The following is a 101,312-nucleotide window of genomic DNA, read 5'->3' as shown; positions in this document are numbered from 1 at the left end:
CATTACACTAGTTGATTACAGTGGCTTTGGAAAGTATTCATTCCCCTTCACTTTTTGCACACTATGTTGTACTATACACTTAATTTCAAATGGTTTAAACATATTCTTTTGGCCTTCATTCTACACACAATAAACCACAATGACAAAGCAATAACTTTTTTTTTTTTTAGAAATTTTTTGAAAAGGCCATGTGTGTATCGTGTAATTATTTCCACACTCATGTTCTCCACACCTCTCTCATTGTGTAACCCATCACACTCCCCACCAGGAGAGTGAAATTTGAGAGACATGAGTCAACATTTCAAGCAACCAGGGAACTATGTATTTCACAATACAATGAACTTTCTTCATATATTTTTTTGTTACACTGTATTGTATTTGTTATACTGTTACACTGTATAATATCTGTATAATGAGACACTGTATGATCCCATTACATAAACTGCATTTATAAAGCACTTTTCAAAAACCCAAAGACACTGTTTACACACATTTGTTTTACACCAGTGGTTGAATTAGTCTCATCCTCAGAGACATGTATTGTAATTGCCTCCTTGTGGTCTTGCACAATCAGCAAGTGCAACAATGAATCACAAGCTTATTATCAAGCATGCCATTGTAATGTTCGCAGGCCCTCAGAAATTGACGCGGCCCATGGGCAGAAATAGACTGCATATAGATGGAACGTGGCGTTCTGCACGTACGTCTGGTTTCCTCCCCGCCAGCCAGTCCTGGGAATGTGCATTGCTCCTCACAACTGGCTCAGGATCAAGTTGAAACTGATCCAGAGTCAGTACGCTGAGGAGAGACCATCCTGATGGTGTGGGGACTGGGTAACATCGCTCACCCCAGCATCATGGAGGTTTTGGTTTGTTATCATCCTGCAAGCAGAAAAAAAAAACAGGTCTCTGCTGACCAAAGTAGTATTCACACCCAGGTAAGGAAATTTGAAAAGAAATGGTATAGGACTTGCATAGCATATCAATGTAACACAATTGGTATTCTGTGGCTATGTAATATTACAGTGAAGAGGTGACATTAAGATCACATGCCTGTGGTCACAAAAGCCAAAACTGGAATGATTGACAAGCATTGAACGTAGTCGGTTGAACCTTATCCTGAACCCATGTAGACTTGAAAATGGTTTGAGACACCCAGCCGCAGCTGGAATTGAGGTAGCAACTGGCTGAGCCATGGAGGGTGTGCAATGTTTATACTTCATGCCCCCACACCCTTACCCTCACTTGTATAGCACCGGCATGGTAATCTGCAGCTGTGTAATTCCACAGGAAGATCTTAAAAAAAAAAAAAAAAAAAAAAAAAAATGTAAAAATGAATATAGTACACTCCTGCACTCCACTGTTAAGAGTGTTCTTCAAACATGGAACAAAATTTTGTATTTTGTAATTCTGCATTTTTCTACAATCCTTTATTAACTAAACTGAAAATAATATGACTCATGTTAAGTGTGTCATGAGTGGCATTTTAGTCTTGCTGGAACATGGATGAGTAACAATGGGCTTAACCAAACAGAAAATCAGTTATCATCCTCTCATTAAAAGTGCCATTTACCTCGCAGGCTGAAGAAGCCTCATGTGGTTTGTGCACATTGGGTGCGGGGCGTGATTCTGATGTTAACGCTAGTCTTTGGTGAGCACTATGGGGCAGCACTGTGACACACTGGTCTCTGGGATGCAGACACTCCCCTGTCCTGACCGTGACCCCATGCCAGGCAGTACACAAGCAGAAAGGGCTCTAACTAACTAAGCCCTTTAGTTCTGTTGTCCAGTGGGCCAATGCGGTTTCTTTGTTCCTGTGTGCCTCTTATCCAATCAGCTCGTGGCTTGGCAGTAGAAATGATTGGATTCCTTAATTTGCTTTTTGCAGTAAATGGCTGTTAGCTTGCAGGCTTACAATTGTGTGTAAATCTATAGACTGCATCTGGCTGACACATCTCCATGCAGCAATAACTGATGACTCACCTACTGTCTTCAATGGGGACAGGCTGTCAATCAACCTATCCTTTGAATTCTCAGTTCAGACCTCTCACCTCCCGCAGATTGTTATCAGGCAAGTCCCTGCATTTGCACCACGGTTGTCCTCGGTGGATCAAATTGTCTGTTCCGTAGGGTGGCTGGGATCGGGGGGGGGGGGGGGGGTGACAGGGTACTAGAGGGAATAAAGGCCCTCTGTATATGGTCTATTAACGGTGACCCCCAAACGGGCACACGGCTTTCAAGTTCAGCCTCCTAATTACATTTTTTTTTCTCGACCACCATTCCTCACCTTTCCTGATAATAGTTTGGTTTTGACACCCCTCAGAAGCTACCGCTCTGCCATGGCAACCAGCACCATTAGCTGCTTTGACTGCTCATACAGAGAAATAAGTGTGATAGACTGCCAATGCCAGACAAAGAAAGTAATGAACAAGGGCATGTTTCATAGAACAAGCTCTGGCATCAGGAAGAAGTTGGCTGACACTGGCCTTGTCAAAAAGCACTGAGAGGTATAAAAGGAATGAGAAGTGGACTGGTGTAGTCAATGAAATCTATTCCCTTATGGTTAAATTAATAACCTTGTAGAGGCAAATATTCTCTGGGTGAGCTATTCTGGTGATACATTTGTTCATATCAGATGGATTGTGCACTGAATGCAGGTATTTGACTAAAAAATCTCCAGAGAATCATTTGGTACAGAACAGAGGTAACAGGAGGTCTGACTCTTTGCCTGGAGGGTCAAGTGAGGAATATGAATATGCAGATTGTGGAAGAATGTCCCAGATGGTCATGGCCTCCGCTGCAAACTCAGAGAAAGGACAGGGAATGACAGCAGGGAGGCAGGTGGTCGAAGACAATTTGGTCAATCTGCTCTGATTGGAGGAGATTCCGCTCTGGGTGGAGGAGCACCTATGAACCAAACACAGCACTTTGCCATACACCGTCTCTGTCACACCACACACGCACACGCACACACTCACACACAAGCGCACACACTCACACACTTACTTGACCTCTCCATTTCTCTAATTTCTTTCCTTCCCTTCCCTATCTATCACTCAAAAGGTAAACCAAACACACACACACACACACACACACACACACTTTCCCTCTCTCTGTGTGTGAAGTGCCATTTTTTCCAACATCCCACCCATAATCTCCTACGCCCTAGATGTGCATACATTTTTGGGATGGCTGCCCCACTGAGTTGACATAAGCTGCTAGAACTGTGCTGCTGCCAAAAAAGTTTCTTTATTTTTCACTTTTCCTACAACAGTTTCTACAAATGGTACTCAAGGGACTGCAAATTCAGTAATCAAATTAAGAAGTTAAGCAAATGATGATGCTGATAATGACGATGATAATGATGACGATGGTATCAGCACTGAGTCATTTCTTTTCAATAGTTGAAGTCTTATCTATCGAAAAGAAATGACTCAGTGCTGATGACACCATCATTATCGTCTGTTTTTACATACACAACATATTTAAAGTAAAAGTGGATGAATGAAACTAAGGGGCTTTAACAGATAAGAAACGGCAATAAAAATGACCATCCTCTTCATTGTGGTAGATCTGGGGCAAAGCATTTGGGAATTATCAGTCTGGTTTTGTCTGGAACACGATCACATTACTGGCTGTAGTGATGAATGTGAGACTACAGAATTATAGTGCGCCTCCACATTTTGGCCCACAGTGATGATGGTGAATATAGACACAAAACAAGAAAACATTCACATTATCTTTTAAGTAAAATTGCAACATTTTATAACCTGTTCTGGAGAGAAGCGTGTGGTTAGAGCCTATGGCATTATGCATTATGCGGAGTAAGAGTGTATGACTTCCATTTATCTAGAACAGTGTTTCTCAAGCCTCTCCTGGAGTACCCCCTGCCCTGCATGTTTTAGATCTCTCCCTGCTCTAACACAGTTGATTCAAATGATCAACTCGTTATGAACTCCTGAAGCTGCTTAATAACAAACTGATCATGTGAATCAGCTGTGTTGGAGCAGGGAGAGATAGAGATCTAAAACATGCAGGGCAGGGGGTACTCCAGGAGAGGCTTGAGAAACACTGATCTAGAAGGATGGTCAACGGTGTCCATCCACCTCTGGCCACTTCACTCCCTACAGCCAGTTTCTGACTTCCTTCTTGAACATTGAACAAGGAAATGAGGACAGGGCCTGTCCACATAATGCTAGCTGTCAAACTGATTCACAGCCAGTCCAGCTGGCTCCACCCACTCTCACTCACTTACCCAATCAAATGAGGGCAGGGACACCGGCATGAATCAGACTGCTTGATTGCACAGACAGCCAAAGACAGACAAGGCTGTGCTCTGCAATAACCGTACTCTACAATCAGACATGAGAAATGCAAACTTGTATGCCTGTGTGTGTGCCTGTGTGTGTGTGTGTGTGTGATTAAAGATGCATTGAGCTGGTGATTGTGTGGCTCTTAACACGCTTGCAAGAGAGCAGGCATTTCCATTCTGCTGTCTCACTGCATCACCGTCACGCATTAGCCCACCACCACCATCCGATGGCAGGTAGGGACAGGGGAGCAAAGCAGCAGGAGGTAAAAAGCCTATTCAAATAACCAGACCCCTCCCCACCAAGCAGCCTCACTGGAGCGGATTTACTGTCACATCAAAACAGGATGCGAAAAATACCCCCGGGGTCTGTTGTATGTGTCATTTAGAGTTGAAAACGCTGACGGTTCAACTGCAGGGGGAGGTTCACGCACAGATCTGGGTGGTGGAGATAAAACAAGACACGCTGTCATGTGACGACTTTCATTTCCTCGTTGTAGCTTCACATGCTAATTTCCTTCTTGGCGGGGTGCGACCGCCCCCTCACCCCCCTGCCCCCCTTCCCACCGGTCTATCAACAGGCCTTGTTAATTACATTGCGCCCCCTATGGATCCTTTGCGCACTCTGCATGCAGCTGAAAACAGTGGCATGCTGCCAAGCCGGCCGCACAATCAACGGGCACAGGAAAACCAATAATACACGCTGTGGGATTCAAAGAGAGACCCGAGGCTGAGCGCAACCTATTTAACTGGCAGTTATTCAAAACGGCCATAAGCTCTCAACATATGAAGCCATTCACATTTGACGTGGCGGGCTCATATATACCAGTCAGTTTTCCTACGTAAGTTACAGGTTCAACATGAGTGCTGTATACTATTCAGGTAAAGAACTGTATTGGCAGGTTATTCTTATGAGCAGAGCTCACACTGATTGATACTTTGCTCTTACGGAAGTGAACTCCTAAAGTTTACTGATCACTTTTTATTTCTCACTTCCTCCACATCTTACAACTTATGACATTTATATGGCCCTAGTATTACAAGATAGATTAGGAGGAATTGGAGTCAATAGGTTTTACTTTCTCGAAGACATTACAGAAAGGGCAGATGACAACCAAAATAATCCTTACTTGGTCTTTTCCAAAAGGCTTCCATTTACAGTGCACATTCAAGCCATATTTTATCATAGCAACATTTTCTGCATTGAATTTCTCAAAGTTGTCTTTGAGCAAGTAAAAGAAGGTATAAATAGAAACACTGAAATTGCACAAGGGTTACTCCAAAATAAGGCAAATTAGACTCAAAATTGACCCAGCAGCTTCCAGACATGTCTAAAATATTTCTGAAATACAGTCTGAGGTATTTTTCTTTTTTTTTTTGCTCTTTTATGCTGCCCTTTTCTTGAATCGCCATTTTGCCATGTTCGACTCGTCTCAACACAGCAGCTACTGTACGCATGCAGGAGTACTAGGGCATAGCAAACTCAATCCCCCGATACACTCCTGCACCAACTGCTTTCCGCACTACAGGTTGTTCAGTCCACTACAGTGGGCTCCTACTGGAGGGTGGGTGTGGCTTAACTGTCACCCCAGCAACCCGCAGGAGCCTCAAGAGTCACAGTGTGCCTGAGAGCTGTGAGACTAGCAGCTCCTGCCGACACACCCATCCCTGTCCTCAGCAGAATAAAACCAGCCATGGTTGCTGTTGGCCTATGACACGACTAGGCTTGAACCCAGGACATACTGTAAAGCTCAGCATGCACTCGAGGCAAGAGCCTCAATCTACAAGCTACTCAGGAGCATACTTCTGCATAAAATTCTGGATATCATAGTAACCTACTATGATCACGTTAGGACCCAAGTTACCCTTTCAAAAGCACTGCTGAAATGAAGCTAAAAAGTGATGTTAGGCTTTCGTCACAAACATTTATTCCTAAACAGAAAGTGTGTAGTTACCCCTGAGGCAAAGTTTTGCTTTTTTTTTGCATCCCCAAAAGGTGCACAGTGACAGCTGAGCTGACTAAAAAACAACCTTGCAAGAGACAAACACAACATGACACTTACTGTTCCTCTGAGTGAAAAGGAATATATCCATATGGCAGCATTTCACAGTAAGCTCCATACGAGATCCGTATTACACAAAGCTTGTGTCCATAACATTTGACACTTTATATAACAGAATTCTCCGCTGTAAAACAAGACCTTATGCGTCAGGCTGTTGTGGTTTCTTATAGACAAACCAGAGATGAAAAAATGTAGCATTTTGTAGCAAAGAAATTTAATATGATTATCTGAAAATTCCAGTCTGACGTCATAAATGAGATACAGCTTTGTGTTGTTAGTGTTCAGACATTAAGCTTCCTCTTTGCAACCCAAGATCCTGTGCTCCACTGGGGTAGAGGTACTAAATTTCTGCTTTTCATTGACAGGAATCCAGACAGACAGTCATGCATACACAAGGTTCTGAATACATTAAAATCACAATTACATTAAAATCACTATTATAAATCACTCACTGGCCTCAAACTCTTGAACTCTCGCTTTCTCTAGAACACTTTTTTATGTTTTCCAGGATTGTCTGTGGAGGGAGTTGGGTACACCACATTTGAACCCATTTCACATCAGGTCGTCAGCTGACCAAAGTGCGGAGAGAAATAATAGCAACTAAAAAATAAACTGCTCGTCTCGTCAACAATGAAAGGAGACGATTGGTGCTCTGGCAGGTGCTATTGTAAGAAAGAAAAAGGATTGCATCTGCAGTTTCTCAAGGTCACCAACACTCGTGTCACTTTGATTCCCTCTTTGCAAGATTGTTCCCTTTGGATGCATTAATGATTGACAATATTATGATCATGAAAGAACATAATGTTAATCAATTATCAAGGGCCCCCTCATCTTTCATATCCTGGGGATAACCGCTTACAGCTGTACTGTACATAATGCATGAAACCATCCTTGCATTAGAGCTCATTATCATCTGATGATATTATTCATGCCCCTGTATGAGTTCTGTATTTTCTTATGCACATACATACGGATAATATTAGATAAATAGAGCTAGTGATGTTTTCTATGGGACAGGCACTTAAATTCAGCCACACTTGATATGGAATATCCTATTTGAGGAAGGTGTTCGGTTAAATTTTGGCGAAAATTATTTCCCCCGGAGCGTCCTTAAATCGGGAGTATTGTACTGTACTGGAAGTCCACAAGTCTTCCTGACCGCTGGTCCCAGTACAGACGTTGCTCTCACTCTTTATGATTCTCACCATTGAATCCAGACTCCAGTTCGGAACTTCTGGCACAAACTCTTTCAATATCGCATCGTTTTACCGCGGAGAGTGACCGATGCCCGATCATTTTCACAAGTGGCACGTTTTCTCAATTGCAAATGAAGGACTGTCGGTGTAACCGGCCCCTAATAAGTGGGGACTGTCTCGCTGTACGCGAGGCAGTCGGAGCCACATTCGCGAGCGCGGGGACCGAGGAGGTTTGCAAAAACAGATTACGCCGTAAACCCCCTGCTATGTTCCTTTGTGGCCACCCGCAGAGTATCGTTGTTCACAGTGTGCGATCTGTCTTTGATCGTGTTGCTGGTTTCTGGCAAGGGTCTCAGCGCAGCTCTCATTCAATTTAACGAGGACCTTCTTAGATCTCCCGAGACCCCCTCAGACCTCCGCATCGCTGCCAAGATGCGGCCCCTTTAGTAGTTCCGCTAACTTGCCCTCAGCACCATGAAACGCTACAAAGATCAAAGTTCCAAAAGAAACAGAACCCTAATGAGTGGCGTGCACACAGAAAGGAATACGCCCTTGTTATATATATATATATATGTATAAAAAAAAATCATGGCATTAAATATAATAAATGCACAACCGGATCTACATCATTTCAACGCAGCTGAACATTTCACTGAACCAAGTGAACTGTAAACCTACCCAAGTCGACAGCGCAACATATCAGACATATGTTAAGTCTGGCTTTGCAAAAGCAAATAAAATAAAATTAAAAAATTAAAGATTCAGAGCGGAACAGATAAGGTCACGAACACACGTTTTGGAAAACAGTATAGCGTCCTCTCCCGCGAAACACTTCTGTTAGGGAATCTCAGCTCTTGAGCAGGATTTGTTCAAGGTAGCCCTGGGCTGCTGCTGTTGCACAGGGTTAAGAATTTGCTGTCTTTTGGCTCAGAACATATAGCGGCTCTTGGAAGCGAGCTTAAAACATTCCACAGCAAAGCAGCATTCTATCTAGTGATGTGTCATTCTATTGATATATCACTGTCAAAAACTGCTTTCAAGAAAGGATGATCTCTCGGGTTCTGAAAAACCGTTAGAGGACAGTGTCGAGGAATTATGTGCCAGATATCTAGAAAAGACACCTTCCTTTGCTGCTCATTGAGCTCGTAAGATGCAATGCGCCTGTAAATACGACGACCGTGTATCATGTTTTGTTCCTACAGCATCTTTTTACAACAAGGTGTCTTTTTAAAGATGCGATTTTCCCAACATTATTAGTGCCTGTCAGATTTAGTTTGTCACAAGTGGTAAGGTTACAGGCAAAAATGTGCGCATAAATCACAAGGAGGAAGCAGTCGTGGACTCTGGACGCTTTTCCCTTCTGTTAGAGTTCCCTCTCTACGAGAAAGTGAGTTTAACATCGACCACAGACGTTATTTTCCAGATGAGGAGTGCTGGGGCTTTCTCGGCCGTCTCCTCTGTGCGTGGCCTCTTTAAGAGACGGCGTTCTTGTGCAGTTAGCCAACTGGGAAAAACCTGTCGCCTCATGTGTGTGCAGGGGACGATTACAAGGTGCAATTACGAAGCAGAGGAGAGATGAAAAAAAGTGGGTGATCTGAAGCCTCTCTCAGTTTACTCGATCGCCTCCTTGCTAGATGTCAGGGAATAATTCAGTTTTTTTTTGTGTGATTCCACTGGAAAATCTCTACCTCGCTTTGTGAGCGTTAGCTGTAAAATGTGATATGGTACATTTTATTTTCTTGTTTGTTGATATATGAAATTCAGAGGTTGTAAAGGAAAGAAGGAGCTTTTCACCAGTTCAGTATAGATTCCTTATAGGCAACATGGCCGGTAAGGCATATGAAACAACCAGTTTCCATTACAAATGCACGCAAAGTGACGCCATATCACAAAAGTCTTGAAATCAGAATATTGCACAAGATACAGAAGACATGAATAATCTCACTAATTTTCTTTGTGCCTTCATAATATTTTGATCGCGGGTTGTGGAGAAGCTGGTCGTCACTTCTCTCATAAATGAGCCAAAAACAAAAGGTTGAAAACCAATAGGCTAATCGCAGTGTTTCTCAATCCTACTCCTGGAGCCCCCCTGTCCTGCATATCTTCCATCTTTGCTCCAAACACACCTGATTGAAATGACTAACATGCTCTTGATTAAATCAGGTGTGCTCAGCTAATCAAACGCACCACTGATGAGTTCAGTCAGGTAGGTAGAGCAGGGAAAGACGGAAAACGTGCAGAGCAAGGGGGCCCTAGGGGCAGGATTGAGAATCAGTGCTCTAGAACAGCATTTCCCACACCTCTCCTGGAGTACCCCCTGCCCTGCATGTTTTAGATCTCTCCCTGCTCCAACACATCTGATTCAAATGATCAACTCATTATGAACCCCTGAAGCTGCTTAATAACTAACGGATCTGAACCGATTTAAATCGGTTGTGTTGGAGCAGGGAAATATCTAAAACATGCAGGACAAGTGGTCATCCAGGAGAGGTTTGGGAAACACTGCTCTAGAACACTGATTCTCAATCCTGAGCACACCTGATTTAATCACTAATTTCAATCAGGTGTTTGGAGCAAGGCTAGATAGAAGATATGCAGGACACAGGGGCTCCAGGAGTAGGATTGACAAACACTGCTCTAGAACAGCGTTTCTCAAACCTCTCCTGGAGTACCCCCTGCCCTGCAGGTTTTAGATCTCTCCCTGCTCCAACACAGCTGATTCAAATGATCAGTTTGTTATTAAGCAGCTTCAGGAGTTCATAACGAGTGGATCATTTGAATCAGCTGTGTTGGAGCAGGGAGAGATCTAAAACATGCAGGGTAGGGGGTACTCCAGGAGAGGTTTGAGAAACGCTGCTCTAGAAGAAAACCATGATTATACTTTATTGTAAAGAAATTAATACTTACTGCAAAAATTCACAATGACAGGGATAACTTCATAATCTGGCCAGTTTATGCTAAATCTGTTGTGTGTCATATTTGTGTCTGTTTAGACGTAATGTCCACCTGGATGGACATTCAAATTTAAAATCCTCTGTTCTCCATATTGGATCATGAACTAAACTTTTATTCTGAACACTTTAACATGTCAAGATTACATTTACTTCAAAACTGCAAGGTCAGCATGAATATACATTGATATTTAAGATATGAAAAAGATTCTTACTCTTCTTCCGGTTGTGTCTGGCTACCATGCCTGTCTTCTGAGATGCCTGACACTTTCCCATGGGAATTTATAAGTAACAACTTGACTCTGATTGGATGGTTAGACTCTGCTTTGTTGCTAGGCGGAAGTCAAAATTTGACATGCTGCATTTTCATTGGATTAAGCTAAAAACATGTTATTGTCCATTACAGTGGACGCTGGGTCCGAAGGGGTTAGGGAGAGGTGGTGAAGGCTCTCCACACTGGTGAGGCACATGGGGGACCAAGTCATGTGGCAGAGGCAATTCCAGCTGGCCTACGTAAAGTTAATCAGATTCGGAACAAATCTGCAACATTATTGCAAATATAAGTATTCTAAGTTGTGACAGCAAGTATGCCACAGATGTTGCCTAGTAGTTACTTTATACCTGTCAAAATGAGAAGCTTAATGACAATTTTGCATTAAGATAAATACAGCTTGCGAAAAGGCGAACATGACGTATGCATATCGGTGCTGACAACACTTAATTTTCTCTTGAGCACGACAGGCACTCCACAGAGCACCTGGTGTTGACGGCATCCTGATAGGCTGATAGGGGACTGAATAGTTCAATTATCACGTCCATATATATTTGCAGATAAATGTTACACTTGCCCTACACCAGCATTCAGAAGAGAGATGCCAAGAAACTGCATCATCAGTGTTGAACGTCTCTGATATCGACTACTTTTGCCTGAAGAAAGACATAGGGTTAAAGTTCATCGTCAGCTTGCATATTTAACTTTAAAATTATTTTGGGAAAAAAAACAACAATTAGTGGGTGTTTGTATATGCAATATTAACACTGCTCAGAAGGGTTACATTGATATATTGGCAACATTTCAGAGAGACAATTTCTTACATATTGCAATCGCGGCAGGGTGCTCAATAGATCCCAGGACTATTCGCTCTACAGAACCGCGGCCCTTAGGAAAGACTCTGAATCGAATCGCGCTGTAAACTGAACTGTTTAATATAAGTGGGCGCAGTTATAGTTCTGTAGATATACAGCTTGATTGTCACAGTTTAGGAGGGAAAACTACACAACTTAGGTAGCCGTAATGCCATATACGAAAACAAGGTTCCTAGCCAGCTGGCTACCTAGCTTTATGTGAAAAGTCCCAGTAGTAAACGTTTGCTTCTAACTAGATATGAGTGCTAATGGCTACCTAACGTGACGAATATTAGTTCTGTTGTAACTAGCATATAGAGGCGAATGAGCAAAACATTCCACTCTTTGTCTAGCTAGGTGGCTGTAGACTAACATTACAGCTGTTTGCGTGCTTGTTGGAAAACCGATTTGGCTAGCTAGCATTAGCAAAGTTGGCAAGCATCAGTTGCAGTGATGTGTGTAAATGGTGTTGTACAGCTACAGTAGTTAGTCTAGCAGGTTACTACGTCTGTACTATCCGACCCATTATCTTCTTACTGTAGTTTGCGAGCTACACTGATTAACTGGTTTGTAAGTAGCTAGCTGGCTATATCAAGAGGGGAACCACAGCAGCGCGTGGGGTAATCTGTTACAATGAAACAATGTTGATGAGGAGGAGGACGTCAATTTTGTAATAATAAAAAAGTTAATTATGTCAAAAGCAGCTCTCATGCTTCCGGGTGCGTTGCTGTAGTGTGGCTGGATAATGAAGCGGATGGTCTGGGCCATTACAAGCATAAACAGACGAACGATGAAGCTGCTGGTCGCCCTCGCTTTGATTGCATACATTGCCTGTAAGTATGAGAGAAAAAACACCTCTCAAGCTCAACACACCTGGGGAATTCCATGGGACACGGGGTTGTCTATACACTGCTAATTTGTGTTTTCTTCCTGTTTTCTCTCCTTCAAAGGTGTGTATGTAGCAAGTGAGACACATCACTAGCTAGCTAGTTGCGAGAAATATTGCTGGTCGGCGAAGGGACTCAGAACTATCGCCACTGCTGACAGCTCTCATTCAAATCTGTTTCGTATATTTTAGTGTCGGATCTTTATCCCCCCAGTTCGTGTTCGTGTTCATATGTTCCTCCATCAAACTATAAACTGAAAAGTACTTGCAGTGAAGCTGGTAATATTTTAACTGAAGTCCCACTGACGCCACAACGTTGCTAACATAATTAGAAGTTTAAATAAGAGTGAACACCAGTTACATGGCGCATGCACCGTCAACAAGCCCTAAGACGTTTTCCTTTTCCTGTCTTGTGCCATGAATCTGTCCCGTTCCTCGTCAGATGCGCTCTATCTGTAACTGACTCTTGAGATTTACATATGTTAAGTACAATTTTGACCTTATGCTTAAAACACACACACCAGTCGATGTAACTAGTATGCAATAAAACAGGCACTTATTCTTAAGATTCTTAAGGTTAAGGTGGACGCTTCTGTTGTTCTGTTGAGTCAGTCACCACTTGGCAGTTCTGCTAAGCAGACTTGAATGCAGCAAGTGGCTGACTGCGCAGCTGGATTCTTGCTGCAAGTCGGTGAGCTGCAGTGAGGTTCTATTGCACAGAAAACGGCAAGACTGAAATGCCTGTAGCTAGGCCTCACGCCGAAGAAGTAACTCCCAATTGGGCGTGCTGAGGAGTGGTCCGTCCCTGCCCACGGGACTCAGGTTTGTGAAACCTATCCTGATTCGTTGCTCTGAGTAGGTAGCAGGGCTCGAAGGATTGTTTTTTGAGAGAAACCTAAATGGGCGCATTAGGCGTGTGGACTATATGCTCTGATGTTGAGAATTGACTGGTCATTACATTCATTCATGTGCTCCGTGATGAAGCAGTCGTGGTGTTTAGGGATGGGATCCATCCCATATGTCTGCCTGTGTACTGATTGGTGCCCTCAGCTGAAGAGTTCACTCACTGGTTGAAGTCCACCACCCCTGGAACTTGCTAGTGAGTGGCTACTAACATTTCTTGTTTTGCAGTATCATCATACAGTATTTATTTGCCATTTATTTGTTGCTTGTTAGCTGGTTGTAATAGTAGCTTGATGTGTGTAAGTGCAGATATATCAACCCTTATTTTTGGGAGGGAGGTGTTCCCATTGTGAGTGTGGAGGGTGTCCAAACCCCACATCCTGTAATTTATTTGAGGGGGAGGGGACAAATATAATAGTGTGGTCACTATCATATCATAAGATGACAAAGTAAATGGTAACAGGCCTGCTTCCTGTTGAAATCAGTTGAAAAGTCATAGAAACATTCCAGTGCATGTTTTCAATAGGCTGAACTATTCAAAAGACTGGCTGTAAAGTATATTAATATAACAGAAGAGGGCTGGATGCAGAGATACAGTCTGTGTAATACTAAGAAAACAATGTAGAAAGAGAACATATTTTGTACAAAGTGACCCCCTTTCTATGACATAAATTTGAGTGCTTACTCCTTCAATTGTATGTATCAGATGCCTTACAAATAACCTTCACAGCAAAGATGTTAGGTTTCTCTTTATTCTTATATTTTTGTGGGATTAAATGAGACTGGTTCTTCTGCCTCTGAACAGTATCTGAGACTCAAAAAATTGTACCTGGGTATTTTTTTTTGTCAGTGTACTTATTTGTGTTCTGTCTCTCTGAGACTGTACCAAAAAAAGACCCAGGTACAATTTTTTGAGTCTCAGATACTCGTTAAGCATCTGTGCAACAATTATTTTTTCATACAAAGACAGCCTGTTCTTGAGAAAATAATATTGAAATTAACATGTTGCAGACTATATGATAGAGTATTACTGCTTTAATATAGATTGTTTCGTGCTGTTTGGTAAACTTGTTCATTAGTTGACAAAGTTAGAATGTGCTACTTGCCTTTAATTGCATGGTTCAGATGGTAAGTGCCAGCTGCAGCTGAAACGTGAGTGATATTTTTAGCTGAGAAGAAAGATCGTTAATGGGAAGTGTTGTCGGTTTGTATTTACATTTACATTTATTCATTTAGCAGACGCTTTTATCCAAAGCGACTTACATAGGTTACAGTTCTTTACAATGTTATCCATTTATACAGCTGGATATTTTTACTGAGGCAATTGTGGGTTAAGTACCTTGCCCAAGGGTACAGCAGCAGTGTCCCAGTGGGGATCGAACCGGCAACCTTTCGGTTACGAGTCCTGCTCCTTAACCACTATGCTACACTGCCACCCCTAATCCCTAATGGTAGTCTGAGTTGACCAAATCATGCATTTTTCTGCCCTCGTGCTTTCTGTTCATTGAGCTGTTTCTTGGTAATGCGAGAATTGAAGTATCTAGTCTATGTTTGTAAAAAGCTTTGTAGAGTGTGCTTAAATGTTTCATGGGTCAGAGTATGGGAGGATTCCTATTTTTATATTGTGAGATTAAAGCACTCACCATTTTGGTCAGACTCTCAAATGTTTAAAAAGGTTGTGCTGGCCGAAACATTATTTTGTTTTTCTCCTTATGTATTTGGGCATTACTACCCCCCTAAACAACACATTGTCTTCCTTAACCTTTTCTTCTGATTTGTAGTAATTCTGTCTTTGCTTTACTCCAACAAAGTAAACGCTGTCTACAAAGCACTTTTGCACAAAATGAATACATGCTTTTGTTTAGATTAACTGACAACAAAGTTCTACATAGGTAATTTGTGCAGTATTTATGAGTGAGTTAAGTTGCCACTTATGATGGTGGCCTTTTTTAATAGTTTATTGGTATTTAGAATTTTAAGGGAAAAAATCATGCATTAAGATTCCAGTGGTTATGTAAGTAGTTTGTGACTTTGTTCTATGCAGTTACATTTATTCATTTAGCAGACGCTTTTATCCAAAGCGACTTACATAGGTTACAGTTCTTTACAATGTTATCCATTTATACAGGCGGATATTTACTGAGGCAACTGTGGGTTAAGTACCTTGCCCAAGGGTACAGCAGCAGTGTCCCAGCGGGGATTGAACCGGCAACCTTTCGGTTATGAGTCCTGCTCCTTAACCACTATGCTACACTGTGTATCCTTCTATTGTAATTATACACTGCAGATGGTCAGGTATGGATTAAAGGAAGGCTTTGAATAAACCAAAGTTGTTCAACAGTTCTTTTGCTTTAGCAGGAGTAAGTGATGATTGCAGCTTTTGAATTGAGTTCACACAAAGTCATGTAGTTCTAAATGCAGATATCCCTCTGTGAAAATGGAGTGCTTTATTCAAGAACACTAAAGAGTGACATGGTTTAGTTACCACTTCAGCTCTCCAGCTTTTAATTATGGCTGTAATGTTCTTTTTTCATTCTCTTAATTACACAGTGGATGATCAGTGGGCTTATAACTACAGGCATAAATGAGTGCACCGTGTCCTGTTGACCAGTCTGTGTGTATTAGTATCATTTGAGCACTGTTGGTGCAGCATTTAGCCGTTGTACTTGGCCACTAGCTTGAGCTACAGTTGTAGAAATACTCCTCAGAGTGCAGTTTGCATTACGGCCAACTGAACAGTAAAGCATTGAGAGGCTTGGATAAAAATATCATTGGGCTGTTATTACTGTAAGTCGCAGTACTGTAACATTTTATTTGCCTTCAACATACATGGTTACATTACCCAGTACTCAAATTAAAGTTTGCAAACAGTTTTCATGTAATCGTATCAATGTTTATGATGAAGCTATCAGAAATAAAGGAAGACAACAAAGGCATGGAGTATACATACATTAACAACAATAGGTTAAAATATGTAGAAGTTAGATGTTAAAATTCCAGAGTTTAAAACTAAGATAAAATAAAAAGGTAAAAAATGAGTGGCTATAATAGACCTTGAGGGAATGTCGATGGTAGAGCCCTGATTTGGTCAAAAATGTGATCTTTCTGACATGTCATATCTAGGGTTGGGTACCGAAGTCCGGTGCCAATATTTAGTTGCATGCGAAAGGGTTGTTAGGGCGCTATATTTCTTCCTGTATTTTTTCCTTTTAGTCATACCTGATGCGGGAGCACACCTCCAGTTTTCCGAGACCATGTGAAATGCTTCCGGGGGAAAAAAAACACCACTTGTATCTATTCAATGGTGATATCACAGCAACAACACTACGCTGCTTCCATGCGGTAGATTGAAACACATGGCTACAAAGATAAAAAGTGAAAACATATGCTAACAATGTGAACATTTGTTAAGTGTTTTGTATTCATTTATATTTATATATTTAATTTGTTAACTGTTAACAGTTAATATATTGTTCAATTTCAAGTTCAAATTTGCCTTAGCAATAAAAAGGCGTTCTTTAATGCTGTCGACCGTCATTTTATGCTTTTTTTTTTAAGTATCGGGTCAGGCACCGTTTACGCACTGGTACCATTTTAAAATCGCTTTAGCACTGGTATCGGAAAAAACCCAAACAATACCCAGCCCTAGTCATATCACAGTTACTCTAGGAAGGGTAGACACTTATGAAGGCCATGCTTTGAAAGGAGGAGCACTTGGTGAAGACCATAAAAAAGATACAACCTTTATTCTTAGAGATAAGGTAAGAATCATGGTCAAGTGTAATTTCTCAAGTATTATCAAGAAGACACAGGCTGCAGGCATTTCAAAAGTAGTGTCTGGCGTATGATGACTTATCAGGTTGGAAATCTTCCAGGTGTATCTCAGTGCTAACATAAACAGAAAAAAGTGTCTGTCCAGGTTTTTGGAACAGGGTGATATCTTGTGTTGATGTTAAGGAGTTAGAGAAACAGAGTGCATAAACCTGAAGGTATCCTCTTGTATTCTAACAAGAGAAACATGTAGGATAGTCCATTTCACAAACTGTAGGCTGAAGTGAGTTATCACCATTAGTGACCCTTCCCCATGCTTGTTGATGAGGCATTGAAGATGCTGGACACCTATTTAATAGCAGTTCATCTTTCTTTAAGATCTACCATCGTCAATGATCACTTGGCTTGCAGTTTGTCATTACACTCAAAAAAAGATGTCATTTGAGAGGAAAAATCTCTGGGCTGGATGTACAAAACTAGGCTGAATCTGTTCAAAAGAATGCAATATATCATGTGTAAGCAGACAGGATGAGTGGTGACCTGCTTTGAAGTCCAGTTTAACAGACCATTGTCCAGAATCTGCAAGGTGTAATGGGGTTTAGAACATGCTGCAGCAGTGGGGCTGGGTGTGTCGGTATTTCAGTGGTTATTTCTCACATCACTCCACATTGAAGGTGTGTTTTGCACTGCAAAATTGTCTGGTATGGACCTTTGTTGTTGTGTGTTACTCATAAATTGAGGCTTTCTTGGAAGCCTTGGATGGCGAATGACTGATTGTATACAGATTCCTGTATGTTACTAGTTTAGCGACATTCCCTCTGTTTAATGATTTTTCCAAATAAATTCAGAGGTGGAGCTGTTTAATCCTCCAGTGTGCCTAATGGGTGAGTGTCAGTGAGTAGGGAGGTACTGATTTAATTAATTAAGTTAGCGAAAGCCTGCTGATCTGCTTCGCATTTATTCAGCCAGGCAGTGAGAGAGGTAGAGAGGACCATGTAATTGGATCATGATTTGTGTAATCTCTCCGCCTAAAGCTAAGCTGTTGGCATTAAACAGGTTTTTGATTGTGGGAATGACAGAAATACCGAAATATTTAAACTCATTCTCAACAGGTTGAAATGGAGGTATGTATTTTTGATTTATGGCCTGAGGTTAGGGAGGTGCTTAAGGATACGGCTGTAGATGTTAAAGATATTTTTGCAACCATTCACATAGTCAGACCGTGATATTGATTCCATGATAGCAGGTATGGATGTTCTTGGACCTCTGATGTATGTTGCGACTTCAATGGTGTAGGTAGAAACTCTGCCTTCGCCTCACTGAAATGCAGATGTCCCTGCTCATGTTAACAGCCCCAGCTAGAGGTTGCATCAAAAGGGCAAAAGGCAGAAGATGAGGCAAATCTGCACAGCTCTCCCCTCAGTTGGAAATATTAAAAGGCCATTAATATTTATCACAAATTGTGGATTAGAATACATTAACATTACTCATCTAATTAAAATAGTAGAAACCAAGTTGTTTTTTTTTTTTTTTTTTTCCCCCAAGAGCAGCAAAAAGACAACCCCACTGCACCCAATCAAACAGCTTTTCAGCATTAAGAGATTTAAAGTGCTGCAAATGACCTGAACCATGGATTTCAAAGACCTCGCTCGCTGAAATTTGATAAGATTTTATAACCATTTTCTAGTCAGTGGCCTAGCAGGAACTTTAAAGACGACAAAGAGTAAACTCATTGTCCGAAATGCTGCACAATCCACAGTCTTCAGCTTCAAAAGCTGAGTGAAACAGCGCTCGAGGAATCTGGCATCAAGTCAGAATTAATGTTGGAAAGAGTTGAGCCCAGGATAGTAGTGAAATTCACCTGGGTACCAGTCAAGACCAAGGATTTATGAGGGGCCTTATGCTGAACATCCTAGAGAATATGATGTTTAAGGCAGTTCCATCAGTCTCCAGTATCATAGGGAAAGAGATTCCATTACCATCCACTAAGACTGATGGAGATAAATGCAGCCAGCAGATTGTGATTCATGAAGGGATTTGCAGAAATCTAGAACTGGCTTATGCATAAGTAGGAGATAAGTGCTCTCGCTGCCTTCCTTTCTGATTGCTTTAATATGCTTGTCTGGTCCATTTTCAGCTGATGTACAAGCATCCAACTTGGTTTAGTACCATATTCATATTTCTTTCCGGTGAAATGCAGCACCTTTCTTGCCATATTTTGTGAACATAATGCTGAGCTTTGTTTTAGCACAAGTCAAATTTCAAATTGGACATGTGTAATTATTCCGATAGATTCTTTTATTGATCTCTAAGGATGAAATTAGTCAAAACAGCAAATACGTTTCAGAAGAACAGAAAAGAAACACGAGACTAAAAATACTATACAGTGCACAAGGAGAGGCATCATAAACCCAAAACAGAAAACAGAAACACTTACTAGTGCATCATAAACATGCTAAGAGCGAGATCAGATTAGATCACCAGTGCTCTGAGGCTGATGGATAAAAAAGGGCAGGTTATCTCGAGTCATCAAAAGTGCATGTCGCTCCTGGTATAAATGGCCATCCAAACGTCTCTGTAGAGCACCCAGGGGCAGTAAGGTGCCCAATAAAGTACTTATCAAAGTACTTATCTGCCTCATTAATATGGGGTGCAGAGGAGACAGGCTTTCACTTAATCTTGTTAATCTTGTCTGCTCACATTACCTCAGATTCCAAGTCTGTCCATGTAAGACAGGGGTGTCCAAACCTCTCCTGGAGGGCCACTTGTCCTGCATGTTTTAGATCTCTCCCTGCTCCAACACAGCTGATTCAAATGATCAGTTTGTTATTCAGCAGTTTCAGAAGTTCATAAGTTGATCATTTGAATCAGCTGTGTTGGAGCAGGGAGAGATCTAAAACATGCAGTACAAGTGGCCCTCCAGGAGAGGTTTGGACACCCCTGATGTAAGACATTATGTGGCCTCTGAAAGTGGCTTTGGCAGCAATGAGTATGGTCCATGGAGAAACCTGTGAATCTCCACCATTTTGTGTATAATGTTTTATCCTCTCCCTTAATTAGAAAACACTTCGTTTTAGATGGCAGTTTTTTAATGGGGCTTGATCTAATAGCATATTTGTTGCCTGTATGGAAAAATAACATGGAAAGATAGCAAAAAAACGTCTAGGCTAGAGTGCACATTATGCAGGTTTAAATAAGAGATGTGATCTTTCATGAGCCTTAAAAACATCAGCAGATCTGAGTTTAACAGCCGGAGTAGATGTGTCTAACGATTAACCCAAAACGCCATCTCACCTTTTCATACTGCAACAACTGTACAGCTTTAGACATAAAGCTGGGGCAGTCTTCTTTTGCCTCTGTATTGAAACAGCCAGAGAAGTAGTTCTTGTCAGGGCAGATTGTATCTCTGGACCATGAAGTCGCTGATCCAGGATAAATGGGGTAGTTGGGCTAGCTGTGCCTCTTTTGTGTGTGCTAAAAGAGGGAAAAATAAACCTGTCTAGCCCTGCCTTCCAAAGCCTCAGGTGTGCCAACCAGAAAGATGAGTATCTTCCAAGATTAAGTTATTTAAATTAATTTAGTTTCTTGCAATACAGCTATATGGCCACCTTTTTCAAAGAAAAGAAGAAAAAAATCTATATTTTCATTCTCTTAATATCACTGTCTAAGGCTTTAATGTTCCATGAAATCAGAAACTGTTCCTATATTGAAGCACATGTACACTGACTCTTGGTCAATCATTGCCACAATATAAGATGCAGCATTGATTTAACAGAAAAAGGAAACAAAAGCATAATTGGGGGTGTGGTGAACATAGTCCTGCCCTTCAGTGGCAGAGCGGCCAGTGGGTGCGAAGGTCACAAAACCCAAGTCATGATAGAACTTGTTACCGTGAACTCGCTACTTATTAGCTCTTCTTGTCATGAAAAAGGACATGTGCTCAAATACCTAAACATAGAAGCCCCCATCACATTTGATGTGTCAAGAGTAAAGGAAGCAAAAATTAACCAACACTTGTGTGTAAAATCATGTGCTGAGTCGAAACCAAAAAGGGAGAGAACGGAAAAGCCTAAGTATTTTATAACTTCAACCACCATGTGTGCTTCTGGTACTATAGTTATGACAAACATGGTTGTTATGGAATAATGATAAATTTTGCTAATAGGTGTTAGATTATCTTACCCTTTTAGCTACAGTTACAAAACCTTATTTGCTCAGAGCATACATGGTGTCCATCAAACCTCCCTCATCGTTAGTAGAGAATCAATCTTTAAGGAAGTATCTTCTCTCCCCTGGCAAGGCACTGTCTGAGTCGATAAAATTCATCTGAATCATTAAAATCCAGAGAGGTTTACTACTGAGACTCCAGCAAAGGATTCAAATGCTAGAAGGTTCTTCAGGTGCAAACAGAGGAGTTTGGAGGACTAGGGAAATCTGTGTTGCATATTTCACTCTGCAGGTTCTTAGTATCTTGGCAGAGTTGTCCTGGTGGAACAGCAGATGCAAGTTAGGTGATTAGGTGATTTATAATTACAAACGAGTTGACATGAAATATGGTAAGTCTTTGTTGCTCTGAGTGTCAGACACAATACCACATTGTCTGATGTTGTTCTTGGAGTCGGAAAAGGCGAAACAAGGGTTATCTTTCCATGTCATAAACGCTGAGGGTGGCTCTTGTTCTTAGGTGGCCATGTTTCATCAGGTCATGTGACGCCCCCATCACTACTGTAGCCTTAATGTTTTATTTTAGCTGACAGATTAACGGTGACTCTTTAAAATGTTCCAGCTGTTTCTGCTTTGTTTTGGTTGGTCAAGGTCTGTGATGACCTGTGTGATGAATAATTGACACCCCACTTGTCCATTACTGACAGTACACTTGAAATGTGTGGCTGTTGATTATCCTTGTGCCCTAGACACAAGCACAAGTGATGACTAGGAATGCTGACCCTGTTTGTCAGTGAGAGTTGTGTTTTTTACAGAGAGCAAATCAGATGCTTTCCATTTATGTCCTAATTCACACTCTGCTGAAATATTCCCACACCCAATGCATGGGCACCAGTGTGTTTGTTACTGTAGTATAATACCGTGTGATTATGGTCTTAAGGGTAAATGGGACCAGATCTTCCTGCTGTGGGGATAATTCCCAGGTGTGCTCTTTGCCTGAAGCGGTAGAGTTGTGGAGGGTGTGACCCCCCTCCGTCTCTGAAGACGATCTTTAAGGACACGCGGTCCTGCAGATCCCGTGTGCTGTCCGTGCACTGGCTTCCCACGAGAGGGCAACACAGTGGAGTCATTCAGTGCGTGTCGCTGCAGAAAAGGACGTGGTCCCCTGCCCTTAGGCGTGAGCTCCTGTGTCGACTTTCTTGTTTCAAGAGATAAATGGCTAGCGGGCTCTCCCCACACGCTGATCTACTCTGATCGTTTGGCGGGAGGGACCGTCGTCCCGTGGTAGCTGCAGAGATCGGCGTTGCGTAACCCCCCCCCTTCTGCTGATCTGCTCTTATTGATTCTCAGTGGAGAAACCTGGCTTTGTCAGTCCCCCTCTGCAGCTGGTATGAAATGGTCTCCTGCTCCCAGTACAGTCGCTCAGCTATTTTCTTAGTGTTTTATTGTATGTCATGTCTCACAACCCCTATTGAGTCATCTTAAACTTGAACATTCTGTTAGTTTGTCTGCAGTTTGTGCAACAGGCTTTTTATGTGATTTTTTTGTGTGGAATTAATATTGTGATGCTGCAAAATATTGCATTTGTAAAGTTTCATTCTATACAGTATTTTTCCGTTCACACATATTTCAGCATGAATGTGATATTGCACAAGACAGAGAGTGTTTCCAGTGCATTGCACCAACATGCACCGACGTATTTTCAAGCACAGCTGGTTAATCCATTTCGCACTCAAACTGTAGTGCCTACAAAGGTGTCTTGGTGTCATTCAGTTTTGTTGTCATCGTATTCTTGAATACTGAATACGAAATGTTTCCTGTTACGGTATGGGCGGGGAACAAAAGACTGGAGACCTTGAAAATCACCATTTGCATCAGCTGATTTATGTCAGCAACAGCACAGTGCCAGGTTTCTGTTTTTAACTGTATTTTTCCATTATTTATAAGAGATGTACATCATCAGCACATGAGCATTGCAAGGAAGACCAATAAGCCGTGACAAATCCTCATTGCAGGACCCAATCCGGAGCTCCTTGTTTCTTCAGTAAACTCGCACTTGTTAGTGTATCCACTCCCCCATTAAGAGGTGCAGTCTCTGCTGAGTGGTGTTTTCATTTTGAAGAGTAATTTCTTATAATAAGCAGCGTACGTTAACCTTCTGTTAACCTTCAGGTTATATTAAACAGTATTAATTTCCTGCGTGTTTGACCAACCATGTCAGGACAATGGGGGGGGGGGGGGGAGAGATTACTGCAAGCACAATTGTAAACTGAACTGTTGACGCATTAATGACGGAAGGACTAAACAGATGCATCCTCGTTCTGGGCATGTTAAAGCACTGATACAGGCCTATGAATTGTTAGACCCACTAATTGCAATAACCATCTAAATATAAACACGCAAGCCATAACTTCTCTATTTTAAAGCATCTGAATGTAACTTTATGCTTCTGTTCCTATCTCACAGGTGCTGGTTTCTGATAGACCAGGGCTTAAATGCAAAGCATTTCATCAATTTTTTTTTTTTTTTTTTATCAAATACAAACCTGACATTTTCTTTCTCTGTCTGTCCTACAACTAAGACACCTGAAAGGTCAATCTGATTGAACGCATATTATCAAATCAAATGTGTGATTGGACACAGACATCAGGGAAAATTGCTTTCCAGCTGAGCGGGTCTATTCTCAGTGCCGCTATAATTGAGTTAATTATTGGTTAAAGCGTCCTCTGCTCGCACACATTTTGGATTTGATAAGGCGACAGGCTGACACACAGGCTTGTAATCAGTAGGCTGTGGGTTCAACTCCCCAGAGGGGCGGTGCCATGCACCTTTCAGAAAGATGCCTAAACCGAACTGTCACTGTGTTAAACAGATAGCGTGCGTAAGGGCAAAAAGCTCATTTGTAGTAATAACATTTACATTTACATTGATTCATTTAGCAGACGCTTTTATCTTAAGCGACATGCAAAAACACATTAATTCATATTACCACAACCAAACTGAATTAGTATCTTTTTACTTTGAATGTTACGCAGGTTGCTCGATAAGAGAATCTGCTAAGCAACTATACTGCAGCTTCTTGTAGCTTTGTACTTTGATTGAACGTTTGCATCCCAGTGCTTTGCGTATGAAAGAAATCCTGGAAAATCGATCAAGTCGACCGCCCTCTGCTCCAGTTTTATTACTGTGTCCGGGGCTGGCAAGGGAAAACTTTGATTTGAGCACCAAGTCCCTGGATAGATGCAGATTAAATCAGGACAGCAGGTCAATATTAAATCAGTTTGCCCATCAGATGCTTCCAGTCTAACGATCATGAAGGTTAAGTCTGTTGACAGACAGCAAAACAGGTTCAACTACAGGGAAGGAATTACTGAGACCTGCCTTTCATTCAGACCAATCCCTGTCCCCTAGCCCCCACCCCCATCAAACCCAATTAAATACTGTGAACATTTCAAGTGATTTGTGCAGTTTGGCCTTTAGTGCAGTCTTTCGTCATATAATGGTTGCAGGCCATTTTTCAGACTGGGAGTTCTCATCCCTGTTTTAAAAGGGTTTCTAATCTGGTCTAAGCAATTCTTTGCAAAAGGTTAGGAAGGCTTGCTTTGTAAGGGAGAGATGAGTTTTACTTGTTAGTTTCTCCAAGTCACAGTGCTTCACAACAACACAACAACAAGTGGGCTGAAACTGAAGTCGGCAAAATCTGTCTGTCTGTCTGTCTCTCTGAGTCCGTGCGCATGTGGGTGTTTATGCGGACGTGTGTGTGTATGTATGTATGTGTGAATGGGGAGGTGCCGTACCATACCACAGCATTAAGCAGGTGTAGAACGAAGACAAAGATACCCTCACACTAACCTGACACTGACAGCTCATCAAAAACACCCCCTCTCACAGGAGACTGTCAGACAGCAGACCCAGGCTGATTCTAATTTAAGGCATTTGTGTCCCTACCCCCAACGTCATTTCCAATGTGACAAAACCAGAGACAAACAGCAACAGCGGCTGCTTGGGCGGGCGGTCTTCTGACTCATTTTGCAAAAAGAAGCTGCAAACTCCATTAGAGATTCATCAACAGGGAGACACAAAAGCGTGCATTTATATTCACCCATTCCTACTATGCTCACAAATTCACCCTTCTATTGTTTCTGTACCCTTGATATACAGCATACATGGTCAGGATGCTCGGCTTTTTGTTAAAAAGCCATCTCCCCTGTAACATTGCTTTTTCTCACTCATCCTAGCTCAGCGTGAATCCAGCTGTCTATTTGAGGCATACAGTATAGGACATAATGGCGTATTTCAGTGAATCACTCTTGACAAGAACGTTTTTGGTGAAATGTATCTCAGAAATGGGCTTGTCAGCCTGACTCAGCCTTTATTGTGTGGTTAGCCCTGCTGTCCATTCAAGATGTGTACGTTCTGGTGGCTGTTGGCAAAAATGAAGCAAGACTGTCTGTCCATGGTCAACAACATCTTGAGATGTCCCATGGATTGAGGAGCTGCCGCCGATCTCGCTTTTAGAGTTGAGAGTAACTAATGGCAGAATTCCTTGTAGATTGTAGGGTATTTTTGTTGTGGGTAATCAATGCATTGCTTGTCTCTCTGGTGGGAGAATGGGTCAAGCGAATGATGATTTTGTCGCATCTCTTCGTGTTCTCTCTCTCTCTCACTCACCTGGGACTGATGCATATTTGATGGCCTTTGTTAGTCCTCATTCTATTAGGCTAAGCCAGCACTAGCATATATCTTTAGCAATTATGTGAAGTGTAAAGTGCAGTTAATTAAAATGAACCAAAGGCACTTAAATAGCTAAACGGCAATAACTAGGCCGTTAATGCCATTTCTGAGAACTGGGAGCAGATTATGGCCTTCAATTATAATCATTGCCTTCATTACATTTCCCCGCCCAAGCATTTCCCATGTGCCTTTTTCATGTGTAACATTGCCCCCTGGCATATGTAAGCATAACTCCCTGCTTTTTCATAACTCTTAACTTGAAAATGTTTACTTTTACAATGATAACACTGAGTGAAGTGTGGCCACATTCTCCAGGTAAGGCCAATGGAAGGATATGCCTTTCATAGGTCTAGAATTGTGATAAACCTTGCTCTCATGGGGCTAAAAAATATGTAGAAACATTTATGTGTGCATAAATGAGTGCATCCTTCAGTCAAAACGAAGAATTTCATTTGATACGTGATTTGACTGATGAGGTGTCGTTCTGCGGCTGATACATTTCCCTTTTTTTTGCCCAGCATATCTAAGTTAACGTTTATGCCATGGGCGGCAGTGTAGCATAGTGGTTAAGGAGCAGGACTTGTAACCGAAAGGTTGCCGGTTCAATCCCCGCTGGTGTACCCTTGGGCAAGGTACCTAACCCACAGTTGCCTCAGTAAATATCCAGCTGTGTAAATGGATAACATTGTAAAACAACTGTATCCTATGTAAGTCACTTTGGATAAAAGCGTCTGCCAAATGAATAAATGTAAATGACTAAATTGTTTGGATTAGGTGTTTTTTAACAGAAGTGTGCTAGTCCTTTATCCTAAAATTTTTTCCCTTAATGCTCGTCTCACTGCAACAACCTCTGCGCCCACACTGGAGTGCTGAGACAAGGCAAATGCAGTCCTCTGACACACGGCCAACAGTTAACTTTTGCCCCCACAACACACATGATGCAATCGCTGCTAGGCAGTCACACCTAGCCAGGCCGTGCTATACTATGCAAAGGTGGCAGGGTGTTCTGTAATTCTTGGTCCAGCAATTTCTGAACGACTGCTATTTGTGTTATCCTGCATTGCATGGCACGATGGAGAGCTTGCTGTTTGCGGATAGTGAGGGGAGGTTAAAAAGTTCCAGGGAGTCACAGTGGTAGATCTTTCATTGCTGAAAGAATGTGGGTGGACCCTGGATGCCTCTGACCAACAGTGTACTATAGGTAGAGCACTGAATTCACCAGAAATACGTGTTTGCTGACACACTGGGCAAAATGGCGCATTCAGTAGTGTAGATCTGCAGTTGTCCTGATGTGGGATGATAAATAGTTGTTTATCATCTTAAGTGTTTTCCCTGGAGTATGACAGGACCTACATGCTTAGTCCTCTTTGTAAGAAGACTAACAGAAATTGGCCAATGAGGTGAAAAAAAGCTGAACAGTATCTTACGGATTTGTTGCCTCGTTGCTTTTAGGCGGTATTACCATTTCACGTTGTCAGTGATGGCTTGTCAATTATCTGCTCTCACATCCCCTCAGACCTATAGCTGTCGCACGTCGCCTCTCACTGGTGACGTGACAGACGGCGCACGTTTTGTGCCTGCGACTGTGTCCATGAAAAGAAGAAAATGTGTCCCAGGTGTTTTTCACTCTCTCACGTTGCTGGTGTGCCTTAGCGGCGGACATGCCGTTTGCCGCATTACATTACTGTACCTCACCAATTCGCATTTTACCGCAATAAGCTTTGTGTGATTAATAATGTAGGTATAGGCGAAATGACAGGCCGAGGTAGGCTGAATGGTCTGTTCCAGTCGATGTTTTGTTAAGTTCCTCTATACTACACAGCTGCGGCCCTCCAGAGACGGTTATCATGAGCGGAGCATCTTCACAATTCCTCGGCCGCTCGCAGCCACGCTGCATCTTACGCAACATGCCTTCATTAGTGTTGGAGGTGGAGTACCGGTTCTATCAGTAGAAGGTTGACGGGTTGAAGTGCAAGTGTTTATAGGATAGCAAGTGTGGATGAACTCATGTAATATTCATGACCAGGATAACGTAGTTTCTCATGCGCTCCTATGCATATTGTATTTGTGAATATTTATCAGAGCAGTGCAAATGTTACATTGATTTATTAATGCGAGTTACACTTCAAACACAGATCTGCCGGAGTTGAGAAAAAAAAACATTGCCTCGGCTCCACACCATTATCTTCGCATGATAAGTAACACGCTTTTGTTACCAGCGGGAAGAAGTGGGTCGGAAAGTGGCTTCTTGGGAGTTGTTTCTGACACTTTAGTGTCCTCGCGGGGATAAAATAACACTTTGTTTTCACTCTCCATACCTATAAATGGGGTGATTTGGTAACATAAGTCCTGTAACTGTCCCTTAGCGATCAAGCTGCCCCTCAGTGGTACTCTGGCTTGACCTGTTTTTCGGGAACGGGTCAGCGAGTGTTTCGCGAAATGCCTCTCACCCGTGGCGGTGTGAGAAAAGCTTTCGCTGCATCGGAGCGCAGGGCTACGGCCTGTCGATGGAAACTCGAAATGACAAAGGATTTCAATTTATTTCTCCGGACGCATAAAGACTTTTCCGACTATCAATCACTGCCCCGACTGGAGACCCACACTCAATATCATTACCGCCTCCGCTGTCCGCGTGGTAATTCCTTGTCCAGTAATATGTTTGTTTTTGTCATGTCTAATTCGGGTACTGACCGCTAGATCCTCCGCGCCCGTACGCGGGCTGGTTGCAAATCAGCAACGTGGAGAAAGAAGAGAAGCAGTTTGTGTCGAAAGGAGGGTAGGCTATTCTCCGAGACTTCTCCTCATGTAGCCTATCCGGTCTTGTTGCTTCTCTTTGCTTCAGCAGGTGCTGATTGTCATCCGTGAAATAAAAGTATGGAAGTATGTATGGTACTGTGGAATAAGCAAATGCAAATGATGAAATGCAATGTGATAAATTGTGTAAAAGTTTTGTAAAATGTTATTTAATCTTTTTTTTTTCTATTTTTTCCAGCTGTCTGGGGCACCTACACGAACATGAGGTACAGTATGACTTTTATGTTTACCTAATGGCAGTTGTAGGCCTAATGTAGAAGCGGAAAGGCCGGGAAACACGCAGTCTTGTTTCTGCATCGAAGCCTCTCAGACTGTATCGCACAATAGGGTTAGGAAATAAAATGGCGCTATTCGGCTACGCGCATTAGCGTGTTCAGGAATGAGGAGGTGAACCGTGACGTGAAGTGATTTTCCGTTTCATTTGCACTGTACAGGCATAGTCCCAGGTTCATTAAGCCGCACCACAGCAGATCGCAGTGATCTCAGCTGACTCAGTTGCCTTCGCTGTAATTAAGGCATGGTCGCTGACATTTCAATAGCCTATTCCTCCCCTGCAGAGGTAACTGGTATGAACACAGTAATTTGGGCGTGTGACCATCCTCTCTTGACCGGGGGAACGGCCCCGCTGTTTATTTTTGACACAAATACTACACTGTGTACGCGTCAAGGACCGTCGGAGCACGCTCATCCAGCAGCTGGCTGGCACGTTCCCTCATTTCCTCGATGAGTGGGAGGGGCAGGTCTTCGTGTCAAGTCGTCACCGTGTCGATATCAGGTGCTGTCAACCAGCAGACTTCGTGGAAAAAGTGGGACTTGGGTGCTCACTATGCAACTTTAGGAAGGTCACAATGTAAGATAGGCCTACGCAACTGGTTTGGGGGCACAGATGCTGTTCAAAAAGTCAGCATTAACCAGAAAGAAAATGGAACGTCCGCAGACAAATGGATAAAGATAAATGCATTGTTTACTAAAGCACGGCGCGGAGGTTTTAACTCGATCGGTCTTTGTTAAGTGAAGAAACAACAATAATAATACGTCTGCATGGGTTAGGGTATTTTAAAATTTGTTAGTATCCTTGTTTTCTGGCGCATACACGTAGTTCAGATCTGCATCTCCAATATAATGTGAAACACAGTTGGAAACTTACTGGTGCGCATAAGGGGATGTCACCACTTGTCACTCACAGTTGCACGTGACAGATATCCCACAAAACTGGGGTTAAAATGATGTCCGCTTTGTGGTTTGTTTGAGCAACATGTTCGAGAGAATGCTAACCACGACTTGGGTTTCTATTCACACAGTACAATCGTAGATCAAGTGATTGCTCTCCACCCCAGTTTGCCGCTGGGCTGCGAAACGCGCTTCTGAAAGCCGCGGTTGTGCTGTTAAATCTCTGCCGGTGCGCGATAAGACATTCGCCACCACTTTGTGGTTTGTCGTAGAGATCTGCTCAAGTGCAGGTTTGTGCTGTGACTACCGGCAATTGCATGTTGTCTTGTCACCGAATGGAATGCAGATGCGTGTTAGAGCAGTAGCTTCATTTCACCGGTTTAATAACGCCAGTTAAGTCTGCAAGGTTCCGTTCCTCTTGTACCTGACAACCGGGAAAATTACAAACGTGAAAATACTGATGCTGTGAAATTCTGAAATTCTTAGTTATTAAAAACTCATTGGAAAAATTGTGGCCTATTTCTTTCTGGTGATGTTTTCTTTTTTGCTCTCAGAGTGAAAATCTTTGTTTTTATTTCTCTGTTTTGCTCTGCATTATTTATCACCTGTATAAATATGCACTTTAAACTTTCAAATCCAAGTGATTTACTAAACTTGGCATACAGTCTGGAAATAAGTGGTTTAGTATGCGTCTGTGGTGCTCCGTGTTTACCGAACTCCTTTTTAAAGCATTGTTGAACTGAGCCCAGGAAGCTGGGATCTGTTGGAATGGGGAGTGTATTACGTACAGCTCGGTCCAAATAGTCAGTGGTGTGATTTGGCACTTGGAAACAAGATCAGCAGTGAAGAACCGCGCTGTCTTCATGTTGACTCTAGGCTGAAACAACCAGGCTTTTTCAATACTCGCCTCAGACAGTGGGATAGAATGAACTGCTCTGTATGTTCAAGCTACCCCTTATTGACATCCACATTTTTGTTTTCTTCCTAAAGACATGTTTTTTTTTTTTTTTCAGGTCCATACAGGAGCAGGGAGAGCTGAAGATCGAACAGAAGATTGAAGAGGTAGGTGCAAATGAGCCCTTCTCTTTCTTTCATGAGCCCCCTTTGTCTGTCAGACGAAGGCCAGATTAGACCAGTGCGTCGCTGAGATGTTCCAGGTGGGTTCATCAACTTCTTTGTGCAGTTGTGTAGTCCATATTTTTGCATGTTTGCATGTGTTTTTTTTTTTATTGAAATGCAGATGCAGAACTCTTTTGACATTACTGGTCACGGCACCACTAGATATCGGAGGTATGCAAAATAAAAAGTGTGTTATGACTCGAAATGGCAAAGGAAGGGCACTTTTTCATTTTAATCAAAAGAAATGTGATGGGTTTTCAGTTCAATCGGCTATTGTAAACACGATGCTCTTGGCCCATCTCCTTTTTTGTGTATTAATATGTAGTACAACACAACACAAGGCAATACAACTTGACTAAGCGCTGAGATGAAAAATATTCCAGCAGCAGCATACATGCAGGAAAGTATACAGATAGAGAAGATAAATACTGCTAAATAAATGCTAAATAAATAAATGTAAATGTAAATGTAGAAGGGGTTAAAGAGTTGCAAGACATACATTCATCGTACTTATACAGTCATGCATCATGTTGCTAAAACAAATGGCTGTCGAGTTTAAAATGTATGTACAAATGCCACTCCTTCCTCTGCTGTGGAATCCCACTGGAGCTACTCTGTACCCCCTGAGTCATAGGGGCTCTCTAGTAATCGCATCTTGCTCCGTATGTGCTATAGCCGACTCCTTACATTACATACATAACATACAGATCAAGGACTCTCAGTCAGCAACGGCTCATGTGTCAGTGCAGTGTACTGACCCCAGAGAGAAATGAGCTGTTTGTCAAATGGCAGTGAGGGTTAGCCGTTCACAAGCCCCTCCTATCTCAAGCCCACAGTAGGTCAGAAGTAAGTGTGCCCACCAAGACAAATGAACAAACCTCAGAGGATTGCAGTGCTCAGCAACTGCTGCATTCCTTTCCATTGGAAAAGATGGTTTATGTAAATATGTTTATGAAGGGATTATGTGAAGGTTGGTTGATGGGCTGATCTATTGATTGACAGACTGACTCGTTGACTGACTGATTAAATCTGGCTTCTGCAGACGGAGGGTTTGTCCGCCCAGGGCCATGTTGCAGAGGAGAATCCTGTCTCCAGATTCCATCTGGTCTGATACTCCCTTAGATATTGCTTAATGGTTCAGACGTTTGGTCTGATGTAGTATGGCGCCTGGTTACTGCAACACCGAATGCACAATGCAGGGAGCTCAGAAACAAAGCAAACGGTATTGAGCAGGGCGTTCACTTGAAAACAGACGACCCTGGAAACACTTCAGTGTACTTTGATTTCTGAGATTAGTTCAAAAAGAGGCCAGCATGCTCTGGGAGGCCCCTGATTTGGCTTTGAGAATCCATGGTATTGTAGTTAAGTAAATAAGCATGTTAATTATTTATGACCCCCAGGTTTGGGATTAAATAAGCAAATGCTCTCATCCATAAAATGAAATGCACTGAAATGCAATAATTCTGGAAATGGAAAAAAGGAGGGTTGAGAATCCTATGGAATCCCAGTAAAAGATCACTGTAAAGCGCACTATGACAATATTTATAAAGGTGATTTAAAAAAAACAGGACAAACAAATTAAATTGCTGAAAACATGCAAAAAATGACAAGAGGCAGTGGTATGGATCATATGCAGTAAAGTAACGGGCTTGATGCAGGACACCTGATGTGGAGTTGCCGTTAGGGTGTTAGCAGAGACAGGTAGCAGCCCGTTTAGACATCAGAAAGCGACCGCAGCCACAGTAATGTGGAGGCACCAGGATCCAGCAACATCGTAGGGATCGTTATCTCCTAATTACCGTGCCTAAACGGCCGCTCATCAAGGGCAGCAACGCCTCAGAAGTCTGCCTCTTGCAGAATCTGCCCGACCTTAAAGTTTAAAGTGTTCATCCCTGTTTGAAGGTTGATTTGTCTGTGAGCTTTGAGGAAATGTGACTTCACTTATCTCGCGCAGACAATTGGTATTTGATGAAAGAGCTTTTGGAGGGAGAGATGGAAAGGGGGGGCGGGACACAGAAAAAAAGATGGCATAGCAATGTACCCGAGCAGTCGCAATATTTGCTGGGGCAGCGAAGGTCTCCTTCATGGAGAATTAAGGTGAGACACCTGTGTGTGTGTGTGTGTGTGAGGGGGGGGGAGTTGCCCATTTAATGCGGCAGATATCAGTCATTCACAAAGCCACATTACCCGTTGCAAATATATTACTCTTTGAGCGTTTCCTCTGTCCGTGGATAGAAAAGATCAAGCACTAAATATTTCTTTTTGCAATGGGTTCATGTTTTGTGCAAATCCAGGGAAAAGCTATCGATTCAGTTCGATAAGTTCCTTATCTCAAATATCAGCGGAGTATTCAGATTCTCCAAGGCAACACCACTAAGCAGGGTGAAGTTGATAAAGAAGCGATACCTTTAGCCCACGGCTAGGATAAGCGGTCACTGCATTATGTTTCTCTGTGTACTGTGTAGGCTTTAATGGTCTCTGCCTCCATTACGCCCCTAAGTGCGGCAGGCAAATGTGTTCAAAAGGAGATAACGACTGATGCATGTATTTAGTGTAGACACCAACGCCCCCTCTCTCTGCCTGTCTGTCTCCCGCACCTTCTCTCTCCTCCTCTCCTTCACTCTCTCGCTTGTGATCCCTTGTTTCAAAGTGCAGCGAGAGAGGTCGGTGCTCCGCAGCCGGGTAATCACTCTCGTCTTTTGCAGGCGGTGTCCCCACTCCGGGAGAAGATCAGGGATCTGGAGCTCAGGTATTTCTTTTGCTGTTTGGGGGGCGGGGATTGGTCACACCCATTAGTTCCTGTATCACACCAACATAGGCTGATTGTGACTGCCACACCTTTGGGTGGGGCTGCACCGAGATTGTAATTAGCTGTGAGGCTGTGTTGTAACACAGATGACCACTCACCTCTCTTCTCCCTACTCCATTCTATACTCCCAACCACTTTTCTCTATTCCCTACTCCCCACCCTCTACACCCCCCCCCTCCCCCCCATTCTATTCCGAACCCCACTCCCTACCCACAACCCCCTCTTCCCCCTCCCCACTTTCTACTCCTCTGTCTACTCCTCTGCTTTTCTGGCCCCTCCAGAGGAAAAGCCCTGTTTTTATTAGGTACGAAATACCTGCTAAATAGAAAGAGAGGCTGTAGTTATGGGAGGCTTTCATGGGAGGCTTTCATTATCTATCAGGCCTGAGTGAAATGACATCTGAAGTTATTTACTGGGTACCTGGCACAGTAGAGCAATCTATGTACCTAGAGCAATCTGTGTGCCTAGCCATGTTTCATATGTGAAGGATTTCTGTCTAAAACAGACGGCACCTTCAGAGTACACGGTAAAATGAGAATAAAATAACCTGTAACCTGCAAAATAACATCAGACACGTTCATCCATCCGATCTTGGGCTGTCGTGTGCTATACCTGTGTGTTCTTTTGCGATCAAAGTGGACATTTGGCAAGAAAATAGCCCGGCCTCTTGAAGTATGCTGCTGTTGTGCTTCCAGTGATGGAGATCTTCAGAGGCTGAAAAGGCCAGGTTTGCTTTTTCTTATTAGATTTTCTTTTTTTTTTTTTTTACGTTTCTAAGACGAAAGGTCAGGTGTCTGGCCAGCCTTCCAGCGATGAGTTGGGATTGTTGGAGCCTCGCCTCTCCAGACAGCGGGCGAAAGGTCATGGCCTGCGCTGCCGAGGTCACCTGGCGTCCCCCAGCTGAAGCTAGCAGGGGACAGTGCCGACTCCATAGAGAACAGCCACATTTTTTGTAGCTAAAATTTGTTTTTTACCCGGATAAGTGCAGATGTCCCTGTTTACACCCGCCTCCCCCTTTGTAAATTATATTTTTTTGGTGGAGGGGTACATTGGAAAGGATCTGGAGGATCACAAGCTTGTTAAGTCGACTGAAGGTCTTGGAGGAAGGAGTGAATTTTCGTGGCGTCAGTGACTGGTCAGGAGGGGGGTGGCACAGGATAGGACGGGCACAGAGGGAATATCACAGCACACATACAGGCTGTGCTTTAGAGCGATATCACAGCACACATACAGGCTGTGCTTTGGAGCGATATCACAGCACACGAACAGGCTGTGCTTTAGAGCGATATCACAGCACACATACAGGCTGTGCTTTAGAGCGATATCACAGCACACATACAGGCTGTGCTTTAGAGCGATATCACAGCACATGAACAGGCTGTGCTTTGGAGCGATATCACAGCACATGAACAGGCTGTGCTTTGGAGCGATATCACAGCACACGAACAGGCTGTGCTTTGGAGCGATATCACAGCACATGAACAGGCTGTGCTTTGGAGCGATATCACAGCACATGAACAGGCTGTGCTTTGGAGCGATATCACAGCACACGAACAGGCTGTGCTTTGGAGCGATATCACAGCACATGAACAGGCTGTGCTTTAGAGCGATATCACAGCACATGAACAGGCTGTGCTTTGGAGCGATATCACAGCACACGAACAGGCTGTGCTTTGGAGCGATATCACAGCACATGAACAGGCTGTGCTTTGGAGCGATATCACAGCACATGAACAGGCTGTGCTTTAGAGCGATATCACAGCACACATACAGGCTGTGCTTTGGAGCGATATCACAGCACACGAACAGGCTGTGCTTTGGAGCGATATCACAGCACATGAACAGGCTGTGCTTTGGAGCGATATCACAGCACACGAACAGGCTGTGCTTTGGAGCGATATCACAGCACACATACAGGCTGTGCTTTGGAGCGATATCACAGCACATGAACAGGCTGTGCTTTGGAGCGATATCACAGCACACGAACAGGCTGTGCTTTGGAGCGATATCACAGCACACATACAGGCTGTGCTTTGGAGCGATATCACAGCACATGAACAGGCTGTGCTTTGGAGCGATATCACAGCACATGAACAGGCTGTGCTTTGGAGCGATATCACAGCACACGAACAGGCTGTGCTTTGGAGTGATATCACAGCACACGAACAGGCTGTGCTTTGGAGCGATATCACAGCACACGAACAGGCTGTGCTTTGGATCAGAAGTGGGAAGCTGCCAGTGCAGCCTCATCACGCCTGCCTCTAAATTGGCAGGTAAACAACTGAGTCTCCCCTCGTAGTCGCTGAGCTTAATGAATTGTTGGACATTTTGCAATAATCGATGGAGCAAGGGCTCGCTCCTTCATTTGCAGAACACAGGGACTGGACTGCATATATGCACTGCACTGCAGCTACAAGTTTAGACCTACGGTAGCAACTGAATTCATTTTGGGTGCCATATGAGGACCAAGCTGAATGAGCGGAAGGATCAGGGAAATACCAACAACCGGAGACAAAATTGAGTTATAGGGTGAAGCAAAGTTTACTGCACACACATACAGTTTTAATGGTACGAATGATATTGAGCAGTAGTAACGTGAAATAAGCGATTTGTCTTAGCTGTAGACATACAGTGACTTACACCTCACCTGCTGTATTGGTGTGAGTTTGTAGTAGTGTTGTGTAGTTTTGGCAGCTCTTGATCATGTCAACAAAACCCTGCTGAAAAGAACTGAGATTGCCAAACTCAGGACCATAGGGTCATGGGATTGGGGATATTGTCAGTGTTCTGTGAAGGGGGAAAAAAAATGAAGAGCGAAACCCAATGTATATTGACCCACCCCCAACATACACACACACACACACACACACACACACACACTGCAGCACACGCTCTCAAAACCAGTGTGGGAGTCGCGGGCCCCATCGCCGCAGGGTGAAGCTTGCGTGCCAGTGGACCCTGTGTTTAATTCGGTTATTCCAACTCTGTGGATGTCCCAGAGTGCCGCTGGGAGGGCTTTGATGGCATGTTTGGGCCCCAGTATGCGCTGAGAACGTATTTCACCGACGTACTCGGGAAGGAAACGGAAGAAGCCATGCTGTTAGGGCTCAGCAATAAGTGAAATCATACCCAATTTCTGAAAAGATCTATGCTGCTGGAAAAATAAATATATAAAATACCATTTGTATGTCTTCAACATGTGCTCTGTCATTGAAAAAGATTTCAATGACATTTTGATAATCGAGGCAGTGGTAGCTATGGTGATGAGGCTTGGCGTTTTAATCTGTTGTATTTGTTGTAAGTTTTTATTTATTTTTTTCTTGTTTCCCGTTTCCTGTGGCACAGTGTTTCCCAGAAGTACCCACCTGTGAAGTTCCTGTCAGAGAAGGACCGGAAGCGCATTTTGGTGAGTGCAGCACCCCACGGGGTACCTCGCCCTCGTTCTGTGCGACCTGCAGCGTCGGTGTTTCATAACACAGATTTTCACCGGGACAAGCTGACGATCCAGGAGGAAAATTACCTGGGTTTCACGCTGTGAAGGAGGCAGCACTCATGACGCCACATGTGGCCACGCAGAGCCGCTCGCCTCATTAAGGCCTGTCTGATTCGGCTCTGCGCTGTTCGCTTCTCCTCAGAATTGATCTTTTGTTTCAGACGGGTGAAGCGTCAGCCCATCCGAGGGAAGCGCAGGAGTTCTCCCGTCTCCGGGAACTCATTACATGCTCTTTAGCTGCGATGTGTAATGACGAGTTGCCGTGGAAATGGCGTGAGGCAGGCGGTTCAAACTCTGAGCGGCACGGTGGTTTTGCTGTGACCCCCCCCCCGCGGAGTGTACCTGTGATTACAATGCCATACTGAAGGTACCGGCAGAGCCGAATGTTCATACCCATACATAAAACGCAACAGTGCTGTCTGTCATGCTTTTGCCAGTGTGCCTGGCAGTTTCCCCCCTGTGAAGCACTCCGGTGATTACTGTCCCTCTGACTTTGCCTATGATGAAAGGAGAGCCTGGAACGCTGGTCATTTCCCTGCACTGCTGGCCTCTTATGAACGCCGCATCAGTGGAAACGTGTTTCTGGTCCTACCGGAGAAATCCCTTTTTTCATTTCTTTATACGTGTACAAAATGAGAAATTTTAGAGCCACTGGGATTTATCTCAGGCTTTATATCCTGCTGGAGATCGATTGACAGCTATTGGCCACGTGTGACAGGAAAACTGCATCGTACATCCACAAATCACGCAGCTCCGTCTCTGAGCAACAGATTGTGGGGCTGTCGTCAGGGGTGTGGCAATATACAGAGAGAGCTGTGAACAGATCCACAGTGTGCTTAACCTCGGTTAATCAGACGCGAGTTATATGAGAGAGCTTAAGTACACGTATAGCACATCATGTAGGAACATTTGATGAATGAGACCCCATCTTCTGCATGTCCGTCTTCCATCAGAGTTTGTGGTGCATTGAGGAGACTGCACGTCATTGTTCTGATGTCATTGATGAATTTCTACGTATGAGAGAGCATAGAGAAGGAATATTCTGTTCCATTTACAGTGCTCTTTACATCTTACATTACATTTCATTGCAGTCGCCAGTAGACGCCTTTATCTAGAGCTAACAGTATTACATACTATCCAGTTACGCAGCTGAATAATTACTGAGGCAAGTTGGAATAAGTATCTTGCCCAGAGGTACACTGCTGGCCATGTGGAAATCAAGCCATCAACCTTTAAATTGAGGACCGCAATGTAGCATAGTGGTAAGGAGCAGGGCTTGTAACCAAAAGGTTGCTCATTCGATTCCCCTCTGGGCCACTGCTGATGTGCCCTTGGGAAAGGTACTTAACCCAGAATTGTGTTATTGTGTGATATCCAGCTGTATTATGGATAACTTGTAAAGATTTTAAGCTATGTAAGTCACTCTGGATAAAAATATCTGCTAAATGGAAATGATTTAATGTAATGTAATGTAAATTATGGCCCTGCTCCATACCACTACCACACACTGTATACCACATGCATACATAATGCTGTCCTTTTAATGAAGCAGATCTAGTATGCTTTGAAGTTGTTTACCACAGCGTGCTTAATGGCTTTAATCATGCTATACTGTGCTGTGCTGTGCTGAGCTCGCGCGGGCCAACAGTCCATCTCATTGGTCGTTCTGACTCCGCCCAGATCACCGGAGGAGCGGGGTTTGTGGGCTCCCACCTGACGGACAAGCTGATGATGGACGGGCACGAAGTCACGGTGGTGGACAACTTCTTCACGGGCCGCAAGCGGAACGTAGAGCACTGGATTGGCCACGAGAACTTTGAGCTCATCAACCACGACGTGGTGGAGCCGCTGTACATTGAAGGTAGGTCACGTCTCCCTCCCCCTTATTCACCAGAGACCCTCACAAGCCAACTGTACAAGTTTCCCGTAGTTACCAATTATGGACCGTACTGCCCCACCACAGTTCGGACCTTCACCATTGTATGCTAAACAGCAAAACTGGTCCTAGGTCAGCACTTTCAAGCAATCTCTGCCTGGTGGCACTCACCACTGGGTCACAGTGTGCAGTAAGCACAAGTGGGGCTAAGTAACAACGCAGATATCGTATGTATTGACCAGATAGTCGACTCAGTATGTTTCGCAGTGAAAGTTCTGTTCTCGAAGGGGAGTGATCTAAAACATCCATATCCATAGCTAGTAGAATAACATACCGGAACCTCCTGTTACCAAGCCTGACCCTCCAGAGAGTGGAGGAGGTGAACAGAGAAAGCGGGAGCTCAGTGCCAGTTCGTAATGGAGGACATTCCCGGGTGGCTCAGTCGGCAAGGCCAACACTGACCCCTAGGGCTCGCCTGTGTCGTTTGTCCACAGTGACCGGGAGCCCACAGCCGTTGCTCAGGCACCTCGTCTGCGAGTGGCTCAGCTGACGTCAGCCCATGCACCAGCGAGCGCCCATTTCGCCATGACTCGTAGTGCTAAAAATAGCTGCCGGCTTTCACAGTGTGTTGATTGCGTATTAATAGTGTGTTGCAGGATTGCATTCGCCTTACTTCAGCGCCCCTGTACAGATGTAGAGATTTTCACTTTGAGACAAGGCTGATGTACAATTGGAAATTGCAAAAAAAAAAAAACTAGAAATATGCATTAAATGAGAAATAGCATTAAATAATTAAACTTTTAATGCGATTAAAATATTAGGATCCCATAATACTCTTAACCCTCAGATCTGGTGTCCACTGCTTTATATCACTTCCTATGAAATGTGCATCTAATGTCTTGACACCTCATTCACCTACCCACAATAGTCTTCCTCCTCGCATAACAATTCCTCCTCGGTGGCCCTTTCCTTCACAGCTGAGCAACATTCACCAATTATGAATTGCCCTTTAATCTGCTGTTGTATTTGTTGGGTAGTAATTCTCTGAGGAACTCTGGGTAATGCATGCCACGATGAGGAGCATGTTTAATAATCAAGGCATCATCTTTCAAGGAAACACACCTCAGTTATTAAAAATAAGCCAAGGAGCTCATCAACGCTGCAGCTGCCAAAGGAAGAGACTGGTAAGATGCATATATCCATATATTTGTTACATGCAGGGTCGCCAGGCGACAGCCAATGACAGTGAGCGATTACTGAGCTAAAGACTTTGAATGACTCCCATGTTCTTTATTCATGGGGCATATTTCCTTTCGGAAACCAAATAAATTGAATTGGTGGATAACAATAGAGGATCAGCGCTGGTTTCATTTTGCATTCCTGGAGGTCCCTCCTTGTGGATATTGTAATGGAATTTCTCAGTGAATGTAAAACACAGAAGATCGGTTACAGGGAGAAATTGATGCCTCCTGCCGTGAACGCATTCTGTAACGCGGAGTTTCTTGTCATCCTCCGCAAAGTTGTGATTGTTGCATTTTTTTTTTTCTTCTTTATTCGCTCTGCGGGCCTTTTCGTTATCTGGTAAAGGTTTCCTTCCTGTGGAGCTGTATATCAGAGCTGTCCTTTCTGTGGCACGATAAGATCCTGCAGGCTTTGCTTGCCTTACTGTTTTCTGGTCCTTCTTTTTTGGGGAAGCGGGAAAAACAGCTTTCTTTTCCTTTATACACTGGCTGCGGGCAGTCAAGTCCCTCGCCAAGCAGAATCCAACTTCACTTTGCTCTATAACCTTGAGCATCTTGGAGGAAACATCTAAAATTTCAGATGTGACACTTTTTTGTATGTAAGAGCCAATAGCTTTAATCACTTTTTAGGTGTGGCTTCCTCCAAGGTTATATTTTGCTTGCAGATAAGTGTTTGATTTTTTTTTTTCCTCGCTGGATGTCTGCTTCAGGCAAGCCATTATCCTCTCCCACCAGAGAATCTGCCACACCGCTTGACTTGTAAGCAGTTCTGAATTGCCTGTCTTGTCCAGACTGAAGCACCTGTACTGTGCTCTTTGTGTAATTGCTGCGCCTTAAGCTCTCGCCGTCCCGGCGGGCTTCATTAGTTAACGTCGGCGTGGCGAAAAGTGACCCTAGAGGTGCAAGAAATCCCCACGGTGACTTTTTTTTTTTAAACTGAAGTCGTATTCCTTTGTGGTCAGTTTTGCGCACTTTCTTGCTGTTGAGTATGTGCCTCCATTCATCCAAGTTCAGCTCAGTTTCTTTCAAGTTGCTTGTTATTTCTACTTAAAACTTGTCAGCACTTGAACGCCAATCCAGGGACTTGGAGTATGGGCTCATTATGAATATACACAAAGGGGTGGTGCAATATGCATACATTTGCAGGCGTTCCGTGCAGTCGGTTAGCCAGTGCCCTTTAAGCTATCGGCTAACGGATAAGCCCATGCGATAAAGCTATGTGGACAGTAGTTTGAATTTAAAAATCTTCCCTAACGCGATTAAAATACTGTCATCGGAGATAACAGTGTTACGGATCGGTACGCTGTCGTGCAGGAGTGCAGCAACATAACACAGCACAGCAGGCAACACTGGAACCTTGTCTCACCAGCTCCAGAGAGCCGAACGTGGGGACAGTCAATAGACTGTCTGTGTGGTGGGACTCTGTAGGCGTGCAGTTTAATGAGCGGAGCACTCAGCATCTGGAGGGAGAGTACCTCTCGAGCGGAACCAAATGTTTGCTTCTCCAGAGGAGTGTTATCTGTCCCGCATCTGTTGTTTGTTCTGCTCTCTCGCAGAGGACGGAGGCTGAGCATGTAGTATGCAGCTAAACTTAATTCTATCTTTTATCTGGCCGTTTCAAATTTGGAAGCCAAAGCCAGGCTTTCTCCGCTTGTTTTTCTACAGAATAAATGTTGGCATTGTGCCAGTTGCCAGAATGGGTGACGTACACACTTTCAAGATCACAAAGAGGCCTGTTTTCTACATTGATTGTTCAGATGAATTAAAACGTTCTTGCGTGTTGACCATTCAGCTGCTATTAATTTCGTCGTCAGTTAGCGCAGAATAGGGTTTCTTAGGGTTCCACATAACTGTGACCAGACAGACGTGAGTGTGAGCTTTCAGTTTTACCACATACCTACAATTTTGTCCGTCTGGCAGTTTTTATTCTCTTTTCCAGAGATGTCACGCTGATTTGACTGGGGCTGAAAAGATGTGAAACAGCTGACGGAAAATCCGACAGAGCCGTCACAATGTGGCACTTTGCGCTCAGACTCTGATGACATCCGATTATCGCCTGACTCAGAGCGCTCTGGGGCCCATACCTGAAGGGGTGATCTAATCGTGTGCTGAGAAAGAAAGAGCCAGGGGGTTAAAGAGATATCATCTTGCATCCGTTATGTCCTTTACCCTCTCAGATTTGACCAACCAGCCCAACAGTTGTTAACCCCCTCCAGAAAGTCTGCCTGGCAGATCAAAGTGTGCTACGTGTTGACTAAAGTGAACCCGAACCCTTTAAAACTTCTTTTAGATGTGGACGGTATTACTGGCAGTCAGATACACTATATTTTTTTATTCTGTTCAAAACCTTTGTCGATGCCGCTGTGTAAATTGCATCAGTTTCATAATTAATGTGAGTTGTTGCAGAAATATTTGTGCTGGTGTGTGTTTATCAGCAGTGTGCTGAAAGGCATTAGAAATGTACTTCAATTGAAGGTAAAGTGCAGAATACTAATGGTGTGGGCCAAGCAATAGCGAATATAACTCTCCAAAATTTGACGCAGACCTTCGGTCTAATTACCATATGAATGCTGAAGTGTAAATAATATTCATCGTGATTACAAAACAGTAAAAGAAAATGGCAGGTCATACTACAGGTCATGGTTCAGCTGATCATATTTGGACGTACCCCGGGTGCATTCTGAAGAGGCGAGTGTCAGAAGGTATTGGGGAACTGTAATGTGCTGAAGGGGCCAGTGGTAATTTAAAGGGGTGGGGTGCCCGCTGCCATACCAGCGGCCATTAGATCAGGAGGAGTTGAACCAGAGCAACCAGGGCAGAGTAGGGTTTTACCACTCTAAGCTAAGCAAATAAGAGTAGCCAATTGTGTGTGGCCAGCGGTCACTTTGATCACCATCAGTTCCCGAGAAACAGCTTGGAATTACGCCCAAAACGTGGAGGTTGGAGCCGCCCTGAAAGGGCTTCTTTTGAATGTTTATGAAAAAAAGCGTCAATCCACGCTGTCATCTGATCTTTTCTCTCAGGCCGCCTCCTTGGGATAGCAGTCCGTGTGCCGCCGTTCGAACTCTGTCCGGGTCCCTTTCCATTTTGAAACCGCCAAAGCCCTTGGAAAGCGGCAGAGGATCGTTTTCTTGTCTGGAATTGCGTTCAGCTTCCCTACCGTCTGCCCGTCCGCTCAGGGCTCATTTCCCCTCTGGTGGCATCTGCAATCATTCACCCTCCACGGCTCACTCCCTGTTATTTACTCGTGTATTTGTTGTTCATATTTGTATTTCTCAGTTTGCTGTGTGCAGCTCCAGACTGACATCATCAGTTTGCACATGCACTCAAGGTTCATGCGTTGATAGGTGTGTATGGGTGGATGAATGAGCAGATAGCAAGACAGATATATGGATAGATAGATGGATGGAAGAAATGGAACACTGTATTTGGTAGGAAGTGACAGTCTATATAATGCCATATATATATATATATATATATATATATATATAGCTGAATTTTTTTTCAAAATGTTATTTATGACCAGAAGATAATAATCCCTCGAAATCACAGATTCCTTCTGATAAGGCCCGATCGGTCCGCCAGCTCAGTGCTTCAGTGGGGTGAAAGAAAGTGCACATGGAGATTGCGAAGCTGACAGGCTCGCAGGCCCCCCACCCTGCGATCCGAACAAGCTTTAGAAGTGTCCGGAACACAGGGCTGATTCTGACACGGATCCCCCATGCTGCTTCCCCAACTCACTAGTCTCATTAATTCAGCCCTACCGTTCCCTGGCTTTGTATTTGATTCTTCTTGAACTTTGATGAAAGCCGCTCTCTTTGTGTGTGTGTGTGTGTGTGTGTGTGTGTGTGTGTGTGTGTGTGTGTGTGGTCATTTTTTACAGTAGTTATTTTGCTTTCAGGCATGTCATCATGTTGGAAAGAACATGTTGTGTCCAGCTTTGTAGTTTAATAGAACTGTAGTAGCCTTTATCACATAGCCACTGATTGATGGCTTTTGAATTTAACTTATTTGTTTGCCTTACTTTTAACAGCTCCAGGACAAAAACATACATGTAAGAAGAGTGCATGCAATATGGCCGAGTTGACTATGAACTAGCTGTAGCCTGCATTGCCACATGCAACTCTTAGTAGTGCGTTCTGCCTGCCAAAAAAAAAAAGACAAGTGAGAGTTAAGAGTCACCCTTACAATAACTGCAGTTATTCTGTAAGGAGTCTGAATGGTTTTATTCTGTTTGTTTACTCAGTGGAAAATTGAGCTCTCTTTGTGGGTCTGCTGTTGGGGGAAAAAAATGACAAAAGTAATTATAGCATTTGGAACATGGTAGCCATACAGTATGAGGAACTGTTTTTAGAATCACAGGAGCGTTCAAGCATTCAGCGCAAAGGCAATAACACACCACGGGAAAAATGTGTGTAAATGGAAAATATAGCTTTTCACAGAAAAACAGTAACTGAAAGTTGTTTGCTATGTGGCCAGTGTTGCTGTGTGGGCGGGCTTGTACATGTGTGTCTCTGTGCACATTTTTAATCTTTTGCAACCTCAGAATTTCTTGACATGTCCTTTGTATATTTGCTTACTTGAATTCCCTAAGTAAATGTTAAAAGCCTCAGAAATACATTTTAAATGTCAACCACAATCTGAACGTGTGATGAGTCAAATCTGAATGGTTACGTGTTCTTATTCCCTTGCAGTGGACCAGATCTACCACTTGGCCTCCCCTGCGTCCCCTCCAAACTACATGTACAACCCCATCAAGACCCTGAAGACCAACACCATTGGGACGCTTAACATGCTGGGTGAGTGTCTCTGGCGTGCCCCATGTCCCCTCTGATCTCTTCTGGGTTATGCAGAGTTCCACCAGGGGATTTCAGTAACTGAGTTTTGAATTTGGGGAAAGAAAAGTTCTCACTTTTGCCGCAGCTGTTATCCTAACCCATGGCTGGGCGGATTATCCTCCGCATCACTCAGAACCGGAATCACCCGGATCTCCCTGCAGCCTGGTGTACTGTCTAAGTTTGGGAAAAGCGAATAAACTGGGTCTGTTACCTGTCTTCAGATTTGGTGTGGTCTCACAGTCGCGTTACAAAATTATTACATTTACATTTATTCATTTGGCAGACGCTTTTATCCAAAGCGACTTACATAGGTTACAGCTCTTTACAATGTTATCCATTTATACAGCCGGATATTTACTGAGGCAATTGTGGGTTAAGTACCTTGCCCAAGGGTACAGCAGCAGTGTCCCAGCAGGGATCGAACCGGCAACCTTTCGGTTACGAGTCCTGCTCCTTAACCACCAATTATCTTGGCTTCATGGAATGTCTCGTCTGCTATTTTTGAAAGTTATCGGTTTGTGTGATTTCTGGTGTTCACCACGCATCCTCATCTGATTTTTTTTTTTCCCCAGCTGTTTTGCGATGCTGTGCAGGTTATGAAATTTTCTCCATTCTTTATTTGTGACTGTCTTTTGAGCGTGCTGCAGCAATTTCCTTTAGAAAAGGTGATATGTCAGATTTTGACTGACTGAATTTTTTTTTTTGATGGATTACCACATCAATGGGGAAAGATATTGGTTTTAGAGCAGAACAAAATGTGTGTTAGATGCGTCTCTCCTGTGTGCTAGAACAGAGCGCTGCAGCTTTTGTGGCCAGGCAAATTGTCAGAACCTCTGGACCGGGGCCGTTTTGAACGCTGCCATTGTCAGTGGAGCCTGTCGGCAGAGGCCACCGGGTCGGCAAGCAGGGAGGGGCGAAGCTTTCTTCTCGCCCCTCCGCCCAGCGGTGACAGAACTGCACGGGTCGGTCTTTTCCATCACCTGCAGCGTCACAGTTTGCCCTTTCTCCTCCTCGAGCGAGCGCCTCACGGTATTATCAAAGCAAAGCCCTGCGCTTGCGGATCGAATGCACAATTAGGCCGCTCAGCCTCTGTGTCTAACAGTTGATATCAGAAGTATCTGATATAATATCTTGTTCTCTTTGTCTGTCAGCCGCTGGTTGCAGAGCACAGTGGTAGCGCAACCAGGCGCACTTCAAGGATTTCCCCCAGGTTTCTGTTCGCCGAGCATCGGCTGTATTAGAGTAACACAAGCTGCTCATCAAATACCATTATTCATCAAAACGAAGGAAAGCCTGCGTGTTTCATATATATGTGCATCGCTGTGTTCTCATGACAGAAGACAGCAGAGCCTCAGGACACTAGTGCACCTAATTCGATCCCTGGGGCTGGGAAGTGTCAGTGGTAATGAAACCCCCCTGTGAGGTCACATGCTTTTGGAGCAGAATCCTTCTTACCAGCCTGACCCATGGAGCATACATCCACGCTGCACCGGGGGGGGCGGGGGGGGGGGGGGGTTCTGTGATTCCCCTGTTTCTGTGTTGAAAAGAAGAGAACCCCCACGGTGATGTTTGCTATGACTTAACGGCGCCTTTGTGAGTTAAGGAAGCGGGTGAGCTTCCAGATTATAGAGGGTGCAGAGAACACTGGCTGCAAAGTAATCACACAGTGTTACTTTACCCGTGTGTGAGTGTGTGTGAGTGTGTGTGAGTGTGTGAGTGTGTGTGAGTGTGTGTGAGTGTGTGTGAGTGTGTGTGAGTGTGTGTGAGTGTGTGTGAGTGTGTGTGAGTGTGTGTGAGTGTGTGTGAGTGTGTGTGTGTGTGTGTGTGAGTGTGTGTGAGTGTGTGTGTGTGTGTGTGTGTGTGTGTGTGTGTGTGTGTGAGTCTGTGCGGAGCACCAGCAGAACGTGGGCTCTTGCCTCAGATGGGAAGCTCCTCTGTGAACATGCTTGCTCTCAGCTCTAAGGGAAGGGAGGCAGTCCCGTGGACAGTGGCAGAAAGGAAACTAACATTGATGCTCTTCCTGCCAAGTCATCAGAGCTCCCAGATTACCTCTGCAGAGGGCCTATCCGGACCTGCTTGTCTCTGGCCTGAACCCAATTGGTTGCTGTCATTTGACTGATCAGCATGTGCTGTGGTAGTAGTTGCTACTGCTAACTGGTTAGTACTGCTAACCCGTGTTAGCAGGGAGGTGGAGGGATTCACCAGTCTCTCAGGGTGCTTTGCTGGAGAGCAGCATGAGGACAGGCATGGCTGTGACGGTGGCCAGTGCAGTCACCCCAGGGTTTGGCGGGGGGGGGGGGGGGGGGGGGCAAAGGTGGGGCCATTTCTTGGATGGCTGTTGGTGTGGAGGTGACACGGTGTATCAGGTAGGCTGAGGCTCAGTCCTCTTTTTCTGTGTTCTCCAGGCCTCCGATGCCTCTGTTTAGACAGAAGAGCCCCCCCCCATCCATTTCTGTGGACGTGTGGCGTATTACTTTGAATTCTTTGAACTGTGTTTTCCCCATTTCTCCTCAGCGTGCGGGTTGATGAGCGCGGCCTGTCAGTCGGGTTCTTTTCCATACATGCAGTGACTGACATTATTATGGCAGTCACCGCTTCTCCCGTCCCCTGCAATATAGAGTAATTTTTTTGTCACTGGACTCAGTAATCACTCCAGCACAAAAAGGCTATTTAATGACTCTGCTTTAGCAATACTGCATTGCTCATTTTTCTCCCAGTAGGTTGTCATTTATTGCAACTGGAGAGGAGAAATAGAAAATTGTTTGTGGTAATTCACTTTAAACACACTCACGTAGCATTCTAAAGGCTAAAGTTGCCTTCCTGAATGCTGCGTAATTTTGAGTTTTTGTTTTTTTATTCTTGCCAACCGTCTTGTGAAATTTGATTTGTGCCTGCTGTGATTCGCCTTTTGAATAGGAGATTCTCTCTCTAGGCACTGGAACGTAGCCGCTCGCATATGGTGATTTTTTTTTTTTCTTGCCTCTTTGCTACTTCTAAAAAGGGGCTTTATTGCACATGTCTGTCCATCTAGGTTTGGTGAAGAAGCCATGTGGTTGCGGATCGATTAGTTGTTGACGGGTCATGTCTGTCTGGCTAGGTGTGGGAGCTAATTGGTCGATTGCTTGTGCCTCGTTCTCTCCCCCAGGTCTGGCCAAGCGTGTCGGCGCCCGGCTCCTTTTGGCATCCACGTCGGAGGTGTACGGAGGTAAGAGCAAATCGCTGCCGTGCCCTGCCTTAACCCTGTTTCTTCCCCCTGGATGCCAGTGGCAAGTAATGTAATGCGAGGCCCGCTTACAGTTCCTCTGATCCTGATCAGCTTCCATCACCCCATTAACATGAGACAGCTAAAGGCTGGCAATAAGAAAGGATGGAGAATGTCTTTGGAGCTGCATTCTTCCAGTCTCCTCAAGCGTCCTTGGGACAGGTCCTCGGGTCACCAGTGTGGCCACAACCCGCCGACGCCATCCTTAGATGCTGGTGCTCGTAAATGCTTTCCCCGCCAGATTCGTTTACATTACATATTCCAAAAATAAAAAGCAGAGGCTGTCATCAAAGATTAGGGTGTCCGCTGGGTAGAATATAATGGGATGGGTAAAAGTTCCAGGGAATAGGGAATACTCACTGGCAGCACTAAAAACAGGAAGTCATATCCATTTTCTGTTTATAATGTCCCTGTACTCCCTGCTCTGCTCCACAGCACTCCTCTTCCGTGCTGGCAAATGGGTGCAGGGGCGGGGCGTCCGAGGGGGGATTTGCCGTTGAGCGGGGCAGTGAAACGAGACAGAGACCCAATCCCTCATACTCGTTCTTTCTCCACACAGACCCAGAGGTGCACCCCCAGAACGAGGACTACTGGGGTCACGTGAACCCCATCGGCCCCCGCGCCTGCTACGACGAGGGCAAGCGCGTGGCGGAGACCATGTGCTACGCCTACATGAAGCAGGTAAGACTGAAGCGTGGCTTCAGCCTAATCCTGACCACAGCTGCTCCACCACCCACATTCAGGGAGGTGTGTTATAGTGCTGCAGCTGGACCCTTAAGAGAGGGTGCAACATGTAAAACAGTGCCAAGTAATGATGTTCCTGGAAGAAGTGTGGGGTAGTTGGGGGGGAGGGGGGCAGGAGTTAAGTAGTAGGCAGCAGGATGGAGCATTTTTGGAGTAGTGGTGTTGTGAGCAGCAGTGTGGAATAGTTGGCCAGGGGTCAGGGCGGGGTCAGAGGGCAGAGCAGCTCATAGGGTGGTGGGATTTTGGCTGTAGAAACTTCTATTATAAACTTTTATTACCCATTGCCAAAACCCAGCTGAATGTGTTGTGCAACTTGGATGTGTTGTCTGGCTACATAATAATGAATAATGAAATAATGAATAGTATTTGCATTTCATGAGACTGGCACTCAAGTGTTGACAGACTCTTCGAGTTGGGGAGGTGGAAATGGCATTCCTCATTCTGTTCAAATCTCATCTTTCTGTTTTCCCTCCATTTTCACATGAGAAACCTTTTATCAGGGGTTCCCCGGGGAAATGTATAAATAAGCCACCCCCCTGCTGATGTTTGCCAAATGGCCACTGTCGTCATGGAGAGAATCCAGGCTGTCTGCATTTATTGTGCGGAACAGCTGAAGCCTCGCTCCGGCGCTTTTCGCCGAAATCCTTCGTAAATGAGGAGAAAGTTTGAGGGATCAGTCAGAAACGCGAGCGTGGACATGACACCATCTTCCCCTCCCTTACTCTTTGTGTCGCTCGTTCACTTCATTGAACCGCGCAGAATTCCTGCTGTGGAAGCTGCGGGACCCATTTCCCATAATGCTGTGCGCACTGGGCTCTTCCTCAGCGTGTGCTGTAGAGCGTGTGCTGTCTCACTACAAAAAGATCCACCGAAAAATACATGTCAAAAAGCCGGCTTCACCTTTTCTTTTTCTCTCCCAAATGTCAAGACAAAATTAGTGTTCTTATGGTTTTGTTGAGTTTCCCCTCAAGTAAGGAAATTAATTAGTTTGCCCTTTGTTTAATTTCATAGAAAAAATTTTCTGTTTAATGCAGGATTATGGTTTGCTTGCTAGAATTTGCGTTTAGTGATAATTGTTGGGAAAAAGACCAGCAAATAGAACATGGCTTCAGTCCTCTGCTGTGACAACTGAAACCATACCTCCTTAATTAAAGCCAATAATCTCCCAACGCAAACTCCCACCACTGAGTTCCCTTATTTCTGTGCAAATTTTAACTCAGAGAGAGTATCTGGCGCAACAGTTCACCATAACTGAAGTCGGTTGGCAAAACTCACGAATCTGTTCCTTGTCAAGGACAGCCTGTCCCTTCAGGGGAGAGAGTTGACCGTCACCATCATTCACCGGGGCCACGAAACACCATCCAGCACCTCCTCTGTGATGCACCTCACCATTGCAGGCTGCAACCCGCAAAGCCGCATGCCAAAACAAGCCTTTGTGGTTCTGCCCTTTAAGTTTTCATTTAAAATCGTTAAATTGGCTAAGATCGTTTGGTTCCTGTTCCTTTCCATCTCTCTGGCTCACTCTCTCTCTGCCTCTCTCCCTGTCCCTTCTTCTCCAACAGGGAGAAAATCACAAATCTTGCAATTTCCTAGATCCAGTCGCTCTGCAAAATGTGCCTAAACATTCCATCATCAGCCCAGTAAAAAAACAATGCACCATTTTAGGAGACTGTATTTTATCTCCTCATTGCAAATACATTTCTGCACATTTTATTTTGGGCTTCTCTGGTAAACACACTAAAATGCTCAATAGTTTATTCGATTTGATTGAGATATTTCGGCACTTTGTCATTCAGACTTGTTTCAATCACAGGTCAGTGGTGGCGGTCTGCCGTACCAAGCGTATTAAAGGTATTCTGCTTACAGACAGAGCCTCGAGCGAGGGACGCTGCGTGATCTGCTTCTATTTCTCCGCCCAATCGTCCTGCTGCAATTAGGCGTCATCCGCCGGCCTCACGAAAAGCGCTGATCGTTTGCACGGTGGAGTGGAAAACTGGAGCGTGTCATGAGTCGTGCTTTGCGTTCGGCAAGCGGCCGTTGATTCTCACCAGAAAACGCTCCTCCCTTTTCTCCCTCTCGGGGACAGAGATCAAATTCCTTTGAATGGGTCTGATTGCACGTAGGCAGCGGCACAGTGTATCGCCTCTTTGTGTTTTGAGAATATACTGCATTCTGCATTCTGCGGTTTGTGCATCGCTGCCGCCTTTGACGTGGTTCCTGTCACGGTAGAAGGCGAAGTTAAATAACCACAAAAGGTGTAGGATGAGCAACATGTGTAAACGCAACGTGACATCGACTAAACCATTAGCGTGTTTAACTACACAGCGTGTATCATTTTCTTGTTCACATTTGCAATGTTTCACATGTATTGTAGAATGTGTTTCATGAGGTATTAGAAACTACAGTATATCCTAAGTGCATACAATTTTTTATAGTAATAACACTTTTCTCAAAAGTATGTAACGGAAATATAGCCTATTTGTTATGTTTTGAATTTAATGTTATTCCATATTGATATTGTTGTCTTTAAGGGCATGTCATTTAAATCTGTGCTGTAAATTGTACAAGGGAAAGTCCTTAACACTGCAGTCCGTATTTTACCATTAAGCAGCACCTAGTTTAATGCAAGGGACAAAGAGGGTATGTTTATTCTCTATAAATAAACAGGAAGAAAGCAGTGATGGCGTTTTGTATTGGCTACAGGAGAGTGCAGAATGTGCAGAAGAAAGGACCTACCCATTGTCTTGTCCCCCCAGCAGCATTCTTTTATTTAGTCATTTGCAGTCGGAGAGCTTTTTTCTCTCCATTATTTCCTCCTTTTTCATCCAGCTCTGGTAATTGTTGGTTGTTGTTCTTAAGCTCTTCTGACAGTAACACGGCAATCCTCGGATACATACACACACCAGCGGTAGGTACTTTCCCCACAGCACAGCAGCGAAGCGCGTGCCGATTGGAGGATAGGTGCCGAGCAGCCCAGCGACTCGCAGGTGTCCAATGAGGCGAGGGGTGCGGAGAGGGGTCCCTGGCCGTCCCATCCGCCCCTGTCCCATGCGGAATGAAGCCGCCCTGGGCTCCCAGGTGTCAGTGGCAGACTGCGGGCCTTTGTTAGGGAAATGTAATCGTAGCCTTTACACCGCCGACCACCTGAGTTCGCTGAGTCATCGAAAAGGTTGCCTCAAGTCACATAATAAACGTATGCACGGCAATTTTTTTTTTTTGTGTGGCCGCAAATAGCCACCCATTTCCCAAGAATGACAGCGGCCTTTCCCAATCGGACAGGATCTCCTTTTCCTGCACAGAGGTGGCATTTCCTTATCTCTGCCTACCCAAGAGAATGGGGAAAGAGCCTTCGGTGGTGCATCTGGGGAAAAAATTACATTCTGTCCCAACTGTAATTGTCTTTTGGGTAGAAAGATTGATTTGAATGTCATAAATTAGCCCCCCCCCCCCCCCCCCCCTCCATTGATTATACTTCCATGACATTTAAATGAAGGTCAAACAGAATACATGGAGAAAAGAAAAAAAAAATGACACAATTTCCACCTCACGAGTGTGTCCGTTAATTAGGTTTCCTGTGGTTATTTCCATGCTGTGACGTGTGTTGTGAACTGGATTTCAATTTCCGACATGATTGATATGTCTGATAATTGCTGGTAAATAATTGTGCTTGTATAATGTCCTGTGTTTGCTTCTCCCCTACAGATGATAAACAGTTTACACGCTGATTTGGCTCTGTGCTTTTAGTGTAAGGAGTTTGTCGGGATGTTCAGACATCTACAGCCGACCGCAGCGCTTCCTGTTATAAATTATTAAAGCTCACTCTATGGGCTGTGAAGACTGCATTGCTCCTGTTATAAATTGTAGAGTCTTAGTCTGCAGGCCCACCTGTTGTTTCAAGGCTAGAGAGGAGCCTTAGACAGAAAGTGTGAGTAGCCAGAATGCTTCCCAGCTTGCATTCCGCTGTATGCGGTAAGTGCGTTCAACGGAACATCCACACCCATGAAATACGAAGCCATTAGGATGTGGACTCAGTTCCAGTGTATTCTGCTTTTGATTTCTGTGTCTAAAGCATTCACCCGCCCAAGCTTTAGAGAGATCAGCCGATGTAGAGGTTTGCAGGCACTTGTACCTCCGGCCTTGCCACGTGGGCTTCAGTTAGTGTTCAGGAGAAGTCTCAGGGAGAAACTCATAGTTTCAGATTCTCCTTTTCTTATTTTTATCCTTCTCTTTTCCTGCTAATCAAAGCCTTTCACCAGACTAAAACACTGAGTTGTTCATCTTGTCACGTGAACCTGTCACAATCCTGTCCCCCCTGAGCCGACTGTCAGTGTCAGTGCTGAACATAGTGCTGAGGTCACGAATGTATGCCTAGATTGATATAAGTTCAAATGTACAGTACAGTACATGTACAGTACATCTTAAGGACTATAAGAAAGAAAAAAAATCATGCTTGGGTAGAGGGGTTGAAGAGGTGGGGCTTCAGCTTGCGACGAAAGATGGCCAGTTTTTCAGATATTCTGACCGAAACGGGAAGCTCGCTCCACCACATAGGGGCCCAGACAGACAGTGGACGTGACCGGAATGTGATGTCATTAGAAGAGCTGGCCGATTTGTGGGAGGCCGAACAATCCACTGAAGATCAGAGGGAGTCATATCCCCTGCAGCGCACCTCAAAACGAGCTCCGGCCCCCACAGCCATCCCACATCGATATAACGCACGGGCGACCGGAGTGGTTTTACCCCCCCGTGGACAGAGCCATTTCACGGGGAGCTCGTCTTCCAACCCACTGCTTTCCCTGATAAAGCGGCGGGAGAGTTGCAGTGAAGCAGCTCATTGGAGGCTCGCTCTCGCTTTTTCACACATCTTTTGCTGATTTTGCGGACACCTCTGACAGTAAATACCTCGTCTTCATAAACTCCAAACACCAAGCCCTCTCTTCTTCTCTACCCTGTTCAGTTGGACCTATTTAATTAATGACACCTTTTTTTTTAGGGGGCGGCGTGCGCTTTTTGTAGAAGAGAGCAAGAGCCCGGGGGGAATGAGTTATGAGTCGTGTGTGTTCCTGCTATCACACAACGGAAAGCGGGAGAGAAGGCTCACTCCCCGGGGTGATTATATGGTTTGTTTGCTGTGTTTACATTTGTTGTAATGTTTAGTTTACTGTGGAAAAAATGAAGTTTTGAATATGGGAGCTCAGTTGATTTATTCTTTTGGACCAGCTCTGAGTCTTGCCTTGACATGAGCTCCCATTCATGACTATATACACACAGCCAATTATAAGCTTTTTTTCCTGTAATCTTATATTCCAGTCTCATTTGTCTGGTAGTGTTAGAGACATGAAGCTCAGTGTGGAGGGGGAAACTGTGATTGGGGTCTGGCGTTGAGGCAGTGGCAGCTATCTCTGTTCTTCTTCCTGTCTCATCCACAGCTAAAAGGTCTCCCAGAGACCCAAAAGCGTATATTTTAATTAACTGCTCACGCTCACCCCCCGCATGTTTTAATCACGGGCCTGCTTTATATACACGTCCCCCAAGGTTCCACCGTGCGAGTCTATCACACAAAATGCCACACTCATATTTAAGGATGGAGAAGGTGTGAAGAAATTAGGAGCCAATTCTTGCGAGGAGCATAATTGCCCCTTTTGGTAAGGCTGTCTGGTGTCATCTGTGTGTGTGGTGCAAGGTAATGTGGGAAGTTAAAAATCCCACTTTAACTACACAACCCCTTTGAGACAGACTTGAGCTTGACATGAGAAGAGAGGAAGGAAATCCCACCCAAACAGTGAATCACTGGCCATCTACCGCTGCAGACTGAACACCCACCTCTTCAGACTGCATCTCAGTTCCACTTAAACGCCCGCGTCCTAACACCTTATACCCCCTAGTATTTGATACTTACTTTACATTGTATTACATTGTAGTATTGTGGTGTGTTTTGGATTCTGTGTTCTAGGGACTGTTGTATCGTAGTATACTTGGCTTCTGTCAGATTGCACAAGTTAGTGGCCAGGCTCGGATGCTCACACTCACCGGTCTAGGAGTGTTGTGAGCCAGGTCTGACAGTGTCGCTAATTTAAATTGAATGGATACACTTATGTTCTGTTGTGCTGCCACTCTGGTTAAGAGTGTCTGCTAAATGTCTGTAATGTAATGTAATATAATAATGCTAGATTTTTAATAGTCAGTTTTTTGGTGTTCCTTCTAAGGCATTTCAACTATAGCCCTACATTATTAGCTGGGTGTAAGAATTTTTTTTATCCATTCATTTTAGTATATAAAGTATATAAAGCTCCAGGTTATTAGTGAGTGGGGAGGTAGCTAGATTGTCATAATATATCTTTCACCCACATTCTAAATTTAGACGCCACATATGTATGGTGAGTATGTATGGCAAGATGCATTGAAGATGAAATCTTGCTGGAGCTCTCACCCAGTGCTATGTTAAGTGCCGTTCTTTACAGCGCAGTATTATAAATGTAGCTTTTTTTAGCATCGCTGAATGAGTGAGCGTATGTAACATCCGCGGCTGCTCCATCGGACTCGCGGGCCTTGCGCCACACCAAGGTGATCCAACCCTCCACACCTCACCATTCCAGTGAGAACCGCCCGGAGGGTTGCTCTTTGATTGTAGTCTGGTGCCGGCGGCGACTGTTGCACTGTGGTCACGTCAACCAGACGCCCGCTCCAGCGTAGGTTATATTAGCATCTCTTTATTTTGAGACCCGCCTGCATTACACTGTACTTTTATTCTGACTTTGCGTGAAACACGCAATACTCAAGACAAATAGTAAGGCAGAGATATTTTCTAATAAAGCATAACCAAACTGTCTCCATGCATGTTTGATTTTGGAGGAGAAGCTTCCCTCTCTCAAGCTGATAATGTAATTTTACAGGATTACTCATGGATGATGGCGTCAGCCTTGTACTTGACTCGCACTGATGTGGTGTTAATGAAGCTATCACTCAGCAAACGCTGTACAACCGGCTCCTGCTGTCCAGTGGTAATTGCACTGTAGGTCGTGCCCTATAAAACCCTTATAACAGGTTTTATAAGTCGCTCATCACCGAGGGTCAGTGTCAGCAGTGCGGTTATCAGGCTGTCAGGTCGTACCTTTGTGTAGGCTTCCCATTGGCTCTTTTCTGTTAATCGTAAGGAAGCGCTTTAGACTGGGCCCCACTCCTCACCAGCCTCTGTTCCTTTGAGAAAAGCACATCTCTCTTCTCCTTCTCCATTCTGAGTGTTGATGACTTGGGTGGCTGTGAAATTATGAATCAAATTAAATTTTGGACAAACAGCCACCAGTCTGACCCTAATAGTTGTGGGAGTATGAAAGCAAATTTGAAAAGATATCAAAGTCAGCAGTCGAACTTAGAATACCCCTTCTGTATCATAGCTGTTACTGGGATGGATTTTTAGCAGCCTTTTCATTCAGCTGCTGAATGAGTTCAGTGAGTAAGTTAAAATGTCTGCAAGAGGAACTGAAAACTGTGCCCAGGTGCACTTGAAGGTAGCCACTTCCACTCACAGCCTAACTCTGGCTATAGATGAAGCAGGCTTTGAAACAGAAAGCTCCAGGCACAGTTAGTTGCCTAGTTGCCACTCTTGGCAGGTTATGGCTTCACTGCTCTTGGTGGAGGTAGGCATCTTTATGGAACCTGGTCATATGATGACAAAAAAAGGGATCTCGCACATGTGGTGCTCGGTTTTGGTCAAAGTAGGAGCAAAAAGACAGAAGAACCATTGACAACAACCAGACAGAGACACTAGTTGCAGCAAGTAGGAGCAAAAAGACAGAAGAACCATTGACAACAACCAGACAGAGACACTAGTTGCAGCAAGAGGAAGAGAAGGTCACCACTCTTGTGAACACACAGGCAGACTTTCTGCTGGATGTGGCTGCACCTCACGGTAACATTGGATTAACACTTATGCGTGAGGCCCTAGGACCTTTTGTTGAATGTGGCTAATTGAAATGAGGCCTCGTCATATCTGAGGTGCTGTTCTGTGAACCACATGGTCAGAGAGCATGTGACTGTGCCAGAGTTACACTATATGGACAAGAGTATTCGGACGCCTGACCATTACATTGTAATGACATTGTATTCAAATACATATACTTTAATATGGAGTTGGTCTCCCTTTTGCAGCTATAACAGCTTCCACTCTTCTTGGAAGGCTTTCCACAAGATTTTGGAGTGTTTCTGTGGGAATTTGTGCCCATTCATTCTGTAGAGCATTTATGAGGTCAGGCACTGATGTTGGACGAGAAGGCCTGGCTCGCAATTTCCGTTCCAATTCATCCCAAAGGTGCTGGATGGGGTTGAGGTCAGGGCTCTGTGCGGGCCAGTCAAGTTATTCCACACCAAACTCATCAAACCATGTCTTTATAGTCCTTGCTTTGCGCACTGGGGCACAGTCATGTTGGAATAGAAAAGGGCCTTCCCCAAACTGTTGCCACAAAATTGGAATCATAGCATTGTCCAAAATGTCTTGGTATGCTGAAGCATTAAGATTGCCCTTCACTGGAGATAAGGGGCCTAGCCCAAACCCTGAAAAACAGGTGTGGCCAAAAACTTTTTTCTCCATATAGTGTATGTGCAACCACTGCTGTCTCTCTCATGGCCCCACCCTCAGTGCCCCATTTCTCCACTCGACTGCCGACAAGCTTGGCCCCCATCTCTTCACTCCAGCATTGTCCCTTCCCTTGGCGGATCGCTGTCGTAAATGCAAAAACATTTAAAATGCAAATGAGAAAACGCCGAGGCGGCCACATCTGAGGGGATTATGGGAGTTTACACAGGCTTTAACTGGATTGAAGTCAGACACAGTGATGTTAGGGTGCCATTGCAGGAGAGCACAGATGGTGGCACCGAACTGAGGCTGAAACTTGATGAAATCCAGCACAATAAATTAATACAGTAAGAAAGAGACTGACTGCTGCTCGTCTCCCTGCCTGTGTGACGTCGCTCCTCGGCGAGTAGAGAAGCCTCTCAGTCTGTCTGCAGATACCCACACCCAACATCCTGTCACACAGACTCATCTCAGAATCTCGACGAGCCTTTGTCCTGCTGAAATGGAGCAAGTTGTGTCATTCATTTTTGAAGGTCATTTCTTCTACGACAGTAAGTGACAGATACAGAGGAAAGTGTCATTGTGAGCATGTTCTTGTAGACCACTCGACCATGACCCCCTGTGCTCTCTTCGACCAGTCTCAGTCATAACCGAAATGTACCGAGCAGTCTTGTTCACCTTGCAATGAATAACTTTGCGTTTTAATTTTAATTTAGGCAGCTGGTGTGTAATCATTTGGTATTGCAGTATTAGATTCTAACCCGAGTAACTTAAAAGAGGTCCTTTTTGCCCCTCTTTTCTACAAGTTTGAATACACATCACTAATGGAGAGTCACTTGAAAGTGTATGGACTGTAGGTGTGTTTATGCTCTCAGTGTTTGTACAGGTGCTGTTTTCCAGGGGTAAAATATGGGCGGGTTATAAGGGTAACAGTACAAAGACTGTTTCTGGTTGGTGCATATTCGCCTAAAGCTCTATAGTTTGCCCTCTCATTTTAGGAAGGGGGTAGTTTCCCTGTAGGAAGTCCATGTGGTTTCCACACTTCCCATTCCAGACAGCCTGTCATGTCATTCTCCCTGCTCCCTGTTGACATGACTGCCAATAATGGATCACTCGACGTTTCCCTCCGGTAATTTGAATAGGTCATGCCAAACGAACACCAAATAGAAAATCATTACAGAGCTGTCCATCTTCATTGGAATTGTGCATGTGCCGAGCTCCTGGCCTTTGTCTCCACACACACATACAGACACACTTGTGCACATGTACTCACACACATGCACTCTCACACACACATACTCTCAGGATGTCACATGATCACGTCTCACCGTGCTGTGGTCTCCATGGCCCATGCGTTGCACTTCTTTTTTGGAGCTGGAATCGATTTCCACCTCGGACCTGGAGTTCTCACACACGCAGATTGCTTTTTGGAATCACTATTTTAAGTTTTTGAAAGCTCTTCCCTGGCTTGGAAGCCTTACTCATCTCAGAAACCTCTCTCCTTTCGTTCGCTCACCATCAGTCCAGTTTCTATGTCTTTGTAAAACAGCTTTTGTCCACCTGTTAAAAAAAAAAACTGCTGAAAGGGAATAAGGTTGTTATAAAATGAATTTTTTATGAATGGACAGCTTAGCAAGGACTGCCAGTATTGATCCCAGCATTGTTGTACCAGCAGTGCTGGTGCCCATAAGGAGGATGAAGGAGGCGCAGAGCTTGCCATATCTCTAGACTCCAGCAGTCCCGAGGCTGCTGAGGCCTTCTGGGGAGGACTCCCCGACTTAAAAGCAGACACGCAACCTCGGAAGGTCAGGCCATCTGGAGAAAGGAGGCCACGCCCTGCACCGCAGAGGAGAACTTTGGAAAACGAATCCCCTGGGCCCTCTTCGGGGGATTGGCTTGTCCCTTTGTTTTACCAAGAAGGGGGCTATGGCATTTTGGGAGAGCCCTGACTGTGACATTAGACCTTTTCTGCTGGGGCCACAGTGTGAGAGATGTCTTGTGGTGGGGGGCTGGGCTCTGGGCTTTGCATCAGTGAGCCGTTCTCACTGTCCAGTTACTGCACTCTTTCTCCTCTTTTTCTCTCACACTTCTTCCTCTTCCTTTCTTCCTGCCACATTATGTCTTTGCATTACATTATTGTCATTTAGCAGACCAGAGCGACTTGTAACATAGATTACAACTTTAACGTGTATTTTTTTTTTTTTTTTTTACATGATTTTTACTGAGGCAATTCTGAGTTAAGTATCTTGCCCAAGGGTACAGCAGCTGCAATTCAGTGGGGAATCGAACCAGCAACATTTTGGTTATGAGCCCTGCGCCTTACCGCTATGCTACACTGCCACTTTGTTGGGCTTCTTCGACTCAGTAAATGTGTGAACACTTTATTTTATGGCCCCCGAGTATATTTTGCAGCGTGTCCTCTTTCCAGCTGTTCCCGGTATCGCACAGTCTCCTCGACCTCTTCGCCTCAAATGGTGCTAACGAGCGAAATGCTTCCAATGTGTGAAGACCCTTTAATGTCAGTTTAAAAAAAAAAAACACTCAAGAATTCTTTTAGCAGCAACGCGGGCAAAACCTTTTGAGAATGCTACAGCGGAGTGCTGCCAACTGGCTCGCTAGTCAGTCTGGAAAAACTGTGTATGTGGCAGAGCATCTTCCCAAAGGAACCAAAGTGACAGCTGAGCTCATTTTTTTAGCCTTGTGGCGCAATGCAACTTTTTGTTTTCTGTTGGTTTAGTCCTCCTTAGCCAGGGTTTCAGACTGCTTGGCTGCATGTGTCTGCAAGTGTATATGCTGAGGATTGTGGGTATTTGTTCACCTGGCATCCAAACAAGAACATTCTGTCTCTGTCAGCCCTGATCCCTATAATCCCCTTAAATTAACAGGAGGCTTTTCATGTAAACACAATTTTTGCATCCATATCGCATTCCACGAGTGAGATGTAATCTCTTGTGATGGGAACACAGAATCATTCAACATCCAGACTTATGAATAAGATTAGAGTCAATTGAAATTATTACGGTGGTGCTTGGCTCAGGACCCCTTTAAGGAAATGCATGGCAGGGTGCTTTGCTTTATTTATATACCGCTGCATCATATGGGGGGGGGGAGACGCTGATGTTGTGAGCTTGAAAAAAGTCATTGAAAAAAGTCCGGATACAAGGGGAGAGGGGGTCGGGCATGGAGGTAGGGGGGTTGTGTGGGAAGGGGCGCGGAGTGTAGAGGAGGTCCCTCACACTGCCAGTGGCTCAGAGAGCCCTGCCGCCCAGCAGGTAACAGAGAGTCCCGTTAATTGCAAGTATCATAGGCTCGAGAGGTGGGTGCGCGTATAGGCTTTGATCCTTTCGGTTGACGGGGAGAGGAGCCTGTATCCATGCTTCTGAGCTTCAGCACTGACATTGAGCTTTTGTTGGCCTTTTAGTCACACGATCCGCTGGATCACCTGCAGGGCTGCAGCCAACCCTAAGAGAATCGGGCTGTTTTCTCTGTCACGTACATTGAGAGCAGAGGCTTCATCGCTCTGTCCCCTGAAGCACAAACAAGTGGATGTTCCAGAAGTTCAAGCCCTGCTTCTTCCCGCTGCCTGTTTTAAAAATGAGTAACACTTGATAGTATCAGTGGATGTCTTCCAGGTCTACTTGAATAGAACTTGATAGAACTGAATGTAAGCCCCAGGTCTCAGCTCCAGCAGGAAGTGCAAAGAAAGCAGGTGCTTTGTCCGTCACCGCTGAAGATGCTGCTGCCTGTCTGGGCTGTATTGACGTGGCTGAACCTAAAGCACTTCCTCTTCCTCTTCCCCACAGGAAGGCGTGGAGGTGAGGGTGGCCAGGATCTTCAACACCTTTGGCTCCCGCATGCACATGAATGACGGGCGCGTCGTCAGCAACTTCATCCTGCAGGCGCTACAGGGAGAGCCGCTCACGGTAAGACAGGGAGCAAAATTACTGCCCCCCCATGGAGAGTCACAGTCAGTTTACGCTGCAGTAACAGGGAGAGTCACTGTAGCGCTGCAAATACAGGAAGAGTCACAGTCAGTTTACACTGCAGTAACAGGGAGAGTCACTGTAGTGCTGCAAATACAGGGAGGGTCACAGTCAGTTTACACTGCAGTAACAGGGAGAGTCACTGTAGCACGGCAAATACAGGGAGGGTCACAGTCAATTTACACTGCAGTAACAGGGAGAGTCACTGTAGTGCTGCAAATACAGGGAGGGTCACAGTCAGTTTACACTGCAGTAACAGGGAGAGTCACTGTAGCACGGCAAATACAGGGAGGGTCACAGTCAGTTTACACTGCAGTAACAGGGAGAGTCACTGTAGCACGGCAAATACAGGGAGGGTCACAGTCAGTTTTCACTGCAGTAAAAGGGAGAGTCACTGTAGTGCTGCCGATACAGGGAGGGTCACAGTCTGTTGTGCTGTAAATACATTGAGTGTCACTGTCAGCTCACACTAGGCACAGGGAGAGGCAGTGTAATGCCGCAGCTACAAGAAGAGTCACATTCAACCGGTGCTGTAACTCCAGGGCAGTGCCCCGTTGACCCCAATTGTAATTACAGGGAGAGCTATAGCCCCCATTCACTACACTCCCACGGAGAGCCACAGTTGGCGACCTTTGCACCTCCGTTGGCAGTGACACTCAGCTGAGACCACGTAGTCTTAAAGAGTCAGGGTCAACATTCACTGTGCCACCATGAGATCACCTCACAGTCGCAGTCGGCCCACACTGAATCCCCCATGCACTGTCAGATTTCTTTTCATCTTTTGTCTGTAGTCTTTTAGCTGCTCCTCTCCTCCTCTCTACTGTTCCTCCTCCAGTGTGATTATGGCTGGCAAAAAAGTCCAGGAGATAAACAAAGATACTAGGAAGGAGCCACAGTGGTTGTTCATAAAAGATGGATGAATGTAGCTTTGTAGCTAAGAAACAAAGCTAAGAGCCTGCCCTGAGGTCAGATCGGCTGAGCAACACAATCCCCGATCTTTTATACAGAGGGGTCCATGTGAGTGTGTCCAATACGTGGGGTCAGTCTGTCTTGTTCAATGCAATGAGCTACTCTTCCTGCATGTCTTGTCTGTACAAGAGAATTATTTCATGCGCAGACAGGCAAACTGATAGGAGTATTTGGGTCACATGGCATGAGCAGGGATCACAGTCTCCTGCCTGTCCTTTTCAATGGTTCTTCCCCTTTATATAACCCTGTTTGGAATTGCCGATGTTACAGATTCGCCTCAGCGCAACAACCTCTGAACTCGCACAGGGGTGCTAAAGATTAATGCCGTATGCACTCATACACAGCGAATGGCTATTTTTCTCACTGAAAGTCAGTGTGTGCCACAGTAAGGTAGATGCCAGTTAGAGGTTGCTGACGGTGGCGAAATGAGGAAGCCCTTGCAAACCTACCCACCCCTATTCCAGGAGGTGCAAAGCCAGCTTGTTCCGCTGCAAGGGGATCCCGGTCATCATCTGCTGATGATATGGCTGCATTCGAGCCCAGGTTGTAGGACACAGCCAGTTGTCACAACGAACACCTCACCAATTGAGCTATTTGTAGAGGAAGGAATATTTTAAACACAAATGATGGTCTAGGCAGCCAGTATATTCACTGAGAGGGGGGGGGCGGGGGCGGTGTATTGACACGCCCGTAGATGCCCCTGGTCCAACAGTGACCGGTCTGCCCACTCATGTGCAGGAAGTTAAGAAAACGGGCATTAACTTTATTTAATACCACCTCCATCAGATTCCCCAGAAGAATGTCAGCGATGAGGAGCGATGGGTGTAAGTGCGACATTGCACAGACGGAATAGGGCAGCTGGCGACTCCGGTCGTCCTTCTTACCCCCCCCCTCCCCCCCCGGCAGCTTTTGAAACGTCAACTGATCTGCCGTGTCCCTCTGACATCGCGCTTCCACGGGTGAGCGCAAGCGCTCGCTTTCATCTCCGCTGCTGGCGCATTCAAAGAAATGCCACCCACGGGAAAAACTTGAGAGAGAGAGAGAGAGAGAGAGTGCCCCAGTTGAGCTTTGAGCTGATGGGAAGAAAGTCGCTCCGCTGCACCTTTCAAGGACGTCTTGACAGTTAAAGAGTGACTTTGCAGAAAAATCCATCCGAAGATCACAGTAAGGTGGCTGTCCTGAAACAATCCGTCAGGCGTCTTTCATTGAAACGTTGATGTATTGCAAAATAATGGTTGAAGCGGAGTGTACAATATTTTTTCATGGGTCTGGCTCACTTGACCGCTCTCAGACTTCACTGTAAAGCTTTTTACACCTGTTTGCTGTTTAGACCGTGTTAAAGTAGGATTAAATTCACATAGGACGTTACAAACCAGACTGCCCTGTGCTCTACTGAGCATATTGTGTTTGTGGCTCTGCTGGTGTCCCATTGGATAAGGTATTTAACCCACAGCTGCCTCAGCTGTGTAAGCATCCAGTTGTATAAATGGATGACATGTTAAAACTAACTTGTGCAATGTGCTCAGGTTAAGAAAGTCTGTTACCAACTGGATGTGAAGTAAATGCACATATGCAAGTGTTGATCATGTGAATGTGAATGTTGATCTGAATGTAACAGAATGAGCCACCATGTGATTTGCAGAGAAAAGAGGTAGAACAGTGCATTCTGGGTTTCACGTGAGGTGGTGAGATGGCCTGAAGCGGATCATGATTATACACATGGAGCATCAAATTGACTAATCAGAGAGGAGGACTGGAACTGTCCATTTTATAAGGTGTTTGTAAAGCCATTTCCGCTCCCAGCCGGCTGTAGATGAGGGCAGTCTCAGAGCAGACTTAAGTCTGCTAAATAAATAAATGTAAATGTAAATGTAAGTACATTTAGCTGCCTAGTGCTCACCGCCGCCTTGGGGGGGGGGGGGCTAACTGAGCCTCAGTGATGTAATGAACTTGCAGGCTATTTGCACAGACCTGGACTGATGGACTCGTGGAGCCGTGGTTGGAGATGGCTAGTGGATAGGAGCCATTAGTCAGAATGTAGGTTTTGGGGGGCTGTGTAATGTGTAAGTCCTCATTTTCTCATAATGTAGGTTTTCATCTGGTAATTGCCACGTGGTACTTAACAGATGTGTGGGCGGCAATGTAGCATAGTGGTTAAGGAGCAGGACTCGTAACCAAAAGGTTGCCGGTTCGATCCCCGCTGGGACACTGCTGCTGTACCCTTGGGCAAGGTACTTAACCCACAACTGCCTCAGTAAATATCCGGCTGTATAAATGGATTACATTGTAAAGAAAAGGTAAATGTTTTGCGAGCCTCCTTTCCTGATTTGTTTCTTTGTTTGTTTCAGGTTTATGGTTCAGGGTCCCAGACCAGAGCCTTCCAGTACGTAAGGTAAGCAGAGCGAATGCGTGGCCTCTCGAGGCCACAGAAAATAATGCTCTTTGTCCCAACGCAGTACAGCACATCAGATTATCCAAGATGCATTCCTCACCGAGGAAGCATGTCTGAGTCCTACCCAAAGGTGCTTTACGTGGTGGTGTTGGGGCCCGGGGCCCCACAATAGATGGAGCTATGGTGTGGCTATTGATTTGCAGGGCAGTCTTTTTTGTGGTGTCCAGTGATGGATATTTCACAATAGCTGTACCCATTGTGAGATGCATGTCACCAGTGGGTGAGCTCCATGTCCCAAATGGGAGCATCCCTAACACTCTGTCACAACCTACGTGAAAGTTTGGACACTAATAATCTTTTTTTCCCCACACCAGACTGACTTTGACATTCTAGGCTGGGTGACTGGTTTTTAAAACTTAGCCTGTGCATTCCCTGTTTGGAAAACGTTTAAAGGAGACCTGTATGGTGACGTCAGCATTTGTGAGGAGGAGCTCAAAAATAAAATCTGCCAGTACACCAGAGATCGCTCCCCCCAACCGCTCTGAGTAAGACCATCTAAATAATGTAACAATCAAAATCATGAACGCTCTGGTGGAACAGTGTGCCTGAATGCACGGTCAGAGCATGTGTTGCACACCACTGTTACACACAACATTTAAAAATCGGTCAAAAGGCCACGCCGAAGAGGGTGGCCTGTGATGTAGGAAAGAGAAGCTGGGACCTGGTAAGATCTCCTCAGATGAGTAATATAAACACAGAGGAGATTTGTGGGAATCGTACCGTAGGTTGAGCCCTCCTTCAGAGCATGTTGTTTCTGCCACGCATGTTGATTACATTACAGGAAATCCACGGTCAAAATCGTTTGAGCCAAGGCGCTAGGAGGAAAGGGCGACGCGCTCCTAGTGGTTGTTGGCGTGGCCTCGGTGCAAGTTTTCACGGTCCACACATTTGACCGAGCCGTGTAAAAGGGCCTGTAGGCGAAGCTCCAACACGCACTCATCTGCTGTGGATAATGCGATAAGCGGATTGGCAGAAAGGGAGTGAGGAAATGATGTGTTTGAAGGCCTTTTTACCGCTAAACGTTCAGCGCTTCCCAGGAGGCTGCTGGCCTTGCCAGTGATCCGGCATACTGTGTGATTTCATTAACGCTGTGATTGCTCCAAATTTTAACCGCAAGAACTGAAGCATCACTCCAGAGGAGCACGTGGAGGGAATGGAGAGCGGTAGCGATCTGCGCCTTAGCATCACTCAGCTTCAGTTGTGGACTGGCAGGCATCTCGCGAAACTCTTTTCTCGTACACAATGCAAATTGGTCTGTACTTCCCTGACTGTTATTATCCAACTGCCCTAGTGGCTTCTGGTTCGTTTAAACTTGTATCTCAGGCATTTTTGTGGTACTGTTTTATATGTATTAGCTAGGAACAGACCTCTGCCTATTAGAGCAGGAATTTGCCTTCAGAACAGGACTGGTGCAGAATGTGTAATCTGCATGTTTGAGTATGGCTGAGTTGGAAGCAGGCAAGTGTTTCTCTGGAAACTGAATGCCAGGGAGAGTCTCAGTGCATCTTTTGATCAGATTACTTGCACTTTCCAGTAATTGAGTTCCAGGTATTTCAAAGGCCGAACTGCGCTCTGATTGAAGTCCGCAGCGCGCAAAGATGATAATTCGTCCGTCGTTCTTGATTCTCCCTTGCTTTAAAGGTGACTTTCATATATTATGATCCCCGCCAAAAAAAAAAAAAAACCCCACACACACTCACACACACACACACTCTCCCGCCCCTGCCAGCTCACACATGATCCTAAAAAGTCTTCAAAGACATGTTGATGTCTGCGTTACATGTAGAACACCGCCAGAGTGTAATTTAATATGTCTGTTTTATCCTTCTGCTGTCAGGAGATCAGCAAAGCAAATATTAGAAGCCATTGAACTTTAGAGGCTGCAGATAGTAGCAGTGATGGGTATTTGAAGCCTGCTATCTTAGAAAGCAAACATTTACCTGGAGCCCAGCCTGGTTTAATTAGTGTTGCCTAAACTGAAGCTCTGAGTATCTTTTGATAACCTTTCTTCAAAGTTCACTGCTGTTTTATTTTTTAGTTGCCAGGTGTGACTTGGATTGGATATCGATTGCTGTGCCATGCTAATAGGACATTCACTGATTGGACGGCTTGTAACTGATGTGACTGACAAAGGTGGCTGTTGATTGGTCAGAGGCTGGTATTCTTCCAGGGCAGAAACATCGCCGAAGTGTTCCAAGATCCTGACCACATGAGTGAGTCCAGTCCTGAGAATGGAAAATCAGCTTTATTTTGCAGAAGAAACCAGAGCCATTTTGCGTTCTTCTTCTTGAAAGAATCCATAATCCATTCTCCATCTCCTGTTTGCGCAATACCGGTCATGCCGTTGGCTATTTCCTTGATAACCCTCCCAGTCTTTTCAGAGAATCAACTTCCCAGTGATAATCCACTACAAAGCACTCCGTGGAATGAATCAGCAGGTCAGTCTGTGTCACTCATAGGCATTGAATTTCAGCAGAGGATATTGCTTGAAGAGCAACTGTAAAAATCAATGAAATGTAATCAGCTAAGGCCGGAATCAAATCATGGTCCCACCCTGACTGGCACCACAGAGCTTGACAATACAGAAACGTTTGCACTGGCCGAGCAAATTTGAAAACACGTCTGCCCATATACGGTAGGTGGTGAGGCACTTGTCTTACCGGATGGACTGAAACTGGCTGGTTTGGAGGGATTTTTTTTCCAGGTATAGCTTTCGATATGGGCATCTTTCCATGATTGAGAGTCCAGTGTCACTTTCCTGAGATAGCAGCCAACACATGCGCTAGAATGCGCTAGTGTCTTACAGGATTTGGAGTGTACACAGCAAAGAGGGGCATTCTTAAAAACACCCTCTGCCCAGTGTAGGCATTTAATAGCCTCCACTCAGAGATGCCCTTGCCCTTAGGGAAGGCACTTCATGAATCTTAGTTGTTGTGATAGAGTTCTGTTCCACCACTGCAGACATTAAATGATGAGAGTGGCAAACATTTTAACTTATTTCTTATTTCTTTTTTGAGGTAGTGAGATGAAAAAGGGACCAGCGTGTTTCATGTTGAGCATTCTGGGAAACCAAATGCGTTGGAAGCACACAGAGATGGACTACTTGGAGCCTTTGGCTTGCCACCTACCCATGAATAGGTTACATTACCCTCCCTGATATATTAAAACACATATAAAGAAAATGTTAAAAGATGCCCCAGAGGTACCTCAGTGACGCAAGACTTTGCGCCATTTGTCACTGTCACTTTGGAGGCCAGCGGGCTACAGCCCCATTTCAAATTTTGCCAGCATTTTTAGTAATGGAAATGACTCTTAAATAACAGGTTACATAATCTGTTCTTTACACATTCATAATGTATTTGCCCCTTAATAAAACAGGACTTTGTGAACCTTGTAAAAAGGTTGTGCCGTATTAAAAAGTAAATAAATGGTGTGTATATTAAGAAGTTTATTTTGCTTTATAGGTAAAAGAGGGAAAAATAAGACTGTATTACAGGACTGTTCACATGGATTTCTGTACCAGACAATCCTCCTTCATCTCTTATTAATTTGATGTATGGCAATGGGGAGGGTTGTTCTCTGTAAATTGAACATTGTATACATACATAGTATATTACAGCAGTACCTGGCCCTGGTCCTCAAGGCGCACTGTGCAGGTCCTCTGAATTATGAAAAGAATGTCAGATCAACTAGCAACCCTGTGGAATCAGTGTTGGACAGAGAGTAGAGACATGCTGTCAGTCATTAGCCTTTTTGCTTTAAGTGGATTAATTTCATGACCATACACACACATATATGGAATAAAAGACACTACCTTCCAGAAAAACAGAGACCGACATCTCCATGAACTCTTATATGAAATCAGAACAGCGTCAGTGGCCGTTTTGTGTGGTTGGGAGAAGGTTTTGTTTGACTCAAGCTTTTTTTTTTTTTTATATATATAAAGCTGATTGAGGATAAACTCCTCAGCGTGCGAATAGAGGATAATTGTTGGCTCAGTTTGTACAACACTGCAGCAGAAGCCAGCAGCTGCAATCTGACGATGACCATTTCCTGAACACATTCTCACAAAGTGCATGCACAATGATACCCTGCAGACCTGAGCCACATTTCTGCTCCCTGCAGACCTCCGAGCCATGCATCTGCCCCCTTTCCCAAAAGGCACCGTGCTGAACTGCGCCTTTGCCTCTCCCTTGGCCACAGCATGCTTTCTGGAAAAAATGCTTAATTCACCTGCCTGTTGGGGCTTGGAACCGGAGCGTATCCTACTGGCCTCCATAATTTCAGCTACATGGATATCGCCTAGCTTCAACCCACCAAGGTTAGGACAATATTTGAGCTGCAGTGAACCATAGTTGGCTGATTAGATTAATTTATGTAGTGTGGCTACTGTTCACAATTGCATCACCCAAAAATAAAATAAAAAAAAAAAACTGGAAAAGTTTCATTTTGGACTGAAGCAGGTCTCATGAGTCTGAGTCCAGTGGTTTTACACACGTCTGCACGGGAGCGTAATCTACACACGGGTCTCGATTGCATAGGAGCCGCTAAAGTCACCCACAGCGGGAGCCAGAGGTCATCCAACTCAGATGACCTCACCAACACCCGTCTCACTCCTAGGTTCCCCATGATGCACCACTTCCCCCCAGAAGATTAGACATCACTCTGGCGGTCTGAAAGAGAGGAAAGCTTATTCATTCCGGTTTGCTTGCTTGGAGAGAGTGTGATTTCTCTTTTATACACAGAAAAAGGTGTGGAGGGGTTTAACACTGCGTCATGAACGGCTGAGATAGTACCCTGTGGGTTTCAATGGCTTCCATTTGCACGTTTGAAGTGTGTGTTGCATTTGCAGTTTCCATTATAAACAAGCCAAGGACTGAAGGCGGCGGATCCAGAACGTATTTGTGCTGCTTTGAATTTTTTTTTCCTGTACAAAACTGATCAGACGCTTGGTGGAGCTCAGCTGAATTCCAGTTTCCAACAGTCTGTTAAAAATAACCAGAGATCCACAGGGGTGTAAAGCTTTGATTTGAGTCCATCACGAGGAATAGTTTGTATCAAGGCTTGCCAACTTTTTCACTGCAATTTTTAACTGCTTGTGAACAAGGAGGACCATTCTTCGGAGCTCTTTATAATTGATGAAATTTGGTATTTCTGTGTGTGGTACAGTAAATATTTGTATGTCTCCATTTCATGGCAATACGTTCAGAAGTATGGCCGCCCCACTAGCCTTTGGTTTGCTGCTTGTTTTTCCCCCAACACTTACACTTTGCACTTACCATCTTCTCCTGAATTGTTGGTCAGAGCGCTCTGAATTTTCTTTTTAATGGTGTCTGTGTGAAAGCCCTCTCAGGCCTCTAACTTTAGCCAGGGCAGCGGTGTGGGGTAGTGGTAAGCGACCGCTTCGATTCCTGGGTGGGATGCCTAATGTTCCTACCCCCCAGGGAGGGCTATAAGATCTCACAGTCTGTTGCTTCAATTGCAGCTGAGAAGATCAAGGACAGAAAACACCCATTGAGTGGAGGCCCTCAGTTGCTAAGAGGGGGAAGAGGGTTATAGCCTTGAAGCACAGAAAGACCAAGATAGTTTTCTCAGTCTTTAAGGTTTCTGTCAAGAGTCATGTTGTGAGGACATTGTTTTAGGGGGGCTGCAAGCGATGAAAAAAAGTATTCATTTTAAAGCAATGATCTTTTCTGTCATCTCTTGTCTGATTCTACCTTTCGGGCCATTATTGTGTGCCGAAGTATTTGCTTCAAATTATGAACTGACATTGATCTTGGGGCTCCTTCCAAGGACATAATCCATATTTAGTTTGGAACCACGGCAGAGAAGTCTTTCTGTTAAAAATCATTACGTAACATTTTTTTTAAACAAATAGGGAGAATACTGCTGCATGAGTAATTTTTGAAACTGGGACCGTAAATACACAAAAAATATGATTTTAAAATGCTTTCTTTTTTAGCCTACCTCTGACATAAAGTTATGCCTCTCTTCTAAAGCTGGTAAATTGTAGGACAATAACGAGCACTGAAAATGTTGGTATCAAGAGCAGCAAGCTTTGAAGATGAAAACAATAGGTGTTATAGTGAACAACATGCTTTTAAGAAGAGAACAATATGTGTTGCGGTGAGCAAAACGCTTTTGAGGAAGAGATTTGTGTGGAAACTTTGTTTCCAAAGTTCTCGAAAATTGGGGTAAGTGAAGAGGGTATTCATCTGTGAGGTGTCAGAGAGAGGCTCAGAAGTACTCAGTGTGCTGCACTTGACTAAAGACCTGAACAGCAAGGATACGTGAGGGAGGGGCTCCTAATTAATTCCATTTCACAGCCACGCCCTCCCTCCACCCACCAGTACTAAAACAGGGAGGAATAAGCTACGTTCACTGTCAGAAGAAGCAGACCTGCAGACCCACAGTGTTAATCCCTGATAATGCTACAGCTTGACTGCAGATGTCGCAGCTTATTTTCCTAATCAAGTTAACTCAGTCAGGTTGCCCACCCAAATCGATAAAGTAGATTAGCTCTTAAAGATTTTCCTTTGCCTGCCTCTGGGGGACCAAGAGGGAAATATGCCACCATTTTTTCATTAGCATTGTTTGAGGTTCTTTTTTCTAGTTTTTTTCTTTTTCTTTTTTTTGTTATTTCATGTTCTGCTCATGCAGGAGGTGAATTAATAGATTTCGTTCATTCGTTCGTTCATTCATTCATTCAATCAGGTATTCTTGTATTGAGTTGTTTATGTGGAGTGTGACCTGTGGATGAGCAGTCTGTGACAGTTAAAGCTTCAGCTTCAGCTGAACCTTGCAGGCCCCAGGGGGGCGCAAGATGAATCGAAAAAAGGGACTGAATTTCCATAACATTATTCTGAGGAGCAGCTAGCCCCACAGGGACTCCCCACCTGCGAGCAGGCATGGTGACCTCCTCCCGCCCACGAATGAGATCGCGAGACGTCACACTATCTGCAGTGGTGTCGGGCCGGGCTTCCTCTTCCTTTGTCATGTGACCCGGGTCCATAAACACACCTACATTCCCCCCCAAATTCGGTGCAGCCGCCCACATTGAGCGTGTCTGACTGTGACGGGACAACCACGCCACAGGCTAGCAGCTCCGTTACACTGACTGTTTCAGACCATTTCTCTGTTAACCCTGGGCCAGACACAGTGTGTATAGCCTGAATGTGTATGTAAACATGCTGAATTATTCTTTAGTGGCTTACATGCAGGAAGTCCTCACTCTCAGCAGCAACGTTACATCACTCACGTCAAGGGAGTCAGTCAGGTCTGACCGCCTGGATCCCATATTAAGCTGTCTCCCTTTAGGCAGGGGCATACCCCTGCCCCCTAACCCCCTGTGCTCTTCCCCTCTGAATTTGCCTTTCTCTCGCTCCACTGTGAACACCCCCCTTGGGTGAGGTTTCCGTCCTTGTAATGCATCAAAGTACTCTTGGGGGGTACAGGGGGTGGTGCAAAAAAAAAAAGACACAGGTGCTGGGGGAAACGGGAACATGGTTTGTCCATTTGGAATCTAGACATCAAAGTGGAACGCTCTGATGTGTGATCAGGGCATTGGGTGGGGGGTCAAATGGGCATGTTTAAATGCACGTACGCACAGAGATCTTGTCCTTCGTCTGCAACATCTCCCCAAAGTGAAAGAGAGGGGGGTTTGTTTTCGCAGAACCATTGCCGCCTGCTGGATCGATGCCATAGCAGTCTAATGATGGTATGAAGTCTGCCCACGTTGTCAGTGTAGGGATTCGTAATCGATTAAAACAACTCGTCCAACACGTATTGCATTTTTTTATTACTGTGTGACAGCAGCATAGGCACGTGTTTGAAGAAGCATTATTTCTTCTGCCTGTAAACGCTGCTGGCGAAATTGGGTTTTTTTTGTTTTGTTTTTGTTGTGGTTCTCATATATTGGAGAGTTCGCAGCTGATTGGCCTAAAAGAAAAACGATCAGATTTGCCTCTTTAGCTTCTAGCTGTGGTGAGTCATTGTGTCGCACGTTGCCATCGCGCCGACAGCGGTAGACAGAAGGCCGAGCCCCGATCTCGCTCGCGCCGCGCCCCGGCCCATATGGCAGCCCCACTCCAGATTGATTTATCATACAGGCATGAGACAACCAGCACTTCACCTTAACCCCGCGGATCATTACTGGCCCATCAGACCGAAGAAGAGCAACAGAATGCAATCTCCGTCGGTCGAATGAGCAGTTAAATATGCATCTTTATTAGAACTGCACGCGTTTCGGTCCCAGTCGTATTCGGCTCTGACAGGAGCTTGATGTGTGTGTGTGTGTGTGTGTTTTTTTTTTTTTTCCCGCTCCCCTGACAGCTTGAGAGCAACATGGCTCTCCTCGCCGGCAGGAGAGACTGGGAAGAGCCTGACTGACAGCTCGGGCTCAATTAAACGCGTCAGGCTTATCGAGGGCGGCAGTGAATTTTTCAAAGGGTGCGGCCCCCTCCAATACAGGAGGGGTGCCCTGAGCCAAAGGTTGCACTCATCTACCAGTGGCTCGGGGAAGGGCATGCCGGGGGGGGATTTGGGGATGGGGGGAGGAGAATCAATCGGGATCTGCAGACGATCCCTTAGCCTGCGCCGTCATTATTTTTTCCATCTGATTCTACTTACTAATGAGAGTTTCGGCCCCTTTTCCATAAGGTTTACCCGCACAAAAATATTAACAAACATTGATTTGTTTTTTCCACAGACTGCCACAACCAGTCAAGATGAATTGATAATTTCCACTCTTTATACGAAACCTGACTGTTAATAAGCTGATCTGAGAGCAGATGTTATCGACTGGAAACATAATTACCTTCAGCCACGTCTGCCACTCCATCGTTAAGGATGTTTATTTTGCCAGCCAATTAGCTGATTAATTCCATTTGCAATTAGGTAATTAACCCGTTGTTTTGTGATGATATCATCATCATGTTATATGTATTTATATTGTAATATAAATTGTTTATAAGCTCTTACACTCAAAATATGGGACATTTCAAAATATGGGACATTATTCAGGGGTGATTTTCTGAATGATAAAAATGGGAAATGAATTTTGTGTGGAATTTGCATCATATGCCTACAAGAGATATCACACTTGTAAATAAATACATAACATAAATAAAACAAATACATATGTTCATATTTAGCTTTAGTTAATATTATAACATAGAATAGCAGACAGTATATTATTTTTCTGTACAGAAGCCCAGTAATGCAGGATATAGCTATAGCCTAGAGGCCCTCAGCATTTCAGCAGTATGTATGTTCTTTGGTGGGATGAGATTCTCATGAGATCGTATTAACAATAATTTGATATTAACTTGGTTAACTGGTTAAAATTGATTTAATTTAAATCAAATAGAATTAAGTATAAATATGACCACCCCCCAGAGACTGTTTCAGAACCCCTGTCACATGATAGGCGAAGGGAGTCAGAATGGACTAGTGTCAGGGCCAGCTTCACAAGCCCCTTCCAGGAAGCCAGTCAGACACTGAGGAGGCTGTTGGGAGAGTGATTGCCCCTCCAGACACACGCTTGAATGAATGGCGTCTGAGTGGCTGTCTGTGTGTCTCATAGCTGAGCGCCTAAGCAGTCACTGAAACACACTGTGGGAAGGTACAAGAGAGCATAAGTCAGCTGGGCCACAGAGGTACAGGAAAGCACCTGGCTGGAGAAAGGTAAAGCACCAGACCTGTGGGAGTAAAAAGAGGAATGCCAGTCAGTTTAGGAGGTTGCTTTGCATACAGAGACACAAAGGTGCTGGAAGTACATCTGATTTCACAGCATGCAGGGCAGAGCTGACGCGGCCATGACCCCTGACCTCTTGCTGACCTCTGCGTGTCCTGCCTATAGTACGCCTAGGGTTTCCCCCAAAGAAAAGTGTCCCCAACTGCTCAAGGAGAGAGGGCATAGTCACTCAGCCTGGGGACACTTGCAAGCCACCAGCACGGACGCACGAAAAAGGAATTAATGAATAAATCTTAATGGCTGCAACGTTAGCGGTGAGCCCCCTGGGCGGGCGGAAATGAACCTGGTTCCAGCACACAGTTTGTCTTTCTCGTGCGTGTCCACTCGCAAGGTCGCCTCGGCTCGGAAACAGGGAATATTGATGAAGACGGCGTTAAGGGCGACACCTCCGCAGTCACGCAGAGATGAAAGGAGATCTCTGCAGAGAACCTTCCCAATGCTGTCCGCTTGTGTCGCATTTAAACGGGCCACTGAGCCGATCTCCAGCTTTGCATCTGCAATGAGGCATCTTAATGCTTTCAGGTCATTTATTTTTTTTGTTATTCAGGTGGATATTCTCCCCCAATTATATTATAGATTTATGGGTACTATAGTTGAAGGCAAAAACTGGACTTTATGGACTGAGAGAGTTGAGGTCACTTAGGGTGTACTCGCACTAGGCAATCCGTACCGTGCCCGAGCACGGTTGACCCCCAAAGTCCAGTTCGTTTGACTAGTGTGATTGCCCCGTACCGTGCCTGGGCAAAATCGATAAAATAATCGATAAATCTATAAGGCATTTGAGAGGGCTGTGTGTCACTCCAAATAAGCCACAAAGTAAGTACAATCATGAACTCCATTGTGCTGTGCGAGAGCGCTTTTTCTTCAACACAAAAAGTCGCATCATGATGACATAAGCATGCTCGGGCCTGGAATGTTAAGCGCAATGTGAGCGCAGGCCATCGGGGGAGTGGGGAGGGGGGGCAATCGTGCTCGGGCACAGTACAAGGCAACCGGGCCTAGTGTGAGTACGCCCTTAGTATGTAGCCGAGTGCATAAATGTACAAAATGCCTTAATTTCTCCAGTAGATTACAAAGATTCAGTCCCTTCCTGTGTTTTGATGTGACGCAATTCTTCTCCTTCAGCTGGCACAACTGTGTTTAAAACAGGCTGTGTTGCCTAGCCCTGGTTTAATTCATGGAAATGAGAAATGTCAGTCGCACGTGGATTTATTCTAGGTAATTGTGCAGACATGTTTCAACCAAGGTCTTTGTCAAAACATTCCTTTCTCGTTCCTTTCTCTTGCAGCCATTCTGCAAAAATCTTTTGATGGCAGACGACCTTCAAAAGACGGCCTCTCTGAATGCTCTGTAGACCAATGCAAGTCAACGATCTGGAGGCCTCGATCCACCAGGTTCTATCGTGGTCGATGCACGGACCAAAGGGCAAAGCGCAGCCCTGCCTCTTAATTGTGAATCACAGAAGCGGCATTGTGCAAGGGAAATCCTCGAGATGAGCTTGTGCATGCAGTCGTAAACGCAGAGCCCACAGACGCAGCGGGGAGCTCTCTCTGAACGCCACGCCGCCGGGTGTGTTGCGGTAATCAATGAGCCGTGGAGCCGGCGCCGGCGAGTGCTGAGGCTGGCCCTCGAGAGCGTGCTCGCTCACACGCGAAGCGGAGACGAGACGCCCGGCGCTCAGCATTCTGCAGCCCGGAGCTTTCAGTTCCAGCTCGAGAAGGAATGGAATTTCATAACCATTTCTCCTTTTTTTTCCTTCTTTCCCTTTTTCCTCTCTTCTCTCCTTTCGTTCTGTCACTTGACAGCTACGACAGTCACTTCCTGACCGCTGGGGAAGGAATCCCATAATAACCTGTGTGATAGCAGGGCAAATGGAAGAGGCGTGTCAGAGAGGTGTGAAAAGTGGCCCTAGAGACGAGGAGGGGACGACACCCCCTCATTCAGGAACCAAGCTGAGCCAAGGGGAATCACCCGCTGGCTGAAAGGCATCTCTTAAAAAAATGGAAAAAAAAAAAAAAAAACAATTCAGAAAGTTCTCAGAGCTGAGGAGAACTGAACCCCAGCTAGTTAGTCTGTCTGGAACCCTGACACCAGAAGGTAGAGGGTTTGAATCCCAAACAAGGCTCGATAAAGAAAGCAAGAACTGGCTGTAGGGCTTTGGAGAGTACTTGGAAGAAGCTGAGGATTGGTTCCTTGTGCAGGTGGAGCTACTGTGCGGGTAAAGGAGGGCGACCCTGATCATCGTCAATACGGATTGCTGTCAGCCTCGTCAAAGCATTCTCACACACGCTTCTTCCCTCCGTGCAGGTTGCGTTTTACTCAGCCTGGCTTTAAAAGCTTTTTTTAAACCGCCAAACTCATAGGATATTTCCTTGAGGCAGCACTCAATGGAGCCCAGCTGAACGGTACCGGCTCCGAGCCGTTCTACCGCTCTATGCTCCTTCCTCAAAGCCAGGAGAACGCAAGCCTTTTGACAGAGCACTATCAAGAATCCCTGATACAAGAAATCACACCGGTCTGATCTGTTTGAAAAGTGTTGAAGCGTAGGCAGCTCAGCTTGGAGCTAAATCACTGCTTTAGTTTTTTTTTTTTTTTTAAAAAAAAGAAGCTTTTTTTCATCTTTGCTGCCTAACGTTCCACATTTTGGTATGTGGTTTTACACTAGTCTTCTGAAATCAGGAATTGAGGACATCTGATGTTCTTGGTGCGAGTTGTCAAATGGAGAACATGAAGGAGACCGACTGTCTTGTGCTGCTTGAAACTCTTATATATTTTATAGTTTCTTTCTGTTTTATTTACAGCTTGTATCTAAGCGCCACAGTGATTATGCAGGGTTGTGCATTGTGGAATAAAGGGGTTGAACTGTGTTTGACGAATAGTCACTTGTGCGCGCCAATCTGTATGATGTTTGCTGCCCCTCTCTGGAGAAGTGGTGTACTGCAGTTGTGCCCTCACTGTGTGCTGAGAACGCTCCTGTTGAGTAAGAGTTCTGGCGTGTGATTAATGAGGGGAAGACTCCTCTGAAATGTATCTGGGGCTCTCCCTCCTTAAAGTGAATAGGACATATATCGAATGCCACGCAACTCCCTTGAGCTCATTGGAGTTTGAATGGTCGAAGCATTCTCGTACACTATAAAGTGTAAAGTCTCTCCTTCCCTCTCTTTCTCGCTCTCTCTCTCTTCCTCAGTGATCTGGTGAACGGACTGGTCTCCCTGATGAACAGTAACATCAGCAGCCCTGTCAACCTGGTGAGTTTCTGCTCCGCGTTGCACCGTGTCTCCCTGGAAACATGGCAGGCAGGTGCTGAGCCAGACGTGGTCCGTCACAAATAAACTCAAACAGGATGTCTGAGTAGCTCGGCATTTAAGCCACTCAATTGCAGAGGATTCACGCCCGTCCCACAGTGAGCACCTGCTCCACTACGGCATGCTGTGTGACCGCACCATGTTGGCTGTGTAGAAGTGCAGTCGGAGGAACTGCAAGCCTAATACACAGTCCCAGAGTGGGGTTCCATAAAGACAAAAAGCATAAAAAAGAAACTAGGGGGTGTTCCTCATCTAGGCTTTGGAAAGGCCTTGTTAGAGAATTAGCACCATTTTGCCTCCTCTTGGACAGGAGCATTCAGAATAGCACAGGCATCCATTTTCACCAGTGGCAGCCACCACTTGGCTCGTTAATAATTGCGCCATTACATGGTCACATGCGCTTGGGTGCTCGCATTGATTTGAACGAACGTGCTGATTGGCCAGGTTATGCTATCAGCAGTATATGCTAGCAGTCCAGCAAGTCATCCATTATTAGCAGTGTGTTGCACTGTTGCTCAACAGCCGTTCGCTGCGTCTCCCATCAGATAACGAGCTGGCTGTGCATGTTAGCATGCACAGAGAAGCCTCTCTGTCCTTATCTTTAATTCCTAGTGCATAAGGGAAAAGGAAAAGGAACCCACCCAGGCGTAGCGTTCCTGATAAAGCCAGGAGCCCGTACAGGCTGCAGCCGGGAATAAAAGCGTGAAAAGGAGAGATGGTGCACCACTGGAGTCTGCCTCTCACCCTCCAGCCTCTGTAATACAGGAGAGAGAGCTGGGCTGGAGGGGTGCAGGTTGGGGTGCCGTAGCACATCCTCCATTGTTATCGATCTGAGTTCAGGTTAAGAAGGCAGTGGGTCAGCATCATCCCTCCTCTTCACCAAGCAAGGGGACGGGGGTAATCAAGTGTTTAAAATTTTAAGAGGGAATCGGTAGAGATCGGAAGCCTTTTAAATGTAGGTTCTGTCAACAGAACAAGAGCAGGCACAGTTGTAACCCAGGTAAAGGTAAGTCGACACTAGAAGGTATGTTTTCTGCAACAAGAGTCAGTCTTAATGAATTAAATAACTTGCTGATTCAGTACATTCTGTTTTTTCTTGTGTTTTTTCATTGTAAGGACAATGTTAGGGACCATAATTAATACAGTGACTCACTGCATTAAATGAGTAAGCCATATCATCCAGAGTACTGTGGAGGACCATGAAGTGGCTCCTTTATAAAGGGTAAAATGGAGAGTGATGTTGTGCAGAGGCAGGACTGGATTGTGAATACTCTCACTCTGCCTTCTTCAGTAAAAAGAAAGGTCTTTGTGTCGGGCGATTCGTGTTGTCACTCCTCAGGTTCGTGCCCGTCGGCAGGCTTTGACATGCTCGGTTAGGAGCTGGTGCTAGCACGCCAACAGGTTGCCTCTGAGAGAGTGCTGTTATAGAGCCAGGGCCCCTCTGTTCACAGGGCAAGCGCTGATTGATTTTCCTCTCCTGTTATTGTGTTGAAGGGGAACCCCGAAGAGCACAGCATCTTGGAGTTTGCCCGCCTCATAAAGAGCCTGGTTGGTGAGTAAGGGTGGGGTCAACCAACCGGCCAGGTAGCTCTGCGCTCAGATCGTGATACTGTCAGCTCTGGAACATCTCAGGCTCTCTCTCTCTCTCTTCCATGTTCTTTTCCTCCTCTCGTCACCCTTTATCTCTCACATTCTCTCTTTTTCTTACTCTCTCTCATCCAGTCTTCCTTTTGTTATAATGTTTTTTGATCTGCCTTTTTTATATGTGTCTCTGTTTTTCTATTGCATGTACCCTCTGGAAGTCTAATCCCAGTCTTATCTTGATGTAGTGTTTGCGTGAGTGCGACACTGTGAACAGGTTTAGCTCCCAGACACACACAGGCATTCACAGGACAGTCACATCGCTGTCATGATGCTTGTATAGCCCTCCATACAGGTCTGTGCATTCTGGAACCTTTGTTATGAATTTCCCGCAGGGGTTTTCTCAGCATATTTACTCCAGTGATCACTTCCATGCTCTCAGACTCCATTGAGGGGATCATTGCCCCCCCCCCCCGAAAATACTGTACTCTTCTAAGTGTGACGTGTTCCTTCCCGAGAGGCATTTTGAAGGGCAAAATGGAGGCAAGGGGCGCAAGTAGTTTGTGGCACTCCATGCAGACTGCAGCAGGAGTGCATAAATTCCAAAATGCCTCTAATTTGCAGTGAGTCTGATTCCAGCCCAAGTAGGATCAGATGGGAAGGAAAAGCTCTGGTATTTGGGTTGAGGCTGCACTCGACGCTCATCTCTCACCGTAGGGTGACACTGAAGAGGCTGGCAGGGGATCTGTCATGGGCGTATCTCTACATCCAGGACTTTGTCCTAAGATATTCTTTCAAGGCCAATATCATTAAGCTGTTAAGGATGTCAAAGTAAATAAAGCTTTTACTTTAAAAAAAATGCACTGAATAAGAATATAAGAATACCAGGGTACTGAATGATATTAAAAAAATTTACTTTCGTTCTTCCTGACCCCAGTACACACTTCTGAAACAAAATAACTGACATAGCTGTGGTGTTTGAGTCATTCTATAAGGCAGTGATGGTCCTGCTCTGCCTGTGTGGAGGTTTGCATGGTTGTCTGCTCTCCTGTCATCGCTGCCCTTTTGTAGAGTGGGATGGTCTTGGGGTGAGTCCGCATTGCAGGTGTGCCACGTGATGACATCACGCATCTCCTCACCCTCCCCCCTTCCAGTGAGCCGCAGTCAGATCCAGTTCCTCCCTGAAGCCCAGGACGACCCCCAGCGGAGACGGCCCGACATTCGGAAAGCCAAACTGCTGTTGGGCTGGGAGCCTGTGGTGGGTTCCAGTCTCCTGAATTGGCCCTAATAACCTCAGCGTTCACACTCAGTCACCCACAGTGGGCTTCAGTCTCATACTGTTAGCTTAGCATTGGCACTAACGCCGAGTCACCCACAGTGGGTTCCAGTCTTGTACTGTTAGTTTAACACTGGCACTAACACTCATCTAGTCTCATTCTACTCTTCAGGTACCACACAATTGGTGTTACTCGGTAATCAGTTCTTACACATGCTCATACCACTATTTTTACCATCAGACACTCATTACTTACCACACTATTTCACAGGTACACAGTAATCTCAGTATTTTCAGTATTTGCATCCCAATATTAACACCCACCCATCTCAACAATAACTCAAGGATCGTCAGGCTTACATTGTGTTTTTTTTTTTTTTTTTTTTTATAAAACAATTCAAATTGTTAGTGCAACATGGCAACACTCTGAGACCATAGCAAGTATGATACCTGGTCCTGAAAACCATAATTTGCCATACTGTAAATAAATGTTAAAGGCAGATTTCTTTGACTCAAAGATGATATGTTTGCTTTGCTACCACGGTGATGTCAATAAGTCCGACTGACATAACGCCAGTAAAGGAACAAACAAAATCTTCCTAAGGGGCCAAACAGACCCAATGCCAAAGGTACACAAAGAGAACAGACAAAGACTTGTTCTTCTGCAGTCTCAGTGTATGTGTGTGAATGCTGTTCCATTAGTTGCAGTGTCTCTGTGTGAATGATGGTTCCGGTCTTAGTGTCTGTATGAATGCTCTTTCCATAGTTTGTGTCTTTGTGTGGATGTTTCTGTGTCAGTGTCTCCGTTTGAATGCCGTTTCATTAGTCCCAGTGTTTCTGTATGAATGCTGTTCATCCACTCTCACTGTGTCTGTGTGAATGCTGTTTCTGCAGTCTCAGTGTGGTGGGCTCGGTTCAGTCAGGCGACCGCAGAGTTGCTCATGTCGGTACAGATGGGCCCGTTTGGCCTGACTGATGGCTGCCATTTTCTGTGTTCGCAGGTACCGCTGGAGGAGGGCCTGAACAAAACCATTCAGTACTTCAGCAGGGAGCTGGAGCACCAGGCCAACAACCAGTACATCCCCAAACCCAAACCGGCTCGCATCAAGAAAGGCAGGCCGCGGCACAAGTGAAGGAGCAAGTGCACGGTCGGACCGAAACCCGAACTCTTAAGAACGCGGCAGACCCAGGCTGCGAAATGCATTTGAGTGGGGGGGGAAAGGACGTTTCTCGAATCACGCTTTGAGGACTGACTCCCTTCAGCCCTAATGGATGTGCCATCATACACAGACATTCAGAACGGAAACATCATTCAGGATGGAAAGAGGAGAGGAAGAAGTACAGGCCTCGTTATGCACTTGTGTCAGATGTCTTTTCTTATTTAAGGACAAAGTGCGAGTTGTGTCAAATGCTTGAGTGTGTCTTATAATGTTCTGGCTCATGGTCTTGATTTTTGAAGAGGCTTTTGTTTCCAGAGGTGGTTATTAAATGTAGGAGAAATTATTTCACTCTTACACACACACACACACACACACACACACACACACACACTCCAAATCATCATGTGACTTCAGTCAGCACTGTAAAGTGGGATTACAATTCAGTGTTCAGTGAAGGGTGCAGGACTCTCATCTCTGCCCCTAATCACCGGTCAGTCACGGGTCTTTCTTTGGGTTCTGAAAATCCTTTCAAAACCTTTACTTTTTGTGTATAAACATACGTAACTTAAAAATGTACAAAACTGAAAAAACTTTGAAAGCTTTGTTTCTGTGTAACTTGGATTCCAGTCATCTGCTGTTTTTGTGCACTCTACGGAAGACTGGGTGTATGATTGACGACTGAAGAATCTTCTGTTTTAATAAAATATTGACAAAGAGAGTCGCTGTGCTCCCCAGTTGGTGTATGCTGTTTATAGACTCGTGTTGCAAAACCAAAGTTACATCATCATCTCTGTTGACAGCCCAGGTAACATAACAGGGCTGAAGAATGGGATGAATGCACAGCACTGTAGGAAAGGCCCTCTCATCTCATTGACATCCCACTGGCCTATATACATCGAGTTTATATGGAGAGAAAAAATGAAAATGATGCATGAAATTATACACTTTCATAGTGCTGTTACGGCATGGTTGTTTCACCTCCCAGCTCATCTTGCAGCCCCACCCCTAGACAAGACACAGGAATAGGATAAATCCAAATAACTATAATCTACTCAAGTGAACTGTTATGCTTAAAACCTACCTATAAACATTCATCGAAAATTTTTCCCATGGACATGCGCCCATATGTCCAAATATGATGCGTATGATGGGCTGCCCTCTGCACTGAGGTCTGAGGCTGAAGAAGAATGATGTATCCATGTCTGAGTTTATTTTCTGGATTAGTTGTGGGCCTGACTTTCTCTTGTTTCCCCTGCTCTTATTACAGTACCTGTTGTAGCTTGTACCTTTTCCTGTTTTCACAACCCAGTAGTGTCAAAATCAAGAAATGAATTTGTTGGCCGTAATTTTTAAACTACATTTAATATTTTCTACTTTTCTCTTTTATGTATTTAGTTGGAAGGTGCCACTGCACCTGCTTCATGGCCTTATGCATTGCATGTTCTGTAAACAGGTCACGCGTCTGCCTGTTCACTGGGGGGATGTCGGGGGCATACCTTGCCTGGGGGTGCAGTCGTAATCTCCTCATGCGGGATCTAAGCTCACGACCTTGCGAGTCAGGAGTCCTGCGTCCGCCATCTCACAGGGGCCCCTGTGCACGAGCCGTGTCCGCCGCAGCTCCGCGTCGGGCCAACCGGCGTCCCACTTCTGTCTCCTCAGGGACCCCGGCGCCTCACCACCTTCAGCCGTGAGGGGGAGAAGCGGGCCCCGGCAGGGGCCTGTGTGAGACCCCAATGCACCAGCACGTTCATCTGGGGCAGGGGTGGGAGTCTTCACCTCCCTCTCGGCTGGCTTCCACTGATGGTGAAATTAAGTGATTTTGACAGTGTGGCTCTCCGCTTCCCCGGGCCACATCATCGGCACTCTACGAGTACCTCATATGCTGCTCTGATAATGAGGCTCCAGCCGCCACTGTCAGTAATCAATCATTGACTTGAAACAGGGGGCGAAGGCCTGTATCTGCTTACTTATGGACGTACCAGTTGAGGAGAGCCACTAAGGGACACAACCAAGGCAGTGCTTTAAACATTTATTTTCAAGCACAGGTGATCTTGGATTTGTTGGATAATATTTCTTGACAGGTCTGCCTTCTGGTTCAGTTCAGTGCAATGTGCAAGAAGGCTGATGTCATTGATGAAGAGTTCTTTTTATCTGGGATCAAACCCCCTCTACTTTCTGTGTTTCTATGCATCTTGTGAAGTGTGCCCTCAGTGGAAGCGTCCATAGATTGAACGTGAAACATTTCTGAGCCGCTCCAAATCTCCCTCTTTATTGTTGAAGGAACAATAGCACTGAAAAGGGCTGTGTAATTTACACTGACACAGCGCAGTACAATGAGATTAGCCCTTGAACACAAGTGATGTCCTCTAAAAACCTGGTATGCAATTCAGGCTCCCATGCCAGAGTCGATTTTCTTTTTTATTTGTATTCATATTGAGTTCCTGTAATCGCCTTTAGTACCAAATGCACCTGGAGCACACACACACACTGAGGGAGTTTGTGAGAATGTTTCACAGGTGTTCATGCTGTTCCAGGTGTTTATAGTGAAAATTTTCCAGTGACTTCTAAAACACGGCCACCCTCTACTAAAGCAAGAGACTCTAATTCTGCCATTCAAGGAAATGGGGAATAAAGGAGCTTTTGTTTCCATTGCTTTCCTACATAAATTGGATGCAGCTGTATAATTACAATGATTATGTGGCTTTATGTGTGTTACATATTTAGATGTATATGCAATATTCCTCTCCTCAGATCTGAATGTGTAGGTTTCTATTTTTCCATGATTCTCATCACATCCACACTGTCTTCCAGCAGGAGTTGAAAGTGAGATCAACCATTGGCTGTTTCTCATGCAACCAGTAGGGATGATGATGATGAATTAGCTGAAAATGCATATTTCCTTATTCACTAAAATGTTTTCATATTCAGACTTGTCAGCATCACCCAGACATGATGTCTAACCTTAACTCACCATTTTACCATGCAGCTAAGTGAGTTTGTTTTTCTCCCATTCCAATCCATTCTCAAACACAATTTTTCCACACCCCTGCATCAGAGCACTGACTCTTAGCTAAAATTTCTGCAGAACTGTCAGTGAGAGATGGCTTTGACAAATTAAACTCCTTCCTGATTCCTACTTGCTCCTCATGGGTTTCAACTTCAAATTCTGCGAGCAGCCCTCCTCAATTACAGTAGTTCCGCTCATGGGGATTGAGGGGAGGTGATGATTGCGGTCATAGGTCTGAAAGATAGTCTGAATTCTTAGCAGAGAACACTCAAGTTCTGTCCAACTTTGACGACTTTCACTAGAGTAATCTCTCAATGATCTACACCAACTTGGGTTCATCTGCTTCCTCCCAGAGAGGGTGAGGGAAAATGGAAGTGTCCATCTGAGGGTTTAATCGATAAGATGGGCTGAGCAAGCATTATTTCCCCAGGGTTTGCCACTGGTCTCTACGTGTAGAATGAGCACATACATGTAGTGAAATGCTCTCCTACCTCAAAATGCATTAGAAAGACGGGGTGTGAGGGATAAAAAGGGTGTAGAAAACTTTTAATTTCCCTCGATGCAGGTTCAGTCCAGGGTGGAGCTGATCTGACAGCAGGATATTCCCCTTGCTGCTTCCATGCTGTTGATCAACTGGAGAAAACTCTCAGAAGAAATAATGAGCATGCTAAAAAGGCTTTACAGTTCGTTTCAATTGCAACGCATGACTTCTCCCATTCTGCCCAAGTGGGTCTAAGACAGTCTGCGCACACGGGCATAGGTAGAACACATCACTGCTGATTGGAGTGACTCTGGGCCGATGTCTCTTAGAGAGAGCTCTTCCTCTCACCCTTTTACAGTTCTTCATCACATGTTCGTCGCTTTATCCTGTTACATTTCGCATGACTCAACGTGAGGATTCCTAAAGTGATGCTGTCACATTAAACACAATTAGCCAGAATGGAAACGGCTTCTGGTGGGTGATCCTGACTAAAACTGGCAACCCTTTTCATTTCGATTAAATGAATCCTCGATGTCTGTCATGGGCCATTCTACCCTCAAATCATGCAGGCTTAAAAATCACACTGCTTCATTCGAATTCACACCTGTCCCAGTTGAACACAGACTGAAACTGGCCAGAAACACAGAAAGGTCTGTGGTCGCAGGTGACAAGTGATGAACATGGATCATGGATCATGGATGAATCTATTCTTATTAAATGCCAAAGATTCTTCTGCTTCAGCCAGATCCTAGCTAAGCAGCTATAATGAGTGGTAAGAGGTCTTATTGTTTATAGGATCACAGCATTTGGAGCGACTACCCACCTATGGATCCTGACAGATCGTCCACTGTCCCTGTCACTGGAGTAGTGGGGATACTCCACCAAGCTATCGATAGGATTACCCAGCTGTAGAAGTTACATTATATACTAACATTCACTTAGTCAACTACGTGTGGTGTGGTGCACTGAAAATAGCTACTTACTGTATGGTTAATTGGCACATTTTCAACAGGGTTAGGGTTCCAGTCTAACCCTAAACATAACCCTAAATCTAACCCTAACCCTACCCTACATCTAACCCTAACCCTAACAGTGGCATCTCAGTGAGTCCAATAAAGGACAAACTGTAATGCATGCTCTGCTAAATGGCAGGATACATGCAGCCAGTTTGTAACATAGCCCTGGGTTACTGTAAAAAGGGCCGCATGAAAGTTTCTTTCAAGCTGTTTTCCTGTTTACCTGTAAACTACAAGAAATCTATGACAAAAGTAAAGACTGAAATAAAAAAATGAACCATCAGATGAGTCTCTGTTACACGACTATGTCACAACCCACTACAATGTTCTGTACATATTGTATGCAATTTTATGCTGAATATCAGCGTATTTTGCTTGTGTCTTAGATTATCCAAAAGTTACCACCACTGTCCTTCTTCCAGTTTATAGTTTTCCTGACTCTTTGTTAATATATGACTGGGATGCAAAAATGCCAGAGCACTCTTTTTCATGAAGATTGTTATATTGCTCAGGGTCTTAATAACGTGTCTTCAGTATTATGTCAGTCATTTTTGCATATGAACCACAATCGTGAGGGCATTGTAGGGGAGATGCCCTTTTGTGCTAAAATCACAGCAATTGAGTTCTGACCCATTGCAAGCAGACAAATACAATGCATTTTCCTTTCCCTCGATGAACACAGACTGGAAAAGACAGCTACAGTGTCTGGTGATGATTACCATAATTAGTAATTGTTTGTGGGCCATTTTAGGTTGATGGCCATCCTGGTTTCCTTTTAAAGATGTTTTCTTTGTTAATTTGAATAAGGAACATGCTTCTCATTTACCTTCTGCTTATTACTGAATTCAAAACACTTCTGTATAGTATGTTTTCTCATTGCGACAAACAGAAAAATATATATCTATTTGTTATAAATTGGTATACATTTTTTATTTTGATTTATCTGTCTCTTAATAATAGGAAAAATTCCTAGATTGCATGATTGGATCAGATGAACATGTCATTCTGTTTGGCAAAGTTGTGAAGTACTCCATTTCAAGGTTTCTCAACCCTGGTCCTGGGGGTTTTATGCTGGTTTTTACATAAACTGAGCTCTCCTACTTGGGATTAATTAAGGTGGTGATTGAACACAGATCTGGATTTTAGATCGCTTAACTTAGTGTCTCACAACCCTGTATGGTGGATGCTGTTTCTTTTTTCCAGCTGTATCACCAGTCAATAAAAATCACATTTGGTTACTAAAACTGTCTCTGTTAAGATCAATTAGTTGCTCAGTTTGATTAACTGATCTTCCAACCCTTGGACTATTTACAACTATTTACAAAGTACTCTTCTCAACAGAAGTGAATACCTTACTTTATGGTTCATTGTAACAGTTTGCGCTACATCAATAAGGTTGAATATGTGTCTGTATGACCTACTTCAATTAAGGACTCAAACTAACAGGAAACACAATTTTACATGCAATACTCTGTTATTGCAGGTTATCGCAGCTTCAGCAAAACATTTCTGTAATAACTAGCTCAGGGCAGAAACTAATGATGCAATCTCAAATACAGATCAGTATTCAGTTAACGGCATGATCAATCCTAATTAAGAGAACTTTACCAGAATGAAAACAGTGGGTACCCAGGACCAGAGTTGAGAAACCCTGCTGCCCTATGTTCAAAGGTGACAGCATATCACAGCATTACCCACAAGCAATACAAGCAACATTTTATAAGAAAACCAGAGAGAGAGCGAGAGAGAGAGCGAGAGAGAGAGCACCGGTTGCAGGGATTTCTGGCCTGGGCTAAGCCCCCAATGTTTCAAGATCCTAACAATGCTTCTGTGGAGGGCCATTATGTTCCAGGCACACACATTGGCTCATATTCATATGGAGTTTAACACAGCAGTTAGATTTAATGCAGTGTCTTCCCCCTGTAATTATTTACATAATAATAGTGAATAGCAGTCAACAGTGTATATGTGTGTTTATGTGTGTATATGTGTGTATATGTGGATATGTGTGTATATGTGTGCATACGTGTGTATATGAGTGTATATGTGTGTATATGTGTGCATATGAGTGTAAATGTGTGTATATGTGTGCATATGTGTGGATATGTGTGTATATGTGTGTATATGTGTGCATACGTGTGTATATGAGTGTATATGTGTGCATATGAGTGTATATGTGTGTATATGTGTGCATGTGTGTGTATATGTGTGTATATGTGTGTATATGTGTGCATATGTGTGGATATGTGTGTATATGTGTGCATATGTGTGGATATGTGTGTATATGTCTGTATATGTGTGCATACGTGTGTATATGAGTGTATATGTGTGCATATGAGTGTATATGTGTGCATATGTGTGTATATGTGTGTATATGTGTGCATATGTGTGTATACGTGTGTATATGTGTGCATATGAGTGTATATGTGTGCATATGTGTGCATATGTGTGCATATGTGTGTATATGTGTGCATGTGTGTGCTTATGAGTGTATATGAGTGTATATGTGTGCATGTGTGTGTATATGAGTGTATATGTGTGTATATGTGTGCATGTGTATGTATATGAGTGTATATGTGTGTATATGTGTGTATGTGTGTGTATATGAGTGTATATGTGTGTATATGTGTGCATGTGTGTGTATATGAGTGTATATATGTGTATATGTACAATGCATGTGTGTTTAGTATGCCAATAAACAGGATGTGAGAGAGGACCTGGCTGAACCTTGAGATGCTCTTTTGATGTTATTCATGAATGTTATTCATGCCTCGCAAAATTCAAAACTCAAATGGATGTCAGTTTTAAGTACTCAGAAATGTACTGTATTCACTGAATGCTTTTGTTCGTAAGGTTACAGCTAAGCCTGGCTTCATTAGAAAAAGGAAAAGCATTCTTTCGTTTAGTTTTTCAACAGATTGGTGTCTTTTTGGATAATTGACCTTGTTGTGTGACTTTGTGACAAAAGCTGTCCAGCAGCACTAATTTTCCGATGAATGGGATGGAAAGATGTCATGAGTCGTGAAGGGCCTTGTGCCCCTTTAGGTGACTCCTTGGAGGAGATGCTTGACTCAAGAATGTCAACTTGACTTAAGCAGCATGCTGCACTGGTCTGACTATGTAAAGGGCAGCTCATGCTGGCATTGGGAGTGAGGAGTAGTAAGGACTAGCTGAAACAGACGTAGACCCTCCTATCCAGAGTGGGTTACATTGCTTTTATGAATCAGTTGTTTCATGTTATCCATTTACACAGCTGTTTACTTAATATAGGAAAACGTTTGAGAGCTTTTTGATAGTGTTTGATAGTATGCCACACTCCTTGATCTTGAAAACCTAGGAATTGACGAAGGAGATGTCATTCAACACTCAGCTATGAAGGAGAACATTCGAAAAGAATTCTATAGAAGAGTCAGGATGGTACTGAAAGGTGAGCTTAATGCGGCTAACAAGTTTGAGGCCATTAATACATTAGCTATACCAGTAGTGATATATAGCTTTAACATCATCAATTAGAGCCTTAATAACATCAAAAGGAATGACACCAAAACAAGCAAAATGCTGACCATGGAAAAATTCACCACCTGAAAGCTGATGTTGACAGACTCTACATACCAAGATCAGAAGGAGGACGTGGCTTAACCCAACTGGAGTTGACTTTTAAAACTACAACCTTGGACTTGGGCTTGGACACATATCTATCAACTTCCAATGATATGCCTCTCCAAATAGTGAAACAACATGATAGTAATAAGAAGTTATATTCCATAAAAAGAGAAGCTGCCAAGTACAAAATTGAACTGGGAATCTCAGATAACATATCAACCATTAATGAGGCAGCTAACAGCTATGCCCGATGAGTCAGAAAGAAAGAAAAGCTACTCGGACAGCAACAACTACAACAGAACTGGGAGGAGAAAGCAATTCATGGGAAATACCCAAAAAGAATAAAAGAAGCAGACGTGGGCAGGTAGAAGACCACTAATTGGATCAAAAGCTGTGGACTGAAAGCAGAAATAGAAGGACTGATCATTGCAGCCCAAGACCAGAGCCTTGCCACCAGATCCTATCACCATCGAATAATCAAAGATGGAATAGATCTGTTCTGCAGGATGTGTGGTAAATTTGAGGAAACAATCGACCACATTATCTCCAGCTGTCCGGAACTGGCAAAAACAGAATATATTTCTAGACACAACAAAATAGCAATATATCTGTACTGGAAGATCTGTAAGGAATACAATATTGAAACAACATACAAGTGGTACCAACACAAATCCAATACTGTGACTGAATCTAATGGAGTGACAATTCTATGGGATATGCCAATTCATGCTGACCGAGAGATAAGTGAAAGCAGACCAGACATAATTATCAAAATGGACAGAGGAAGAAAGTGTATGTTGATTCATGTAGCTGTAGCATCAGAATGAAACACATCTGTCAAGCTAACTGAGAAACTATCCAAGTACAAGGATCTTGAGATTGAGATCAAAGGATGTGTGGAATGTCCACAGAGATTATACCAGTGGTTATAGGAGCTCTAGGACTTGTAAAAAAAAAAAAAGGCTTGGAAAAATATACCAATAGGATTCCAAGTAACATCAACATACAAGAAACTCAGAAGGGTAACCCTCCTATTAACAGCATACATTTTGCAGAGAGTGCTCTCCATTACATGAAAAACAAATTATAGCATCAAAGGACCATTGTTTGGACCCGGTTTTATATATGTCTTACAAGATGGAAGACAGAAAATATTATTATTAATAATAATAATAATAATAATAAGAAGATGAAGAAGAAGAAGTAGAAGAAAAAAACTTGCAACAACACATTGATTGAATTGTTGAACTGAATCATGTTTCTACATGGACATAGTACAAGTGGGAGTCACATTTCTGAACATCTGCTGGAAGACTTATAATTCCACAATTAAGTCATGTGTTCATAAAAGATACTTACTGCTACATACTATTACTAATACTCACAGCGCTAATACTATACAATCTTCAGCTCTGCCTCGTGGGTTTGAAAAATGAATATAGCATACAAAAACAAGAAAACAGAAATCTGTGAAGCCCTTTCAGACATCCTGTCCTTTTTGAATGCCTGTGAAAGAAAGGCCTCGAACCAGAAGACTCTAAACCAAGGACTGCTTATGCAATGTAAGTCAGTGTGTACACAGCTGTTGCACTATTAGGCACATTAGTATTAGGGTTTATGTTGCTTTGTTTTCTTGTATTTCTATTGTTATATATAAATATACAGTAAATATTCCACAGATTTCCATTGCCTGATACAAGAAGGGAAAAGATTTGTCTCCCATCCCCAGGACTTCAAATGAAATTGAGCAATTTGCTGAGGAGGCTGTATGAAGGACTAATCACCACAGCAGCCTGTAGCTCTGTCCCAACAGGTTATGCACAATGGGATGTAACATGATTAATTCTTCATTATTTGTGATTAAACTGTGAAAATCCAATACATTACTAACTGAACATTTATAGCACACTAGCGGTGTGCTATCAAAACACAGCTGTGCATTAACACAAGGCTGTTAATATGTCCATTTGAAACAGATATGAAAGAAAAATAATACTATTGCTAGTATAACTACTACTAATAATGATGAATTTAATTGGATTTTATATAAATTCTAAAATCCCAGGTTTCTGTGCATAAATACAAATAGTCTGGATACAGTCCATAATAAATAAACAAAAGCATCAGTAGTTTTCTGTATCTGACAATAAAAGATAACATTTTGAGGAATAAAAACACAAGGACATAAAGGTCAGAAGTAAACTCTAAGACAAATACAACAACAGGTTTTTACCCCTGTGTATGTCATTTTAACCACTATCAAACTGAACTCCTGACTCCTGAATTACATCTGCCCTTTTCAAGTGAAACAGAATTGTTAAAATGGACTACTGTGGACTCAGAAAGTACCACGAGGGTCCACAGAAAGTACTTCTAATTGGCATTTAGCGTGAAAAGAATGTCCTTCTAAATGAAATGGATGAGGGACATATTATGGAATACTGTATGTACGTATGAGTAGCACATGTACGGTTAGCGCAGCCATGATGTCTTGTCAGCGTGGCAGAAGGGACGTGCGAACGTTTAATAAGCTCATTGCAATAGAGTGAACCGGTGGCGTGTGCCCGTAGCTGTCACCGAAAGCAGAACACGGTCACGAAATCAACAGCGTGTCACTGCCGGTGACGTGACGGTTTCACCGGCTTTCCGCATGCGCTCCCCCGCAGCGCGAACGCATTCAAAGGGCTCGGAGACGCGGCGCTCTCGCTGCCCGTGAAGGGATTCGGGCGCTTAATTTCCCCTGCATGGCACGCATCCAGCGCGCCACCGCCAAAGCCGCGTCTGGCTTTCGCGGTAATCAAATTAGAGTCGGGATAAGCTCGGAGAGGCTTCAAAACAAATCTGCTGTTGAATCAATGAAGAACGACTGAGGCGATATTTTAGCTTATGGCATGTTCTTTTCAGAAGGCATGCATGTGTGTATGTGTTTGAATAGGGCCTATATGTGTGTGTGTGTGTGTGTGTGTATCTGGTGCAGAAAGAGAAAAACAACTTGGGGCAAGACAGATGTTTCTCCATATGAAATAAGCACATTTGCCCCTGCACTGCACAAAAACCAAAAGCTTCATTTCCCTTTAACTCATTTCCTGCCATAACTTTGAAGTTTGTCAGAGACCCCTGAGGACAGACGGATGGATGCACTCAGGTAGGGGGGGTGGCGGAGTAAGGTCCAGAGTGTGTCCGTGATTTCCCCCCAACTCCCTGACAGGATATCTGGGTGTATTTTGGATGCAGAGAGCTGAGGGATGACTGGCACTCTCCATACTTGCCTACATCGGTGTTCCCAGAGAGACGGGGGGACAGGGGGTGATGTGCTGGACTGAAACGGCGACAACAGCCCACACTTGTCATTTTCGATTCCCTCGCAGATCTTGAATGGTCTCTCGGTCTGTGTGCAGCTGATGTGGCCCACTCAATGATTCTTACTGACAAGGACAGGAAAACTACCCTACCCCTTTCATGATCCCATGACTCTACACAGTCAACAACATGTGAAGACTGACCACAGAGAGGCTAGCACACACAAATCAAAGACCTCCTGTTGCACAAGACCCTCAAGCATGAAGCTGATACCCCAGCACACTCCTCATGTGTTTGCTATTGTGGCTAATGGATAACGGCCATTGCTAGTTTAGATGGTTATTGCAGCGTTTCTCAAACCTCTCCTGGAGGACCCCTTGTCCTGCATGTTTAAGATCTCTCCCTGCTCCGACACAGCTGATTTAAATGATCAGTTTGTTATTAAGCAGCTTCCGGAGTTCATAACGAGTTGATCATTTGAATCAGCTGTGTTGGAGCAGGGAGAGATCTAAAACATGCAGGACAAGGGGTCCCCCAGGAGATGTTTGAGAAACGCTGGTTATAGGAGATTTTTCCATACAAACTTGTGTTTCCTTAATCTTGTTAGTCTATTATATCACACTGTTTACCACACTAAGCCTGTTTAGATAATTAAATGAAACAGAGTCCGTTATGCTCTCCTCAGGGAGAGCAGTAAGCCATGCTTGGCGGAGAGCTGCGGTTTTAGCGGTGCGTTACGGATGACCGAGCCTCCAGGTGCCGCTGCCTCTGTGATTCACTCTGGCTTGCAGGGGCCCTGGAGGTTTGCAGGTGGTTGATTACTCAAGCTGCCTGTGTAGGCTGGGGGGAGATCACAAGATGTGAGGCACAGAAGAGGAGGCTATTTTTTGTGGTTTTGCACAGTAATCTCTGCGTGCGCAGAGCTGGTGCACTGGCCAGGGAGTCAGCGACTTTGATCATTGGTTATTACTGAGCCTGCAAAGGAGGCTTGGTTACAATTGGCTGGTTGCGTGGCAGGGATTTGTAAATGTAGACATGCTGGTGAACCTCACTCTGAGTGCTGGGTTCCTCTGGTTGAGGTTACCATTTCCCCATGTCCACCCAGATGGTCAGCTTATCACACAAACTGCAGGGTGGACCCAGGTTTGGGGGATTGGTGATGCCGTGGTTCTTGACAATTTCCCTGACTGGCCCCATTGTGGCCACAAGAGCCAATTTGATATCATTGAGGCAAACTAACACCTCACGCTGGGCCAGTCGCTGGAATGGAATGAAATAAGGTGACCAGCAGCTTGAGAATCTGTCATTCCAACCAACTTCGCTATCACATCTTAGGCCATGCCCATTCCCCAGCATCCCCAACTCTCAGCCCTACTCTCCCCCCTGGTCTCAGGGGCACAAGTGAGGTTAAGGACGAGGCCTTACACTTCACTCAAGCCAGACTAAACCCTAACAAAGAGTGGGAAGAAAAAGCTGGCCATCCATTAGCCCACACCTCCTGCAACCGCCACTCCCAATAATGCCAGAAGGGCCCACAGGCTCCTGCTCTAGAGTGACTTTGGAGAGGAGTGGACCGATGTACGTGTGAAAGCACAGGGGCTCCCAGTGAGCCCCCCCCCCCCCTCGATCGGCGGCCTCGTTCGTCTGGGCGCTAATGCCTTTCCCGCCCCTTCCCCTCACGAGTATTGATTCGACACGCCGGAGCCCCATCGTTAAAAACCTAGGTAATGGATGGCAAAGGAGAAAAAGGAAGAAGGTGAAAATGGAAGGAGGGGAACGTGAGAGTTCTCCACGGGGCTCGGGCGGCGATCACGAGTCCGCCCGCTCGACTTCAACAAAAGAGGTACGCCAGGGAGAGAAGCGCCGCGGGCTGAGTCATCAGGCATTAGCGATCCGCGCGTGTTTATGCATGCGGTACAAGGATGGAACACTAATAGGACATTTATACCGTTTCATGCTGCTGTGCTTCCTTCCTCTGTTTGGGTACTTTTGTTGGGCTCTGAAGGAGGGGATGCACAGTCTGATGGGGAAAGGAATGGGGCTGCAGTCCCTCCCACTCCTCTCCTCTTTAATCTTGGACGTCCAGGGTGTTGCTGCCCAGCTGGCTTCGGCCCGTCGGTCTCATCCCACATGGTGTGATTCTTCTATCCAACCAAAGAAGCCCAAGAGCGTCAGGCTCTATTTAGGTTTGCTCAGAGCCATGTAGAGAGAGAGTCGCATCAACTCCGTTCTCTCCAACGGAGCATTGTTTTTTTACAGCAATGGAGCCTCTCAATAGTTCCCAGACGTTAGCAGCAAAAACTAGCAGCACAGTAGAGTTGCAGCAGAATAGACCGTTTGTGATGCACTTTTAAAGGGTAAGATGTTTAAAGAATCAGATTGTATATTATCTGCACATCTGAATCATATTCACATGTGCATTAAAGCATGTTAATGGATTATCCCCCCCTAAATTAGTAGATTAGTTAAATTAGTAGAGGGAACGTTAACAGATAACAGATTAGACTAGGATACTGGATAAAGTCAGCAACACATAACATCAACCACGAACAGCCTATTAATTTTAAATTCCGTTCGCTTAATGCCATTTCATCCAACGTTGTGGAATTAGAGAAAGAGGCTTCTAAACATGATTTTTTTTGCGGGGGGGGGGGGGGGGGGGGGGGGGGGGTTAAATATTAGTTACATATAACATTGGGGCATGTGATTGTAGAGTGGTGGGTGGAGGTGGTGAAATGAGGATATCCATTTTGGAGTACGAGCTAACGTTACACAATAATAAGGAAGAGAGCTATTTTTGTGATATATCACTATTGATATTGATTCGGTTTTGCAAGCCTTTCCCTGTTCCTTATTTTTTAATAACCAAGCATTAAGCTTCCCAATGGTGTGGTCTTTGTTTGTGAAAAAGTGCAAATGCAGTGTTTGAATATGATTACCTCACATATTTTTTTGTTATTGTAATCTTTAGTGATAGTAAGATTGCTCCTGCTGACTTGAGCCAATGATTTTTTTCTCCTCTCCGTGTCAGTGGGGAAACCGTACATTCATACTCCTTTCTCCGAGCGATTGGAGCATCCCCATGCAGCACAGCAAACCATGGTGGAGACTATATGCAAGGACAACACGGAGGAAAGGGCACAGACAAACTGCTTGACATGCTATTCATGTTTCTGAGTTTATTAGAGATGTATTTAATGAATTCATGACATGAATTCATTGATAGTCACCTGTCGGTCTCCTTCTGTCCTATCTGAAAGTCATAAAGATGACATTAGTCATTAAGATTACTTAGGCCCTCAGTTACCATGGGATTACTGAAACCACCATGAATTAAAGACATGTAAGAAAATTAATCTGATCTGAATTTTGAAACATCCCTTCCCCTCTCTCTAAATATATCAATAAACATTAGGATATGATTGCTCTTGACTACCATACAAGTTTAAGAACATAATATTAACATAAAAAAAAGAATTCAAAGCAACAAACAACAGCAACACGCTCTTTAACCAAGATAATGTTAGCCTACAATATGTCAACAAGGCAGGTAACAATAGCTGTTCACACTAATCCTGAAATAGTACCAAATTATACTTATATATTATACAATATGCCATATAAATATTGTAAATCAATGCATTTATTGACTACTAATTACCAAAAATCGCAGTTCTGTCTGTATTTACGCATTCAAATTGCCCGCCAAGAACTTCCTGGAACTATCTAAAGTCTACGTGAATCACGTGACGATCAAGCATTTTGAACTTCCTTTGACGTGACTCACTACATGGCTCTGGGTTTGCTACGCTTGTCCATTGGGGCAAGCCAATCAGAGGTAGCTGAGACAAAAAGGGAGCCAATCAGAAATATCCATGCTGGCACACCACCGGCTGAGACACGAGCAGTACCGAGTTGCAAGATTCTCAAGATAAAGCATGTGTGAGTAGCAAATGACTTGAAGAACCAGTAGAAGCCTAGAGCAATCACCCTGGACCAGCCAATAACAACCCACATGCTTTGGGTGTCTAATGCAGTGAGCAACTCAACAGAGTGTCTACTTCTGAAACAAGCTTGGAGGTGCTGTTGATATTCAGCAAAGGTGGGGCCTAACTCAGTGGGATGATGCAATATGCTGCAGTAGGCCATAGAACTGACCCCATAGGACTGTTTCTGCTCTGACCCCTCTGTCACAGGCTGCCTCAAATACTGATATCCCCTGTGAAACCAGCAGGTACCCAGTGCCCCCCCAGGGGGGTCAGGTAGCTTGGGTTCGTGTTTGAGGTGGCAGATGGTATAAGTGACAACGGGTCTGAAGTGAAGTGAGTGCCAGATGAAGGGCCACCACGGTCTGCAAGAAATGTCCCCACCCCCTCTCCCTCCTCCTCCCGTTTTCTTCATTAAATCTCCCTCCTTCGCCCTGCTGGAGGCCTGGCGGGAGGCATACGTAGATGGGAGATAAGTAGATGGGAGCCATTTCCCAGTATGCACTGGGCCCAGCCTCTCACTCACCACCACCAACGGATCAGATTTGCTTGCGTAGAAGGAAATGCTCTTGAAGCACTCTGGCTCCCGGTATGCCAGGATCTAAGAAGTCATTGCCTGCCTTTGCGCTCCACTCTTGTGCCTGTCACGGCAGCCCCTGGGGTCAAAGGGGTGAGACAAAGCCCAGATGGTCACAGAGTGGTAGTCTCTCTCTCTGTAACTGTGATCTCATCCCTAAAGACCTCCCTGAAGAGCTCCCTAAAGCTGTAGCTATGGCAGTTGTGTGTTTGTCGCTAATGGAACCAGGCTGGGCGATTCAGCTGTGCATTTGTTCTGAGCAGAGCTGGGCTGGACATGTGTGTTTTCTGGGTGTGTATGTGTTTTACAGACTGCTGAGGAGGGAACTGCAGCTTTGCTGGTGTGTGTGCCCTGCAAAAGTGCTCTGGGCTGTGCGATGCGGCCGCCCCGCTGTGTGCTTTGAACAGCGTTGAATCGAACAGCGTGTATCCGCTCAAGCCTCAGGCATCGTGCGTGTCCCTGACCAGATCCTGACTGAAACAGACAGAGAGGCCGGCGTTCAAACAGCCCCCGGCAGAAGAACATCAGGAGAGCTCTCAGCGATATTACCAAAGAGAACACCTCAGTCACTTCCTCTGTGTATCTGTTTCGTTTCTGTCTGAATTTTGGCACAGCTCAGCAGAGGACGGGACTCCCCGTGGACTCCAAAAATACTGACCGTGACAGCGATACTGACCATGCAGCGCTTAGCTTGCAGGCCACGCTTGCCGGACAGAGAGCAGAGCTTCAGCGGTCAGCTGGAAGATAAGGGAAGGGGAAGTGGCATCTTTGATCAGTGTGCTTTGACTCTCAGATGGTGTTTGCTGTTTAATGCCACTGTGGGGAATCATGGGTAGGGATAGACCTAGCACGGTTCTTGTGGTGTGGTTCAGAGCCTGGGAGGTAGGGCTGTAGGAGGGTGGGGAGATGAGGCAGGTACTCTGCTCTCTTGGGCACAGTTCAGAAACTCCTGAAAACAGCTCAGCACAGGTCCAGGAACCTCACCTGACTGCTACCACACAGAAAAAGAACACAGCTAAGGAGAGTATAAGACCCTTCCAGCACCATGAGGACAGATAGTATTCGGACGCTTGACCATTACATTGTAATGACATTGCATTCAAATACATATACTTTAATATGGAGTTGGTCCCCCTTTTGCAGCTATAACAGCTTCCACTCTTCTTGGAAGGCTTTCAACAAGATTTTGGAGTGTTTCTGTGGGAATTTGTGCCCATTCATTCTGTAGAGCATTTATGAGGTCAGGCACTGATGTTGGACGAGAAGACCTGGCTCGCAATCTCCGTTACAGTTCATCCCAAAGGTGCTGGATGGGGTTGAGGTCAGGGCTCTGTGTGGGCCAGTCAAGTTCTTCCACACCAAACTCATCAAACCATGTCTTTAAAGTCCTTGCTTTGTGCACTGATGCACAGTCATGTTGGAATGGAAAAGGGCCTTCCCCAAACTGTTGCCACAAAGTTGGAAGCATAGCATTGTCCAAAATGTCTTGGTATGCTGAAGCATTAAGATTGCCCTTCACTGGAGATTATATATATATATATATATATATATATATATATATATACACACACACACACACATATATATATCTATACTGTTTACAAAGCCCTGAACACACAGGCCAAACCCATCTTCTGCTGCCATCTTCCAATGGCTATGTTGAGGCAGGGGTGTAAGTCCAGTCATAATGGTTACTTTCTGGACTATTAATTTAGAGGAGCTGGACTGAAAGAGTTAAACAGCTCAGCTATGCTTCCAAAGGTTGGATTCGGAGGGGCATCCTGGTTCCAGTTCTCTGTGTCAGGAGTAGTTACAGGGCAGCTTGTTGCTCATTCGCAATTTCCTCAGCAGAACCTCATACACATGCGCAGACAAAGAGAAATAATTGCTAGTGATTGATGTTTGCGATGGAGTTGCGCTTTTTAAATGTGTGTCTCACGGATGTTTGCTGGAGGGAACTATTTGCAGAGCAGTGATTGAGCTGAACGCCTTGTTTCATTGGCATTCATAGCCCAATGCATCTGCCTTAAGTTATTAACTCATTTAGGCACGTCCTCTGCCACCTGTCCCTCTGTGCACTGGGTCATCTTTTGCCATTTTCAAATGCCCCTGTAATGAGGAGAGCATCTGCACGCCTGACAAAACATTGTGATAGAAACAAATGAAATCTCATTTATGAATACCGTATGGTAAAACAGAACATTACTTTAAGAAGAATGCAAAACTGCTGTCGGCGTTGCTAAAGAGATTTAAATGCAAGATTGTCTTATCCTTAAAAGTTCAAAAGACGGGTTGGGGGGGGGGGGGGCACAAAAGGGCAGGTTTCACATTAACGGTGCAGACAAGTACAGACCAGTGAAGACCGATACCTATCTTCTGCTCTGCATAAGAGAGATTGCTGTGAGTTTGAGGCACAAATGAAGCTGGGCATTCATTCCTGCTCTTCCATTATAATCCTGTCTATTCTACACTTAAAGACTGATATTGCTTCTGAAGGTAGGAGCCATTATATGGCATAAACATCAGTGGCTTTTGAATGTCATTTTATACTAGGGAAAAAAAAAAAAGAGATCACAAAAATAGCACTACCATTCAAGGTAATGCGTCATGTGTGTACGGTTAGTAAACTTGTATTCTGTAACCTGTAATTGGAACCTTGAAACTAGTGTTTGTATGAATCTCACAGGTGGAGGAGCTTCTATGCTTTCATAGCACCAGTCTTTTACTTCTCTGCAGCTTAAAGAGCTCTGAGCCACCTGCGAGCTATGAGATTTCTGCCCTCTCACCTTGGCTATCTGTGAACACAAAGACTTGAGTCCTTCC

The 101,312-nt window shown here is 44.6% G+C and overlaps 1 protein-coding gene across 1 annotated transcript; it reads left to right on the top strand.

Moving 5' to 3' along the window:
• The first annotated feature begins 11,652 nt into the window (after positions 1-11,652).
• uxs1 (UDP-glucuronate decarboxylase 1) lies at positions 11,653-82,878 on the top strand. Its single transcript, XM_036541278.1, has 15 exons — positions 11,653-12,476; positions 29,094-29,121; positions 31,099-31,147; positions 33,910-33,953; positions 37,359-37,419; positions 39,187-39,367; positions 45,318-45,422; positions 48,607-48,666; positions 49,283-49,404; positions 61,843-61,962; positions 65,340-65,383; positions 78,385-78,445; positions 79,997-80,054; positions 81,238-81,341; positions 82,361-82,878. The coding sequence occupies exons 1-15, from the start codon at positions 12,389-12,391 to the stop codon at positions 82,490-82,492; spliced, it is 1,257 nt and encodes a 418-aa protein (XP_036397171.1). The 5' UTR covers positions 11,653-12,388; the 3' UTR covers positions 82,493-82,878.
• The last annotated feature ends 18,434 nt before the right edge of the window (positions 82,879-101,312 follow it).

The sequence above is a fragment of the Megalops cyprinoides genome, chromosome 11, assembly GCF_013368585.1.
Source record: "Megalops cyprinoides isolate fMegCyp1 chromosome 11, fMegCyp1.pri, whole genome shotgun sequence".
NCBI classification, from domain to species: Eukaryota; Metazoa; Chordata; class Actinopteri; order Elopiformes; family Megalopidae; genus Megalops; species Megalops cyprinoides.
Note: the sequence above shows the minus strand (reverse complement) of the source record. Positions and strands in the feature narration are given on the sequence as shown.

What these genes read in the sequence shown, in the direction of transcription:
- uxs1 (XM_036541278.1), top strand. Translation starts at nt 12,389, where the DNA reads ATGAAGCGGATGGTCTGGGCCATTACAAGCATAAACAGACGAACGATG. An exon ending in ATCAGGGATCTGGAGCTCAG is followed by an intron (nt 33,954 to 37,358) that starts GTATTTCTTTTG and finishes CCTGTGGCACAG; the next exon opens with TGTTTCCCAGAAGTACCCAC. An exon ending in GGAGCCGCTGTACATTGAAG is followed by an intron (nt 39,368 to 45,317) that starts GTAGGTCACGTC and finishes ATTCCCTTGCAG; the next exon opens with TGGACCAGATCTACCACTTG.